At 49.6% G+C, this 142,862-nt stretch overlaps 1 protein-coding gene across 2 annotated transcripts; it reads left to right on the top strand.

Moving 5' to 3' along the window:
- Window positions 1–27,931: 27,931 nt before the first annotated feature.
- On the top strand, window positions 27,932–134,477 carry SLC16A2 (solute carrier family 16 member 2). 2 transcript variants are annotated; one of them, XM_036739784.1, is made up of 7 exons: window positions 27,933–28,242; window positions 28,363–28,438; window positions 113,182–113,326; window positions 117,317–117,764; window positions 118,585–118,737; window positions 124,777–125,005; window positions 128,306–134,477. In XM_036739784.1, exons 1-7 carry the CDS (start codon window positions 28,150–28,152, stop codon window positions 128,524–128,526), a joined length of 1,365 nt encoding a protein of 454 aa, XP_036595679.1. In that variant the 5' UTR covers window positions 27,933–28,149; the 3' UTR covers window positions 128,527–134,477. The 2 variants fall into 2 exon arrangements, with proteins under 2 accessions (XP_036595677.1, XP_036595679.1); XM_036739782.1 differs by having other exon boundaries at window positions 27,932–28,438.
- Window positions 134,478–142,862: the final 8,385 nt, after the last annotated feature.

The following is a 142,862-nucleotide window of genomic DNA, read 5'->3' as shown; positions in this document are numbered from 1 at the left end:
AGAACAGTGAATCATGCCTGCTTTCTCTAGCTCTTCATGCCATTTCCTCACATTTCCCTGTCCTTCTTTGGGAATGTGCCCATGCCAGTCACTATTTGCTCACAAATCTTTATTACATTTGACAGAATGGAGACCTGGTTTGGGTGAGGCAGTGGGCAAAATGGGTCTAGCCCTGCTACCGAGACCACCTTCCATAAAATGACCACAGAGCAGGGGTTCTCGGCCTGGGGTCCAGAGACAGATTTCCCAGGTCCATGAACTTTGATGTGAATATTCATCTTTATTTTCACTAAGCTTTGGTTTCCTTTATAATCCTATGTATTGTATGCATTTTTTCGGACAGCTAGGTGGTGAAGTGGATAGAGCACCGGGCTTAGAATCAGGAAAGCTCTTGTTCATGAGTTCAAATCTGGCCCCAGACACATACTAGCTGTGTGACCTGAGCAAGTCACTTTACCCTGTTTGCCTCAGTTTCTTCATCTGCAGAATGAACTGGAGAAGGAAATGGCAAACCACTCCAGTATCATTGCCAAAAAAAAATCCCAAATGGATTCATGGAGAGTCAGACACAACTGAAACAACTGAATAACAACAACAAAAATTGTATGCATTGGGGGAGCTAGGTGGTGCAGTGAGTAGAGCCGGTCCTGGAGTCAGGAGGACTCAAGTACACTTGACACATGTACTAGCTGTGTGACCTTGGGCAAGTCACTTAACTCCAATTGCCCTGCCAAAAAGAAAAGAAAAATTGTATGCATTTAAAAGCATTATTATGAAGATTCCACGGGCTTTACTAGACTGTCAAAGGAGTCCATGACACAAAAAGGCCAAGAACACATGCTATAGAGGATCTATCCAAACTGGCCCTTCCTCTGGTCTTTTAAATACTTTGTAGAAACCAAGGCAGCATTCTTCTGCCACCAGTCATACAATCAATAAGCAATTATTAAGGGCCTACTATATACCAGGCACTGTGCTAAGTGCTGGGGATATAAAGAAAAGCAAAAACAGTCTCTGATCTCCAGGAGTTCCCAGTCTGCTTGAGGTGACAATATGCAACTCTGTACAAACAAGGTCTATACAGGGTAAATTGGAGATAATCAACAAAGGGAGGGCACTGGAATTCAGAGGAATCAGGAAAGGCTGTTCCTAGAAGATGGGATTTTAGCTGGGACTCGAGGAAGCCAGGAAGTAGAGATGAGAAGGGCCAGTATTCCAGGCACGCAGAGAGAGGAGGCAGCTTGTTTGAGCAGCAGCAAGGCCAGTGTTGTCACTGGATCAAAGAGAACACGGAATGGGGCGATGGCATAAAAAGCCTGGAAAAGCAGGAGGGGGCCCACTTGGAAGGGTTTCAAATGCCAAAGAGGAGGGTTTATATTTGATCTTAGAAGTGATGCAGAGTCACTGGAATTTATTGACTGGAAGGGGGTGACATGATTAGATCTGTGCTATAGGAAGATTAATTTGACAGGTGAATTGGATTGGGGAGAGGCATGAGGCAGGGAGCTATTCCAATGCTGTGGGCTGATGAGGACACCAGGGCAGCAGCAGTATCCAAGCACAGAAGGCAGCATATATGAGCAACATTACAATAGTCTGTTGCCAAGACCAGAATGGCTGAAAGATGGTGAGGAATCCAGGATGATTCCTAGGTTGGGAGTCTGGGGGGTTGGGAGGATGGCAGTGCCCTCAACAGGAAAAGGGAGGGAGGAGGGTTTAGGGGGAAAGATAATGAGTTTAGTCTTAGATGTGGCAAGTTTAAGATGTCTGCTGGACATCCAGTTTGAGGTGTCTGAAAGGTAGTTGGAGATGCATGACTGGAGGTCAGCAGAGAGACTGGGACTGGATGAACAGAGCTGAGAATCATCAGCATAGAGATAGTGATGAAATCCACTTGAGAAATCCAAGAAAAGAGGAGAGGGAGCCCTGAGGGAATAGCCATCATTAGCAGGTGTGCCCTGGACAAAGATCCAGCAGAGGAGACTGAGACAGGCATCGAAGAGATGGACGGGTCACAGCAGGACAGACAGGCCGCATCGAGACAGGCCACGTTGAGACAGACAGGCCGCGTTGAGACGGACAGGCCAAGGGTTTTTTGAGGATGGGGGAGACAGACGTGTGTATTCAGGCAGTAGGGAAGCAGTAAGTGAGAAAGTGGAGGTGAAGGAGGGGGCAATCTGTGGGAAAAGACAGGATAGAACAGGATCACATGTGCATGGAGAGGGGTTTGTCTCAGCTAGGAGAAGGGCCACCTCTTCATGTAAGATCATGGCTGAGAGGATGAGAAGGGCAGCCATGGAGGGTTTGAGGATTGCTGCTCTCCAAGAGATATAGTCAGTCAGTGTCTGTCTGTCTGTCTGTCTGTCTGTCTCTCTCTCTCTCTCTCTCTCTCTCTCTCTCTCTCTCTCTCCCCTCCCTCTTTCTCTGTGTCTCTCTCTCCAAGCTCTTTTCTGACTTGGTTACCAAGGGAAAATATCTTCCCAGATGAACATATTCTCTCTTCAATACAGATTGCCAGTATTTATAAATGGCTAAGCCAGGCTCCCAGACACAAAGCAGCAGGTTGGTCAGGCCTTCATTGTGGGGCATAGCATAAGTCTGACAGCATGAGGTCGACGTGGATGTGACCCATAAGACAATGGTCCTAACACCCCCTCTCCAGAGCTGCCCTCCTCCTCCCCCTCCCCCACTTGCTCCTGGTTCGGTAGGCTGGATCATCATCATCCAGTCCCTCAGACCTCGAGCACTTACATTGGGAGTTAGGGGACCTATTCTAGCCCTACTCTTTACCATATGGGTGAAGGTGGGCAAGTCACCTTCCCCTCCCTATATCAGGCTCCTCGTCTGTAAAATGCAGGCCTTTGCCTAACTGAGCCCTCAATCTCCCTCCAGCTCGGAAAGCCTTGGCTCTTCTGCCCTCCCCTCTGCCCCCTCTCCCACAGTCACCAAGTCCTCTGGAGCCTGCCCCAGCAATCTCTCCTGCATCCAGCCACTCTAGGTCAGGCCCTTAGCATCTCTCATATGGACTACTGTAGTAGCCTCCTAACTGGTCTCCGTGCCTCCCAGTTATTTCCAGTCTAGCCTTCATATTCTGCCAGACTGATTTTCCTAAGGCAGTTTGGATTACATCATTCCCCTATTCAAAAATCTCTAATTAATCTCTATTGCCTAGTGGATCAAGTCCATACTCCTTAGTCTGGCATTCGAGGCCTTCTACAACTGGAGTCCAAACTACCTTTCCCACCTTACCTCCCCTGACTCCCCTTCTAGGTATACTGCACACCAGCTAGATTAGTCAGGCAATGGCCCTAAAGCAGGCTGTGGCAATTTTAGGTTTGGGAAGGCTCAGACTTGGCATGCACAGGCTTCTGAGAGAAACTAGCATTTATTCACATTAATGGATAAATGACGGCAGTCTGCTGAAAGCAGGTTTGATGGGGGAACAGGTGGAAGCCCTGGGGAAGGGCAAACCTGCAAGAAGAAAAACCTAGAGCATCCCAGACAACCTGCCCACTTCAAAATTCCCTATGTGTCTGTGTGCGTGTCTATGTACGTCTGTGTGTATGTGCACATGTGTATGTGTGCCTGGGGGGTGTGCTTCTGTGCATATTCTGTGCATGCTTCTGGCCTCTGGGTCCATGTGTTTGATCTTTCTATATTGGTGAAGTGCTGGGCTCAGGCTGCTCTGCCTTTCCTCTCCTCCCCCTCAGTTCTCTTTTAAGGCCATACTTGGTTCTCAGGCCCTGGGGCTGATGGCTGTATCTGGGTACACGGAGAGTCCCAGGCCAGTGACTTCATGAATTACTAATGCCTTGAGCAAATATTAGGTGGGGCATGACATGTGGTGGGGGCGGGGGTGGGGATGGGACCAAGGCCTTCCTTTTCTGCCTCCCTCCCAATATGGAGCTGAGATCCTCAGATGGACGCCACCTCTCACACTGTGCCCTTCCTTCTCTCACACCCTGCTCCTTCTCTCAGGGATGGCAGGTGATTAAATCATGCTGAAGTCAGGCTGAGAGCATGGAGCTTTTGCTGGTCTGCTCATTACTCTGACCAAAAGATGGTTGAAATCTGCTAATTATTTTGGAACACAGAGAATTCTCCAGAAACCTGACAGCTGAAACAAGCAATTTGTCATCTTCTACAATCCAATTATCCTACACCAGAAAAATAACTCAGTGATAGATCAAGCATAGAGAAAAAGACTTTTCATCATAGCAACCAGGCAATGCCACCTCTCCAGAGAGGCAGAGCTCTTGTGTCAGGCTTAGGCTTGAAGGCTCTCAGAAATGCCCCAAGCTCCTAGGGACCTTGAGTAATTCAATTCAGTTAATTGAATTCAATTCATCAAATATTTATTGGATGTCTACAATGTGGCTTGCCTGGAGCTAGGAGCTTTGTGTCAGGGTTCTTCCACTATAGAAGCCAGCTACAGATGCTTCGGGGATCCAAAGACGTTGTCAGAGAAGCAGCTGTCACAGAACTTGTAACGGTCCTCAGTTCAGTTCGATAAGCATTTATACTATATACAAGGACCTTTAAGAGTGGCTATAGGGCCAGCCTTGGAGCCTGAAGGCCTGGGTTCAGGTCTCATCTCTGACATACTGGCTGTGAGATCATAGGCAGACAGATTACTTAACTTCTCAATGTCTCAGGCAACTCTCTAAGGCAGGGGTATACTGGTCAATGTCTACCAACTGGAAATCTGAAACAAATGTACACATGGCACACAATCTGCATTGTTGACATTTTATCCATCACTTTCTTAAGTCTAGAAATCAGCCAAGCAATAAATCATTTGTAGTGTTTGCCTATTTCTGATGTGTAAATGCTCATGCTGAAAATTTAACAATCTGCTCTCCTGAGCTGCTAAGAGCTGGCTTCAGTCCACCCCTGGGGATCTAAGGCTATGAGTTAAAGATGAGTTGCCTATAGTGTTCATCCATGGAGAGAATTTCCACCCTGAGAGATTTCCTCACTGATTAAATCAGAGGTCTGATCCCTCCCTTCCCAAAAATGTTAGTGCTGGGCATACAAAGATAGAAATGAACCAGATCTTGCTGTCAAAGAGCTAAAAGTGTACTAAGGGATATGGCATAAGCATAAATAGTACAATATAGCATGTCGTTGAGGGGCAGCTAGGTGGCACCACAGTGGATAGGGTGCTGGGCCTGGAGTCAGGAGGATCAGAGTTCAAATCTAACCACAGACACTGACTAGCCATGTGACCCTGGACAAGTCACTTCACCCTGTTTGTCTCGGTTTCCTCATCTGTAATATGAGCTGGAGAAGGAAATGGCAAACCACTCTAGTATCCTTGCCAAGAAAGCCCCAAATAGGGACACGACTGAAACGACTCAACAACAACAAACATGTTGTTGAATATCTCCTTTGTACCTGACAAAGAACTCTAGGGAAATTTATAGGGGAAGAGATTATTTCAGTTGGAATTTGGAGAGAATGGAGAAGAGAGGGAGGGATGAAAGAAGGCTTCCTGGAAGGGGTGGCACCTTGGAGGAAAAAGAGTCAGATTTCAACAGGCAGAGATGAAGAGAGAGGGAGTCATGGGGGTGAGGAGGTGAAATGTGGCCTGTATAAATGCCCTAAGTTGGACGAGGAGAGGAAGCTATTAGGAGAAGGGGTGCAGCCAGAAGTTCCACTTGGCTGCAACATAAAGTGTATGAAGAGGAATACTGTGGGGGAAAAAAGTCTGGAAAAGGTAGGTTATAGAGGGTCTTAAATGCCAGATTAAAGAGTATATATTTTTATCCTTGAGGCAACAGGAAGACACTACAAGTACCTTCTATCTTTTGATGTTCTCTGTGCCCAAGACCTCAGGCAGCTTATAGTACAATCTGTGCATGAGGGGAACTAGAGACATAGACACAACCTCCCTATTTCTAGTTTCCTGGGGGAAATCTCATGCACAGATTGTACTATAAGCTGCCTGAGGCTATACTTCTCCAATTTACAGATGACACAAATCTAAGATGGTGTGTCAGCAAAGGTAGCCCCAGCAATCACACTTTACTACATTGAGGTTTGGTCAATTCAGCTCAACCAACCTTTGGTAAACACCAACTATGTAAAAGGTACTGTGGCAGCTCTAGGGGTATGAAGTCAAAGTCAAAAACAGGCCCTGCTGTCAACAAGGTTATGCTTTTCTTGGGGGATATGACACATTTACACACAAGTAAATATAAGGAAATTTAAGGACTGAGAGAGTATCACCAACTGGGGTGGGGGCAGGGAGAATGGTTTATTAGCAGGTGGCATCAAAGCAGAGTCTTGAAGGAAGATAAGGATTCAGAGAGGCAGAAATGAGAAGGGAATATATTCCAGACACAGGGGACAGCCAAATGCTTTGAGGCAGGAGATGGTATGTAGTCTAGTCAGCCAGTCTAGATAGAAAAGATAGGTTAAAGTCAGATTTGTGGAGGGCCCAAAACACTGGCTAAGGAGCGTGTTTTATTCTGGAGACAAAGGAAAGCAATACGGTCAGAGATATGCCTTGTGAAATTATTTGACAGCTGTGTGGAGGATATATCAGAGAGAGAGGGCTGGAAGCAGGGATAGTAACTGAGATGATATTACAATAGTCCAAGAGAAGAGTGAGAGAAGCCTGGTTAGAAAGAAGGGGTGGGATGGGAGGGAGACTGTGGACTTAGCAACTGATCGAACATGGGGAGTGAGGTAGAGAGGGAGAGTCACAAGCAATTCCAGGGTAATGGAGACAGATAAATGGGAAGATGGCGATACTCGAAATAGGAATAAGCAAGTCTGGAGGAGGAGGGTGTTTACAAGCAAAGATAAGCTCCATTTTGGACATGCTGAGTTTGAAATCTCAATGAGGTACTGGGTAAAGACATCCACTAAGCTCTTGGTGATAGAAAACCAGGGTTCAAGAGACAGATGACAAGCTGGATATTTAGATGTGGGAGTCATCTGCACAGCAATGATGATTGAATTTATGGGAGCTATAAGATCATCAGAGGAGAGGATGTGATAAGAGAAGGAAAGAAGGCCCAGGATGAAGCTCTAGGGAATGCCCAGGCTTGGGAGGTGAGCCATGAATAACTAACCAGTTTCTTTCTTTCTTCCTTTCTCCTCCATCTTCAGCCTGGGCTAGCTCAGCTTTAGGAAGCAGCTGGTGACTCAGCAAATATAGCACTAGGCCTGGAGTCAGGAAGACCTGACTTCAAATCTAGCCTCAGGTACTTCCTAGCATGTATGACCCTGGGCAAGTCACTTAACCTCTGACTGCCTGACAAAATGGATACACTGAAGAAGGAAATGGCAAACCACTCCAGTATCTTTGCCAAGAAAACCCCAAAAGGGGTCTGACATGACTGAAAAGCTCAGCTTTTATAAGCTGCCTTCAAATAGACTTAGGGTAGGAGCAAGGTTAGTCCTCTCATTAGAGATATTGGCAAACACCTGTTGTCTTTCTGCTCTCCAGCTCAATCGCGTAGGCTCCCTGATTAGGATAATGTGGAGAGGGATACAGAGAAGTAGGAGACCCAGCCCCTGCTCTCTGGGAGTTTATAGTCTGTCAGGAAAAGAAGATGACAATTTATGATAGAACAGTGAAGATAGTATCAAATTAAAGTGTATAGTTGGCCATCGAGTGTCAGCTATGAGTCTGGAAAGGCTCTAGGCTGACGTGGTTAAAGAGGGCTTCGTGAACAAGGGAGATCTTAAGGTAAGGCCTCAGTAGGGTGTGAGGGCCAAGTAGGGTACGAAGAAGATGTAGAGAAGGCATCCAAGAAAGGAGAACAGAAGCAAAGGGAGGTGACAGGAAAGTTCGTGGCATGTGGGGAAAATGGTCAGGAAATCAGCCTAGGTAGAGTGGTGGGTTCATGTAAGGAAGAAGGCTAGAAAGGTAGATTAGGGGGACCCATTGTGATGTGATGGGCCTTGAATGCCAGGCTAAGGAGTTTGGGCAGTTTAACATAGTGGAAAGAACACTGGCCTTGAAGTCAGAAAACCTAGGTTTGAATCCTCACCATGCCACTTAGTACCTCTGTGACCTTAGGCAAATCCATTAACTTCCATTTTCTCATCTGTCATCTGTCAAATGCAATGACCAGACTCTAAGGACCCCCCACCCACCCAGAGGGCCTTCCATTTACTCTGTCTATATCTTGCATATACCTGGTCATTCCCATGTTGCCTCTGCCATTTGAATATAAGCTCCATCAGGGTTCCCCAATACTCAGCCTGGCATGAAGTGGGTTGCTGTCCATTCTAGAAGAGGACCAAAATGGCATTGCTGTGGCAGGGTCAACGTACAATGTGTCTGACTGTAGCCAATCAGACCAAGATAAGTTTAAAAGGCTCTACCACAGGTCGAGCACAAATAGTTCATATGAACACAGCAGGTGCTTAATAAGTGCATGATCAGAGGTGGGAAAAATAGACATGATTTTGTTATTAGAAGATGCCATCCATCACCTGAACAGAAGGAAGGAAGGAAGAGATGATGAGGAGCTCAGGAAAAAGACCACAAACCTGACACAGAAAGATGATCTCATAGTGATGGGGGACTTCTGCCATCAAGACATCTGCTGGAGTCATCTGCCAAAAACAAGGCAGCAGATGGAAAAATGAAGGCCTTCCTTAGCAATCGTTCCATCTTTGGCACTCCATCCCAACAGTAGCTCATGCTGATAGAGGGCTCTAAGGCTTGCAAAATGCTTTCTGTGGATTATCTCATTGGATCATCACGTTAACCCTGCAAGGTGGATACCGCTTTTATTCCCACTTTATAGATGATGAAACTGAGGCTGAGAGAGATTAAGCAACTTGCCCAGGGTCACAGAACTGCTAAACATCTGAGGCTAGTTCCAAACTCCAATTTTCCTGACCCTGAATGCTAGCTGCTGTACAACCCAGCTGACAAGATAGAGGAAGTGACCAAGAGAACTTCCATTTCTGACCTGCTAGCAATAAAGGCCTTCCAGCTGGACCATTGTAACAGACCTCACTGGTCTGTCTGCCTCCAGTTTCTCCCCCTCCAATCCATCTTCCCTGCTGGTGCCCAGAACTGCCACCATCACTCTTTTTACCAGACAAATTGCAATGGCTCCAGAAGCAAATCTGAACTTTGTATGAAATTCAACTCAGAGTTGCCTTTCTGGGTTTACTACATGTTACTTCCTTTCACGTGCCCAGCAGTTCAGACCAACTGGCCTCTCTGCTGTCCCTCACATCTGACATGCCGTCCCCAGCCTGTCTTCGCACTGGCTGACCCCCACTCCTGGAATGCTTTCCATTCTCACTTCTCAGTCCTAGGCATATCACAGGCATGCTCACAAACCCAGAAGTTCCTAGAAACATAAGCCTTTCCAACTCACACGTTTCCACCTGGAGCCGCAAGCATGTCCCTCTCCCATCATCTGTTTCTGCACACAGAGCCTGCCAAAGGGTCGATGTCCGGTCATGGGGAGAAGAGATTTGGGACCCAAAGCATCAATTCCTGTTCTTGCTGCTTTTCCTCGTTTGCCACCCTCTGTAGCTGACCTTTGATCTTGTCCTCCAACTGCTTTCTGGTGCAGTTGTTTGTCAGCTGGGTTCCATAGGATTCTGATTAACCCATGATGCCTACTCATTGCTAGTGAAGTGGGAGAATGGAGAGAGTACAGACCCAGGCACAGGTGGAGGGGATTCCTCCCATACTGACCATTCCTCACTAAAGCCTTCCACCTCTCCAATGTTCACCCTGCCCCATCCTGTGCCACGTCTGGCCCAGCTGCTCTTGGGCTGTATGAGCAAGTGAAATCCAAGCTATGAGACCCATGGCTGGTCATCTGAGGCATAGCTATAAACCCTGTTACGTAGGTGCGTGGCATATTCCACATGCAGCCTAGATTTGGAGAGAGGAGATTTTTTAAAAGTTCTAAGAAAAGATAAGTAGGATGCCATGGTATAAATATACTGGGGGTGGGGGGGGGGAGTCAGCCCAGGAAGGGTGAGAAACTCTAAAAACTGGAACTCAGCTATGGAATTCTGAAGACATAAGCAGAGGAGAAAAAGAGAGAATTGTCAGTAGAGACCTGGGACTTCTGTAAGCATGCATTAACCAATGCTTAGTATTTTAAATAACATGCATAAAAGATAAACAATACTGAGGAGAGCAGATAACTGAGTGCGAATACAAGAGAGCAACCCAACCCTGTAGGGATACTGTCAGGAATGTTAAAGCCTAGAATGAGCTGAGCCTGGTGGAGAATCCTACGGACAAGAAAAAGTTTATTTGGGGTTTGAAAAAACTATCGGGAATGTGAAAGAAGCATTAGACTCATTGTGTTTGGCCCAAAGTGGAACCTGTGGCTCAGAACCACATATGTAGGTGCACAAGGGCCAACTTCAATCTTGAAGATTCCTCAGTAATGGCTCATGCCACCTCTCAGGGTTTCCCCTGGGAAGACCAGAACTTGGCTCATGTATCTAAAAGGGACCGCAGTGTCCGTGCAAGAACTCAGATTAACAACGGATCAAATGTAGAATAAGCTTTATTTAACAAAAATGAGCCCATAAACAGCCAGGGGAACTCTCTGCTTTGCCTCCCTACCCCTTACTCTTACTTTCAGTTGGAGTAAGGGGCAGGGCACTCTGGGGTTCAGCCACGCCCCTCTGGTAGGTCCTACCTTCCCTTAGGGCCACATGGTTCACAGTGACATCAATCCTGACAGTACAGGAGTGCTCCCGCTCGCACTTTGTGGTACTCTGCTGCTCCTTCTTCCCCTTTACATCTCCATCTGGTGGTGGCTCTTTCTCCCCTTCCATGTCTCTGATTCCCTAGTGGTCTGTATCTCTGCATCCATCTAGGTCTCCAACTAATAGCAGCTCCTCCTTGGGAGGGGTGGGGATTGGGGCAGTGATTAGAGGTAGAGGGAGATTTCATTTTGATGTAAGGAAATAATTCCAACTAATGAGAACAGCCCACATGGAATGGGCTGATTAGCTGAACTAGATGACCTCTGAGGTCCATTCGGACTCTGCAAATCAGTGACTCTGTGGTTCTGCAGAGAAGAAAAGGGTCAAAGACAGGACTGACTTAGCAACTCTAAGGCAGGGGCTTGACCTCTATGCCTGGGGAAATTCAAAAATGTATTATGAAAAGAATGGTTAATGAACACCCAGAAAAGTGGTGATCACAAGGGTGGAACCGGCATGTCTTCCTCAAGGGCAGGCAATGCCAAATGAAGTTGGCACCTTTTCAGCGATTCAGTATTGTTATTATAATCATAATAGTTATTGCTGTCACTTATTATTGAAAAGGGAGATAGTCCTGGGTTCAAGTCCCACTCTGGCCAAGCGACTTAACCCTCCAGTCTTCCAGGCAGCTCTCTGTGTCTGTAAATTATAGAAAAGATGCCAACCTGCATTGGTTGAGGGATTCTCCTCATCCAGGAGTCCCCTGTGCCCATGAAGTCACAGCTCCATTCCTGACTACTGTCTCTAAGATAGGAGGAGGGCAAGAGGAAAAGAACAATGCAACAAAAAGCCCAAAATGTGGGAGTGAGCCTCCTGTGCAGGGAATGACGCCAGAGCCACTCTGGAATTGGGCTGTGCCAATTCAGTTGCTTCTTCTGCGAAATGAGAGGGACTGGACCAGATGGTGTCCAAGTCCTCTTCCAGGTAGAAATTCTCACTCTTGTCCTATGGCTGAACTGCAACTTGACATGGGCCAGGGTGGTCACGGAGGGCACACCTTGCATTGGATCTCAAAGGGTGAATTGAATTTGTAGAGGCAGTAAGGAAGGCATGCCAGGAGAGGAGAATAGCACAAACCAAGGGATGGTTGCAAGGATGCCATTGGTAGAGATTTGGGAAACTGAAACAAACTCTGATTCTATCCCAGGAGCAGTTGCTCATCTGTTTGAAAGGTGATATCTGATTCCACATACAGAGGGGGAGATAGGCTGGCAGACCCCCAACGGTTTAGGCCCTTGGATGGAAGCCTCTCCTTTGCTGAGCCTGCTCCTCCATTTGGCTACAGGAGGGCTCTGGGGCCTGTTGAAATCTCACTGACCACGTGTCTGGGACCTCAGCAGTTCTGGAAAGGGTTGGGGGAAGGACAAAGGGAGGGTGCCCAGCTGCTACTGAGCCTTTCCGAGAAGCAGAGGGCTCCAGAGGCTGAGGAGCTGGCTTGGAGCCTGGGAGCAGGAGCCAGGGACAGTAGACAGTGGTCTGGAAAGCCAGGTTAGCTGCAAAGCAACACACCTCAAGCCACCAGGGGGCATCAGCACCCTGGACAAGGCAGCTCTTTCCCTCTGCATTGTAGGGACCTTGAAAGCTTGATTGGGCCACTGTTTTCCCCACTCCACACCCTCCACCCTGGGGCCCTGGGCCCTCTCTAGAACCTTGCCCTAGAGCTCAGGGTTACAGCAGGCCCGGGCAAGCCAAGGGAGCATGGCAAATCCTGACCTGGTAGATCCCACCACTCCCCAGCAGCCATAGTGGGAAGAGCCAAAATCCAAGTCTTGAAGTCTTGGTTGTGCTACTTTTGAGACACTGAGCAAGTCTCTGGGCTTCAGTCTCCTTTCTGACATAGACAAGATGATCTCTGGGATCCCATGACCCTCCCGCATACTCCGTAGACTGGAGAAGACACCAAGAAGTACCCCTATGCCTACATTTACCTTTCTTAGCCATTGATTCATTCATTCCTCTAAGTCTCCAGGATATCATTGAATGTCAGAGCTGGGAGGGACCTCAGAGATGATCTAATCCAGTGCCCTGATTTTATGAGTGAGAAAACAGCCTGGCATGCTTGAAAGAGGTGGCAGAGTTTAAGTGAATTCAATACACTCCACCATTTATTAAACTCCTACTATGGACAAGGAACTGTGCTGGCTACTGGTTAACAGAAAGAGGTTAGATCAGGAGAGAAGTGAATTCAATCTCTGTCGGTTGGGTGCCCATTGGCAGGCGACTTGCCCTCTCTGACCTTCAGTCTCATCAACTGTAAAATGCAGATAATATTGCAGGGCTGGAAGGTCATTTAGAAACAGAAGCCAGTTTTGAACTCAGGTCTTCTGAATCCAAATTCAGTGCCTCCCCATCTCTCAGAATCTCCTAAAAGAATCTGCCACACCCCTAGAGGGAAAACTTACCATCTAACATCTTCAGGCAAGCCAGATCAGAACTCCCAAGAACAGGAATCAGGAGGTCTAGGTTCAAGCCCTGACTATAACACTCAGTAGTTGTGCCAACTTAGGTGAGTCATGTACTGTCCCTTTTTTCCCCACATTTAAAATAATACCTAGACATCTGGCCTCCTAGGGTGGTTGGGAGCATCCCAGAGAAAAAGTATTTAAGGTGCTCTTATCAGCTAAGAGAATATGTCTTCCTGGGGGAAAAAACACACAGCGAATGAGAACAAGAGTTCTTAACCTGGGTCTAGGGACCCCTAAAGCATCTGTGAATAGATTGGGGGGTGGGGTCCTGGCCATTTTTAAAAAATATTTTGATGACTTTAGTTCAATAGAATTGGTTTCCTTCAAGATGCCAGTGTACTAGGCTTCCTCAGGCTGCCAAATGGGTCCGAAATACACCAAAATGTCTGGATCAGGACATGGAAGGAATGGATTTATGATGTCAATAGCAAGGCCCCAGCCCTTCCCCATAGCCTTTGGCTATGTGTGAGGAAGGCTGGCCTCCCGCTTCCTCTCACACAAGATGAACTGCACAGGGTTTCTGCTTCTTCCCAAACACACAATCTCTATAGTCCCTTCACTCTCCCAAACCCCAGATCGAAAGATCTCTCTCCAGTGACCCTGGCCCGAAGTCCCTGAGGGGACCTTGCCAGATCCAAGTACTCAGCGGCCTTGCTCCAAATACCGCCCATTCCCCCTCTCAGAGAGTAGCCGATTGGCAGGTGTTGATTACACCCAGTAGTCTGGCTGTGGCATCGGGCCAGCGGAGCAGGAGAGCTTTGGGCCTTTTCTTGTAAGCCACTGACTGGCCTCTGGCCCCACCAGCACAGGGGTCTGAGTGCATTCTTTGGTGAGGCAGCCTGAGCCGGGGCCCCTGATAATCTCCCAAGTTCCTACTCCTATTCCCCCAGGCAGGGGTGGCGGGGTAGAGAAGGGAGGCCTTTCTGCTGACTAGGGAGGCCCCACTTGGGGAGTCTGTGATTCATGTCCAGAAGGGGAACAGCTCCACAGCAGAGCTGCCTAGAAGGGCTTCCCGATTCCCACCAGCTGAGCCTGGGCCTTCCTTATACAGATACAGTATGAGGAGAATGCTGGGAGAAGCCCTGGCCTGAGCAGCGGGTAGGCAGGGGCCTCTCACCATGGTTCTGCCCCTTACTGTTCGTGCTCCCTTCCCATCTGTCAAACAAAAGAGTCAAACTAGATCATGTTTAAGGTCCCTCCAAGAGTCCTATTCTCTGTTCTCAGGTCTCTCCCAGCTCTGACGTTCCCTATTTTAATATCTCCTTTGGTGCTGCTTTTCCAGTCTCCTAGGTGCCTCCCAGGTGCCTTCCAGCTCTGATGTTCCCTGTTCTAATGTCCTCTCTGGTTCTGATACTCCAGATTCTTAGATCCCTTCCAGCTCTGACATTCTCTGTATTAAGGTTCTTTCAATGTCTGACATTCCCTGTTCTAAGATCCCTCCCACCTCTGACTTTTTGCATTCTAAGCTTTGACATTCTGTGTCCTGAGGCATAGATCACGGGATCATAGAACTGAAGTAGGAAAGAACCTTAGAGATCATGTAGCCCAAGCTCCTCATTTTACAGATGAAGAAACTGAGGTCCAGGGGGATTAAGAGACTTGCCCAAGATCACACACAAGTAGTAAGTAACAGAGCCTATCCCCTATATCGTTGGCCCTTTCCAGCTCTAATAATCTAAATGTTCTGGATCCTGTTAGGACTATGATTTATGCCTCCCTGACTGCTTCTGGCAGGGGGGAACAAAAGCACTAAGATTTCACACACACCAGGGGATATCAGAGGCCCAGAAACTTCTTCTTCCCAGTATCCTCTAGCTGTGCCCTCAGCTGTCCTCATTGAGGGGAGCCATCCTGAAGCTCAGTTCTAGCCTCCTATCCCTACTCCAAAATATGGACTGAAATGATAGAGAGAAGGAAACTGATATCACCATCTCTCCTTAAATGTCAGGTCTTGACTTGATGAAGAGATGGCAATAACTAATCCAGAAAAAACATCTCCCCAGTTATCATATTCCAGGCTCCCCAGAGCAGGCTGGTAGAGGAAGTCTTTGGGAACACCAGGGCAAGGTACCCACCTATTCTGACTACACTAGAGATAAGGGTCCCTACCTTTCCATTAAAGCAGCCTCCTTCCCCTCCACCACAAACTTGCTGACAAATATAGATGTAGTCTATGTCCAGGTCCAAGGACTGAGCCAACTCCTGGCCCTCAATTTAGGGGACTGAAATATGCGCAGGTGGTTGGGTTTTGACAAATTGTCATAATCGCAAAAGTCTAGGGCTTGATGGCTTTGGAGTTTTAGAGTGGGGTAATGTAGGATGAGTGTGCATTAATTGACCTAACTCATCATCTATCAAAATGTGTGATTACAGAATCTCACAGACTTTGGCATTATCTCAACATGTCCAAAACAGAACTCATGACCTTTCCCCCACAAAGGCCTACTGTCCAGGGTACCAAGACCCTCCCAGTCACCCAGGATGTCACCTCTGACTCCTCACTCTGTCTCTTGCCTCACATATTGAATCAGTTGCCAAGACCTCTCAATCTCACCTTTGAAATATCTATGGTAGGCATCTCCTTCTCTCTAATCACAGAACCTCCACCAGGGCTCAGACCCTTATCACTTCTTGCCTGGACTATTGCAATGGCCTTCTAACTGAAGTAAGTGCCCACTCTAATCCATTCTCCACTCAGCTGCTAAAGAGATTTTCCTAATATGCAGGTCTGACCATATCACCCCCTCTCCCCATCAAAAAATTCTAGCAACTCCCTATTACCTCCTGGATCAAATACAAAATCCCGTTTGGCATTCAAATCCTTTTCTAATCTGAGCCCTTCCTACATTTCTAGTCTTCTTACACCTTACTCCCCTTCCCATGCTCTACAATCCAGCTGCATTGGCTTCCTTGCTGTTCCTTACGCACAATGCTACCATTTCCCCTCTCTATGCCTTTGTGCTAGCTATCCCCCACACCTGGAATGCTCTTCCTCCTCATTTCAATCTCTTACTTTCTCTGGATACCTTCAAGAGTCAGTTCAACTCCCCCATTCTGCAGAAGGCCTTATCCAGCCTTCCTTCCCCCTCCCCCACCTGCTAGTACCTTCCTCTGAGACTGCCTTTAGATTTCATATGTTCATAGTTGCTTGCAGGTTGTGCCCCTCATTAGAAGGTGAGCTACCTGAGGACAGGGACAGTTTTTGCCTTTCTTTGTATTTCCAGCGTTTAGCACAGTGCCTGCTGGACACATGGGAAGGACTCAATAGCTGGTTTGTGATTGCTGTTCCAATGGCAGCTCTCTTACTTCCCAGCTGTGCCCCTGGGGGCGTCACTTAATTACTCAGGGGGTCTAGATGACCTCTAAATCGACAACATCCCTAAATAGGGGCTGTCCATCCACCCACCCTTTATTTGTTGGCATCTAATGCTGGAAACTCCCTCCTGTCCCTTTGCTTGCCCTGCCCCTCACAAAGCAAACCCCTCCATTTTAGACAGTTCGACATTTTTTCCTTGTAGCAAGCCAAAATCTACTTGACGATTGATAGTCAATACTCCTCATCATGTCCTCTAGAGCCAAGCAGACCAAGTCTAATCATTCTTCCATTTGACAGCCTTTAAAGCAATTGAAGATAGCACTCAGCCTCCCTGCCCAATCTTTTTTTAAATCTGAAGTGAACATCCCCAATTCTTTCACCAGACCCTCTCGGAATAGTTCCATTCTCTTCACGAAACATCTTCATTACACATTACTTGATCATGAAACAAAGAAAACATTTTTTTTAATTTTTCCCCAAAATGGACAATGGGGAAAATGGGGTCAAACTAGCCCCAGAGGAAACTGGGTAAATATTTGCTGAAGAAAATAGCCAATCTGGCTCCACCAGACTCCAGTGGCCTCCCCTTTGCCCCCAGTTAATTTTAATGACTTTCCTGCCCTTTGACTAACCTTGATCCGTCAACAACTTGAACTTAAAATTACCCCAAGGCCAGAGGATACCATCTGCATACATACCTTTATATCTAGCTGTATTAATAATTAAGGCCCTTCTCTTCTTATTAGGATCTTTGTGTGTTGGAAGCTTATTCTCCCTCCCCTATAGAACCTGAGTTAGCATTCCTATGTATAATCTTCAAGGACAAAATCCATAATCACCCCCGATAAGGGCCTCGGTCCTCACTAGAGAAGGTAAGATCGCCCTTCTGGCAAGGCCCAGACAATTTATAGGCAGAATTCCCTGGGAAAGACTTGTGGCCATATGAATCAAATTACATACTATCATGTATACCTATGTAGTCTTAATTGCTTCTTGCTTCCTTTTTTTCTGCCCTTAAAATCAGCTGAGAACGTCTTTTCCATCTCACCAATGATAATTCCATAGATGTGTCTACGGGGTTCAGAGCACTTGGGACCACAGATAAGCCTCTCCACAGCCCCCTTTGCAGCCAGCCTTGAATAATCTTTGAGACATTCCAATACCATAGTCCCACACCCCTCAATCAAAGATACCAAAATACAGACATGGAAACATGAGTAATAGACAACACCTTGCTCTCCACCAGTCAATGTCCTGGAGCTCCCCAAAAGGAGCATCTCTAACACATGTCAGGCTGGGATGTAAGCTGGGGAGTCATCTTGGGAGCTGCCACAGCCCCAGCACAATCTGGATGCAGACGTGGAAGTGGCCCATCCACATCTCCAGCTCTCCCAAGATCTCTGTAGATTATATGAAAGAGCCTTTTGTAATAGCGCACTGAGCCACCTCCCCAGCTTGGCACTCACAAACTACAGGTTGGGTCCCTAGAGGGACGTTCCTCTTCTGATTCAAGGGAATTCTATGGGTCTGTACGATAATTCACAATCTCCTACTGCTATGCTTATGTTTACTAATGAGCCAATAGACAGAATTAGCTTAAAACAAAGTCATTTACCAAGAACAGTAGTAACAAAATAGCCACTCCACAAGCCTGGGTCATGTTCTCTTACAATGCAACCTATGCCAGCAGGAAGAGTGGACACATGCTTCAAATATACTGGTAATGTAGCACACACATATCCGCAAGGCAGCTCATGCCTCTGTGCCATCTGACTGCCAGGGCTAGCTCTTCTTCACTGATAGCTGGCTCTCTTCTCTGCTGCCCTAGAATCTATCTCACTCCCTAGAAGCCCCTCCACTTACTCTCTCCCAACTCTTTCTGTTGAGTGCGTTTTCTTCTGTGGGGTGAGTTGCTCATGACCAATGAGTAGGAGGGGGGACCCAATGGGGGTAGCTCCCCCTCCATCTGCCTCCAGAGAGATCCCCTTTCCATCTGGCAGGCTGGATGGAAGGGGAAAGGCAAGGAGCAATCCTCTCTCTAGAGCTGGGTTCTTCCTCTATAGTTGGCTCTCTTCTTTCTTGCCAAGGCTCACACTCCACAAAGATCTCCTGGCTGGACAGTCTCCAGAACTGGTAAATCATCTTTTTAAACACCACCAGGGGCAGGCATGGCCAATGTTTATCTAATCAACAGCAAGCTGCCTTCTAATTCCATTAGGGATTTTGTAACGGGATAAGAAATCATAGCAACATCTTTGCACTTCATTTAACGCATTAATATCTCATTACCTGACCCTTCTGTAATCTCATCAACTGAGCTGGAGAGGACATCAATTGGTCAGGAATGTCCTGATCAACTCCCTCCTTCACTACACTTTAATAAATCTCTTTTGGACAGGCAAGTTTTGTGCATGAGTTGTCTACTTTTCCTCCTTTCTAGTGTGGAGCATGAGTTACCATATAATTATTCACTTGGAGAAGGGAAAAATGCCAAAGAGAAACTTCAATTAGTCCCTTCATCTACCCTAGGACTGCATAAAACATAATCAGAAGTAATGGACACTGGAAGAGAAGTCCTGCCAGAGAACCCAGCAAGACCACACGTACACAGAATGGAAATCTTCCACATCTCCATGAAAGAGGGCACCTTGGGGAACATAGAAACCATTCACCACCCTGATAGGAGTCACTCCATGGAGCATAGAGACTTGAACAGAATTATAGAAAAGTTAGATATGACATATCTCTGGCAAAAACTGAACGGGAACATAAAAGAGTATACATATTTTTCAGCTGCTCGTGGAACCTTAACAAAAACTGACCATGAACTAGGGCATACAAACCTCACAAATGCAGAAAAGCAGAAATATTAAACACAACACAGTAATAACTGTATTCAATAAAGGATCTTTGAAGAGGGGATTAAAAATTAATTAGAGACTAAATAACCTAATCCTAAAGAATTTGTAGGTCAAAGAACAAATCATAGAAGCAATAGAAAAATTTCATCAAAGAAAACAGAAATAATGAAACAACAGGCCAAAACTTTGGGGATGTAGCCAAGACATTCCTGAGGGGAAATTTTATATATCAAAACACTTCAGTGAACAAAAATGGATAGTGCCATCCCTGTGGGTGACTGAGGTGGAATGCATGTGCACATTATAGGAGCTGAAGAACTGGAAGTCAGCCAGGCTATGGAGGGGACACTCACATATGTACTGCTATTCCCAAGTAAGGGCAAGGGTTAGGGAGGAAACGAAGATTGGATATAAAGGCATGAGACGTTTATGGTATTAGGAGAGGGTGGCCAGCAGTGCAGTGTCTTCCAGAGGAAATGCAGTAATCATGAGTGCAAGAAGCTAGGAGTTTGATAGGAAGGGATCTAGGATGATGAGAAGCTTGTTAGTGGTAGAATGAATTTCTCAGGACTTAATAGAAGGGGAAGATAGAATACACAGGGACCTAGGAAAGGCAGGGAAGAGGAGGATGAGAATGAGAGACCCAGAAGGGGTTGAAAGGGAAGGAGACTGTTGCCTTGGTGACTCCAGATCACAAGAATTGAGCGAAAAAGATATGGGAGTTCACTAGTCACAGGATGAGGATAGTACTAGTTGACTTGGGCTTTCAGCCTCCAAGGTTCTGTGATGGCAAAGGGCTTCAATCTGCTCTTTCTCAAATACCAGAGAAGAGGTTGACCCAATAGGAAGGTCAGCTCAAACATCTGGGTCAGTGAATACCTGATATTCAAGTCCCTGGAAGCCTGATTTAACTTGCACATGGTACTAGTTCTTTTGCCTCATCCCAAGAGGTCATGCTGCTCATGGACTGTGCACTTGGTTCTTGGTCAGGCCTGACGTCCAAAGCCCTGGTCCTAAAGGAAGTCATGGCACTGAGACACCTGATGCCTCAGCGCTCTCCTGTCTTGGAGGGCTGAAATGCTCTTGTTCTTCTCAGGTACCTGTGGAATCAAGTCCAAAGAGGCCATCAAAACTGAGGCTCTGAGAGAAGTTAGAGTTAGAGGCCCATGTTCCCAGATCTAGTGATGGAAAAGGAATAATTGGTAAGGTTCTAGAGGACAGAAGTGGCCTTAACCTATCTGGGAACAGGACAGGAGTGATGGACAGTAAACTTCAGAATGAGGGGGCTTTCTGCCTCCTACCTAGCCCCCACCTCCCAGGAAGCCCAGTAGAAATGAAAGACTGAGGCTTTGTAGTTTTCTCAGTTGGCTCATGCCTTCAACATGTAGTAATAGGTATCTAGTCAAGGCCTCCAAGCTTAGGCCCTGAGAGAGACCAGAGCAGTGGCCCATTCCCTTGGGCCCAGTGCCAAAGGACCCTGTGCTGCTTTATAAACATTTCTTAAGTCTATCTGTGTGTATTCCTTCCTCCACACGCTAGGAAGATATATTTCCTCTCCCCTCAAAGCACCTTGGACAGGTGTGATTTTCTACTCCTATTACTACTACTACTACTGATTTGCCTCCACTGTTCCCAGTTTGGGAGCTCAGGCTTACAGACCATGGCTGGCAAACTCTGCCCATGAGAGCTAGAAGCTATGAGACATTTTCTTTCCCAATCTGCAGTCCACAGAGCCATTGTCTGTTAATTTGTAGGGCGCAACGTGAGCCTGATAATGTTCAACTTTCTTGACAAACTTTTAACAAGCCAAACAGCAGTTCAAGGTAAAATCAGAAAAGATACCACAAGGCAGTGTCTGTTCAATTGCCAAGTGAGATATGAAAGGTCATCAAGTTCAACCCTCTGTCTGATAGGAAGATGAATCTTCCCTTTACAAACTCCCTGCAAAGTAGCTACCCAGTTCTGTTTAAGCATTTCTAAGGGCAGGGAGCTTACAACCCCCAAAAGCCTTCTAGTCTGCTCTTGGGGAATTCTGGTTGTTCCTTACACTAAGGAGGCTAAGCTTACCCTGTAAATGCGCTCCTCTCCCCATTCTTCACTTGTAGTTTAGCCAAACATATGATCAAGAGAATTCCTGCCTCCCTCCTCTTACCAACACATACTTTCCAGTGGCTTCTTCTAGCTGTGAAACCATTTCTTCCCCCATACCTCCCAATTGCCTATGTCCTCCCCTCTCCCACGAGTAACCTCTTGCAACTCCTTATCCAGCCAACTGAAAGACAGCAAGTTAGGGGAGGAATCGGAACCAGAAGCCATGTTTCTCTGGACTTCAATTTCCTTATTCACAAAATGAGAGTGTGAGACTAGTGACCTTCCAGCTCTAAATCTATGCTCCAGGATTCCTAGTCTTTGTCCAGCATGACTTCCTGGTGTAGGCCCTCATCACTTCCTAACTGGGTGATCAAAATAGTGTGCTCCTTGGCATCCTACCCTCATCTCTCCTCACTCCAGTCCATCCTTCACTCAGCTGTCAAATAAACCTTCCTTAATGCACAGATCTGACAGTATCATTCCCCCCTCCCCCACTCAATCAAGTAACTCCAGTGGCTTCCTATTTCCTCCAGAATCAAATAGAAAATCCTCTGTTTGGCCTTCAAAGCCCTCCATAACATGACCCCTCCTACCTTTCCAGGCTTTTTGCATCTTGCTCTCCCCTACATACTTTCTGATCCCGTGATACTGGCCTCCTGGCCATTCCTCAGACAAGGTATTCTATCTCCTCATTTTCTTCTTTTGCACTGACTGTCCCTCATACTTGGAATGCTCTCCCTCAACATCCCAACCTCATAACTTCCTTCAAGGCTCAGCTCAAATCCTATCTTCTACAAGAGGCCTTCTCTCTCCTCCCTGACCCCACCACTGGTAGTTGACAGGCAATAAACATTAATCAAGTGCCTACTATGTGTCGGGCATACAAACATGAAAAAGAAAGACAGTCTCTGTCATCAAGGAACTTACAATCATATGGGGAAAGACACACAAAAGAGAACTGAGAAAGGTAGTGGGAAGAAGGGAAGGGAGCATGGGGGCATGATAAAAAAAAGGCAAAGAAATCCAAAATGAGTACAGCAAGATGGGCAATGAGGAGATGTCCTTCCCTTGGAAATTACCTCCCAGTTACACTGGATACATCTTCCATGTATCTGTCGTAAAAGCAACGAACATGAGCTTGGACAAACTTTGGGAGATGGTGGAGGACAGAGGATAGAAGGGCTTGGCGAGCTATGGTCCGTGAGGTAATGAAGGGCCAGATACAACTGAACAGCTCAACCACAACACACAGTTGTTTACATGTTGTTTCCTTTCATTAGAATGTGAAATCCTGGGGGCAGGGACCGCATTTCTTATCAGCACAGTACCTAGCACAAGAGTACGCTCAACCCACTCTATTCCGTCATCCTCTTGATTTGTTTGGAGTCTCTATTTCCTATGGATCCTCTGAGAGGATTTTACCACCAAAGGCACAGTGTTAAGAGCTAAAAATTATGAAGGTACTACCAAGTATTGATCGTCCCTAGTGGAGAAGGGGATACATCACTGCATGTCGTAAACTGAACCACAGAGAATGTCAGTAACTTATACAAATGCACACAAGCTATTGGCCATGATGCCGTTATTCCTGGAGGAAGCTGCATCAGTCTATAAAGTTGCTCTGACAAGGCCAGGATGGAGAAAGGCAGGGGAAAAATGGGAGCTCACACACAGACAGCCATCAACATTAGGAGGTTAAAGAGTTGATGGATTCTCTTTCCTATCAAAATTATCTACAAACCATCCCACTTCTTCAAGGTACATGACCTGGAAACCAATGGACCTCCTCATTCCTCCAATGGATACCCATAAATCATCCCAATTCCCTCCTTTCTCCTATAGAAATGTTCTACAAGCCATCCCCACTCCAATTCTCCTTGTAGCCCTAGGAAAAATGAAGTTGCTACACTGCTTCAGTCACCATAGGGTTAAAGGGGTTACTGTGGCGTGCTTCCTATCTGCTTTTTTCCCACAATGCTCCTGCTGGCTGAGATGGCTGGGCAGGATCGCTTTGGTCATCTTTTCCCCTCACTCCCCCTACTCTAAGAATAGAATGGCTATTGAACTGGACTGCCCCAGCTCTCAGGAAGTGGGTTCCTTGTGCATTGGCCAATTGATTTGTTCGTAATGCACTTATTATCATGAATAGCTCCTGGCACAGACCAAGATGAGAGCCACCCTGAGTTCAGCATCTCTGTCCATCACCTCTCCTCCTGAGACAACTGAAGGTGTGGGGATTTCAAAGTAATTCAATTCAGCCCAAAAACAATTTCGTAAATACCTACAATGTGCCATGCACTGTGCTAGGTGAGGGGGATGGAAAGACAAAAAGAAAATTCCTTAAGGAGCTGGGAGAAACAAAACACACACAGATAAGTAAACATGTACACACAGACACAGAAACCAGAAGATGATGCAAAGTAGCTTCAGTGGGGAGAGTTCATTAGTAACAAGGACTAGGGGATCAGGAGAGGTCCCCAAGTATAATGTTAGCACCGGAGCCATGCCTTGAAGGAAGCCAGGGATGCCAAGAGGTGGAAATGAGGAGGCAGTGCAGTTCAGGCCTAAGGGACCACCTGTACAAAGGCAGAGTGGAAGGTGAAATAGCTAGTAGACCAACTCGGCTGAAATATAGAGTGCATCAATGTGGGAGAAGGCCAGAAAAGGTTGATGGGAGTCAGATTAAGAAGGGTCTGCAATTGCTGGCTGAAGATTTAGTTCAAGTCAACAAGTTCTGCCAAGAATTCCAGGTATGGGAATGGTGAGAGCGAAGGGATGGAGGTGGAAGGGATCAGGAGAAGTGGGGCTGAAGAGTGGGCCAGTTGGGTTGGAGTGGAACACAAAGAGTATTATGTGATCAGGCTAGACAGATTGACTGGAGCCAGGTTCCAGAGGGGTTGAACGCCAGTCAGGAGTTTTTCTTTTATTTGGTAAGCAGTTGGAAGTCACTGAAGGTTTGTGAGTAAAGAAGTGGCAGACATGATCAGAGCCATTCACTTGGAAGATTATTCAGCACGTGGAGGCTGGATTGGAGAGGGGATTAGTCCAGAGCTGGGGAGATCAGTAACATCACTAGCATTTCCCTAATGTAGACAACAAGAGAACATCTCTCTACCTGCAATCATTCTCATTTTTCTAAGTGCCCGATCTTCTTTTCCCAATCAATTCCATTTGGATTTCTGGATTTCAGACATCACTGTGACACTTTAGCTTTCCTCTAGAAAAGTTTTCAAAAATCAGGTAGTCATCGACAAACATATATTGAACAACTACCACGCCTCAGGTACCATGCTAAGTGCTAGAGAAACAAAGAAAGGCCAAAGGAAAAAAGAAAAACAAAAAGTCCCCACTCTCAAGGACCTCACATTCTAATGGGAGAAGTGACATGTCGGTAAGTAGGTACATACCTAATATATTGGTGATGGAAGGCAATCTCCAAGGGGAATGTAGTAACAGGTGGAAGAACTGGAAAAGGCCTCCTGCAGAAGGTGAGATTTCACCGGAGTCTCGAAGGAAGCCAGAGAAACAAACAGGTGAATACAGAGAGCATTCCGTGTGGGGGAGGGGGGAGGGAGGGTAGGGCAACCAGTGCCAAAAACAGTGAGGAGATGTCATGTTGAAAGAAGTAGCTAGACTGTAGACTGAGTGGAGGAAAGTAAGGTGAAAAAAGACTGGAAAGGTGGGAAGGGGCCCTATTCTAAAGTGCCTTAAATGCCAAATAGTGGACTTTTTACTTGATCCTGGAAATAGCAGCTGTTTGGTTTGGTTTGGTTTGGTTTGGTTTGGTGGGGGGGCACACGGTCAGATCTGTGCTTTAGGAATCTTTTCTGCCGCTGAGTGGAGAATGGACTGGAGAGGGGGGTAGAGACTTGAAGCAGGAAGGCCAATCAGAAGAATAATAGTCCAAGGGAGAGGTGATGGAGAGCCTGAGTGAGGAGTAAGAGACCTGAGATGGCTCGAAGGTTGAGATGACAAGATTGGGCACCAGATTTGGAGACGTAGGGTGAGAGTGAGGAGTTAAGGAGTTGGAAACTTTCTTGATTTACAACCATCTGGGAGAGTTTCCATGTGTACCTGACTGGAGGCTAAAGGATAGACTAGATTACCTCTGTACCTAGAGGATTCTCTTGGGAGATGGGTGAGGATAAGGAGAGCTTCTATTATAAAGCAGTCTACAAACATCATCTCATTTGATCCTTATGATAACCTGATATGATGCTATACTTATCCCCATTTTAGAGACAAATCAACTGAGGCTCAGTGATTAAGTGCCTTGCCCGTGGCCACACAGATTCTGAAGCAGGATTGGAAACCGGGTCTTCCTGAATTCCTTTCAGGTTCAAGCCTTTATGCACTCTGTCCCATTCTTCTCAGTGGAAGTAAGTGAAGCCTTTCAGATGAGTTTGTTTACCTCAGTTTGGTTCCTAACCTTGGTTTCTATACTAGAGCTGGGGGTTGAGGTGGGGTGGGAGAGGAAATCACAGGCAGATGTATCTGGGTACCTCCACTGTCTTCCATCTCCCCTTCTCTGACCCTAACCCTAAACCTTGAGCAGGGGAGGAATAGTTTCAAGCAGTCAATACAGGGGAAGAAGCAAGAAGAGAATCTGAGTGTGAACTAGATTTGGGAATTAGAAGACCTTGGGAAAGTGAGTAGCTGTGTTGTGAGGGTCCCCTGCACCAAAAATACCCTCCAATCAGGTCCAGTGCCTGGAAGCCCAGCCTTTAGTAAAACTAACATCCTATCCCATTGGCCAATTTAGGCTGAGAGTGGTGTGGGGGCAATAGGTCACAGGATGCATCTGATTGGATGAGGGAAGGCAGTGGTGAAGACCCTAGGGCACTGGGCATCTCAGAATGTGTGCCCAGGTCAGGAAGTCAGGTCACTGAGGTCACCCAAAGCGAGATGACAGTGCACCAAAAGCAGAGTTTCCTTTCCCAACTTTCCCTAGAGTAGGCTGGGCTGGCCAGGCAGGACTTTTCCTAATATGACAAGTGGACAGGCCTGAGGTGCACCTAGGGATTGTGAAATGGGGTAGAATCCCACTGGGAAGAGGCTGTTCGCAGACCCTGGAGTCCATCACTAACAGTTCTCTTGATCTCCGATTCATTTCCCTTCAGACTTTTGATAAGGATCGGAGAGATGGTTAGGAGAGTTTTCTCTGGATTCTTGCCAACCTTGGGCAGGGGCTGGTGTCCCACTCTTCAGGATAGTGGGGAGTACTGAGTACAGAGAGGAGAAAGGGAGACAATGGGGCGGAACCCCCGCCCTGGGGTGAGGGAAAGAGAACAGACTGCAGCATCTGAGACTCCAGGCCCCGGGTAAAGCAATGGCTGTGCCCCAGGAAGGGACCAGAGGGCACACCACAGCATGGCACCGCACTACACATTCTATTCCATTCCATGCCTGCGGCCCCAGCCCAGCCCACGAACCCAGTCCCGGGCTCCTGGCGGCCTGTCCCCTGCTTTCCCAAACTGCTGGCCACTGCTCAGTCCGCCCCCGCCTGGCTCGGTCCGGTCCGGCCCTGGAGCAGAGGGGAGGGGCCCGCGCTGAGCCCTCTCCCCCACCGGCCCTGCCCCCAGCATCATGCCCACCTCTGCCACGGCCGCCGGGCGTCGTTTCCCCGGCCCCTGGCCCCAGCCCCCCGGTCCAGCTCGGCCCCCAGCGGCTCTGGGCTCGGGCTCGGCGCAAACAAAGCCCTGATTGACTTCCAGAAGGGGCGGGGCCCGGCGCTTCGGGGCCGCCTCCTCCCGGCCCCCGGATTTGCAGGCCCCGGGCGCTCTGGGGGGCAAGAAGGGGTGGGGGCTTCGCCTTTAGGGCCGGGAGGGGCTTCCCTGCACCCACCCCAGAGTGATCCCCGGGCGCGGGGGCCCCCTCGGGGCCCACCTCCCGGGGAGCCAGGCCAGGGCGGGGCAGCCCTGGGAACAAGGGGGCAGAGGGGGTGCCCCTCGAGGGCAGGGGTGGGGTCCGACGCCCAACCATCTCTTTTCCATTAGAGGTGAGCGAAATGCACCCCTTGCTCTGGGCTGGTGCTTGGGTGGCGGGAGGAAGGGGCCTGGTCATAAGTCCGAGCGGAGGAGAGCACAGTCGCCATCCCCCCCCCACCTCCGCCCTCCTCCCGCAGGGGATTCGGGCCCTCAACCCACCGGGAGGGCTGGGAACCCGGGGCCCGTCTGACCTCCCCCTTTCCTTTCTGACCTCGCCTCCCGCCCTAGCTTTGGTGACCAAGGGCGGCTAAGTTTGGCTATAGAGGGGAGGGGGCGGGCCCGAGGTAAGGGGGGGGTGTATGGGGGGAGGAGGAAGAGGAGGAGGAGGAGAAGCGGTAAGAAGGCTGTAGCGGCTGCAGACAGTGGGAGGAAGGGGGGGGAGGGAGGAGGAGGAGAAAGGGATGACAGGGGGAGAGGGAGAGGAGGGGGGAGTAGGAGGGGGGTGGAGGAGGAGGAGGAGGAGAAGGAGGAGGAGGAGGAGAGCAGGGTATGAGGGACCGTCTGTCGCGGGACGGTCTGGGCAGCTAGGGCGCTGGGCCGGGAGGAGGCGGCAGGAGCAGTAACAGCCGGAACAACAACAGCCGCGCCGCGCGGAGCCGCGCGGAGCCGAGAGCCGCGCCGAGCCCAGCCCAGCCCAGCCCAGCCGTGCCGCGCCGCGCCGCGCCGCGCCGTGCAGTCACCGGCTCCCCGCGCCCGCGCCCGTGATCGCGATGGCCCTGAAGAGCCCCGAGTCCGGAGGAGAGAAGGGGCCCTGGGAGGCGGAGGACAAGGAGCCGGCGAGCAGCCCCGAGCCCGAGCTCACGGTGAGCACCCGCAGCCCCGGCTCCGGCCCCGGCCCGGGCTTCCAGCCCCCCGAGGGGGGCTACGGCTGGCTCGTGGTGTTCGCCGCCACCTGGTGCAACGGCTCCATCTTCGGCATCCAGAACTCCTTCGGGATCATCTACACACTGCTGCTGGAGGAAGAGAAAGGGGAGAAGAGCCAGCAAGAGTTTAAGGCAGGTGAGTGTCCCCCACTCCCCAAGCCCTGCAGCCCCACTCCCGCCACCACCTCGGCGGCACTCACCTGGCTGGCCTTTCCCTCCGCTCTATTCGCCTCTGGGAAAGCGGCTGGCGTGTGTGCGCCTGGGCACCCGCGGGCAGGCTCCCGACCCACCTGCGCGCCCTGCGGCTCCTGGGACTGACACGGGGGACCCCATCGCCCCGCTCTCCCCAGACTCCCAACAGCCGGCCTACGGCTCGGGCCATCCTGGCTGGCAGGCAAGGTCCCCTGGGCAGGCAGAGCTCGGAGCAACCGCCCCACTGGAAGCAGTGAACTTTTTTTTCCTCGCAGACATTTCCATCCTCACCTCCCGGGGTTTGTTTAAAATACTCAGTGCGTGCGTGTGTGCTGGGGTTGGGGGCGGGGGGAGGGACAGTATTTACACTTGTGTCTCGTCCCAAGCCGAGACGAGGAGGAGGGAGGTAAGCGCTGACCCGGTCCCTGAGCTCTCCAAAGAGCGGAATCCGCTTCTGTGGTCACGGAATGGCTCGGCACGGGCCGGTTGCACTAGAAATGCTTTAGAAATTTTGGCACATCGGCGCGCAGACAGGCACATGGCAGGCGTGCGTGTGTACAAGTGTGTATGTGTGTATATACGCTTGTGTGGGGGTGTATGTGCGTGTGTGTATGCGCACGCTTGTGTTTTTCTGCCCTGGTTAGAACTTGCCTTGCCGGGGTCGCCCACTGCCCGCCGCCGTCCAGTCCAAGCAAAGCATGCCGTATACCCCGTCCCCCCAGTTGCTGGTGGTGGGACCCCCAGCAACTGCTTGCCCCCCACCGCATTCCTAGCCCTACACTAGAGTCTGGGGGCTTCGGTCTGCGAAAGTATGTGTGGGAACCTACGTCAGACCCCAGGACCCGAGGGTCCCACCATTGGCACCAAAGGGAAGCCAATGAGGGTCTTGATCCTCTCGATAGTTGTGGGATGGGGGCGGGGTAAAGGTCTCCTTTCCCTTCCTAAGTCATCAGACCCGGGAAATTTGCGAGCGCACACGCACACGCACACACACAAACCACAGAGCCATAAAATCACAAGAACGACCGCCCGCCCGCTCGCTCCTTTGCTATTAAAGCCACACGTGGGCTCTGAGGGTTCAAGAAAATCAAAGGGGCCTAAGCCTCCTTCCCGCCCCATCGTAGAAAAGTCTGTGTCCCAGTGTAAGGACTGAAGGCTCTAGGAAGTGCCCTCTGGCCCAGGGCACCTAGGGTGCCCAGCCCAGCCGAACCCAACGCCACCACCAATGGTCGAAGTAGGACTCTAGAGTTGACCTTAGCCTGCTCTTTGCTGGGCTTGGCGAGGAGCCGTAGGCCACCCTCCCTACCTACCCCCAGGGAAGTTTTGAAGCTGGGGGATGGGGTGGGGGTGGGGGACGAGGAAGAGATGGACCTCGGAGGCCTGGAGACAACCTTTCTCCCAATGGGCAAAGGGTTGCTGGGGGAAAGACGGGGTCCCTCTGTGCCCTACAAGGGGCGATCACCTGGGCGTTTTGCCCACACTTCGCGCTCAGTTCATTGCCCTCGGGCTGAGGAAATTGGGGTGGAAACCTCTTCCTGAATGACCCATTCAGTGTCCCTCCCCCAAGCGCGCATTTAGGGTGTTCCTCCCCCAAGTACCGCCAATTCTGGGGCCTGCTCCAGGGCCCGGGGTGTGCTAACTGGTATGTGGTAGGGGCCTCGAACTTGGAGCCTGCTTGGCTCTTCGGCCAGAAATCTGGCCACCTGCAAAGGTTCCTTATGGCCCAGCCTGGACCTCCAGAGGAAAGCTTCGGGGTCTCCTTAGCTCATGGCCTGTGGGGTGCGGTGAAAAGCAACCGTAGTGTCAGCAGACCTAAGTTTGGCCGTCTGCTCTGTGGGACCTTAGCATGGCGAGCTCTTTGGACTGCAGTCTTTCGTTGGTGTTTTCCACCCTCTGGGGACAGCTAGCTACTCCCTTAGCCAAGCTTTGTGTCTTCTCCCTCCCCCTCCCCACCTCCAGCGGTGAGCAGAATGCTTTTGTAGTTTTGGTTTGGTTTGGGGGTTTGGTTTTGGTTTTTGCTAAATAAATGCTTCTGGTTTCCCTCACTGAGCCTCAGTTTCCTCATCTGTTGAATGGGGACAGAAATGACTGCACCTACGACTTTTCAGAGTTGGTATGAGGGAAGAAGACCTTTAAGGTGCTGGAGAAGTGTGAACTATCGATAGCTGGTGTTTAGGGAGCTGTCCTGGACCGTCCCTATTGCCAAGTTCTTGGTAGCTTGGGGAGGGGGACCAACCTTAGCACAGCTGCTGGCAGCAGATGGGCAGCAGAAGCCCCCTTCCTTGCTATCCCTGTGGGGCTGTGCCCAGAGGGAAGATAGTATGGATTGAGGGTGGGAGGAGAAGGGAGAGGCTGTGTGCTACAAGGTCAGAGGGGGTTTGGACAGGGCTCAGCCCTGGGCCTGTCATTACAGTCACAACGAAATGCAGATTCCTCAGTAAGAACTCGCTCTTCTTCAGAAAGGGCACAATTGGCCCCTCTCTGCCATTCCTGAACACCTAGGGCTTCAGTGCCTCCATGGCCTCTTCGAAGCCCCCTAAACAAAACCAATGACATCTTTCTATCGCTCCCCTTAGGCCACTCCGAAAATTCCAAATGGTCTCTGTCTGGATTTCCATTGCCTTCATAGAGGTCCTGGGAATGTTAGCGCATCAAGGGACCTTTGAACAGAGAATGTTCGAGCTGGGAGGGGCTCTGAAATCAAAGTATTTGGAGTCCAAGAGATCTAGACCATTAGCCACTAAGCTGGAGGGAACTTCTGAGACCATCTAGACCAGGGCTTCTTACCCTGGGGCCCAGGGACACCCAAGGGGTCTGGTGGATAGATTTGGGGGATGGTTTGTGACCTTAGGTGGGAAAACAATAAGGTCTTTGATTTTCGCTCACCTCTAACTGAAATGGTGTTTCCTTCAATGCTTTAAAAACATAATCCTGAAAAGGAATACCCAGATTTCACTAGAGTGCCCAAAGGGGTCCATAACACAACAAAAGTTGAGAGCCTGCTATTCTAATCCAGTCTCTTGAAGGGTAGAGAACTAAGCCCCAGAGAGGGATTGACTTGCTTGAGGTTGAAGACCTACTCAGTGACACATTCAAACCTAAGACTCCTTCACTGTAATGGCTTTTGGTTTTCTCACCTTCTCAATGGGAGGAAGAAGGCAGAGGGACAGGTTTCAGAATTGAAAATAAATTAAAATTGAATTTAAAAAAATTCAACAACCAAGTCTTCTGATCCCAGCCAAGTCAAACAACCTTTCCACCACACTCCCCGTTCCTACCCATTTTCCTTACTCATTATACCCCCTCTTACTCATTTTCCTCCAGCCACCAATATTCCAGTTCTGAGGGCTACCTGTGACAGTGGGGATTTTGATACCATCACCTTGTCGGGGCCCTGCAATGATCAGACCACCCACTCTGTGTCCAGCCCTATAACAGGAGAGTAGATACAGACAAAGACTCCTCAGGGAGGCAGGGGAGAATGGTGGCCCATTGCCCATTTTTCTTCACATCTCTGAAATTCTTTGCAGATTGAAAATTCTATGATTCTAACTTCACCTGATTTGGAGAGGCTGTGTCCCATGATGAAAAATGTGTTAGATTTGGGGTTGGGAAAGAACCGGGTTGGAATTCCCATTCTGGTATCTGCCAGCTTCATGAGCTCAGGCAAGACTCTTTATTTCAGTTTTCCCAAACATCAGATGGTATCCTGGGACCGGGGGTTCCTAATAGAATTTATCCTGCCGATGTCACCTGCTTGGGAGGGAAAAGCTTTATCAATATGATTGTGAGTTTCTAGAATCATCATTGCCTTATAATTTCATTTCACTTGGCTTCACTTCCGCAGGGCCGTAGGCCTGTGCTCATTTGCCCACCTGAAATCTTCCTAGATAACCTTGAGGGGAGATGCACTGCCTCTGTGGCACTTGGGCATGCCCTGTCCGTTGAGTGCAGGGGGGAGCAGGCAGAGGCCTGGCTCTCAGCCCGTTCTGGAGAGGAGGCTCTAGTGAAGATTCATGGAACCAAACCCAAGAGAACTGGCAGTCCAGTGGTTAGGAGGTCGGCTCCTTGTCTAGAGGGCCTCTGTGCATGGAAGCCAGCTGGGGGGGGATGGGGAGAGGAAGACTGGGCACCCCCCCCCAAATGGCAACATGAAACTTTTGAAAAGCATTGCACTGTGGAGAGGTATTGCTGAGCTCCCTCCCCCTCAGGTGGCTCCTGGGAGAAAGAACACACTTCTCCCCCTCCCCAGACAGTCTCAGTGGAATGGAGGTGGAGGGTGGTTAGGTGCTCAGGTCCCCAAGGCAAACAGCCAGGTGCTAGGCTTGGAGGAAAATAGCAATGAAAACACCACACTGCTCCTAGAGGTTTGAGGCCTTGCTGCCTGTGTGACCTTGACAAAGTCACTTCCCTTCTGCACTTCAGTTTCCTCCTCTAGAAAACGAGGGGATGGGATTGCTATCCCTTCTGTCTCTAAATTCTATGATCTTTAGTCCAAGCTAAACTGATCGGACCATGCTCAGAGAATCCAGATCTAGAAAGGACCTTGGGAATGAGGAAGGGACTCCTGCAAGAGGAAAGTCCCTCTACCAATACAGATCTACACTTTCTCTGTAACTTGTGGTCTTAGAAAGTTGCCTGAGGCACTGAGAAATTAAGGGATTTGCTAAGGGTCTTGAAGCCAGTGTGTGGTTTCTCTCTAAGGCCAAGGCCAGCTCTCAGTACCAGACTGCCTCAGAGTGGACCTTAGTGATCAGATTCTCCACCCCCCTCAATTTTATAGAAGAGGAAGATGAAGGAGGCCCAGAGAACGAAGGAGACTTGGCCAAGGTCACACGGATAGTAGGAAGCAGAGGCAGAAACCAGCCTTTCACACCACACTGGGTTGCCTTTCTGACAGCTTTAAAGCTAATATCCAATATAAGGTTGGGAATCCAGCTGGGTAAGTGTCTGTACATTGGGGCTGACCACAGTGCTGCTTGGAGGAGGCCCAAGTTAACCTGTTGAACAGGTAGGCCCAATGTGGGCTCCTGGTGGGCTAGAAGAGGCAGCCCTGGAAGGCCAGGATCGAGGAGTTAGTGATGGTGCCAAAGGATTTTATGCAGCCTCAAGTAGCTGGAGCTGGAGAGAAAGGTAGACCAAGGCAGATCCCTGAGCAGGCCCAAAAAGAGACATCTTTTACAGGGCCATTCCAAAGTGCCCACCTAGTGGGAGGCCTAGGCTGTTTGGCACTCAGAGAAAGGAGGACTGGGTAAAGGGGGCCCAGGATAGGGTGATAACAACAACAGTACTATGTATACAGGGCCTTAAGGTTTACAAAGCTCTTTATTTCATCCTTATAACAATCCTAGGATGTAGGTGTTATTATTCATTCCATTTTACAGACAAGGAAACTGAGGCTGAGAAAAGTTAAATCAGAGTCACATATCTAGTAAGTATCTAAGGTAGGATTCAATCTTAGGTCTTCCTGATTCCAAGCCCAGCACTCTATCCACTGTGCCACCAGCCCCCCATGATAATCATTAGCCACATTTCTATGGCACTTTGAGGTTGGTAAAATGTGTTCCTTCTAACCACTTGGTGAAATTGACACTGCAAGTGTTATGCCCATTATACAGGTGAGGAGACTGAGGCTCAATGGGGTAGAGTGACCTGTTCTGAGTCACACAACTAGGAAGTAACCAAAGTAGAGATCCAAGCCAAGTCTCTTCTGGTTCCAGGTTCAGTGCGCTGTTTGCTGGTGGAAAGGTCTGGGGATCCTCTGAAACTGGCTGCCGGCTCCTCCAACTCTGGTGAGGAGGCTGGACTAGCAGCCCCCTACCCAGCTGCTAGAGTGGGTCCCAAGCTCCAGGGCTCACAGATTCCTTACACCCAAGGTCAGCTCTCTGTCCCCAGGAGCTGAAGACCTGGGCAAGAGCCCTGCCTGGGGAGGCTGGAGGCTGTGAGTTCTGACTTCGCAGGGCCTTCCCAGCTCTGCTTTTCTGTGCTCTAAGGACGTTGAGCTCTGCTAGGCTGCGTCGAACTGGAGGTTCTATGACATCACCTTCTTTCCCACTCACCTGGCGTGAGTTGTGACTCACTCATGTAGGCGAACAACCGAGATCTGCCAGGCTGCCTGGGGGCTGGGGGTGGGGGGAGCGGGAGAGCAGAGGAAGGACCGTAGAGACACTGGAAGTGGTTGTGCTTTGTATCCAGAGACAGTGTTGCTGCTGCTGCTGCCGCTGCCACCACTGCCACCACCCTTATGTGAGGGTGGAGCAGGCTGGCAGAGGCTTTGCAGATGGGCTGCCCAGTGGGGTGTGTCTACATGGCTCTTTCTCAGTTTGGGAGCTGGTTCCTAAAAAGTTTGGTAGACTCACAAATGCTTCAGTGATTTGAGGTCATTTCTTTGCCTCCCAGAGGCAGGCACAGTAACATCCATTTGCTCATTGATCCTTATGACAGCCCTCTAAAGTTGGTAGTCATGCCCATTCTACAGAGGAGGAAACTGAGGCCCACAGAAGGAAAATGACTTGTCCCGTTATGCAACTAGTAAGTATTGAAGTAGGGACTCGAACCTGGCTCTTGTGACTCAAAGTCCAATACTTCAATGTGGCATTTTGCAATCTGGGCATCTCCAAGCACTCTGCAGGCTTTCTGGGATGAGATTTTTCTTATACTCATAAGCCTCTGGCCTTTTGACATAGTGGAGAGAGCCCTGAGATGGTAATCAGAAGAGCTGGATTCTAGGCCCAGCAGGATCTTGGACCAGTGACTTGGCCTTGAGCCTCAGTTTCCCCCTCTGTAAACTGAGGAGCTTGGACTGGATGACTTCTGGTGTCCTTTCCAACTCAGAACATTCTGGGGCCCTTCCAGTTCCCCCAAGGTGTTTAGCAGCAATTTTACTGTACTCGGTGCATAAGACTATGAAGAGGAAGCCCTCTAGACTTGTTTCTATCTGTGCCCACACCAGTTTCCTAGGAGAAAAGCTCTTCTTTCTCCTGCAGTGCCTTTAAAAAAACCATTTGTTCTCTTGGCTTGTACCAAACAAGTGCATTTTCATCCTGAAAAGGGATGAGGGTTTAGTGATTAAGCTCAATTCGCAAGAACAGGCTTTGTTAGAACACACACACACACACACACACACACACTCACACATGCTTATGCTAACAAGTGTCAGAATCAAGATCCAAACCCAGAGTTCTTTACTCTTAAGTCCTGTGCTCTTTCCAAGATGGCTTGGATTTCATAATGGTCAAGGCTCTTCCCAAGCCCTGACATCCTCTGTTCTAAGGCCCCTTCCATCATTTCCATCCTCCATTCTAAAAGCCCTCCCACGTCGGATGTTTTCAGTTCTAAGGGCTCTTCAGCCTCTGACATCTGTCCCTCCCAGTTCTGAGATCTTGTGGTCCTTCCTAGTTGGGGTATTCTGTATCTTCAGAGGCTAACACAAAAAGAGTTGAATATGAAGCCTATTAGAGCCACAAGAGGACTGGTCAGTCTTATTTCACCACCCTGTAAGGGGAGCTGGAGAAATTCACACAGTGGATGATTTCCCCATTCTCCTCCCTACCCAAGTACCTCTTCTAGGCCTCCCTGATTAGATATGGGAGTCAGATCTGGGAGGACAGTGGCATGCCAAAGTCGGGGACTCTCTCCAGCCCCTGGCCTTCCAAGATGCCTGCAGAGCACTAAGGGTTTTAGGGGGAGATGTTTTCTTTCACGTCCTGAAGGTGGCGCTGTGGGTGCTAATGTACAATCCAGTGGCCGGGGCTAAGCTCTGGGAAGAAGGCACGTGCTCCAGAACCCCTGCAGGTTCCCATCCCTTTGGCTTCTACTTCTGTTTCCCGGGGCCAAGGTAGGGCCTTGGAGGAAGGACATTCTCCTCCCCAAGTGTGCTCCTTCTCAGCTCCTGGTTATCACATTCCCTAGACAGACTTGCTCCACTTCAGTGTTCTGGGAAGAGCTCTGAACTTGGAATGACACAGAAGATCTGAGTTTGAATCCTGGCTCTGCCATGAATTCACTACCTATGTGACCTTGGATGAGTCCTTTTCCCTCTCTAGGCCTCAGTGTCCCTCTCTGTGAAATGAAGAAGTTAAACACTATCAGAAAAGGGATCACCCTTTTCTCCTTGCCTTGGTCTCCCCAGCTTCCTCATTACTCAGCTGAAGTTTGAGACCCTGTTAAGAGAGCCCCATTTCACATTTTAGCCCCTTCTCTGTCATGGTTTCCATTCCTCTGCACCCCTACATCTGGGGTCTAGGGAGATGGGAGCCCTCACATCTCCATCTTCTAGGAGTCAGGGTTACTGTAGTTACCATGGCTTTTGGGGATTCTCTTGCTGCCTAGTCCCTGTGTTAACATGGAACCAGGGCAGGGGAGGGGAACCTGGGGCCTCGAGGTCACAGAATATGCAGTTTGGATTCAGTCAAAGGGCCGCACTTGAGGACCTAGAGGGCCACATGTGGCCTTGAGGCCGCAAGCTCCCCACCCCTGGACTAGGGACAGTGCCAGGACAAATGCCGCAGAATAAATGCCTCCTCCCCCATCTCTTTCTTCACCCCCCTCCCTCCCCACCTTGCCCATAACAGTTCAGACACAGGTCAGGGGCCAGCTATTTCCCATTGCCCCAAGTGATCCCGGAGACTAGAGCGGACTCCAGGCTAAGCCAGAACTAGATGGTCATTAGTCAGCAAACATTTATTAAGTACCTACTAATGTGCCAGGCATTGTGCTAAGCACTAAGACAGACAAGACAGTCTCTGCTCTCAAGGAGCTCACAGTTGAGGGTGGGGAACACAACATGCAACTATGTACAAACAAATTGTACACAGCATACATCTGAAATAACAGACGGGAAACACTCAAATTAAGGGAGATCAGTCCCTTAAAGGCTTTCTGTAGCAGGTGGGAGTTTAGCTAGGACTCGAAAGAAGCCAGGAGGCTGAGACGAGCAGGGAGGGTATTCCAGGCATGCGGGCCAGCCAGCCAGTGACTATTCCCAGAGTCAAGATGGCACACGGGAGGAAGGAGGCCAGTGCCACTGGATGGAAGTATAAGGTGTAAAGACTGGAAAAGTGGGGAGCTCGTTTAGGGCTTTGCATGCCTGACAGGGCAGTGCTAGAGAGCCAGATTACTGAGTAGGAGAAAGTCACATGGACAGCTGAGTGGACTTATTGCAGGCAGCCCTACCAGCAGGAGAAATGATAGATACCAAGCTCCTCAGAACTTTTCTTCCCCTGCTTTGGTGAGGCAAAAGGAAAGTGGGACCAAACTCAGTATCCGAGCAGGGCCTTCCTCACCAACAATTGGCGGGAGCCACAGTATAGTGGCAAGAGTGCCTAGCCTGGAGTCCAAAGAGACCTGGCTTGGAATTTCTGTCACACTACTTAATACCGACACTTCCTCTTCTGTAAAAAGGCGTAGGACTCCATGCCCTCTGAGGTTCAGGCCAATCAGCACACAGCTCCATGTCCCCTTCGGTCCCTTCAGCTCCACACAGAAAATCTTGTTCTTTTTTTTTTATTCATTGCAGCTATATATATATATAGTCTGTTTTTAATTCCATTTAATTTAATTTTTAGTTGCAGATTCTCCCCTTCCCCCACCCATTGCAATGGCAAGAAATACAAAACCCATTACAAATGTGAAGTCATATAAAACAAATTTCCGCATTAGCCATGCTCGGGGTGGGGGTGGGGGAACAAACAAGACAAAGAGAATAAAAATCTGCTTCCATCTATCTGCACAGCCAGTCCTGTGAGTTTGGTAACAGACAAGGTTTTCCCTGAGCTCCCCGAGGAGGCTGGCCGAGGGTCCAGGCTGGCAGCACAGGACTCTCTAGTAGATGGCGCCCTTCAATGTCACCCCCCCAAGCAGAGGCAGGCCGACCTGTTCAGGGGTCTGGGCTGGTAGCACAGGACTCTCTAGTAGATGGCACTCCTTGACACCCCCCCCCCAAAAGAGGCATGTAGCACAAAGCATTAGTGTGTATTAGAGACTTCCTGCCACTTACTAGTCATGTGCCCTTGGGTGCTCAGTTTTCTCCTCTATGAAACGGGCACAGTGATTCTTGCCTTCCCTCCCTATCATGACTGTGGCAAAAAAAGTACTTTGTAACCCTGAAAACATGCTAGAAATATGTTATCGTGTTTGACCAAGAGCAAGGGAGAATGGTAAGTGTGAGCATAGACAGAGCCCAGCAGAGCCAACCCTGTCATTTTACAAATGGGAAAAAGAAAGGGAACGTGACTCACCCAAGGTCACACAGCTGGACCAATCCAGAAACATGTGCTGAGTGCTAACTGTGAATAAGGCCTTCAGAGCCTGAGATAGAGAAATCAAAACAAACATAAAAAGATAGTGGCCAGGACAAGGCGTGTGTGCATGCATGTGTGTGCCAGAAGTGGGGGAACAGCAGCACCTGAACTGACGTATAGAGCTTTTGACCCCAACTCATAGGGTTTGGGGAGGAGAAGGAGAGGAGAGTTGGGAGCCTGATGACAGGACCTGAGTTCTAATCCTCCTCCTGGTAAGCTCTCAGAGACCCTAAGCAACTCACTTCCCTGCCCTGGGCTTCAGTTTCCTCATTTGTAAAAAGCAATGGGTTGGGCTTGATGGCCTCCAAGGTTCCTTCCAGCTCAAAAATTTATGATCCGGTGACCCCACGAGCTAGGGAATAAAAACGTTATCACCCCTTTTTTTACAAGTGAGGAAACTGAGGCCCAGGGAAGGAAATTGACAACATCTGACGAGTAAGTGTCAGAGCCCAACCCAGAACCCAGGTCTCCTGACTCCAGGCCTGCTGCAGAGGCTCACAGAGTGGCAGAGAGAACACATGGGGGGGGGGGGGGCATGGTGACTATGGCTTCCATCTGGGGGGGAGTGGACTGAGAGCAAATAAGAACTCACATGTCTAAAGCAACAGTGGCCTTAGCAACCTCAGTTGCCCCTCCTGTGGTGTTGGGGTTTGCACCTAGCTATTTTGAGTTCCTTGAGGGTGGGGACTTTTGCCTTTCTGTATTCCCAACACTTAGGGTAATTCCTGCTATTTAGTAATAAGGTCTTAATCACATGTTGACTGCCTGCCTTATTCCACATCAGCCCTGTGCTAATTCAAATATGTGTGGCCTTATTTCACAGAGGATGAAACAGAGAGGTAAAGACACTTGGCAAAGGTCACACGGCTTCTAAGTCTTCCAGCCAAGTCTCCACTTCCCAATCCAGTGCTGTGTTTGTCTTCTGGCCTCCCCCTGTCCCAACTCTGCCCTCTCATGCTCAGAGGCTGCCAGCAGCTGGGGATTTGGACTGGATGCTGGAAGGTGGGGGGAGAAAAACTCTCCTGGCCTAGTGAATAAAGTGAAGGCTGTTACTCCAGACTGCAGACAGAACCCTTTCCACCAGAGAGCCAGGGGCCCCATTCTGCCCTCCCAGACCCTCAGAGGTGGGAAGAGGAGGAAAGAAACAATGAAGCTACCCCTTCCAAGGCCATGGCTTGGGGAAGGCCTAGTTCTGACGCTTAACTGCCAAGAGAGCCTTCCCTACATCCCCCACAGGGTGTTGGGAGGCCCAAGTGAGATAATAAAGGAATGTAAAGTGTTTTGGAAACTGTGGCTGGCCTCAGAAATGTGGGTGACTGGTCTTAGGATGTCATGGCCACAAGGTCACCCCAAATGAGCTGGGAGTAGGATCTAGGCCTCCCAGGCTGCTTCAAGTGGAGTCTCTGTTCTGTGTTCCAAGGACCCAAGAGAGACCCCTTTCCAGTCCTCACCACTTCCCAGTCATTTAGGCAGAAAAGAAGACGTAGGAGATTGCTAGGCATTGACTCACTTCCCACCCTCCCACCCCTAGAATTATTCTGCCCATTTCTTGTACTATTACAGCCTCTCCCCTCCAGTTCAGGCTTCACACTGGAGCCAGAGTCATCTGTCTTACATATCTTACAGATCTGATCAGAGGACCTGGATTCAGATCCTACCTTTACCACTGAACAAGTCACTTTTCCCCCTTTGGGCTTGTTTTCTCTTTTATTAAATGAGGGGGTTGGACTACCCCTCTAAGTTTCCAGCTCTAAAACTCTGATCACATGAGCTCAGCCTCACAGCTTCAAGAAAGTTCTTCAGAAAAGCTACCCCCAGATCCCTCCTGCTGTCACACGGGGCATCCCCTGGCTTATTTCACCCCCATGCTACTAAGCCAGTCTGTTCTTGTCTTGCCCTGGCTTATTGTCCCACCTCTTCCTCTACTGGATTCTTTGGGAACATGAGCTGGGGCCCTAGGGCAGAAGGAGACTGACTGCATTTGCCTTGTATCTCAGCTCCCAGGAAAGTCAGCAAGAGGAGCTGTCTAGGCTCAGGAAGCCAGAATCCCAAACTGGCAAAACTGGAAGGGACCTGGGAGCGGAGCACATTATACCTGGAAAGGGCCTGAAAGGGCAGCGAGTCCAACGGACTAAACTGAGATTCATTTCTGAGGGGGAAGTGACTTGTCTAAGGTCACATGGCAAGTTGAAAAAAAAGACTTCTGTACTGTATACAGTCACGGAAACAAGGCATGTTGAAATATTTACAGTGCTTGGCAAAGAACCAGCAAACCTCCACTCATGTCAACGATTGAGTTCTTTTGCTACAAATTGCCAAAGGGAGAGGGAGAGAGGGTGGGAGAGGATTTGAGGTGGGGCCTGGGGTGTCCGTTTCTCCCCAGGGGTCTCTCGCTGAACTTTCAGCTCAACAGCAGGTACTAGGGAAGGAGGAAAGGGATATTTAGAGTCTAAAGGCCCGGGGGCTGTTGGTTTTCAAGCACAGGGGGGGGCCATCAAGCCCTTTGTAGTCTCCTTTGGAACTCTGTGGGTTTCCTTGTGTTCTAAACAGGATATAGGGCCTGAGGAATATAGGGCCTAACACTGAGGCTCTAGGGCCCCTGAATGACAGGGAGCCAGCAGCTGGGACACAGGGACATTGGTTCTCAGAGAAGAGGAGAAGGAGGAGGCGGGGTTGGAGAACGCTTTCATCAAGTGTTTCTCAGTGGATGCCTAGGGAGGGCCCACCAGGCAGTTGGAGCTATGCTACGGGCAAACAAAAAAGAGTCCTCCCTTTCTTTGCAAAGAACAAAGGACAAGTAGTTGGAGTCCTTCCCCTGCTGGGGCAAAGACTTCAAACCTATCATCTTAATCCCCATCAACAGAGGGGTGGGTGGAGAGGGAGAAGCTACAGTGCCAAGTGGAAGCTGGGACAGGGAGGTCCAGGATGAATGTTGGTGGGAGGCAGGGATGTGGGCCTCTGTCCTCAGGAACTCTGCAGCCTAGAAGGAGGGATGGGGACAAACGTATATTCAAAACAAACAAACAGAAATCCAACATGGAGACACCAGTGATTGAAACCCATAGACACCAACCTAACCAGTTCCAGCTGTACTAAGGAGATTGCCAGAATGTTGAGACACTGGAAGTGGGATTTCTTCAGGAGGGCCACCTAGAAAAGAGGTGCATTTTGAGCTATGCATGAAGGGAAGGACCTGGCTTATATCCACAATCCAGAAAGGCAAGTTACTCATACTTTAACTTGTATCCCGGTACCCCAAGCTTACACAGACCAGATTTAATCATCAGAACTCTCAAAAATCATCTCTTTGGCCTGTTTGCCCACACCTACAGTTTCTTTTGGAAAGCTCAGAATATAGCTTGTATTTTGGTTTCCACAGATATGAGTAAAAGGGTCCTCAGTTCCCAGTCAAGCAGTCAAGGTAACAATGCACACCAGGTAAAGGACAGCCTTTATTTCAAACTACAAACAGAATGTTCATAACCGTTTTTCCTCCCTTTCCACTGAGGTACACCTTCCTCCTAGACCTATATGGTCTTCCAGACTCAAAGTGCCACCCTAGGCTGCAAATCACCACCCCCCCAATGAAAGAAACTTGAGTTTACAAGGGAGGTGACCCCCTCAGCATTCTGGTTATCCCATTTACCCCAGAGATCCATACAGGCCTCCATCCTTCTCTAGTATAAACCTGAGGGCTTATATTCCCCCAGAAAGAAAATGGCTTGGATTGCTAGGGAGGCACTCACTTCCCCATGGAACTGCACTTTCCAAATATCTCACAGGAGTACTGGTGGGCAAAGTTCAGGTTTTTTTCTGCTTTCATGTCATGGCTCCTACAGTTTCACTCTTCAAGGAGGCTTGGGGTTCAGAAACTCTCAACATACCTCCAAAAGGCTGAGGGTTCAAAAAATCCCACCACTTTGTCACATGGTTTCTTCTTCATGTTTCTTTTTACTTCTGGGGGCCAAGAGTCTGTCACTATGTCTGCATAGCCTGGTCCAGGAACTCCCTGAATCTCTCTGCCCTCATGGGTAAGAGCATATATGATTGTAGTATATATCTGTAACCCAGCTGCCTTTATCACTGGTGGGGAAGGGAGAGGAGAGGGAGCTACAGAGGCTTCTTAATCACCTCCTTCTCCCCTGCATCTTAGCTTCTTGCTGGCCTGTGCTCAGATCTCAGGATGTCTCCAGAAGGGGGTAGGCGTAGCTCAACAGAAAGGTTACCTCTAAGCAGTAGCAGCACAGACTTAAGATGTCCCCAACACTCACAAGTAGGTGCCGAGGGCACATGTTCACACTCACCATAGGAAGGCATACTTAAAGTCCCAAACAAAGGCTCACTTCAGCTAACTTGATCAAGGAACTCATCAACCCTCTACCATACAGGGGGAAGGGTGGAGGGGGGTGCAGGGGAAGGCACTGTTTACTCAAACCTTAAGAGAAACAGACTGAAAGATGAGCCTCATAAACCCCAAGGGCTATAGGGCACTGGTGCTCTCAAGGTGTTCTGGGAAAGAGTAGTGAGGGGGAGGAGGGGCTTTTGCATCATTTAAGTTCTAGACCCCCAAATTAAATTAAATCAAATTTACCTGGCACTAGCCAGAGCTCTTGAGACTCAGTCTCCTTCTCTATTAAATGGGGTTGGGGGGGCGGGATTGAGGAAGGGAAAGTTGGACTAGATGCTCTCTGAGGACCCGGTCATCTCTAGCATTCTATGTTTAATTTGACAAATGTTTAATAAGGACAAGTCAGGCACTGAGATAACAGAGACAGACACAAAATAGTCCCTGCCCTCAAGGAGCAGACATTATATTGGGGAAAAGCAACATAGAAATAAAGATTAAATAGAATATACACGAAGTAATTTCCTTCCCACTGCGACATTGTCTCTGCTCTAAGGGCCCTCCCAACCCTGATGTTCTCTGTTCCAAGGGCCCTCCCAGCCCTGATGTTCCCTGTTCCAAGGGCCCTCTCAGCTGGGCTAGCCTACCAGTCTGAGTGGGACTGCTACCCTAATTACTCACTCCTGATTGCTAGATCCTTGGCTGGAGAGTTCAACACGTAAGTGGCTTTGGTCCCTAGTTCCCAGCATCTAGCTTCAGACGCCTTCGAGGAGAGGGAGGGGGCTGGCAGGAGAAGCTAGAGTACTTCAGTGACATCTCCATGGGCCTGGAGAGAATCATTCATGAAGAGCATTGAAAAGTCTCTATTCAATTCAAGTCTTTCCTGAGCCCTCCTCCCCCCCCCCCCCCCGGGGTGCCTAGCCATGTGTTTATTAGCCTGTGAGAAATACGGAAGAGAAATTGTGCTTCCTGCTCGGAGAGCTCATTATCGAGTTAGAGAACTAAACAACGGTGTCTAACCAAGTGCTAAGTCAATTAAGACCAAATGCCAAATCACAAAAACGTGGGTGGTCTGGAAGAGAAGAAATGAATGGAGCATTTCCCGAGCTGAAAGACACCTAATGAAAGTCGCCAAGGTCAACACCCCAAGCCCAGAGAAGGAAAGTTGATGGCATGGCAGAGTAGAGCAATTGAGATGATAATAGCTAGCCTTTATATAGCCCCTACTATATGCTAGGCGCTGTGCCATTAATATCTTGTTTGATCTTCATAACAACCCTTCTTGGTAGGTGCTGTTAATAGCCCCAGTTTTCAGAGATGAGCAAACTGAGGCAAACACAGGTTTAGTGACTTGTCCAGGGTCAAACAGCTAGTAAGCGTCTGAGGCCACGTTTGAACTTAGGTCTTCCTTACTCAAGGTCTAACACTCTATCTACCTTGATACCTAACTGCCCTGGGTCTTCTGCTTCCCAGCCCCCAAAGTGTTCTATACCCCCGTGACTATGGTGTGGATTAGTCATGGAGGATTTCCTAAAGGGAGTTGACTTGAACTTGACCATGAAGGATGGAACCCCAGAGGAAGGACTTGTCAAAGGTCACACTGTGAGTTAGTAGAAGAGATCAGAGTTCATTAGAAAATGGGTCCCTTGACTTGGAACTTCAGGGTCTTTTCTGCCACACAAGGATGAAGAGGTGGTAAAGTCACCAGGGCAACCTTCCTGGAGACTCAAAGGATTCTGGGATTTTGAAATGGAAGGGACTTTGAAATCACTGAGTCCAACCTGCCCATTTTAGAGATAAGGAAACTGAGGCCTGGAAAGGTGAGGTAAGAGTCAGGATGATGTAATGGAAAGTGGTTCCATGGACTTGGAGATGGGGAGAAAATTGGATTTGAATCCCATCTCTGCCACTTGCTAGTTATGGGACCCTGAACAACTCACTTCTCTCTGAAGTCTCCTCTCTGTAAAATGGGGATAAGGACATCTGACCCGCCTACCTCATAGGGTTACCATGAAAACCCAGACAAAGACAAGCCCTTATCATTCCCTGGAGTCTCGTGGCCACTTAGGGGCTGGCCTCAGACCCAAAGGTGGCACTTCTGACTCTCAATCACTCCATCGTGAGGGTGGGGTAAAATGATCACAGATGACTTCTTGGGGGGTGATGGGACTTCCATCTCCATGACCTTCCCACCACCCCCACCCCCCATCCTCAATCCAGTTTACAGATGAGGGATCCAAGGCACAGACGGGGGATTGACTCAAGGTCACACAGCATGTTAGCAGGAAAGCCATGTCTAGAATCTAGAGCTCTTACTAGTGGAGGTACTCAAGAGGGATCCAGAGGAGACAATACAAGAACTGTGCCTCAAAGGCTCCAGCTAAATGGAGAAGCACCTCTGGGAGACTCTCCAGAAGCAGTCAGATTATACACATGCCCTAGTGACTCATCCTTCTCTCTTGGGCCAGCACTGCCTGACCAAGTGATGGGGGGAGGAGCCTGAAGAAGCTCAGGAAGTGGGGGGAGGGGCATTTGGGGGAGGGGGCCCAGGGGCCTAGGGGTACTAAGAGGCACTTAGCCAGGAAACAGAGGACCGTGCCAATGGGGATTGAAATAGCATGCTGCCCAGCACCTGTTACTTCAAGTCAGCAGCCCAGATAGCTTTTCAGGAGATGGAGTGTGGTGTGTGGCCAGAGCTCTGGATCCAGGCTCTGGCGATCTGGGTTGGAATCCAAGCCTGCGCCTATCACTGACTCTGGCTATGACCTTGAGTAAGCCCGTTGCCCTCTGCCTCGTTTCTCTTTTCTGTAAAATGAAGGGTTTGAAATGGATGATCTCTGTGCCCCTTTTCAACTTTAGCTCCTATGATTCTATTCGAATAGGTTGGCACTCTGGCATGAAGCCCAGAGGGCTTGAAGGGAGTGTTCTGAAAGAACTCGAAGAGAAAGCGGGCACTCAGAGCCTCCAGGGGCCCAAAGCAGGCAGCTGGGAAAATTCGTAGAAGTGAAGACAGGCCTATTCTCCATTGAAAGCTGGGTCCCTAGACTTGCAGAAAAGAGCCCCCTGGCTGTTGGAGTGGAGGGTGGGGGAGAAGGTGAATGAATATGGACTCAAGAATGGGCTTTCCCCTGTCCCCTAGGCTGAAACAAGGCCTGGCTCCAGGGCTGATAACCGTCATCCTCCTCGATTTCTCTGTTGCCTTTTAAGGTTTGGGAACCATTTTCTTGACCTTCATCTTGCCACTTATGGGGACAAGGGTTACTAGCCACATTTGACCAGTGAGGGAGGGGACGGGGCCTCCTTGGACCAGGGTCACAGAGCTAGCTAGTGACAGAGAAAGGGCTGGGTCTTCTGTGACCAGCCCAGGGCTCTGCAGCATTGCTGTGGAACAGTAAAATGCACACTGGATAGACTCCCAGGAATCTCTCGATTCTGGTGGCTTTCACAGAAATAGAATTTGAAGGTGAGCCTTTCCAGATTCCCCTGGGGGACTCGTATCAAGGGTTCTAGAAGGTTCTGGTCTCCGGAGGGGCTGGTGAAACCTGTGACCCTCAAACTAGGCTCTGTGTATGCTTGTAGAGGTGTGTGTGTTTGTGTGTCTGTGTGGACTTTTGACTAATGACAGCCCAACTCCATGCTGGGTGAGCCTGGAGTGCCCTTGCATTCCAGGAAAACCAGAGTGACTACTTTGTACCTAAGTGTCTCAACCTACTACAATGTACACTATGTCTCGGTCCCGAAGAGATTAGCCTGCCAAGCTACCTCTCCTGCCCAGTGGCTTCTATCTCTCCCACAACCCCCACCCCTTCACTCCCAGGTGGAAACAGCTTATCGGTAGGCACCTGAAAGGACAGGGGAAAATCCCCACTCCACCTGCCCCAGGTGGGAAACCAGTCACCGTCACTGAACAACAGCAACAAGAAGGCCTGGGTGGCTGGAGTGGAGGTCTTCAAAGAGGTCCTTCTTATCAGCTCGGTGGCCTCAGGAGCCTCAGTTTGATGAGATGGTCCTTAAGGTCCCTTCTGGCTCGGTAAGTTTATGGTTCTCTGTTCTAAGGCCTTTCCAGTTCTGGAATTCCCTGTTGTATGTTTTAAGGGTTCCTTCCAGCTGTGTCATTTTCTGTGACAGGGTTCTTCCTAGTGGAGACCACAGGGGAGGGAGGGAGGGAAGGAGGGGCCTTCCTAGTAGATGAGCTGGCTCGTCAGTTGACTGTCTAATCAGTGATCTGGGGTCTTTCAGGTCGACTTCAGTGTCTGTTACCCCACCTAGCTCAGCAAGGCCACAGCCAGCCATGTGGAGAACAACAGGGAAGTTAGGTTTTCTCTAAGTCATGGCTTGGATTCTGCTTATGGAAAGATAAGCAGGCCAAGAGGTATCTTCGGGTTGGTGGGTCTGATGGTCAGGGCCCATGTGGGTGGGAGCTGGGGCACTGAGCAACGAGGGACCTCAGAGCACATCTAAGCCAACCCCTTCATTTTACAACTAGGTAAACTGAGGCCCAGCGAGGTCGAATGACTCTCCTGATGTCACACAGCTAAAAAGCAGCAGAGCTATCATTTGGACCCAGGAGCTCTGACTACACTGTCCTTCCCTCTGCATCCTGAAGCCCAAGAATTCCAGGGTTGCCACATTCCCTGCATCTCTAGGGAATCTTGGACATCACAAGCCACCTCCCCCTAGCCCCAGTCAGCCTTTCTTTCCTTGCCCTCAGACATGGCAAGCTCCCACGGAACCGGTCTGACTAGGTGACTGGGAAACACAGAAAGAGAGAGGAATCCAAGGCTGACCTCGGCCCGCAGCCACCACTGCTGCCACCAACAAGCCACCACCACCTCCTCCTCCCTCCTCTCTCTCCTAACCAGCATGGGAGGTCAGGAATGGGAATGTTCTTGTCACCATTGGTTCAGAAGGTAGCTTAGCAGTTCAGGGCAAGACTGCATTTCAGTTCAAGGTCTTGGTTCTGCCATGCACCCACATTGGCAGCCTGGGAGTCAGACATCCTGGACTCTTCCTTCTCCCTTACCTTCACACTCCATCAAGTGCTAAGTCTTGTAAATCCTGTTTCCTCAACATCTGTCCACTTTGCTCTATGTACTTGGCAACCACTCTAGTCCAGACCCTGGTCTCCTCTCACCTGGCCAAGGCCTCCTAATTGGCTTTTGGGCCTCCTGATTGGCCTTTGGGCCTCAAGTACCTCCACATTCTAATCCATCCATCTTCCTGCCAAAGCAATTTTCCTCAAGTTTTGACTTGATTATGTCCTTCCCTACTCAACAAAGTGGTTTCCCAGGATTTCTAGGATCAAATTGAAAATCTTCTGTTTGGCATTTCAAGGCCTTTACAGCCTCACTCCAGTCTATCTTTCTAGGCTGATGACACACTATTCCCACTCATGCATTCTACCCACCAGACAAATTGGCCTGCTCAATTTCCGCCTCTCCGTGTCATTCTGTCTTCCACCAGCATGCCTCTATAGGTTGTCTCCCAAACCTGGAACATTCCTCACTTCTGTCTCTGGGACTCACTCCCTTCGAGGCTCATCCCAAGTGCTGTTTCCTTGACCAGGATTTTCCTGGTCCCCCTAGTTGTTAGTGTCTTGCTCTCATCACAGTGTATTTGTTTTGTATGTATCCTGTGCCTAGAAATCGGGCCTCACAGCCAGGAAGACCTAGGTTCAAGTACCACCTCTGGCAGATACTGGCTGCTAGCCCTTGGCACAGGACAACCCCTCAGCACTCCAGGCTACTAAGACTGTGAATTGTCAAAAAGGTGTCAACCTAGAAGGGTGCAGGTCCCCAAATCACTATCCTGATGAAATCCCAAGGGGCCTCTAGTGCCCATATCTTGTATTTACCTATTTCTAAAAATGTTATCTACCCAAGTAAAAGATAAGCTCCTTGAGGGCAGGGAACTTTTCACTGTAGTAAGTGCTTAACGAATGCTTGTGGATTGTGATAAGAGTACTCTCCTATCCTTCCTAGCTGTGAGACCACGGGCCAGTCACCTGACTATTGAGCTTTAGATAACAGCCATAGCACCTTTCCAACAGAGTTGCTGTGAATGTAAATCAGAGGACTTTGCAGACTGAATGTGCTGGCTAAATGTTGATTATCGCCATCATTGGGATTCTTCACAGATCAGGAGGAAGCAGATTCAGAGAGGCCAAGTGGCTTTCCCAAGATCCTGCAGCTCTACACCAGAATAACAAACAGCAGGCACTTGGTTCTCTGGCGCCTTCAGGTTTCCAGGGCTGGGAGCCTCCCTTTCTCCTCCCTACCCTTTGTCTCGCCTTACCATGGAAAGCTGCTGGCAATCACTGGCATCATCCTTATCATAGAAGATGCCGTTTCCCTAGCTCTTCAAGGCTTATGACGCTCTTTGGATCGATTATCTCATCTGATTCTTGCAAGAATCACTCTCTCCATTTGATAGCTAAAGAAGCTGAGACCTGGAGACTTCTTTGCCAAAAGCTTTAGCTGACAAGTAGAGGCGAAGTACAGGGGCAAAGAATACCGGATTAGGGGTCTGAAGACCCGGGTTCAGCTCCTGCCTCTGACTCATGCTACTTGTGTGACCTTGGGCCAGTCACCTCTGGTCCCTGGGCCTCATCTATCAAACGAGGGGGTTGGATTTGATGCCCTCTGAGGTCCCTTCCAGCCTAGTCATTGCCCACCTTTCTGGATGTGTATGCCCCAACACAATGTGCACATAGTCCCGTAATTCCATTCTGAGCTGTGCATATGTAACACACACACACGTCCATACAGAGGCAGGGGCTAGTGTATCCAGGTGTACACCCTCTCTTGCCCCCACCCCATACATATTTACATATAAACACATTTCACAGCCCAGAGACACCAGACTAACCAGCTCTTTAAGGAGACCATGAAAGCTGAAGGACCTTAAGATTCTGAAGCTGAAAGAGAGGCTTTGAAATCATCTGATTAAAACTCCTCGTTTTATAAGGAAACTGAGGGCCAGAGAGGTGGAGGGATTTGTCCTGAAGGGTGCACAGTGAGTGAGCAGATGAGCCAGGTTTCCTGCCTCCAAATTCCCCATCCTTCCCACTGCTTGCACTGCCTTTGGGACTTGCTGATGATGGGTGCCTGGGCTCCCCTGCTGGGCCCTTTCCCTGCCTTCCCTCTCCCCCTCCAACTGTTTGAAGATGAATGTTGGCATTGCCAAAATCAAAGCTGCAGCTGGTGGCATCCACATGTCTGGGAAGCCTGGATCCCAGCTCAGCTGCCCCGAAGAGCTAGCTGACAGACAGAATGAATAAAGCCACAGCTATACCATGCTCGAGGTATTTATAGCTCCGTTTACAAGGCAGCAGGGGCATTTAGAGATGATTTTTTAAAAATCCAGTTAATCCAGCCATGGAAATAGGCACTGGCCCATGTGTAACACATTTAGGAGAAACTGGAGGCCAGATTCATGAAAGTCGGGCATGAAAAACATGGAATCTCTGGCTTTTAGGCCAGGCTCTGGAAAGCACTTTCCCCTCTCTGGGCCTCTGTTTACCCATATAAAGGGAAAGGTTGGAACAGACAGTGTCGAAGGTCTCTCCCAGCTTTGATATCCCGTGTTCTAAAGTCCCTCTCTGTCCGGCTATTCTCTGTTCTAAGGACCCTTTCCAGATCTAACATTCTCTAGGGTCTCTAGACCATATTATGTTCTAGGACCCCTTTTAGCTTACTTCCATCGCGTACATTTTATTTCCCGTTGATTCACCAATGTGCCAGGTTCTCCATGAACTTCAACCTGGGAGAAGCTTGGACTTTGGTTGCTGGAAGCAGAAGCTCTCGGCATCTGGGCTCAGGATGACCATGAGCTCAGAGGGCCAATGCCCGGGTGAAGGGAAGCTTGCAAATCATTAAGTATACTCCTTGATGCACGACCAAAATGGAGTAAGCACCAGTCTGGCTAGAGGCAAAGAGTCCCCATTTCAACAGGGCCAGTCACCCTCCCCAGGGTTGGCTGGGTCATTCCTAAGAAGTCAAGCTATTTCCAAGAGGGCAGCCTAGTCAGTTGTCTTGGGGTCAGTCTGTGGATAGCTCCCTCACTTCCAGAAAGTCTGTCTCACTTCCTCTCACATAGCTCAGCCTTGGGATTCAATCTTGGTTGCTCTGAGTTTGAATCTGTATTCATCTCACCTTCATAGGGTTCTCTTTGGGTGTCTCGGTTTCTTTGTGCGCCCCAGAGAGAGTGGATACCCAAGGGTTCCAGAAGGGGTCTTAGAACACAGCTGAGAGAGACCTTAGAACAGGAAATGGCAGAGTTGGGAGGGTCCTTAGAACAGGGGATGTTAGACTTTGAGGGACCTTAGAACAGGAAATGGCAGAGCTGGAAGGGTCCTAAGAACAGAAAGTTAGGCCTGGGAAGGACCTTAAAACAGCAAGTGTCAGAGGTGAGAGAGACCTTGGAGATCTATTCCAACTCATTCGGTTGCCAATGGAGGAAATTGAGACTTGCCTACAGAGCCATGCATACTCTTCCTCTACGCCAAAGGAATAGCAACAGTCACAATGCCCACAATGCCTCTTGAGCCCTCAACCAGCTCTTAATCCGGCTATTTCTTAAAGTCTTAGGTAAACAATGACTGTTTGGAGGGAAGGGGGAAGCTGCACTCTGAGTAAGCCAGGGATGCCAAGCGTTGGAGCTAATGGAGGGCCTCAGCCCAAGGAGGAGAAGTGGGTGCCAAGGAGGCCAGGCCCAACCCCCTTGGAGCCTCAGGTTAAGGAATGCTCTTGATGTCCTTGGAAAGGCAGTGTGAGACAGCCAGGCACTTGTCCGGCTTTGGAATTGGGAGACCCAAGGATGGATCCTGGCCTTCCCACCTCTTAGCTGGGGCCCCATGAACAAGTCACTTACTTCTCCAAACCCATAGGTTTCTCCATCTGTTAAATGGACCCAAGTACTGAGTATACTCACTACTAATCAAGGTTATTGTGGGCAAAGTGTCTTAAAGCACTTTAGAGATGGCAGTTGGAGTCACTATCATATTTCAAGTGGGACCCATGCCAGCCTGGGCTGGCAGAGCCTTGGTTACAGAGCTTCATTTCCAGGGCAAGTTGTAAGTATCCCCAGTCTGGTACTAAGGGTGAAGAAAAGAAGGGCCAAAATAGGTCATCCCCCTCTCCCCCACTTTAAGCTTTCAACAGAAAGGGAGGAAAAGAGAAGAAGTGTGGAAGGAAGGAAAGAAACAAACATTTATTAAGCACCTACTATGTGCCTGGCACCATGGTAAGCACTTTACAAATATTATCTCATTTGATCCTCACAACAACCCTGAGAGGGAGGTGCTATTTTGATTCTTGTTTTACAGTTGAGGAAACTGAGGCAGACAGCAGTGAAGTGATTTGCTCAGGATCACACAGCTAGTAAATGTTTGATTTGAACTCAGGTCTTCCTGACTCCAGGCCCAGTAGCTTCTAATTCTCATTCTGCTATTTACTTGCTGCATACGCTTGGCCAAGTTCCTTAACCTCTATGGGCACGTTCTGTAAAATGAAGGGAGCCCCATTTTGGCATTTGCCCCTCCTTGTGCTGCCTTCAGTCTCTGTGCCACATGCCCTCCTAGCTGTTAGGGGTGGGGCGCCGGCTCCCCTGAAAGTTCTGCTAAGGACCAGGGTGCTTCTCTCCCATAATGCCTTCTTCCCTCCCCTCTTCCTGTAGTCATAACTCATGGCTTACAGGGTGGCCACAGCTTACTGCCTATCATGGACCCCAAAGCACCTTGCACTGGTCTGAATTGAATCATCTGTCTGACACAGACACGTGGTCCTCCTCTCCTCTTCCTCCTCCTCCTCCTCCCCTTCTTCTTCCACCCCCTCCCCTTCCTCTTCCCTCCCTCTTTTCTTCTTCTTCCTCTTCCTCCCCTTCCTCCTCCCCTTTCCCCCTCTTCTTCTTCTTCTTCCTCCCTCTTCTCTTTTTCCTCTTCTCCTCCTCCCTCTCCTCTTCCCTCTCCTCTCCCTCCCCAGCTTCCGCTCACTGGTTGCAGTCTAATAGGGACAGGCCTTGAGACCTCAGGACCTTTACTGCCTCTTTGATTCTCACTTACAATCCCAAATGGAGCTAGGGATTGGGGCTGGGCCTGTGATTTCCTTGGTATAGAGAACTCCTGGGTGAGAAAATACCATCTGCCAATGCGACTTCCAGTCTTAGAATTGCCCATTAGAGCAATGAGAAGTTAAATGACTGCCCCAGGATCACACAGTAAGTCTAAGTATGTGTTAGGTCTTCCTGGATTCAAAACCAGCTCTCTGTTCACTCCCCCCTGATCCAAACATATCCTAAGAAATGAGAAAATTGGACAGATTTTCCCACAGTCCTTTTGGCCTCTGGCTTTCTCAGTTCAATTCCAAGCAATCTATGAATATTTATTAGATGCCCAGACCTAGGCAAGTAACTTATCTTCTCAGTGCCCCATGCAACCCTATGGGACTCTAGGTTGCAGAGCAGGTGGCAACTTGCATTAGTAGAAGGACTTTTCTTACCTCAGAGTTCTCCATAACAAAGAAATCAAGATTTCCATTCCTATCTCTATCCCTTCCAGAAAAGTAATGTTCTAGCCACTGTGCCACCTAGCTGGGAGAGAGCCCTGATAGGTGGGAGGGGACAGCTTCATGGAAAGGTGGCATCTGAGATAAGTCTGGAAAAAATCAGAGGATTTGGAGAGACTGAGATGAAGAGGGAGGACATTCCAGATCTGGGGATGCTTAGCATTACACAATAAGGACAGGTAGGTAGCGCTGCATTGGATAGCACACTGGGCTTGGAGTCAGGGTCACCTGAGTTCAAATTTGACCTCAGACACTTACCAGTCATGTGACCCTGGGCACCTCACTTCACCCTGTTTGCCTCAGTTTCCTTATCTGTAAAATGAATCAGAGGAGGAAATGGCCAACCACTCCAGTGTCTTTGCCAAGAAAACCCCAAATGGGATCATGGAGAGTCGGACACGACTGCTGAAAGCAACTGAACAACAACAGCAGCGTTACAAAGAGTGGGGATACAGACTGTTGAGTTCAGCAAAGAGCCAGTAGTCCAGTTTTCCTAGAATGGAAGGGAGTCATGGGAGAAAGGGCTGAAACCTGATTGTACATGGCTTTAAACAGCAGGCACAGGACTTTGGGTTTCATTCTAGAGGCAATATGGAGCCACTGAAAGTTGAAGAAGTAAGATAGCAAGATGAGTTTGGCAGTTACATGTGTATGCACATACATTCATAAATATACACATATCTATCCATATACCTATGTGTATATATATATATGTATGTATAAATCTATAAATATCTACACATCTATCTCCCTCTATATATGAATGGAAGCAGGGAGACCAAGCAGAAGACTAATACTCCTGCTGAGAAGTGATGAGACTGTGCTGGGGGCACGTGTGTGGGAGAAGGGAGCATATACCAGACTTGTGGAGATAGAGGAGGCAAGACCTCAGAACAGGAGATGAGGGTTGAGGAAAGAGAAGAGTCAAGGCTAACTAATGCCAGAGTTTTAAACCTGGGAGACTGAGACTGTTGGTACCTGCAGTGGAAGTAGGGAAGTTTGGAGAAGGGGCAGCTTTGCAGGTGAGGGTTCCACTAGGGACATGTTAGGTTTGAGGTACCCTAGGGTCAAATGAGATAATATTTGTAAAGTGCTTAGCACAGTGCTTGACACATAGTAGGCACTTAATAACTATTTGTTCCCTTTTCCCCTTCCCTGTGGGACATTCAGGTGGAGCTGTCCAGCAAAGAGTTAGCCATGCCAGATTAGAGTTGGGCTAGATAGAGAGACATAGGACTTGCGTGTCTTCTGTTCTAAGGGCCCTTCCCCTTCTCACATTCTATATTTCTACCACATATCTCTCTGGTCAAACAAAGGAGATGTAGTGTACCCTGGCCCTCAGGGCTTCATCTTGCAAGAGATGAGATTGGCTTTAAGGCCGAATACCCAGAAACAAGAGAACTACTTGCATGTCCTTACTTATCAGAGCTAAAAGAACCATTAGAGTGTAAAATGTTAGAGCTGGAAGGGAACTTAGAAATCATCTAGTTCAACACCCTCATTTTGCAGATGATGAAATTGTAAACTTGGCAATTTCAGGCAGATACTTCTTAATGGGTGATTCCTCTGCTCAAGAACCTAAAATGGCTCCCTATTGCCTAACAAATCACATCTGAGCATTTTTGTATGGCTTTCAGGGCCCTAGACAATATGGTCCCACCCACCTATCGAACCTGATCTCCCCCTTCCTTCCCAGCTTGCAACATTTGCTCCAGTCAGGCAAGGCTCTTCGTTGTCTTCTCTGCTAATGCCTCCAAGCCTTTGTCTTGCTGTTCTTGGGATTCCTAAAATGTTGTTTCCTTCTTGTTCTCATCTATGCAAAGCCAACCCTATCCTTCAAGTCCCAGTTCAAATGGCCTCGTCTCCATGAAACCTTCCCTGACAGCTCCAGTCCACCCTAATATCTCCCTTCTTCCAGCTCTTCCATCATTTATTGTTTTCTATGAAGGAATGAAAAAGGCACTTATTACGTTCTCACTGTATACAAAGCACCATGCCAAGTTCTGGGGATACAGATAGGAAAGCAGCCCCAGCTTTTGAGGTGTTCCCATTCTAACGGAGAAGCAACACAGAGAAGGTTCCAGCTTCAGGTCAGCTGGAAAGGTCCCATGAATTAACTTCGTCTCCCCAGTTAGATTACAAATTCTTCGCAATGATCTTTCCAGAGAAGCCAAGAACTGGACCTGCTTCCAGAGGGCATCCAGTCTGAGCCAGTGGCCAAAGCAGAAATCCACTTCCCAGCATCCCCAAGCAGTGGCCTTACCACCTCCCACTCTTTGTCACTGGCTAGCTGTGTGGCTTCGGAAAAGTCTCTTTCCTTGTCTGAGTCTCAGTTTTGTCCATGGGGTTAGAACAGATGGTCTGCAAGTTCTGAATCCTGTGATCCCACATTTATTCTCCTCTGTCCCATTCAAGGCTGGGCACACAACAGACAGCTCAGAGAGGGAGCCCAGGAGATGCCAATGTGATGCCAAGTCCGAGCCCTGGCCCCTAGCCCTGTTCTCCCCCCATTGAACTCTTCCCTCCCAGTGTAGGGGTAGAGGAACTGCCCCCTGCTCAGGCTAGAGCTGGGCTCCCCTGTGCTCCTGGCTCCAGGTCCCAGGTGAGCTGCTTTCCGGACCTCAGGCAAGAGCCAGCTCTGGGCTCTGGGCCTGGGCTGTGTAACTCTTTCCCAATGTAAAAACAGGAAATGTCTCCTTGGTATTGGCAAATGAGGAAAGCCAGTAAGAGGGGCCCTGGGCAGCTGCTGTCCCTGCCTTATATGCCTATGGGGGGCTGTGGGGGCAACTGGGATGGAAAAATCAGACCTGTGCAGGTGTTTGTTCTCAATTATCCATGACCCTCCTTAGAGGCCATCCCCACCCCTCCCCCATCAGCCCTTTCTTGACCAGAGATAGGCCAGTCTGGCCCCTGGCACAGAGTAGAAGCTGGTACAGCCTGCGGGCTGACTGCTATGAGTCATGGACTGGGGGAAGAAAGGGAAGTCTGGGCCATGGGCCGGGGTATCTAGTGACTGCCATGGAGTCCAAAAAGCAAGGAGGGTCTGGGGGCTCTCAGTCATGTGGCTCTGGGGGGCCATCCAGCTAGGCCAGCTTGCTTTGGGCAGATACTGGCTAAGGGTGGGAAGGGAATTTCCCTGGCCACTTACTGGAGGCCACACTGGCAAGCTGTTGGGGCTTCTTTTGGAAACTCTCTCCTCACCTCCTCCTGGCCTAGACATCATCTGTCACCTCTTCCTTTTCTGATGGCACATCATTTCCCATCCACCCCTACCCTCTGCTCCTGGGCAATGTGGCACCTCCACTATCCTCCCTTTCCCTGGGCCACCAGACAGAGGAGGTCACAGCTGGAAACCATTTGGGACCAGAGAAGGTCAGAGCTGGAAGGGACCATCGAGTTCATGTGGCCAGGATTCCAGGGGACACAAACACAAGGAAAACACAAGGGAAGGAGGCCTACGTCCAAATAACACAGATGTCTCTCCCTCATGTTGCCACTACCCATTTGATACTTTGGGCTTCATGGGATCTGGGTTCCATTAGCCCCTTCTTACTACTTGGCTTCCTCCCATTCCCCAGTAGAAGTGCTGACGCGGTCAGCCAATACCCGATTTAATCATCCCCAGTACCTCTCGGTGCCTTCGGGTCAACAACATTGCACTGTCCTAGGAACGGTCGGTACAAGGCTCTTCTGTTCCTTTTTAATTCCAGCTGTTGCAAAGCCCTATTTTCCCTGCTATACTAGCCAACAGGCCTTACGTAGACTATGTGCTCAGCTTCATTATCTAATTCCTGTTCCATTGCTAGCTAAGTGACCCTGAGCAGGTCCCTTCCTATCTCTTGGTCTCAGTTTCCAGTGAAACATGACTGCAGGCAGGCCTTGTCCCACCAGTGTTGTGGGGTTGTAGCGTTATAGGAATACATATTGAATCCCAAACTTAGGAGTCAATGAGTAAAGTGCCATGTAAACTTTAACGTAATGGGAACCATTGTCTACAGACTGTGACTAACCATTTCCCCATTGGCCTGAATAGCCCGAGTGTCCTTTTAATGCAGAAGGGACTGTCCCTGCCCACCCCCTCACCCTCCTGCTTCTGCCACCACACAAAGATTGGTCCACAGGGATTCCCTTTGGCCACGCCGGAGATGGGAGTTGATGAGAGTGAAGGAGAGGCTCTCAGACCTGGGAGGGAAAAGGCAGGGGTGCCATGTGGAGACACAAATTACTAGCTTGTTTCTTACTCTGTCACCTGGTACTGACTTTGGCTTTGGAGCCGAGACTCCCTCACTTCCTTACTTTCCTGGGATAGAGGGATGTTCTCCCCTCCTCAGGGTGAGCCAGAATTCTCAGAGTGTAGAGTACTGGGTCTGGTTTCCCAGAGCACCCAGGGGAGTGAGATGGGGATGATTTCCTTGAATCCTGCCACTGGCTTCTCTTGTCCTCCACCTTCTTGTCAGAGAGTACCTGCCATTCTCTCTGCCAGCTTTGGAGAGTGGGTGCTTGGGTCTCCAGAGGGCCCCTTGTAGATGGCCCATCCATCTTCTCCATGGACTGGAGGAGGCAGAATGCCATCTGTTAGTGACCAAACCACTTGGTGAGTGACAACATGTGAGTGGGAAAAGACCAGGCTTTGGATGGGTAGACCTGAATTCAAGTCTTGGTTCCAATACTTAATAGCCGTGTGACCTAGGCAAGTCACCTACCTTCTCAAAGCCTCAATTTTTTCATCTGCAAAATGGGGATAATATTTTCACAGCCTCCCTCTTAGGGCTGTTATGAGGGAAGTACTTTGGAAACCTTAGTGTACTATCAAAGTGGGAATTTGGGAGCTGAAAGAGAGCTCAGAGGTCACTGAGTGTGACAAGAGACCTTCCTACAACATACCATAAGATATGGAAAGTGGAGCCCAGAGAGGTCATGTCATCTGCCCAAGGTAACACATCTTGTACATAGCATGGCTGGAATTCTAACTGAAGGCCTTGGACTCCAACTTCAGTTCTCTTCAACTGCCTTCAAATAAGGAAACCAAATCCCCAAGGAGCTCATTAGGTAGCCAGTGAGGAGCAGAAACAGTTGGCTCAGGAGAGGAGGGAGGAGCCTGGTTGTCTGAAAGGGGAAGAAGTCACCAGAAGTCCCTTTCAGTTAAAGGCACCACGTCAGTCTTTCCTGATGGCGCTCATGAAGCAAGCAAGAGATATCTTCCATTGCAAAGGGCTGGAGAAGGGTTGGAGGGTAGGGAGGGGATGGTTGGCTCCCAGCCATCCCAGGAAGAGGCATCTCCCCTGAGGTCTACAGAGCAGCAGTAGGTAGAAGTGAGAAGAGGGAGTGTCCCAGGCATTGGGGTCACCCAGCAAAAATGTCCGGAGTTGGAAACCTGCCTGGTTAAAGGAGCAGCAGCAAGGCCAGTGTCACTGGATCTCAGGATATGTGAGGCAGGGCATGGTGTAAGGTGTACAAAGCCTGGAAAGGTAGAAGACAGGTTGTGAAGAGCTGTAAAAGTCAGAGGGGATTTTATATTGGATATTTTAGGTAATAGGGAGCCCCTGGAGCATGTTGAGTGGGGCAAGGGCCATGTGGTCAGACCTGGGCTTTAAGAAGATCACTTTGCCAGTTGAGTAGAGGCTAGACTGGAGTGGGGAGACACTGGAGTCAGGAAGACCAACCAGCTAGGCTATTGCAGTAGGGCTTGAACCAGGATGTGACTGAATCAGAGGAGAGAAGGGGGTGCAAAAGGTAGATGTTGCAAAGGTCAAACCCATGTATTGGCTATGGGGGGACAGGAGAGAGTGAGCAGCCAAGGATGGCACCTAGGTTGGGAACGTGATTCTTTGCCTTCGTAAGTTACCAGCCTTAGTCGCTACCTTGCCTACTCCTGCCCACACAGACACAACCTACAGATGTATGACATCACTAAGCTTTACAAAGGAAATTTTTGCAGCTTTTTGCCAAGGGCACTAGTGACTCCTACTCCTTGGTCAGTCACCTCTGTTTGTTTCCGAATTTTCTAAATAAAAAAAAAATATTTCCAACCCACCAATATAATTTCATTTTAGAAACTTCCAGCACTCCACCCAGCCTAGTGATCAGCCTCCCCACCAGCACTACCACATGTACCCTCTAGCCGGGCCTGCCTTCCCCTCTCCCCTCTGCCCGTATGAAGCGTACCTTTATGTCTGTGCCTTGGTTTTCCTCAGGGACTAAACAGGGAGCAGAAGTGGCTCCTGCCCAATTTACTTCTCAGAGACTGGGGAGTGAGCAGCTGTCAGCCTGTAAGCCAAAGAGGAGAGGAAGGCCTCATAGGAAAGGGGAAAGAATCTTAGACTTAGAGTCAGGAGATCTGGGTTCTACTCTGGCCTCTTCCACCCCTTATCTGGCTTATCTTGGGCAAATTGCTTCCTCTGTCTGGGCCTTACTTTCCTCTTTTGTCAAATAAGAGGGTGAGTGGCTGATCTCTAAATTTCCTCCCAGCTCAAGCAGTCCATGAGCCTGGGTGGGTGGGGCCCATACAGTAAGTGGAGCAGAGTAGAGAGAGAACCAGAGAGAAGCAGACCCAGAGGCAGGGGCTTTGGGCTCTGCGAACTAGAGACGATGCTTGTACTCACTCCCTCCAGCACGGAGCTTCAGGGAGGGAGGGGAGCATTTGTAAGTCGGAAAGTACCATGGAACTGAGTGTTATGGTTATGGGATTTCCCCCTTTTCTCCCCTGAGTCGGGAGCTGGGGTGGGGGGGATCAGCCCTGTGCAGGGTGGATTAACCAGCTGCAGGTAACCCCAAGCCAGGACCTGGGCTGGGCTTTGCTTTGTTTGTCTTGGGGATTTGGGGCCCTGTTCTCATCATGCCAGCCCCACCAGCCCTGAATGCAAGTATAATGACAGCTGTTGAAAAAGGCCTCCCCTGTCAATTATCCAGCTCCAAGACAGCCCCTGGGAGCTGTTCTTGCACGCCCACCTCATCAGACATGCTTCTTGCTCTTGCAGGCCAGGCCTCACCCTGCCCAAGCCTGGCCCCCTGCCTTCCCCCCCCTCATCCTCCCACCTCCTGCAATTGCTTTTAAAGGATTATTCTGGGAGCCACGAACAGCAAGGCTTCAGCTTCAAGGTGGCCTGGGAATAGAGCTCAGTAGCATCCTGTCACTTCTTGGCCTGGTGCAGAGTATGAGCCCTGGCTAGAAGTCAGAACACCTGGGTTCAAGTCCTGATTCCGCCATTTACTTACTGGGAAAGCTTGGGTAAATCATATTCTCCTCTTGGGGCCTCTGTAAAATGAATGGGTTTGGACTAGAGGATGACTTGACATGCCCTGTCCTAAGGTCTTTCCCAGCCCTGACATTCTCTGTTCTAAGCTCGCCCTCACCTTAGACACTCCCTGTTCTAAACTCCTCTCACTGCTGACATTCCATGTTCTAAGGTCCCTTCCAGCTCTGCCATTTTCTGTTCTAAGTTCCCTCCCATCCTTGACCTTCTCAGTTCTAAGCTCCCTCCCAGTGTTGACCTTCTCCATCCTAAGGTCCCTCCCAGCTCTTCCTATGGATGATTCAGTGTATGCATCCAGGCCTCTTGCCCTCAGCTCCTCTGGCTGGGTCCCACCTGAAGAGATTCCCCATTCAGCTACAGCCAGGAGCTTTCAGTTTTCTGCAGAGCCCAGGAATAAGTGACTTCTCTTCCCTGTGGGATGTGGGCGCCCAAGGGCATTCTTTGCTCTGCTTTTCAGGATCCCTCTTGGCATGCTTTGTAACTCCAGTGGGGCTCCTCAGCTCTCTGATTCCCTCAGCTCCACACCCCTCTAACTAGGTCACCTGCTGGAACAGGCCCAGAGCCAGCAGCCTGTGGTTAGGCTGACTGAAAGGGCCTTGATTTATCCTCAGAAGGGGAACTCCTAGGGCTGGCAACTGATTTTGCCCTTGGGCCGTAGGCTTCCCACCTAACCTAAGCCTCTCATTCTCCCTCCTACTTAGAATCCCCCTCCCAAAAAAACCCTCATAGAAATGGGCTCATAGCCAGATGGGACCTTGGAAGTGCAGACCTCTTATTTGACAGATAAGTAAACTGAGGCCCAGACAAGTGACCAATTGAAGGAAGTGGGGAAAACAAAACTTGGGAGACATGAGTTATCTTCAAATATTTGAAGGCCTGGCACAGAGAAGAGGGATTAGCCTTGCTCTGCCTGGCCCCAGCAGAGAGAACTAAGAGTAGTGGAGCCAGATTTAGGCTTGATACAGAGGAAAATCTTCCTAATGATCAGAGCTGTCCAAAGTAGAACAGACTGCCTCGGGGTAGTGAGCCCTCTGTCACTGGAAGTCTTCAAGCAAAGAGGCAAGATGACCACTTGTTGGGGACGTTACAGGGGAGGTTCTTGTTAAGCATGGGGAGGACTAGATGTAGTCCATTCTAGCTGAGAGGTTCTAGAATTTGGATCGCAGGCCGATGGTGGGATGGGTCAGTGAAGATAGTGATGGAGAGAAGGAAATAAGCATGTGGGGAGGGCCCAAGGACCAAAGGACTGAGAGAGCTTTTGTGGCTTGCTGACTGTTGGAACTTCTTTAAGGAAGGTTGGCCCCTGCCCCCTGGCCATTTCACAATGAGACTTGGGACAGAGCGGGAATCTAGCCCTACCTTTCCCTCCTCTTTGCTTTGGGTTCAGATATTCAGGATGCAGTATCTTGGGTTCCTATTCATCTTCATGAGTGACTAGGCCTCATTCTTTCAATACCCACTTTCCTCAGAAAAGTTTTCTTCATTAACCCAGAACCATCACTCAGCAGCCACCCATCATATCTGACTGGTCAAACCTTCCTCATAACGAGTTATTGTTATTAACATACAGGGAGGCCATTCAGTATGGTAGAATGTACATCAGACTGGGAATCAGGAACCTTGGCTTCCCATCTTGGCTTTGTCACTGTGACCTTGGACGAGTCTCCTTCCTTTCTGGGGTTCGGTGTCTTCATCAGAGACAACATTTCAGCTCCCTTTCAGCTCTGACATTCTATGATTTGTTGACCAGCTGCTCCTAAGTTTTCCCCAAGAAGCCCTTCTGAAGTCTGTGAATGCCTTGTTCTTGCTCTTTTGCCTTCTGATACGTGACAGTAAAAATCCACTGGGCCTTGGTACCATTTCCTCGAATCTCATAGCGTGTCAATCTTTCTTCGATTGCTCATTGTTTCGTTGGTTTGCCTACACGTTTTAAGAAGCCTCTACAGTCACAGAACCATGTAGTGCATCGAGAATACTGCTCAGCGTTGATTATGTTTCATGTGTGTGGTCCGTCGGCCCTCAATCAGGAACCTCTTATTATAATATTGTTTCTATGGATGCAAGTTTGATCATGTCTGCTTACAATGTAAACCAGTGTAAATGCAAGGACTGCCTCTGTTAAGTGTATGTGCTATTTTAACTTATATATTTATCATCATAGATTCATGGAATGTCAGAACCTGGGGGGACCTCTGCAGAACCCAGAGATAATCTAGAATATGAAATGTCAGGGAGGGAAGGGACCCTAGAGATCACCTCTGCCAATCTGCTTATTTCACAGATAAGGAAACTGAGGCCCAGAAAAGGAGAGGGACTTGCCTAGTGACACAATGGGAATTGGTTGGCATAGAAACAGGTGATAAAACCCAGACCTTGTATCTAGTCCTTACTGAGTTTCTAAGCTGCTCTTTTCCCCAGAAACAGAAAGGTCTTTATCAAGGATGCTGGGCTTAAGCCCAGAAAAATAGCCCTGATAAAAGCTTGTGCATGTACAGGTCGGAATGCAATCCTGCTCTTCATTCTCTCAGAGCATCTATTGCAGCATCTTTATTTATTATGTCTCTTTGCAATCTGTCTCTTCTCACAAGGACATAAACGTTTGCAGGGTGAGGGCTTCCCAACCTTGTTAAACCCACAGTCTCAGACCAGGCCCACATCTCCATTAGCCACCTGGTACCCCATTTCCCAGGGCCAGTTTGGTCCGATGATGCAAAGGAAAGTTCAGAGCCAGGTCAGAGTAGGGCAGGCTGGGGCCACAGGGCACGCAGTCACTGGGCCATTCCATCACACCCACGTTGGAACTTATCCTCTGCGTCACAAGCCCGAATTTCATCACAGGTCCATGGGCCCCAGCATGCCCAGTTGTTGGCATGACTGTCTGCTTCTTGTGGGCCAAGAGTTTGGCTGCAGGTGAGGGCGGAGTGAGGAGGAGAACCAGCAGGGGGGCAAATGTGGGCTCTTCTCTACCTTGCCAACTCGGAGGGGCTGAATGCAAGAAACAACTGAGGTGATAAGTTGGCCTGACTGGGAAATATCAGACTCATGGTAGGAGTGCCTGGTGTTTGGAGGAAAATACCTTTGAAATCTTTCAGTGTTACAGAAATGGGAGCTATTCATGAGTTCTCCAAACACTTTAGGAAGTAAGTGGGGAGAATATTATAATCCCCATTTGACAGATTCCCATCTGAAACTCAGAAGGTTAAATGACTTGGCCACAGCCACACCTTGGGGATTATGACTCCAAGTCCAGCGTCCTGATTCCACAATAACGATGCCTTTCTAGATATCACTAAGCAATCAAAGTGGGCAATCCCAATGCCAATAGCAATAGCCTACCTTGATGTCATATGTGAAGGTATATAGTGTTATCCCCATTTGCCAGGGGAGGTTCAGAGAAGAGGTGACTCTTGCACACAGTAAGTCCGTGTCAGAGCCAAGATGCAAATCCAGGTCTCTGGCCTCTATACCAGGCTGTTCCTTGGACACCACTATCCAGCTTGGGCAAGCCACTCTCAGGATAAGGTGTGGCTCCCTTGGGCACTGGAACATCTTTTTATCCAGGAGGCCCTGGGGTGAGATTGAGACAGCTAAAGTGAAATGCTTCTGCTGGCTTTGAGGTGCCCCATGTGGAAAACAGGAGCACATTGGCTCCAAAGAGCCTCTGTGCCAGCAGGAACAGGAGTAGGATCTCAGCAGTGGGCAGGCCTCCTGAAAGGCAAGGCTAGGGCCACCGGGTGAGCAAGGGGCCAATCAGGAGGGCCTCTATTTGGAGCAGCCATAAAACTCCACTTCTCTCTCATCTGGGTCTGATTGAAGACATGACTTCAACAGCAGCTTAAGAGAATCATGATGCCTGCTTTGGGTGGATCTGCTGTCGTGAATGCATGAAGAGAGCCTCTATTTAGAGTCTGAGGGCCTTTAGAGGCCATTGAGTACAACCTTCTTATTTCACAGAGAAGGAAACTGAGGCCCAGAGAGAGGATAGAACTTGTAGTAAGTGGCAGGGCCAGGATTTGATCCCAGCTCTTCTGAGTCCAAATCTAGCACTTTTTCAATGGCACCAGGAGATCATAGGATTTAGGCATCTTTGAACATGGAATGTCATAGCTAGGAAGGATTCAGATGAGAGAATATCAGAATGAGAAGGTACCTTAGAATAGAGAGATTTTCAGAGCTGGGAGGTCTCTTAGAACAGAGATGGTCAAAGCTTGGAGATCAAGAACATGGAACGTCAGAACTGGAAGGGACCTTCAGAGAACACGGAATACCAGAACCGGAAAAGATCTTGGAAATCATCAGAGCCAACCCTCTCGTGTTACTGAGGAGGAAACTGAGATCTGGAGAAGGAAAACAGCTTGGCCAAGGTTCACACAGATACAGGCATTCCCTGCAGATAGTGCCGATTTGGTTCCAGACCACTTCGATAAAGTGAATAGCACAGTAAAGCAAGTCACAAGAATTTTTTGGTTTCCCAGTGCATATAAAAATTATGTTTATGCTATACTGCAGTTTATTAAGTGTGTGATAATATTATGTCTTAAAATGTACATACCTTAATTTAAAATACTTTATTGCTAAAAACATGCCATCATGTGAGCCTTCAGTGAGTTGTAATCTTTTTTGCTGGTGGAGGGTCTTGCCTCCTTGTTGATGGTTGCTGACCGCTCAGGGTGGAGGCTGCTGAAGGGTGGGGCAGCTGTGGCAATTTCATAAAATAAGACAACAATGAAGTTTGCAAAGTCAATTGACTCTTCCTTTCACTGGAACACATAGAGGCCACTGTAGGGTTATTCATTGGCCTAATTTCAATATTGTTGTGTCTCAGGGAAGCCCAAAGACCGGGAGAGAGATGGGAACTGCCAGTGAGTGGAGCAGTCAGAGCACACACGACATTTATCGACTGAGTTTGCCATCTTATATAGGCGTGATCCATGGCGCCCCAAAACAATTACAATAGGAACGTCCAAGATGGCTGATCACAGATCACGAAAACAGATATGATAATAATGAAGTTTGAAATATTGTGAGAATTGCCAAAATGAGACATAAAGACACGATATGAGCATGTACTGTTGGAAAAATGGTGCCAATAGACTTGCTGGACACTGGGTTGCCAAGACCTTCAGTTTGCAAAAAAAACCAAAAACACTGCTGTATCTTCGAAGCACAATAAAGCGAGGCCTGCCTGTACAGGACAAGAACCGAAGAGACTTGTAGTCCTGTGCTCTTTCCCCTAGGCCAGGAGAAGTGACACTGAATAGTGTCTGCCTGCCACTTACAAGTCCCAGTTACTACCATTCTTATGCATATTTCAATCTGATTTCATTGACTCCATCATAACTGCCAACTGGAAAGATCCCTCGCTTGGTACATCCTTGACATTTCCCTTGGCGTAGTATGATCTGTTTTCAGGTAACAGAAGCACAGGGTTAATCACTCAAACCTTTACAGAGGCAAAGAATTACATAAAATATTAATCTTGGAAAGGACCTTAGAGGCCATCTAATCTAGAAAGCTTATTTTACAGGTGAAGAAACTGAGGCAAAAAGGTAACTGGCTTCCTTAAGGTCACACGGCTACAACAGGACTAGGACTCAGCCCTTCTTGATGACTGTCTGTGTCCAGTGTTTGTCCCATAAGTCTACACCACCTGCTTCGTTTGTTTTAGACTTTGAGTGGACCCCCCATCTTACCCATTACAAATCCAGGCCCATAGTGGGTGCTTAGTAAAGACTCATAGACAGATGAATCTCCTAACTGACTCTCTCCATATTCCACCTTTCCCAGAGTCCCACAGCCCATCTAGAAGATCATGGTCACCTGGGCCCAGGCCCCAAATTCTCCTGGGGAACATATGACAGCCCTGTCACATGTCCCAAAGTTCATAGGCATGGGGTTCTCAGGCACAGGGTCAGCCCTACACATAGATGGAAGACAAAAAGTCACATGAGGGACACCCAAAGGTCTGACTCCCTGCCCCCAATCTCTCTATTCCCATCAGTGAACAAATCCAAGGTTCAAGTTGAAATTCATATGTGTTATGGGGGAGGGTGACATTGACCTTTTGACATCTGTCATGCCATAAGCACAGACTCCATGACTGGGTTAGCTTCCCGAGGAGATGGAACACAGGCCAGGTACAATGGCAAAGTCAAGAAGAAGGAAAATGGGGTGTCATTGGGGAAAGCAAGTCTAGGTGGAACATCAAGCTAGGCACTCTCCTGGACAGCCAGGTGGGAGGCTGGCACAATTTACTATGGTACCAAGCAGAAAGCGAGGGGGAGAAAGGACAGGCACCAGCAAGGTGGAATGGGGGTCCCAAGGAAGAAGGGCTGGATCATTTCAGGCCAAGAGCTGGGCCTCATAGTATGCAGTGTGGTCTAACAATAAGAGAATTAGACCTAGAGTCAGACTAGCGGGATCTCATGGGACCTGAAGCTAGGTCTGGGCCTCAGTTTCCTACAAAATGAGAGGGGTGGGCTGGATGGCTTCTAAGGTTGCCTTCAATCTCTGCCATTTTGCTATTCTGAATACTGTGATGTAAGGCTGGAAAAGTGTGGGGGTAGGGTGCAGACAGTGGAGGACCGTAGGTGCCAAGCTAAGGAATACGGACTTTTTTTTTCCAGTGGGCAGTGGGGAACCACTGAGGGATGCTGGATAGGAGACTACCATGATCAGAGGTGTGCAGTGGAGAATAACTCAGGTAGCACATACAGACTAGATTGGAGGAGAAGACCCCAGAACAGTTTGGGAGGCTCTCATTCAGGCAGCTGCCTGCGTCCCTGAGCTGTTTTGCCTGGGATTACTGCTCCCTAGATGGTTGGTTTTTCTCTTCCTGGTTCCTTTCCACCCCTAGGTCATTGATCAGGAATGTAAAGTTGGGTGGAGAGTGTAGACAGAGTGAATGAAGTCCCATGTGGTGTATCTCCCTGTATCCCCCTGACATGGGGCTAGAAATGGAAACTGCCTCCTTTGGGTCAAGGCACAATGCTTTCTAGGACCCCTGTTCCCATGCAGTGTGCTGGTATGGAAAGACCATTGGACTGGAAATCAAGTGTTAATCCTGGCTCTATCACTTATTAGCTATGTGATCTTGAGGAAGCCTCTTGACCTCTCTGGACCTCAGTTATCTTATCTGGAAAATGGGGATAAACCTTATCATCCTACAGCTTACCCCACAAAGCTCTTTGAAAATCTATCATTAGTCCCTCAGTGCTTACTAACCCATTAGCACAGATTGTTTCTCAGATTAGCCAGCTGTCACCCTGGCAAACAGATTGTACAGCCCGGAGGGGATAGAAAAAGCAAACAGGAAGGGTTGTATTTCGCCAGTCAATCAATCAACAAGTGTTTATGGCTCACAATCTATGTGCCCAGCTCTGTGCTAGGCTAGATCATGGAGGAGGAAGGAGAAGGGAGGTAGTGACCTTGGACAAGTCACTTCCCTTCTGTATGTCTCTTTTGTCCCATACTTCTTCCCCTACCTAGCCTAGGCTAGATGCCCTGGTAAAATCAGGTGGTGCATCCTTATCCCCACACTTCCAGGGCAACAGAGGGGTCAGAGATCCCAGCCTTCACTGGGAGTCCAGAGGGCTCAGCTTCTAACAATGGCTTTTCATTCCATCCTTCTGTGGGGTCTTGAACCAGTCACCCTGGATCCCCTCAGTCTGTAAGATGGAAAAGAGTGGCTTCAGGTGAGAGAATGTAGGTGAGATGTTTGGAGATCCTTGGCACATGGCCTTTGATAAAGTCAGGTCATCAAGACTGTGGGGTGGGAAGGTTGGATGTCAAATTATGATTAGTATAATTATGCATAATAAGGAATACAAGAACCAGCTCTCAAGCAAAGGCTGGCCCCAGGGAGGTCACCAGTCCTATAAGACCCCACACTAGCCACCCTGAAAAGACAGTGGAAAAGGAATTTCTTCACCTTCTGTTCTGGGCCCTGGGGTTAGAGCCAAACCCCAAAGGCTGGGGCAGCCTGTTGGAGAGCTACTAGAGAGCAGTGTTCTCTTGCTCCCTCTGCAGGACAAGCTCAGAATGGACAATGACCCCAAAGCCCACCCCACTCTGCCCTCCTCTTGCCCCCAACAGAAGCCTAGAACCTCTACCATGTCCAGTGTCAGAGGTGGGAGGAACCTTAGAACCCAGAATGGAGAAAGAGTTGAAAGAAACATTGGGACATAGCATGTTCCATCTGGATCAGGACCTTAGAACATTGAACTCCAAATCCCAGAGCTGGGAGGGTCCTTAGAACAGAGAATATCATATCTGAAAGGGATCTTAGAACATGAAAAGTCAGGGAACGTAGAGCTAGGAATGACCATAGATCATAGATTGTTAAAACTGGAACTTCCAAGCTCATCTAGTCCAAAGCCTCGTTTTACAAATGAGGAAGCTAAAGGCCTAGAGAAGGGAGGAGTTGTATCCAAAGTGAAACAACAGAACTCGGGCCTAGCACCTCCTTGTTGCAATCATCTGGCTAGCAGCTGTTGTGGGGGTGAAACACCAACACAAGCCCAACAACAAGAACTCTGCCAGCACAGATTCTTTTGATCTGCTTTACTAAGCAAAGTAACTAAGGGGTTACTAATCTTATTTCAATCCAACATCCAAATATCATTCACTTAGCTCAGGGGAAAAAGCCAGCACCCTGAGCTTCAGAGCAAATGCAAACAAATTACAAACATCAACAGACAGACCTTGTCTGATTCAAATCTCAATGCATAGTTACCAGAGTTTAGCAAAGCCCCAACAAGCTGGAGGGTTTACAAGCTGGAGGGCTCTTAACTACAGCTGCCTGGAGTCTCCACATCAACACACCTCCAAGAGTGAGAACCCCAAGCAAATAGCTCTGCTCTCTCTTCTTATACACTCTTTAGCCATCATCAAACGTCATCTGAGCCACCAGAACTTAGGCTCCTACTATTGGCTCTGGTCTTAGCAACTCCTCTTGGGACCCTGAGGGCTTCACACCCACATAGGCTTAGCACCTAGTAGATAGGGGTTTGGACCTGGGGTTTAGCACCTAGTAAGACTGAATCAAAGACACCCAACTTAATCGATATTACACTCCTATACCCACCCACCTCTACCAGTCAATCAATGAATCAATAAGTATATATTAAGTCCCACTATGTGTGCAGCTTTGTGGCAGTGGGGATACAGATACACAAATGAAATTGTCCCTGACCTCAAGGAGACTATATTCTATCATGGGAGACATGATACATAGACATATGATACATGTACACATACATGTGGCTATATGCAATTGTTTACTGGCCCCATGATTTAATTGGCAAAGGATGCTCCTGATCCCTTTACCAATGCAGGTGGGCACCTTCTCTGCTACTTTTAGAGTCCCACAGCCAGTGTGTAAGAGGTAGGCTGTATGTTTTATACGTATGTCTGTATATAACAAATATAAGGGTATTGACTGGGTGGCCCTAGTAGCATGGGGGAGTCGGCTCACGTCCTGCCTTCTGAATTTGGAAGACAGCAAGGGATTCTAAGTGGTAGAAGTGAGGAGGGTGTTCATTGCAGGCTGCACAGAGGCACAGAGATGGGTGATGGGAGACAATGCAAGAGGAAGAACATGAAGGCCAGCGTGACTGGACCAGTAAGTGTAAGAAGGGAATTTGTGCTTAACAGGGTTGAAAAGGTAGTTTGGGAACCAGGTGATAAAGAGCTTCTAAAAGCCAAACAGTCGAGTTCACATTTGATCCTAAAGGCAATAGGGAACCCTGGCAATTTCTTGAGTGATAGGCCTTGAGACAGGTCTATAGTTCCCATCTCATCTCTTCTCAAGTTCCTTTGTGGCTGATGCTCATTGCCACCCTTAGCCTAGAGAAGGAAAGCTAAGAAGGAGCCTTTACCTCTCAATGCCTGTCAGCCTCTCCCCAGCTGGCAGGAGGCCGAGGCCTGCAACTGTCAGGACAAAGAAGGCTCACCTCTGCACAACACTCCCCAGCCACCTCCCTGGCTCCCAGCCACCCCTATCCTCCCCCCCAAACACACACACACACACACACACACTTCCCCTTCAACCTGGGTGTACATGAGGCAGCAGTGGGTTTCGCAAGGTCTTCTCAGGATTGTGGGCAATGGGCCTAGGAGTCTGATTCACAAGGTTGCTGCTTCCCTCCCTGAGTCCTGCTGCCTGTCAGGTCAATCCCCTTCCTGGCCTCCCCTCAGCTTCTCCCCACCCTACTCCATCCCCTCCAGCCACCCTCATCCCATCTTATCTCTGGGCTCAGCTTTTGGCTGCCTTAGTCTCTTCTTCCTCCTCCTCGAGGCCCCTGAGGGAAGGGCCAGAGACTCCCAAGGGTGAGCACAGACATGCCTTGGAACACCTTTTTCATCATCATCATGATCCTCGTGGCTGGCACCAATATATATGTGGTACGTTCAGGTTTATATCAGAGCTTTATATCAACAACCATGTGAGAGATGGGCATGCTAGAGGTCTTCTTATCTCCTTTTCCAGATGAGGAAACTGAAGTTCAGGGAATTGAAGCCACATATCCATGGTCACCCAACTAGTAAGTATCAGAGGCAGGATTTGAACCCAGGTCTCTCCTAACTCCAGGTCCAGCAGCACTCTGGAGAATGTTCAAGCAGGATGAGCCCTTAGAATGAAGGATGTAGAACATTTGGTCCAAAAGGGCCCTTGGAACAGTTAATAGCCTAACTTTAAGGAACTTTTCTTTGTTTAACGGACTAGCTACCAGAGAATTCCTTACAAAGAGGTCACCCTATTGCTGGTGATCCACTCACTCTTCCCAGCTCAGCTGGGCCCCAGACAACAGTCACCACCACTGTTCTGGAAGCCATTGGCTAGGGAGAAACTGGCAGAGCCCTCCTGAGCCCCACAATGAGGCACTGAAGGAGGGCACTCCCAAATGGTGGAGCTTAGATGATTATAGACGAGGAAACTGAGGTTCAGACCAAGCCAATGATTTGACCAAGGTTGATGCAGGGAGCAAGAAGTAGACAAGGGATTTGAACCTGGGTCTCCTAAGTCCAAGGAGCCCAATATCTACAGCCAGGTGTTCCCTTGGGAAGACAAAACCAGTGGTGTGTCTTCTCTTCCCAACAAGTAGTCTCCTGCTGACCTCCATTTGTTTGCTGGTATTTTCAGATTTCCGACACTGCCCTCCCACCAGCCCCTGCTGCCTCTGCCACCCCAACCCATGAGTCAGCACCCAAGAATGTGCTTGTTAAGTCTCCTCGACTGGTGCATGTGCGGTTTTTCATGTGAAATCAAAGCTTGAGAAAGCAAAAAGCCTGGGAGAATGTTGTAGAAGGACTCCTTCTGTTGGGGGTGTGGTGAGGAAGCCAGGCTGGGGACCTGGGCCCCTCGGGCTCTGTTCTGTTATCTCTCTCCATCTGGCCTTCCTCTTCCTGGGGCTCCTCCATTGCTGGCCTCTCTCCTAGGGTCAGCTCTGGAGGGAAAGCGCAGAGAAGTTCTCAAGAGCAGTATGGTAGGAAGGGCCCAGGACTGACCGGAGTCAAAGGAGATGGCTTCAGACCTCAGGCTCTGCTACCTCCCTGGGCCTCGGTTTCTTCACCTAGAAAATGAGGCCAATGGACTAGGTGATCCCTCGGATCACTTCCAGCTCTAAAGCCAACAGCATGTGGTGCTTCCAAGAGGCCAGATGCCGATGACAAAGTGGGTTGGTCTTTTGGAAGAAGTCACTATTCCCGGGTTTGGCTGTTCTTGCCAGTATCTTCCCAAGGAGGGCGAGTCTTTTAGTCAATTGGCCTGTGCCCCCATGAGCTTTTCCCCTTTGTTTTCAACATTCAGGCTTCATGCCCCAGCCACACCTCCAGCTGTAGGCTCAATCTTAGGATTTTCATGTACTTAGAGTTTATTGAACCCAATCCCCCATTTTATAGTTGGGGACAATGAGACCCAGAAGGACTTGCCCAGGTCACCCAGATGGTAAGGGACAGAGCTGGAATCTGAAGGCAAGGTTGGACTCCAAATGCAGCGCCCTTCCTACTACCTCAGGTCCTCACCCCTTGTCACCCCTTCCTATCTTCACTCCCCCTTCAGCAGGCCTATACCTTAGAGTCCCAGCTATGGGGCAGAGACAAGAAGCCTTGATGGTGACAGAAACCTGGCCAGCACTCCCCTGAGTCCAGCAGCAGGAGAAGGAATGTCAGGACTCTGGGCTGTAGCAGGACAGGACTGGTTAATTATGGGGACCAGGACCAAAAAGAGCTGGACAGATATCAGGAGGGAAAGAGTGAGTATGTCAAGACAGGGCCCAGGTTGTTTTGCTGTGGGCCAGAGGTCTAGAAGCCAAGTGGGCGGCTGAGGAGGAAGGCAGACCCAGAGCCTACAGCAGTTAAGGAGCAGGATTCCAATGATAGCTCTTAAATACAAATACAGTAACAAAATTTGGTTAGGCTCCTACTGTATACAGAACACTGTGCTGGACACTGGTAGAGACAGAAAGCTTGTTGTTACTGTTCGGTCATCTTCAGTTATATCCAACTCTTCGTGTTTTTCTTGGCAAAGATATTGGAGTGGTTGGACATGTCCTTCTCCAGCTCATTTTTACAGATGAGGAAACTGAGGCAAACTTGGTTAAATGGCTTGTCCAGAATCACACAGCTAGTCAGTATCTGAGGCCAGATTTGAACTCAGGTCCTCCTGACTCCAGGCCTGGCACTCTATCCATCATGCTACCTAGCTGCCCATAGAAAGCTTAACCAAGTCTCTTTCTCTGCCTTCCTGGAGCTGACAGGACACAAACATGGCTGAAATGCATACGTGGGAAGTCCATCAGAGAAGTATAAGCAAGGCAAAAGGTGTGTGAGGTTGGAGGGGTCAAGTCATCACCAATGAGGGGCTTCCCAAAGGCTTTCTGGAGGAGGCAAAATTTGGGTTGGGCTTCGAAGGACAGCTTGGAACATAGCAGGTGGGGAGGAGGTAGAAGGGCTTTCTAAGCATACAGAATGGCATGAGCAGAGGCCAGGAGGCGGGAGTGGACAGGGTTGCAAGGAATGTAATATGAGATGAGGCTAGAAAGGTAGGGTGGTGCCACATAACCCAAGGCCTTGAAGGCCTGGTAGAAGACTTTGAACTTTGCTCAGGCAACAGTAGGAAGCTACTGAAGGTTTTTAAGCTGAGAAGTGACATGAGCAGATCTAAGCTTGAAAAGTCTCTTCTGGCTACGGGGAGAGGGATGCTCAGGGGGTGGAAGAGGGGAAGGTGCTTGGCCATCAGCCTTATGGCTCAACCTCAGCCTTTCCTTCTCCCATTCTGGCTTCTGCTAAGATGAGAGACTGGCTGTTTTCTGTCTCCCCAATCCAATGAGCCACTCGGCCTTTTCCTCCTGGAAAAGCCCACTGAGGGGGAGGGAAGCAGATTTTCAGAGTTAGGAGAAAGCTAGTCCGGCAAATCCATCCCCCACAAGACTTGGGACCACAGAGTTAGAGCTACTAGGCCATCTAGTCCAACCCCATCCCTATTTTACAGTTGGGGAAACTGAGGCCTAACAAGGTAGAGCAGCTTGCCCAAGGTCACACAGATAGCACGTAGCAGAGTCAGGATTCGAACCTATATCCTCTGCCTCCAACTCCATCCTCTTTTCTAGTAGGGCAGGCTGAAAGAGGCCACTGGGGCCTGGACAGGCTTGGCGGGCCCTTCACATGCAGTGCTAGGCAACGCGCACATGGTGACCTACTTTTGTAAGGAGGTAATTTTCTGATCCCCGGCTCCCTCTTGCCTCTCGCCTGGGCTCAGCTGCCACTGAGGAGCACAAACATCCTGCCGGGGCTTTGGAGTCTTAGGATCTTTATCAAAATAAAGAGATGGAAAAGTTTGATGTGATTCAAAGCCTTGCCTCTCAGTGTTCCAGACCACCCTGGGGGCTGGATTCTCCATCTTTCCTGCCTCCTTCCCAGGAGGCTTTGGGCAGAAACCCTCCCTCCCAGTAGTATGGAGAGAAGGGATTCCAGCCAGAGGGAAGGGAAGCATGGGGTGGGGGACGGGTAGAGGAAAGAGTTCCGGCTGGGAGGAAGGAGAGCTGGGTCCTGGGGCCTGGCTCTACTGTCCCCTCCACAACTTGGGTCCCTTTGGCCAAGGTCTGCCCCCTCCCTCCCTTTCTTTGGGCCTCATCTGGAAAATGAGGGATGTCAGGGACCTTAGAGATTGGCTAGTCCAACAACTCCATTTTACAGGGGAGAAAACTGAGGCCCAGTGAAGGGAAGTCACTTGCCCAAGGTTACACAACTAAAGAGTAAGTATCAGGACAAGTATTTAAACTCAGGTCCTCTGATGCCAAACCCAGTATTCTGCCCACCTTCCAATGCTTCCAGCTCTGAGCTCTGCCCCCTTCTTACTTTGCCATTCCATGTTGTTCTTTATTTTAAGGGCCCTCACTGCTCTGACACCCCGGGTTCTAGGGTTCCTCCCAGCTCTGACATCCTCTCTTCTAAGGACCTTCTGACACCCCGGGTTCTAGGGTTCCTCTCAGCTCTGACAGCCTCTCTTCTAAGGACCTTCAGACACCCTGGGTTCTAGGGTTCCTCCCAGCTCTTACATCCTCTCTACTAAGAACCTTCTGACACTCTGGGTTCTAGGGTTCCTCCCAGCTCTGACATTCTGTGAGGCTATGAATATACAAGTTTGGGGTGGGGGGGGGAATGGATTGCAGTACAGTGTGTTCCAGGTTTATTGCGCCACCCTTGAGTCAAGGGAGATAGTATCTACCTTCAGCCAGTGTCCGGCCCACAGTTAGTATTAGGTTTGTACTTACAGTAGAGGCTTGGGGTGGAAGCGGCTGGCAGAGTGGGGGTGCAGTTGGTGAAAGGGGGTTGGGAGACCCATCTTTCCAAGCCTTCCGGGGGGAGACTTGCAAATGGACCCACATGCAGAGATTGGGGCTGATGTGAATATTAGTTTCCTTTCAGGGCTGGGAGTCACCAGTCTGAATGGTGCAGGAGTTTAACTAGGGCTGGGTGCTACAGAACTGAGTCCTCTGAGTGCTCAAACCTTCGTCATCATGGCTAGAGCACTGGGCTAGGAATGAGGGACAGTGAGAAGAACCTGGGCTTGCAGTTAAGGGGCGCTGAGTTTGAATCCTGGCTCTGGGGCTTACTAGTTATGTAAAGCAAGTTGCTTGCCTTCTTTGGGCCTCAGTTTCCCCATCTGTCAGATGAGACCATTGCAACAAGATGACCTAAGGCCTTTCCTGCTCTAATTCTTTGATCTCTAATGAGTTCTTAAGGTCCCTTCTAGACAGGAATGGGGACCTAGATGGGAGACAGGGGTGGGGAGGCACAGCCCGAGCTGCCTACAAACATCGGAACTTCCCTTCTCCAGGTCCCTCCCAACCCTTTGGGAATGAGAACTAGAAATAACCGGACATCCTTGTCTGGTTCAGGGGCGCTCTGGCTGGCTCTCCCAAAGGGTTAGGGGTGGACCCTTGGGAAGATCAACCACACCCAGGTATATCTGACTTGGGAGACCAAGGGGCAGAGGAGCCCAGATATGCCACCAGGAGGGGCTGGGGTGGCTGCTTCCATCCATTGATCACCTTTGTGAGCTTTGTCCAGATCAGGCACTTGAAAAGCGATAAAAGCTAAAAACATGCTCTGAGTTCGACACAGCTTCTCTCTTCCATCCCAAACACACAACACCTCCCTCACTTCATCTTGCCTTGTACTTGGGGCTGCCTAGTGCCTATGGGGGGCAGCTAGATGGCTTGGTGGATAGAGTGCCAGGCCTGGGGTCAGGAAGACCGGAATTCAAATCTGGCCTCAGACACCTCCTAGCTGTGTGGCCCTGGGCAAGTTACTTCACCTTGTTTGCCTCGGTTCCCTTATCTGTAAAATGAGCCAGAGCAGGAGATGGCAAACCACTCCAATATCTCTGCCAAGAAAACCCCGGATGAGGTCACGAGGAGTCAGACACAACTGAACAACAAAAGTGCCTTGCCATGTGTCTGGGGCATTCATTGGTCCTAGTGGGTAGAGGAGCCCCAAGATTCCTTCTGGATGTTCCACAAGGTCACGATTATGCTCTTAGGGGACCTGGAGTCTAATGTCGGCTCTGCTGTGGCCTAGCTGAGTGACCCAGACCGAGACCCTTCTCTTTCTCTGGGCCTCCGTTTCCTCCACTGTAAAATAAGGAAGTTGAACCAAGAGTCAATGAATGTGTTCTTTTGCAATTTTGGTAATTCATGCTAATTGCTTTCCTTTGGAATCCTGTGCACATTTCATTTTATGCATTTGCAAATGTGATTCTGAGAAGGTTGCCAAAGGGGTCCAGGACACAACAAAGGTTGAGAACCTCTGGTCTAGATGGTCTTCCAGCTCTAACATTCTCTGATTTCCTTATTCTCCAAAGAGGCCTAAGGTAGAGAAGCCCAGCCTCCCAGCCTGACTACGATACAACCTCCCCCCCCACCATCAACTTGCCATAAAGAAGTCATCTTGTTGGGACCCTGGCACTGGACCAAGTATCAGCCCCATTTAAACATGGCTGCCGGTACTTTCTGGAAGGAGTTCCCAGCCTCTGAACTTTCCTCTCACCCCCACTGCCCAGCTGTAGAGACCCAGCTGAAAATCAACACGGGCAAGCTGGAATATTCCTGAGGACCTGGTGGGGGTGGGGGACTGCTTTGGCTGCTCTGATCTGCTTTCCTTATTTTCATATGACCCCCACCAAGAGCCTTCCTCTCAGGGATGAGATCATGTGTGCTGAGCAAATCTCAAAGGCCACATACGTGTCCCTCATTCACTATTGAACCCCTCTGTGGGCATGTTTGCTCACCACTTGAAATGAAGATCTCTAATCTAAGGCCAATCCTGACTCTGACATTCTCTGTTTAAAGGCCTTTCCAAGCCCCTAGCATTCTCTGCCCCACCCCACTCCGTATACACACTACATACAACCCAGGCTTTGAGACCTCTGTCCAGCTCTGTCCAACACGCCACGATTCCTCCCCCTTCCCACCCCGTCAGACTTATGCCCTTGGAAGGCGGGAGGCAGACCCTGGGCAGGCCCCAGTAGCGTGAGAGGCTATGGGCCCTCAGCCTTCCATCATTCTGACCTGGGGGAAGTAGTTGGAGAGAACAAAATGACAAATGCTTCGGCCAATCTTCAAGTATTCTCGAAAGGCCAGGATTTGATTCCATCACCACCTACCAGCTATCACAATGACATAAGGGCGGACCGGCTGCTGGTACTTCGGCAGCATTATTACCCCTACAGGAACAGCTGGGCCAATCATGCACTTAACAGCAGTAGGGGCGGGCTGTCAGCTGGAGGACTAGTTGACAAGGACCACTCCTGGTTTCCCAAGTGCTTTAAACTTTACAAAAACAGCCCCATTTGACAGATAAGAAATACAAGGGACTCACCCAGGATCACAGAGCTAACAAGTAGTGGAGTCAAGACCAGAACCCAGGGCTCTCAGTGAGTCTCTAAGTTTCTTTGTCTCTACCTGGGCTATCCTAGTGGTCAGGCGCCACCCTCCTTCCCGCCAAGGCTGAACTCATCATCACAACTTCATCTACAAGCATTTCTTGAATGCTTGTTCCATGGAAGGAGGTGGGGATGGAGTACAAGGAAATACATATGGGAGTCTATGTGGTATATAAAAAGAGTCCTGGGGTCCTAGTCCCATCTCTACACTTGAATAGCTGTGTGACCTTGAGCAAGTCACTTGTTCTTTTCTGCACCTCAGTTTCCTCATGTGGAAAATGAAGGTATTAGGGTAGATGATCACCAAGATCCTTTCTTCCTCAAACATCCTATGGCCCTGCCCTCAAGGAGCTTATGGTCAGGTGGACAGGTAAGAAATATATAAACATTAAAAAATCTATCAACAAGTATTTATTGAGTAAACACTTACTATGTGCTAGGGGATGGAATACAAAGAAAAGACAAAAAACAGTCCCTGTCTTCAAGGAGCTTATATTCTAATTCAAGGAGACCTGTACATAAAAAGGAACATACAAAGCAAATACAGAGTAGATGGAAAGTAATCTTTGCAGGAATTAGGTGCCTACTATGTGCCAGACAGTAAGATACAAAGAAAAAGCAAAAACAATCTCTATCCTCAAGGAGTTTCCATAGTAATGTGGGAGATCACATATCCATGAAAAGATAGCAATACAGGTCAATATGTGATCGGTGTCCATGGAGTGCTAGAGTCAATGAATGCTGGATCAGGGGAGCTAGCACTGGATCTTGAAGAACTTAAGTGCAAAGGAATGAGGCAGAGCTGGGGCAGCTAGGTGGCACAGTGAGTAGAACACCAGCCCTGGAGTCAGGAGGACCTGAGTTCAAATACAGCTGCTGTGTGACCTTGGGCAAGTCACTTAACTCCTTCACCCCTCAAAAAAAGGAATGAGGCAGAGGTGAATTGGGGACTGTCCTTTGGCCTTACATCCTGTTGCCTGATGGAATTTCAAGCTTGAAGGGACCTCAGAGACTACCTAGTCCAACCCCCTTATTTTCCATCACAGCCCAGCAAGGGAAAGGCTCCTGCCCATGGCCACACAGGTAGTAAGTGGTGGAGCTGGGATGCCAAGCCAAACCTTGTCCGCAGTGCACTATACCTTGGGCTAGGGTTTGGGGAAGAACAAAGTTTTGCTCTAGGGCACTCACGCTTCAATGCCACCAAGAATACCTCGCCAACAAGTAACAGCTTACTTAGCGCCTAGTCAGCAAGAATTAAAGAGGAAGTGACCAGGTAGCATGCTAGCTTCTCTACCCCACCCTCCCCTACTAGTTGCACCCCAAGTGGGTTCTTCTTGCCTAGCTTGGCCTCAATCTCCCCATTCTGTCTTTGCGCTGGCTATGCCCCATGCCTAGAATGTTCTCCCACCTGACCTCTCTGCATCTTAGCTTCCCCTGGGCCTTCTTCAAAGCCTTAGCTCAAGTTCCACCTTTTCCTGGAGGCCTCTCCACTTCCTTTCTCAGGCCACCTTCTCTTTATCCTTTATATACTCTGCGTGCACATCATCATTTGCATATTGTCTCCCCTTTAGAATGTAAGCTCCTTGAGAGCCTCCCCAGGCTCAGCACAGAGAGTGCCTGGCACACTGTCAGCCCCTGCTGACTGTCTGACCCCACCCCAGGGGTGGCCGGTGTCTTCTCCTGGATTTGCCTTACAAAAGCTGTCATTGCGTTCTAGCTCTTGGCTTTCTGCCCCAGATGTAGGGCTCTCAGCCTTTGGCCGTGGCAGGATCATTTCTTTCCCTTTTCAGCCGCTCAGCATAGTCCATGCCCCCTCCTTCACCCACTCCAGAGTGGCCACTTCCCACTGCCTTGTGGTCTCTGGGCTGCCATTTCAGAGGCTCATAGACTCTCAGATCTGGAAGGGACCAAAGACCAAAGCTGTCCTTAAGAATCCTGGCACTGAACCCAGAGTGATGGATGGGGGAGGATGGAGCTCTGAGCTCTGGCTGCCCTGCCTCGGTTACACCTCTGCCAGCCAATCCAGTCACCTCATTTGACATATGAGGAAGTAGTGATACAATTCAGGGCCACAGTAGTCCTCATCCGGACTCTTGCAGTATCTGCTCTTGGTCTCCCTGTCCCATGTGGGACAGATCAGTCCATCTTCCACTCAGTTACTAATGGAATTTTTCTAAAGGACAGATCTAAACTCATTATATCCCCCTCAACCCTCCCCTTTTCCCAACTTATCTGTTACTAAAGAGAGCACCACCCAGGCTTCCAGCCTTTGCGTCATCTTCACCTCCTCACTCACACTCACTCCACATATCTGATCTGCTGTCAGATTGTTTCTACCTTCACATAGACCTCTTGGATATGGTCCCTTCTCTCCTCACAGACAGCCACCAGCCTAGCTCAAGTGCTCATCACCTCTTGCTTGGACTATTGCAACAGCCTGTTAGTTGGTCTCTTCACTCCAATCCATGTTCCATCCTTTGGGGCTTGGGCAGGCCTGAGGCTGCTGAATGGTTTGAAAGGAAGAGCGCAAGGACCAGTGCTCCAATTCTAGCTGACCTTACTACCTGTGTGACTTTGGACAAAGTTACTTCCCTTCTCTAGGTGGCCCTTCCTGGAGGTTGGGAGGCAAGTTGCCCACTAGGTGAGACGTGTAGATGGCTCTGCATGCTTCAAGCATTCCTGGCAGACAGCCCAGCCCACTAGAGTCACCATGTAAGTCAAGATGCCTAGTGAAGGATGAGCCTTGGGTGTGCCTTCTGGGCTGTGTCCCACTTGGACAGCAGGCTGCCTCAGAACAGACTGTTCGGGTTGTTAATAAAAGGTAAAGCTTCCTGTGGGTCCCCATCCTGACAGAAACAATATGAGGATGTGCTCTCCTGAGATTCAGGGGCCTGGAGAGTGTTTCAAAACAGGAAGTACATTACTGATTCCAAAGTGGAGCACTCCAAGGGGCGGATGTTCAGCCAGGGGACAGTCCCCTCCCTGCCCCGGCTGACCTGGGTCACCATATGTCTCAGCAGCTCCCAGCTGGAAGAAAATGGCTGAAGGCCCACCAAGGGATGCTCCACGCACTTCAGCCCTGCCCCCAGCCTCACTCTAGCTCAGCTGCATCCCAAGAGAACCAAACTTTCCAGGCTACTCCCATGGGAATGGATAGGAAACTCTTACATGAAGTAAACCCTGACAGTGTTTGGGCGATCGGATTGGCCTGGAGTGAAGAGAGGCCTGGACTCGCCTTTTGCTGGCATAATAGGGTCAAAGGCTCAGAGTTTGAGCTGGAAGAGCCCCTAGGTCATCGAGTTCAGGGTTTCGTAAACTTTTTCCACTCCCAACCCCTTCAACACTTCTTAAACTGTGGTCACCCCCTTCATTTTACAGACGGAGAAACTGAGGTCCCGAGAAACTTGACTAAAGTTATATAGGTAGTAAGAAACAGAGTAGGATTTGAACCCTCTGATCCCTAAATCCAGGACTCTTTCCACTGTGCCATGATGCTCCTTATTATCTCATTTCAAGAAAAAGCAACTGGCTCTGAGGGCATTGGACATCAGTTTCCAGGGCTAGGCTGTGGCAGAGCCAAGGTCAGGACCACGGTTTTCTGACTCTAGCAATGATTTTTCTAGATGTTTACAGTATTTTTTCTTTGATGAAAGAAGAGGGGGAGCTCTGGATTTGGGCTATGATATTACAGGCACATTTCTTAGAGTTCCTTTCAGGAGACGATCAATGGATTCTTTTTATCTTCCCTTTGCCGTCTGGTTCTAATAGATCTGGGCAGTTTTTGTTTATGACTTAGTGTCCAAAGTTTGGGGATTTTTTTATAATCCCAGTTTTCAGAACATCTAGTGATTCTTAAATTACCTATCCTTGACCTGTTTTCCAGGTCAGTTGTTTTTTTTATATCCAATCTCTTATATTTTCTTCTGGTTTTTTCTGTCGTTTGATTTTGAGCTAATATTTCTTGCCATCTCATGGAGTCACTGATTTTTGTTTGCTCTGGTCTACTTTTCAGAGTGTCCAAGTTTTCCATTTTCTCTTCTAAGCTATTTACTCTCTTTCCAATTCTTTCCTCCAGAGCTTTAGTTCCATTTATTTTTGTATAATTTTTTCTAGTTTTCATTTCATTCTTTTGAAAAAAATCACTTTTCCTTTGAGTATGTTATTGAATTTGTTATAGAGTTAATTATGTTTTCTTTTGGAGGACCTCCAGATCTACAAGAATTTGTGATACTTATTGGTGTTTTCTTTGATTTACTCATCTCTCCAACTGTAGTTCCTGAATTGGGGCTTTGTGTGTGGACCAGGCTCTGCGCCCGATGAGATTTTGGGTGGGGTGGTCAGTCCTCCTTGGTCTCACTCTGAGTTTCCTGACTTCTTGTACTGATCTCCACCTCCCAGAATTATCCCCGCTTCAGTCTTTGAGGGTCAGAGAGCTGGATCTTCAGGGCCCTCTGTAGTATTTCAGGACACAATGCTGGGGACCTCAGAACCCCCGGGTTTGGGCTCTCCTGGTCTGAGCTCTCTCTAAAGGCAGTCAGGCTGCTTTGATCACTGCTACTCTGGGGCTTCCAAAGTCCCCACTCTGGGGATCTGGGGGCTCTGCTCTTTCTGCCTGTGGATACAGAGCCTTGTAGAGACTCCAAGCTTCATGCATGGAGGCTGCTGGCTCATTTGCCTATGCTGGCACTGGCTTCGACAATGGTGCCCTTTCCTGCTGCCCTACCCCCATCTCATACTCCCTGGATTTGCATAGGCCTGGATCATATATTCTCCGGCCCATCTGTGCCCAATGAACTCCTCCCCTTCCCTGTCCTTCCCTCAAGGCTCAGCTGAGGTGCCTCTTCTTCTTCTGTTTGACCTTCACTGTGCGCTTGTCACTTAAGTGGAATGTCAGTAGCACAGTTAATGAGCTCTCTCAGAGTTCATTTCTTGTTCCCTGATGCTGAGGGCACAGGTGATTTCACTTTTCATCTCTGCACCCTCAGTACCAAGCACAAGACTTGGCACACAGTAGGCCCTGGGCAAAATGCTTACGAATTGAAAGGGAGACAGGAGAATCACCACTGACAATCTCCCAGGGCTCCACCATTTGGCCCTGCTGCCCCCTAACTAACCTAGGCATGTCTCTTCCCCACTCTGCAAAGTGAAGAGGTAGGACTAGCTGATCTGAGGTCCCTTCTTTCCATGCCTCAAGCTGATTTGCAAGAACATTGCTCTGTGTGCCCCAAGGCTCTATGGGCCCAGTGCCACTGGGGCCTCTGAGATATCTGTCCTCTGGGACTCTTCCAGTTGAGCCTGCTCCCTCCAGTGCAGTGGGAAGAGCGCTCACTGTGTAATGAACTAGAGCCTCTCCTGTACATCCTCCCCAGCCCCCACTCAACCTCAAGATCCCAGGCCCAGGGAGGTCCCAACATTCCTCTGGGAATTGGGACAGGTGCCAGGTCTAGCTGGGCACTTTAGAGCCTGGCCCAGGGGGCCAGATCCTGAGAAGTGGATTGAATGGGGCCTTTGAAAACTTCTAGGGTCATTGAATAGGCATTGTATGGAGAGAAGTGGGGGGGGCAGGTTATACAGTAACCTTTAAATGTAAGCTCTATCAGGCCCGAGGCTTGCTTCTCCCGTTAGGTTGGAGGCTTGGCCTGTGAGGCAGAAAGTTCATTGAAGTTCTAGGCTCTTCATGCCTCCTGACTTGGGCAGGCAGTCATGAAGCTGTGAGGTGACTAATTAGAAAAAGAAGGCCCAGGCTCCAGCTGCTCTGTGGTTTGGCTACAACATGCCTCTGATCTTGGTCACTGATGGAGGAAAAAAAACTACCAGGAGCTTTGTGCTCCATACTTGAAGCATGCATGATGTCATCTGTTTGAGGTCTCCCCTGGACAAGGCAGCTCCCTCCCCCTCTGTGCCTCTGGACACTGTTTCCTGAATGGCCTCTCTTGGCCAAAGACTAGTCCTTGGAGGTAGACCCTGTCAACCACTAAGCCCCAGAGCCATAACTTGAAATTGTGACACTGGAGGCAGTGAGCCAGGTAGGGGCTGGGGTCAGAGTGGTGGTATGATAGTTCCCTACTGTGACTTGTGATAGACTGGAGACAGAGACCAGGGGAATTAAAGAGACTGAGGAAATTGGGAGGTGGTGTATTCTGAGAAGGTCAAGTGTCAAGGTGGAGAAGGCCGTGAGCCAGGGACTGAAGTTTTTGGAAGAAGGGGCTGTAACCTAGAGCACCACAGGTCACATCAACAAGAATCTGAATGGGCTGGAGGGAATCTAAGGGTGGAGAGGCAGTTGTTGATATGTCATAGTGGTAGAATCGGGGTCTGAGAGAGGCAGGGGGAGCAAGGAGACCCCAACTACTTCTCTTGGCCCTGGGCAAGGTGGGGGGGGGAGTCAGCGGCTGTTTGAAGGAAGGACCATCCAGTGCCAAGAGATGTGGTGTCTTTGGGAGAAAACTAGGCTTTAGCAAGCATTGGAAGATGGAAGGAATGTGAGGGGAAGAGATGAAAGATACTGGGGAATTTCATAAGAGAGGAAGGTTCCAGAGAACCTATTAGAAAGGGTGGGGGGGACAAAGGCTGAATTTACTGGGGGGAGTGGTGATGGCCACTGGGGGTGGCAGCCTAGGGGATAGTCAGGAAGTACCTACCCTCGGGAGAGCAAGCATGCATGCCTCCCCAGATGTGGTGCCCACAAAGGTCTCCTTGCCCCAGCTGCCTCTGCCAGCTTTGTACTCCAAACCTCTCTGGCTTATGCCCCACAGCCATAGCCTTGGGGACCCCAGGGCACCATAATGAGGCATCAGAGAAGGATGGCAGGGGAAGAATGTGATCTCCACCATTAAGCAGAGTATCTGTCCCCTGAGAAGGCAAGGGAGGCCCAAACAAGTTAGACAGTGACTGCTCTGTAACAGAAAGGTGTATATATTCAGTGAAAGAGCTAGTTGTCATGCTGGGCTGAAGCAAGCTGGCCTGGGGAAGTGAGTCTCTTTGTTCCCATAGCTGGAAGGGATCCCTCCCTCCCTCTGATCTCAGATCATTTGATGGCCTTCTTATGTTCCCTCTATACTCTCATTTTATATATTTATCTGTAAAAACAGCCTGGGATCATTGGCTTTAGAGTCAGAAGGGACCTTTGAGATCATTTAATCATTTTACAGGCAGGGAAACTGAGGCTCGGTGAAGGGAAGAGACTTTTATGATTTGTGAGTGCCTTGTGTGTATGTACTATATCTTAACTCACCTTTGTGTTTTCCCCAGCATCTGACCCAGGGCTGTACTTCCAGAGCCAGCTGTGAATGCAGCTGTCTGCTGAATGAATGCAGGATAAGAGCTTTAAAAAACACCTCCTCTGGGAAGTCAGCTGTGCAAATATCCACATTTTACAGATGGGGAAACTGAGGCTCAGATAAATGAAGTGACTCGGCCAGGGCTACAAAGCTAGGGTTCTGATTCTAGCTCTGGCTGAGGCCCTGTGATGCCTCAAGGAAAGAAGAAAGGAAGGAATTCTGGCTCTTCTCTTCCTCCTCCCCCACCCCCGCCACATGGGATGGGCCACTCAGGCACATATTACTGGTCTCATGGCTGTGCCCCACTGTGGAGACATGGGGGGGTGTAGAGTGGACAGCAGGCTGTCAGTATGGAGAGCAATGGCAAACCCACACATCTGCCCCATTGCCCTCTGCCCAATGTGTGCCCTGGACCCCAGGACAGAGATCGCAACTGTACTCTTCCCCCTCCACAAACATATCCTAGATCTTCCAATTTCATGACTGTTTGGAAATATGACCCTCATCTCCCTAGTCTCCCCCTCCCCCCTACTAATTTTAATGACTTTGAAATGTAATTTCAGTGTCATGCTGCCGAGCTCAGTCCTCCCACTCTCTTTTCCTCTCTGTCCTCCCCACCCCCTGCCTTGCTCCTCAGCTCCCCAGGTTCTCCAGGCCTGCCTCCTCTTTGTCTCCTGGCCTAGTCATGTCGAAATCCAAGAATGAAGAGGGCTGCGGTCCTGGGGCCCATGCTCTGGCCACACTACTCTTGGGCTCAGTTCCAGGCACTGAATTTGACAAGCTGGAATGTATTCAGAGGAAAGCAGTCAGTATCATGCAGGGACTAGAGACTCAGCCATTAGGGAATTCAAGATCCTCTGGAAGAACAAAGGACGTTTTAGCCTGGAGAAGAGGAGGCGTCTTCAGGAGATGCCATCTGCAAGAGGGATTAGATTTCCTCTGCTTAGGTGGAATGAAGAAAAAACTTGGCAGAGAGGTGAATTTCATCTCAGGAGAACCAAAACTCCCCAATTCTCCCTAATATTAGGTCTTAAGGTGGATGAGGCTGCCTTGGGAGGTAGTGAGTTTCCCCTCGCTGGAGGTATTCAAGCAGAGGCTGTGTGAGCACTTGATGGGAATGCTCCAGAGGGGATTTCTGCAAGTTACACCTCTTCAAGTGTTCTAAATGCTGCTGTTCTTCAGGTACATGTGGGACCAAACGTCCTCTGAGGTCCCTCCCAGCCTTAATACCCAAAGCACTTCAGCTTTCTACACTCTGCCACAGGAACAGACAGTATTGTTTGTTTCCCTGTCCATTTCACCTACATGGCCACTCTCTAACAGGGGTCTGCTAGTAAAATGTTTAACAACTGGCTCTGGAGGGGAAGAGGGAGAGGAATGTACTCATAACACACTTCTAAGTTTAAATCGCATCATTAACATTTTCTCTATCAATTAAGTCTAGACCGGGGTGGGGAACCTGTGGCCCTCTAGGTCCTCAAGCGCAGGACTTTGGACAAAGTCCAAGTTTTACAGAACAAATCCTTGTATTAAGGGGATTTGTTCTGTGAAATTTGGATTCGGTCAAAGGGCTGCACTTGAGGACCTAGAGGGCTACATGTGACCTCAAGGCCCCAGGTTCCCCACCCCTGGTCTAGACAATGAACAGAACAATAAATCATGCTCTGATTTGCCAATTTCCAAGGTATAAATGCTCACCTTGAGTATCTGACATTAGAGTCATGGGAAGGGACTCCAGCGTCCCCATGGGCCGACCCCAGCCTCCTGTTTCTTTCCCATTAGACTAACCTTTTAAGGGTCATTTAGTTGTCCAGCATTATTAAGAAGCAAGTTATTGGGCTCAGCGAGGGATTAGAACATGAGAGATGAAGAGGAGCCTAGAAATCCCTTGATATAACCTTTCACCACCACCACACACACACACACACACACACACACTGCATAAATAAGGAACTGAAGATCATAGAGGAATTTCCCCAGTTCTTCAAGCCTAGGGGAGGAATCATTTGGATAGTTCTAGACAGTTCACAACCACAAAACAATCTGATGAGGCAGGTAATACAACTATTGTCACCATTTTAGAGGTGAGGAAACTGAGGCCCAGAGATGGAAAATGACTTGTCCAGAGTCACACAGCTAGCAAGTGGCAGAGCTGGGATTCAAAGAGCAATCTTCTGACTCTCAATCTAGTGATCTTTCCATTTTGCCATGAAAATTGAGCTAGGAGAATCCAAGTAGCCTAAGGCCAGGCAGAGTGGGTGGCAGTGAAGACAGAAGGCTCAGGGATCTGGCCTTCCCCCTCTTTCCCCAAGCAGGCCTGGGGCTCAGCAGCATTAAGGAATGGGAGAGCCCTCAGGGACAGGGGTCTGAGTCTTGAATTCAAATGCTGAATCCTTTCCCAGGTAGGACATCCTGGGTCCTCTTCTCTTCTCTCTCTAGACCATCTTTTGTGATGACCTCAGCTTCAGCTGTCATCTTTAGGAAAACGACTCCTAGATCTAGCCAGCCAGCCCCCTTCTCTTCCTGCTGGACAGTTCCACGTCAATATCCTGTGGGCATCTCAAACTCAAATGGATCCAAAGCAGAACTCATCTGTCTCCCCAAACCTCGTCCACACTTCTAGTCTCTTGTGGGCACCACTATTTTCCCAATCACCAGCTTTGCCACCTAGACACTTCCCTTTCTCTCTCTGCCTCTCTCCCATAGCCAATCACTTGTTGATTCTGTCTGGGCCACTCTTACATCTGACCCATTCTCTCTACTCTCACTCATGTTGCACTCATTCAGGCCTCCACCACCTCCCCCCTCCTAATTGGACTCTGCATTCAGTCTCTCTCCTCCCCTAACCATCCTCTACCTAACTATAGCCCAAAGCACACACCTGCTCGTGTCATTCACCTGCTCCAAATGCCTCTCTAAGAGACAAACTCCTCCATCTGACATATAAAGTCCTTCACAGCCTGTCTCCTCCGTACCATTCCAGGCTTATCACATGTTATTCCCTTTCACACACTTGGCATTTCAGCAAATCTGACCTATTCCCTGTTCTTTCTCCCTAGTATTCAATCTTCCTCCAGATCTTTGCCCAGGCTATCCTCATGCCTTGGAATGTTCTGCCTTCTCAGCTGGGCCTCACGATTCTTAGCTCTCTTGAAGCCTCATGTCTGGAGCCACATCTGAATTGAAGCCTTTCCAAAGCCTTCTAATTAGCTTTCTTTCTCTCTTTAAACAATCACACGTGCATTTATCTGTTTTCATGTTTTATTCCCTTCAATAGAATAGAAGTTCCCCGAGATCAGGGGCCAGAATGAGTATCCTTTGGGGTGTCATCTTTGCATCTGCAGGGCCTAGCACAGTGTCCGACACACAGTATATGCCTCACAAATGTTTCTTGGCCTGACTGGAATGGGGCCCTCTACCTCTTTCTCCACTGAGGCAAAGCATTTCCTTCCTCAGGCCTGTGTTTGTAATCCAGTTTAAAGTGGCCTCAGGGATTAACAATATGGTCATTGGCCAATAATATTGCTTTCTCTGGGCCACACCCTTGGTTTTTCTGTGTGTAGGGGGTAAAACCAGAAAGAAGCATCCCCCATTCCTTGGGTTAGACTGTGCATCAAGGTCTCCAAAGGAAACCTACAGGAAGTCAGGAAGTACCTCAAGCCCCGTGATGTGCCAGTGGTTCTGCAGCTTTCTCCAGCTGTTTCTCAGGCCAGCTGGGGCATAGGTTAGTTGAGGAGCTAGGTGGGAATTTTTCAAGTTTTTTAGAAGAGAATGTATCCCTGCCCCTGGTTGGGTGACTTTAAGCTACTCATTTCCTTTTTCTGGGCATTGATTGCCTTTTCTATTAAAAAAAGAGGAGGAAGTGTGGACTGAACTACCTCTAAAATCCCTTTGTGACTAGGTACTCCCAGGATCATAGGATTTCAACTCATCACAGACCTTCGAGCCTCTTTTTTAGATGAGAAAATGGAGGCCCAGACTCGCTGTGCTCAAGATCATGCAGCTAACAAATAACAGAGGTGATAGGCGGGCTGCCCGTCCACCTGTCCCCCAACTCTCACCTGTGGCTCTAAGAAGCTGGAGCATTGCAGCAGCCACGCCCCTGTAAAGCAATCTCAACGTGGCTAAATTAGGTGGAGAGCCACCAACAGGTCTCAAACACTTCAGTGAGTTAGGGGGGCGTCTACCCCAAGCAGATGAAGACTCCCCCTGGCAGAATGGGCAGATGAGAACGCTTTGCTCCAATAGCCATGAAAGCTGCTGAAGCAGGTGCTATGGAACGCTTAGAGCTTGGTCAGATGTCAAAGATGCCAAGGCCATCCACTGCATCCAGGCCATTGTCAGTCATCCGGACCTGCCTTACCACTGGATGTCCATGACTCTGGAAGAGAGAATGAGGCTGGCAACTTCACCCAACTCTGCCTCACTTAAATCCAATTGACAAGCAAGTTGAGACCCATGATGTCACTGGTCTTCTTTGAAAATGACAGACCACCACCACCACCACCAACAACAACAACAACAACATATGTGAGATCTGAACTCTTTCTACCACATCATGCTGGTTGTCAGGCTCCTGAGTAAAATGTTGTGAAAAGAATAGACCAGGGGTGGGGCACCTGAGGCCTCAAGGCTACATGTGGCCCTCTCGGTCAGGTCCCTTTGACCAAGCCCAAGTTTTACAAAACAAATCCTTTTATTAAGGGGATTTGTTCTGTGAAGTTTGGATTCAGTCATGTGGCCTCAAGGTCTCAGGTGCTCCACCCCTGCTGTAGACCATGCCTTTAGCTTTTGGGAGGTGGGGAATGTCAAGGACCACTTGGGTTGAAGTTACCCCCATAGAGCAATCCACTTCAGCCTTATCTTCCCATAGACCCTTTCCAATGGCCCACAGGGAGGGGTAAGCCGGAGGCTCCTTGGGCCCTTCAGAGTTGTTCCCTGGCCTCCTGCTCCTCTTTAGTTGGAGACCCTGGCTCAGCAAGGCAGATGGCATCAGGACAAGATGGGGGTGGGGTAGTGACTGGGCAGACTAGGAGATAATACAATCTGGCCGGAACTGGTCTGTATCGATGGCAATGGCATGGAGAGGCTGACAAGCATAGGTACTGTGTGGGTGGAGTTAAGAAGGGTCCCTAGGGTGCTAAGAACCTTATGTTCCTATCAGCTGTGCCCATCTCTGCCCCCTACCTCCCTCTAGTCATGCCCTCCTGCTCTTGATGGAAAGAACTTTGGTCCAGGGTTGCAAGGTTGGAATACTCAGGAAATCAAACAGTGCCTGTGCCCTCTTTGGAAAAAACACCTCTCCTCCCCCCCAAAGGTAAATAGAGCTTCCTAGCCGCAGGGGAAAGGGGAGGGGGTCATAGGGCTTGGCACCCACCTCCCACAATGCCACATCTCTGACCCAGCCCTTCTGTAGCCTGGCTCTCTACTCTGAAAGTTCCACTTGAATCCAGCCCAGTTCCCTCCTGCTAAACACCCAGGCTCAACCCGTAATTAATCTTTTATGTCAAACGTTTCTTTCTGAAGGAGTTTGCCTTGGCAAGGCTGAGGACGCCCCCTCCAAAAAGCACATGTCTCAACAGACGGCGTCTGCTTTGCTTCTCTCTGCTCTCCCTCCCCAGAGCTTTGGATGCCTCTCACTCCCTGCCCCCTTCCAGGGAATGCCACACACTGAGAGGAAGAGAACAAGTCTCTCTCCAAGTACCTGCTACTCTGGCCAAAGCTTACCAGCACCAGGCATCAGCAGAGACAGCCCAGAGTCCCTAGGCCATCCTCTGCCTCAGCCCCATGGCCAGAGTGCTGGTGGAGATGAAATGCCACTGACTGCCAGGGGTGTCCCCTTCTCTCTCTCTCTCTCTCTCTCTCTCTCTCACACACACACACACACACACACACACACACCTCAGCCACCTCGGGAAAGTGTTGTCAAAGATGCAGAGATTATAGTCATTCTCTGATGCGCTCTGTCCCTAAGACCTCCAGCAGTTTACAGCACAGTCCAATACATTCATCTCCCCAAGGATGCACAAAACCTTGAGGAATATCAACAAAGCTCTCTGGGAAAGCCCCAAACTTCCTAGGCCTGCTCTCCTCTTTCAGACCGGGTCTAGAAGGACCCTCCCTCCCTCCCATCAACATGGGCACCTCTGCAGCCACAGTATAAGGGCCACTTTGAGGAACCAGGGCCTGGCTTCACTCTGATTTGATCTGCAGCCTTGGAGCTGGAAAAAGGCAGATACCATCACCAGGGCCATTGGCACTGGCTTCTGCCACCCTCTTGAGCTGCCCCCCCCACTTTAAGGACACTCTCCATCCTTGTATGAACTTTCAGTGGGTACCTGTGGCATGGCTGTTTGGTCTCTCAGCCTCAGCATAGGTGTGCTGAGGTGGGGGAGACAGAAACTACTGGGCCCAGGCTTTGTGGCTCTGGTTCTAGGATCAAAACTTTCCAGGGGCCTTGACTCCTCCCTCCCTCTTCCTCATCCATATAGCCTTTCTGATTTCTCTTGAATCCACCTCAGTGTCATCACTCCGCACCAGTATCCCTGCCCTGGCTTCAGGGACTTTCCCTCTCACCGGGGGCATCCTGCACATGCTATCAGACTCATCTTAAAATATTGGATCCCCTCTTTTCTCCTCATCTCCATTCTCCATGAGTCTTGTCTCTGTGACTTCCCCACACTGTTCCTGGTTCTGGCCTCCTAGACCAGGCAAGGCAAAAACCTGCTGCCTCTACGTTCCCAGGGCCCTTCTGCCTCTACCCTTTCATGCTCTGGTCCTTCCACCCTAGGGCTCTCAGCAGAAGGAGAACAAGGATTTCTGGGACATTTTTATGTTACCTCCTGATTTCTTTGTGGCCCTGAACACATTGGCAAGACTACCCAAGCAAAACAAGCCCAGGCCTGAGAGTCTAGAATGTCTAGGAATTGCTTTACAACGGGTACAGAGGGGAGCCCCGCCGTTTATCTCATCTGCAGATCCCAATAGAATAATCACTCTGAAGCAGACCCAGCCCTTAGAGGGTATCCTCAGAGCTTACCCTATTGGAAGCATCTTAAGGCTGGGGGCCCAAAATTCTGGAGGAACAGAGCCTAGAGGGAAGGCCAGGAAGTGCAGTAGGAAGCACCATTGCCCTGCTGGGGAGCTCCAGCAAGATGTTTCTCCTCTTTGGACTTTAGCTGCCTTGTCTAGGAGATGTTTCAGCTCAAATGTGCCCAAGTAGCCAGGTGCAGTGAAAGGATGGCCTGAGTCCCCATCCAGGTTCTACCATCTTAACAGCTGTGTGACATCATACCTTTTCCCTCAGTTTCCTCTCTGTAAAATGAGGCCACCTTCCCTCTTCACCCCAGGGCTCTGGTGAGAAAAGCACTTTGTAGGCCTTATGGGGCAATGAGTGAATGAAAAGGCTTTTAGTAAGTACTTCCTGTGGGCAAAGAAGGCATCATACCAAGGGCTCACTGGGAATACAGATAGAAAAGTAACACCACTCCTGCTCTTGGGAACTCATGTTATGGGATAGAGGACACACGTAAAATCTCTTTCAGCTGTAAGGCAAATGCCAAAGTCCTTTGGACCACAAGGTATAGAGGAAAAGCAGATGGTAATGCCTCTTCTTTAATGTCATGGAAAGGTTAGTTATTATTATTAACGTCAGGCTGGTGGATGGGGAATTACCAAGTACATCATGCTCGGATCCAGAAGGGACTGGCAGCCCTAGCTCCTGGGGAGCCCCCAGGGCTGACCTCTGCCTCTGGCTGCAATGACAGGCTAAGGTACTCTCTTCTGGGCTGGCTTCAATTCCATTGAACTTATTAAGCATCTACTATGTGGTATGTGCAACGTATCCTACCTTGATTCAAAAGCACGTCCAGTGGTTCAGACAAAGCATTGGCATCTGCTTGGCTGCTCTTACCCTAGAGATCATGGGACCTTTCTATCTACCGGAAGTTGAGCCCACTAGTATGTTATGTCCCCTGTTAGCATGTAAGGTCCTTGAGGGCAAGCACTGGATCCACTTTTCTCTTTGGATTCCTAGCGCTTGGCACAATAAGTGCTTAATATATGCTTTTTTCATTCATACATTCATTCATCCATTCATCCATCCATTCATCCACCCATCCATTCATTCATTCATTTATTCATTCAAGTCCAAATTGCCACAGGATGAGGGACAGCCTTTTCAACTGATGCCAAGTTATAAGGAAGGATTCATGAACAGATGAGTCAAGTCTAGAAGAGATAGACTGTAACTGGGGCATAGTGGGGAGTTTATCCCAAGCACAGGGCACCGTGTGAACAAAAGCAGAGATCAGAGAGAGTGGGACCAAGAATGCGGAGTATCCAGCTTAATGGAAATATGGACTTTGTGAAGGAAAGAAATAGCAAATAAGCGTGGACAGGTAGGCTGGAGCTAGATTGTAGAGCCTTGAATGCCAGAGTCAAGGCTTTCTAGATTTGTTTACTCATTTTTTTCAGGCAGAAATACTGGAATGGTTTGCCATTTCCTTCTCCAGCTCATTTTACAGATGAGGAAACTGAGGCAGACAGGGTTAAGTGACCTGCCCAGGGTCACACAGCTAGTAAGTGTCTGAGGCTGGATTTGATTTCAGGTTTTCCTGACTCCAGACCCAGTGCTCTATCCACTGTGCCACCCAGCTGGCCTGGTTTCTAAATGGTTTCTGAGTAGAGAATAGCATAGTTAGAGCGATGCAGGAAGATTACAAAGGCAGGAGTATGGAGGATGTGTTGGAGAAAGCTAGACCTCTTGGTCCTAGCACAACCACAGCCCAGCCTTTTGGGGGACTAGATGTGGGTGTGCTCAGCTACACATGATCCTGTGTTCACCTCTTCCCTTCCCCAGGCTCCTGTACCCCAATGGAAGCCTATCTAGAGTGGATACACTGAGCTCAGGCCTAGTCCTGCCTTGTCCCTGAAGGGTTTGAGACCTGTCTGGGGCCATGCAGGACAGTCTGCTGTGGGGGGCCAGGTGCCAGGGGCTGCAGTGAATCCCTCCCTCTCTGTGTAATCATTAACCCTCAGGACGGAATGAGCCATTGTGGAATGGCCAGTCAGCAACCCTGAACTGCTGGGAGGAGGTATGTTTGTGAAGGGCCAGCGGGGCAAAAGTTCCTATCATGTGACTGCCTTGGTCAGGTTATGACCTGTCCTTGCCTGCCCTCCTGGGGACAATGACTAACCTACTGCAGGGCCCTTCTGTGGGGTGGTGGAGACAGAGTCAGACAGGATGGAGCTGCTGGTACAAGCCCCCATCAAACATGAGGGCCCCAGCCCAGCTGGGTTCACAAGAGACCACCCTTTCCCGTCCTGACCCTACCCCATAATGGACACCTGTCTTCGCCTTGATCCCTGACAGCCAACCCCAAGCTCCCTCTCCATGCCCTCTCCAATCCAGCCACACTGGCCTACTTAACTATTCCTGGCACAGGGTCCTCCATCTCCCATCTCCACACATTTGCACAGCCTGTCTCTCATGCCTGGAATGAGGCTGGTAAATATTTAACAACTGGTAAGTCAGTCACTTAACCTCAACCTCCCCATCTGTAAAATGGCGCTAATAATATCATGTACGTTTCAGGACTGATGTGAGGATCGACTGAGAGAAGAGCTGTAGAGCATGTAACACATAGTAAATGCTTTAGCAGTGTTAGCTGTTCTTATTCATGTGTGTGTCATGGTCGTTTCTGTAGTGGCTGGGATTGGGGAGAGGGCGGAGGAGGGAGTTGTTCATTTGGTCTATGTGACAAAATTGTGGTGTAGGAGAAGGAACACATCTGGGCCTCAGTTTATTCCTCTATAGAATGGGAGCTCCAGACTATTCTCCAGTTCTTTGATCTATAATCTAGGTTCTCTAGCTCTCTGTTATAGATTCTAAGGTTCCCTTGAGGTCTAAAAGTTTGTGTTCCAAGGTCCCTCCTAACCCTAAAATATGTTCTTAGACTCCATCCACTCATTCTATAGTCTAAGGTCCCTTCCAGCTCTGACATGATTTGTTCTGTGTTCTAGGTTTCTCTGAGGTCTAACATGCTATGTTCTAAGGCCTCTTTCATTATAACATTCTAACACCTGGGGAACACATGTAGCAGGTACACATATATAAGGTACATGCTTCAGGAATACATGTGGCCTGGGCTTACACTCATTGCCTGTGTGACCTTGGGCAAGTCTATTGATTTCTCTGGGCCTCAGTTTCCTCATCTGTAAAGTGAGGGAGTTGGATTAGTTGGCTTCTGAAGGCCCTTCCAGTTCCATATTTATGTGGACAGTATACATACATAGGATGGCATACACATAGAGAACATGTGTAACTGACGGGCATGTGTAACTGAGTTGGAATCCATTGCGCCAGATACCTATCTGATTTAGGGTTAGAAATTCCTAGCAACTCCCATTTAATTCCCTTATTGGAACCTTGTGTCCCCAAACCCATTTCTCCGATGCTTTAGAGTCAGCAAGGCTTCTTCTGGTGATGCCCTCACACTGTTTCCACCAAGCATTCTCCTTAGTAATCCTGGGCCCTCTTCTCTTCCCCTTCTATACTTATCTCACTTGGTGATCTCATCTCATCAGTCACCACAGGTTCGATCTCTATGCAAATGATTGCCAGATTTATACAACCAGGCCTAACCTCTTTCCTGAGCTCCAATCCCACATCACCAGCTGCCTTTTAGGCCATCTTGAACCGGATAGTCCACGGGCATCTCAAACTCAACATGCCCCAAACAGAACTCATGATCTTTCCTCTCAACCCTTCCATGTTCCCAATTTCTCTATAACTAGTGAGACTACACCATCCTCTCACTCACGCAAGCTCCAAATCTAGGTGTCATTCTCAATTCTTTACTCACATTCACCCCACATTTCCAAACTATTTCCACGTCCTATCATTCAGCTTTTGTAACTACTATCCTATATATGCACACACCTATGTAGATGTGTACATACATGTGCATGTGTGTACCCCCTTCTCTTCACTCATATAGCTGCCACCCTACCAGAGGCCCTCATCACCTCACACACAGTTTGTCACAATAGCTGCTGGTTAGCCTTCCTGCCTCAAGTCTCTCTACTACAGACCATCCTCCACTTAGCTGTGCAAGTGATTTTCCTAATGCTTACGTCTGAACATGTCACCATGACCCCCTAATTAATACCTCTGGGATCAAGTATAAAGTCCCTTGTTTGGTAAAGCCCTTCATAAGCTGACCTTTTCCAGTCTTTCTAGCTGCCTTATGCTTTGCTCCCTCCATGCCCTCTACAATCCAGCTACACTGGCCTACTTAACTATTCCTTGCATAGGACCCTACATCTCCCACCTCTATGCCTTTGCACAGGCTGTCTCTCATGTCTGGAATGCTCTCCCTCCTCACCTCCACCTCTTTGTTCCCCTGGCTTTCTTCAACACTCTGCCCAAGTTCCATCCTCTGCAGGAGACCCCAGTCTCCCCAATCCGGACCTTGTAGCTACAAATGCCTTCCCTTCAGAGACTGCCATCCATCTAACTGTAAATATCTCATATGGACTAAATTACTTTCATGTTCTTGCCCCAATTAGAAATAGAGCACCTTGAGGGCAGGGACTGTTTTTGCCTTTCTTTGTGTCCTTGCAGTGTCTTGTCCAGAGTAAATGCTTAACAAATGCTTAGTGATTGACTGGCCTTGAGTGGTGTGTAGTCAGTGCTGGGAAATGTTCCGTTGGTCTCGTGGTGATTGCTTGATGTTGCTCTTTGGGGCTGTGCATTTGTGGGGCTCTCTCTGCTTCCACCTTCTGGCTTCTGGCTTTACTGGGGAATCAACTGAGGTGTTACTTCCTCATCTCTCTTTTAGCATAGAACCTAGAAGCCTAAATTACACTTCTTTTACTGATACCTAGTATCAGACTAGGGAAAAAAGCTCAGCTGCTTTCTCCTTATAAAAAGAGGGAGATCTGCCAATTCCCAGAATCTTAGCTGTGGTTGTCTTTTTTCCCAAGAAGAAGAGCTTTCTCCTTCAAGGCCCAAGCTTTTTTGAAACTCTGAACAGTAGCCAGCCAGCTAAGTAGAGCCTGAAGGGATTTAATTTGTCTTTAAATCTACTGGGCCTGGAACTGAGTTAGAATCCATTGTGCCAGACATCTATCTGATTTAGGATTAGAAATTCCTAGTAACTCCCACTTAATTCCCTTATTGGAATCTTGTGCCCCCAAACCCATTTCAGGGCGATCTCTGCCAAAGAAACCCCACAAGAATTATGTGGGTCTGGGGCAGCTCAGTTTTTTCAGCTCTCTGAGATCCTTTTGTTTTCCAAAGCAAATGAGGGAGAGCAAGAACAAAATCACAGGTAGCTTTTTTTTTCCTCTCTCAATGGAGGGGAAGGAGGTGGAAGGGAGAGAAAATAAATACTTGTTATCTGAAAAAAAATTTGTAAATTAAAAAAAAATCTCAGATGGAGTCCTTCCTAAGCAATGCCTTATCTCCATCTACCTCAACCCTTTGTCCCCAGTTCCCACCTTTCTTCTGTATATGTTGCCTGCAGCAAGGCTTTGAGCCACCCTCCATTTGTAAGACAGACTTCCGGAAACAGGAAGCTGTATGATCTAGCTCATAAAACTTTGTAATGAGAACCAGGAAACCCGAGTCTCACTCCTGGCTGGGCCATCAACTTTGTTGTGTGATCTTGGATGTCACCTCTCTGGGCCTCAACTTCCTCATCTGTAACATGGGCATGGCCACTTTTGTTGAGAGAATGTAAGATAATAGACATGAAAATACTTGGGCTTCTTTGAAGAAGGATGCCAAGTGAATACAATCCTCCGTTCTGCTCTTTGTTGTATATGGAAACGTTCATGTTTGTTGATATTTAAGTCCATGATAAAAAGGATTTTTTTAAGGTGCTATATGAACCTAAGCCATCACCCGTCATGGCTATTGTAGCTGATATTTCCATAGGGCGTTTAGTTTACAAAATCTTTTCCTTCAACACCCCAGTGAGTTGGGCAGTGCAAAGATGATTGTCCCCACATTACTAACAGATGAGGAAATCGAGGGTCTGTGCGGAGAGGCGACTTGCCCGAGGCCACGCATGTGCTAAGGGGTGAAACTTGGGTCTTCTGACCACTAGTCACAACCACACTTTTGTCCTCTATAGAATGAGATGCACACACAGACTGGCCAAGCTGCCTACGATACCCCGCTGCCACCCCTCTGGGCCAGATTCGGCAAGTTTTGGCCCCTCTGACTATAATTAGCTAATTAATTGTAAGAAATGGGAGGAGGAGTTTTGTTTCCACAGAACTAAAAGTGTGCTTCCCTGCCCTCCCCCACCCCAGCTTTAGCAGAGACCAGGCCTCAAGTTCGGTCAGGTGAGAGGTCAGAGGCTTGTACGCATGTGCATACTTTTTGAGAAGGCAGTCTGGGGAATTAGAGAGGCCAAACCCACTTGAACCTGTTCAAGCTTATCTAGGGTCTGGTCTTAGTCAAGAATCCAGGCCTACTGATTTGCATAATTTGCATATGTTAAAAAGGGAAAGAAGGGGAAGTAAAAGAATATAGTTTAATCCTAAACTAAGACAAGGAAAATCTAATTAACTTCACTTTTGCTTCTGTATCCTTATTATCCTATTTATATAAACTATATAACCTAGGAAAACTATGTAAAAAAACAAAGATTGTAAACTAACCATGACTCTAGCAGGAGCAGAGGGAATGGTTGCCCCTGCTCCTGCAGCTGTATCAGTGTGAGTGTTCCCGCGAGCACTACACCCGCTCTCCCGGGGAGCGTAATAAAATGCCTTCCTCTGTCCACTCTGGTCCTGAATTCTTTGGGTGTGAATGGGCAAATCACATGGATTTTCCTAAGGTCAAGTGAAGGGAAGCAACAGGCAGCGGAAGCTCGCCAGGCTTACTCCTGGATCTTGTCTTGGGGTGCCCTGTGATCCCCACTGCGGTGTTAAGAGGGCTACCACTCTGGATTCCCTTGGGGAACCCTGTGGTCTGCACGGCCTTCTTAAGGGGACATCACATGGGACTTCCGGCCCTGTCTCGGGAGCCTTGTGATCTTACTGCCATCCTAAGGGGCCATCACTTGGGTCTTCCTTAGGGTCTGACCCCTAGGAGGCCCTGTGATCCCCACAGATTTAAGGGATGGCTACCACTTGGTCTTCCTCTGGGAGTCTGTACAGCCTTCCCTAGGGATTATCACAGGGTTCTTCTTCAGGACTTTGGCCCTGCCTAGGAAGTCCAGTGATCGCCAAAACCACGTTTCTCACATTAATCAATGAGGAACTCAGCCTGGGAGCTGACTTGATGGGCTCCCATGTGGCTGCAACATGTGGACTCCAAGCACCCTGGGAAGTATGTGAATCGCAGCTGCTCCCTGTCAGAGGCTGGCTGGTCTTGGGAGCCTGAAAGAAGACCTAAGGCATTGAACAATTTCCTCAACCTCTTTCTTCTACCATAGGCCCTTTATTATCCATGTCCAGAAATGGGCCCATGATAACAGACTTGAGAATTCTGCCTTCCATCGATCTTCATGTAGCCTGACGCTCAGGAATAGAAACTGCCCATGCAGCCAGTCAGTCAACAAGCAGTTACCAAGCACCACTAACATGCCAGGCACTGCCCGGTGACCAGCCCAAATTGCAGCCAAAGGGAGGGCCTTCCCGGGGTTTTTCATCTGTAAAATGAGGTGATTGGACCAGATCATCGAGGGGCCCTATGACTTTCTAGTTTGGGGCAGGACATAATTGTTGAAGCCCTTTAAAGAGGGCTAGTGATCAAAGCAGCTCTTCCTTGCTGCTTGAGGTGCCTTTGTCAAGCCTTGAACATGGCGAAGTTTGGGGGAAGGGATCTAGGCTTTTGTCTTTGTGTCGGCCTAGCTCTGTCTCTGTGGCGCTCCAGCAAGCCTGAGGCAGGTGATGAAATCTATGCCCATTGCCAGAGGACTTGCTCCAGGAAAAGCTGAGAACTGATGCCCTTGCAATTCTTTCTGTAGGTCATTGGGCTGCCCCAGGACTTGCCACAGTGAGCTCAGCTGCTCCCAAAGGTCTGGGGGGCCCATAGAGCTCAGGGATCTCCAGGGTGTGGAGTCCAGTGGCCTGCAGAGGGCAGAGGGTACACAATCTCTTCTGGAATCCTAGAATGGAAACTTAACACAACTAACTGGTTGTGACATTCCTCTGGTAACCCCCAAAACAGAGGGTAAGCCCAAGTCAAAACTTAAGAAAGAAAAGGAATAATGATGGCTGACATTTATTTGGTGCTCTAAGGTCTACAAAATGCTTTATGCGTAATTGTTTGTGAGGCAGATATTTGGGGTAATATTATTCCCGCTTTACAGCTAAGAAAACTGAGGCTCAGAGCAGTGGGAGAACAGGCTGAAGGCTCATTCTTGGACCCAGAATCATAGGATGACTTTAGACACTGTTTAGTCCACCCTCTTTGCTCTACAAGGGGATTCAGTGACTCACCCAAGGTCACACAACTAGTAAATGGCAAGGCTGGTTCTTGGGTCCTGAGAAGAAATCAATGAAAATTAGACAAGCAAACAAGCAAGAATTTGGGGAACAGCTTTCAAGAGGGATCCTAACATTCCAGGAGCTGGGGGAACCAGTGCCAAAGGAACACTGGATCAGCAGGCCAGATCTGGGTTTGAGTCCTGCCTTTGCTACTTGCAGGATCCAGGGCAAGCTATTGTTCTGATCTGAGCTTCATTTTCCTCTTCTGAAAGATGAAGTTAATCAAGCCTGTCCCAGCTATTTCCCATGGCTCTGGTAAGGAAAACCTCCAAGAGGCCTACAATGGGGAATTGGTTTTAGTTTTATTAGCAGGGCAAGTAAGAAGGAAGTGGAGGACCAGAGTGTTTGCAGCCGGACAGTTGCCCTCAGGCAGTCCCCGTTATTCCTTCGGGTTTGGGGTTTTGAAAGCTATTGTGGAAATGAAAGAAAGAAGTTAGGTAACCAATTGGAACGGGCCTGTATTCTGACTGAGAGCGTGGGAGGATGAACATGGGGACTCTGGGCCTGTCAAATGAAGGGCTTCTGGGAGGATCCCATGAGATGAGCAATGGGAGAGTGCTGGCAGTTCTTTGAAGAAGGGCTTGCTCCTAACCCAGCCCATGTCCTGAGCTCAGGGCTGAGGCAGGGTCACAATTCAGGTCACACTTCAGAGGCCTCAGTGGGGAGAAGCCTTAGGGGCTTGGCCGGGCAGTCCGAAGTTCTGCCGCTTACTAGCTGAGTGACCTTAGGAGAAGTCCCCTGTGCGCTCTGGGCTCTGGGCTGCTAGTTACAGAGAGGTCAATTTTCTGCTGTCCCAAAAAACCTCCTAATGAGGCTTGGCTCAGCAGAGGTCTTACAGCAGAGGCTAGATGCCAGCTCTTTGGGGAATAAATGTTGATTGGGCTGGATGGCCTGTGAAATCTCTTCTTGCTCTGGGATTCAAGGATCCCTTCGCCAATACAGATTATACCCCTCCTCATCCTATGTGATTCTTGCCCACGTCCCCAGAAATCCTCCATAGATCTCCCTCCTTGCCCCCCTCGCCAGCACATTCATCTCTCCTAAGGGCAGTGTTCCAGCCAGCCATCTATGGCCAATCATTCTTGCTATATGACCAATCCACCCCCCTGTCCAATCACACTTGTCCTTAAATACTTGCCATCTTCTTACCCCCAATTCATCATTGGTGATGGGCTCAGCCACCATACAGTTGGATGGAGTCAATCTAACGGTGCTGTTGATCTTTCAGGGGTTGTGGCATTCTCAGACTCATGACCACCCAGCAGGACTTGGGAGATCATTGGGGTTAGAAAGGTGAATCTCTGCATCAAGAAGCAGCCGCCCAAAAGGCCAAGAGCCTCATATAGTTTTCCCAAGACAATCCAACTCCCTCTCTTTCTCCTGTTGGGTTCAGGGCCTGGCCCACTGCCTGTTTGAAGTGTTTGTCCCCCATAGACGCAAAGGCCAGCTAACTCAATGGGCCCCCATTCAGCTTCCTTTCAAAGGGTCTGCCACTAATTCTATGGAGATTCCACTTGTAAGCAAGTGCATGCTCAGACACGTGTGTGCCCTGCTGGTCCTGGGCCAAAACTGTTTGGGAACCACTGGGCTCCACCTTCATCCATTTGATGTGGATAATGGAGTGGCCTCTTGTTGACTAATTACACATCTCATTGAGGAAGCTCAGGACAATTAGTACAGTACCTCCTGTGAGTAAGAAGCTCCCTACCACACACACGGATAGAGTTAATAATACAAGGAGGATATGGACTAGAGCTGGAAAGATCAGTTTTACAGATGGGACAACCGAGGACCAGAAATGGGAAGAGACTTGCCTGAGGTGGCAGAGGTGGTCACTGACTCAAAATCTAATGTTCTTTTTACAAGACTATGCTGCCTTTCAGGGTCCCCAAGAATTCCATGATAAGTGCCATGGAAGTGGTAGAGATAGTAAATGCTACTGTGGGATGGCGGGGAAGGGAGGCCTGAAAGCACAGGGATGGCTACTGTGACTTTGGGAGAGAGGTGACTGTGAAAGCATGGGATGCTTCTTCAGCAAAATGGAGTCCTGTAAGCGATCCTTAAGGTTCCTCCCAACTGCAAAGCACACAATCCTTTGATGCTATCAAGCTGCTGGTGTTGGATGTGGGAGTTTGGGGAGAGCAGACCAGGCCTGTCCATCCCCTCCCAAGGGGGAAGGAGGGGCCGCTCATCACACATATTACAGCAGCTGCTGTGTGTGGAGTGGGGGGAGGGGGGCAGGGGAGAGCTGAGGAGGCGGCTCTGTTGCCGTTTCTACCTCCCAGCCTGGCAGACAGCACCATTGCTGATGGCAGGCTGACGCTAGGAGAAATCGCCCCCGCTCCCACCCACTCGGCATTACCAAAGCCCATCTGTTGCTGCCATTTCCCAGCTGGCCCTGGTATGGGCCCAGGAATTGAGAGACTTCTTAAGGAAACTCTCCCTCTCCCACTCCCACCCTTCATAACTGGGGCTTAACAGGCAGGATCCAGAGAGGAGATCTGGTGGGCCACTGGCCTTGGACAGAGACGACTTCGAGATGGGGCTAAGCTCGTCCAGCTTGGGCCCAGAGGACAGAACCAGGAGCAAAGTTGGGGGGGGCAGCTGACTACAGAGAGGCAGATCTAAATTTGTTACAAGGAAGAACCCACCAACAATCACAGCTGTCCAAAAGTAAAATGGATGGGGGGGGCAGGAAGGTAGTGAGTTCCCTGTTACTAAAAGTATTCAAGCAGTGCCTGGATGACCATTTGGTTGGGATGCCTTGGAAGGGATTCTGTTCAGGCATGGGTTGGACTAGATGCTTCTGAGGCCCTTTTTATCTCTAAGGTTCTGTGACTTCTGCTCCAGTGTTCTGCGTGATATAGTGGAAAGAAAATTGGATTTGGAACTGGAAGTCTGGAGCTTTCCGGTGACTAGCTCTGTGGCCTCAGTTTCCACATCTATAAAATGGAGAGATTAATCTGTGCATTCATCCCTCACAAGATTTTTGCAGGGCTTTACAGATGTGATGGATAAATGGATGGATGGATGAAAAAGCATTTATTAAGTACCCACTATGTATAAAACACAGTGCTAAGTGCCAGGGATACAAACAGAAAAGAGGATACAATCCCCATTTTCCAGGAGCTCACACTCTGATGTGGAAGAGCCAACATTGTCATAAAGACCTATCTAACCGTCCCTGTCTACTTTGTTATCCCTGAGGGATTCACTGGTGTGGTTTGGCACTAAGCCTAATTTGGAGGGTGGCAGTTATAGATTGTAAGGTGCCAGGAGAGGTGGACAGAGTACTGGGAAAACGTCCTTCAAAAGTGCCTGTAGTTCTTGCCTTTAGACTCATTCTGGGAGACTGAAAAAGAGGCTGGAGTTGGCCTTCAGGGTCTGCTTCCCCAGGCCTCTCCTATAGGCCTAGCCCCTGGAGTCCCACTCAGGGGAAAGGGGCTTGCTGGGATTGTGAAAGAGGAGTCCAAAGGGGCCCCCTACCTCACAGTTTCTAGGGGCAGGCTAGGGAAGAGAGTCCCTTCCTCCCCATTCAAACCCATACCCATAGTTCGGCCCTCCTCACCTCTCATAACAAATGCGGCCTGCCTTTGTCTGTGTCGAAGGGACAGAATGACTGGGTTGAATAGAGAAGTAAAGTCTATTGCAGGACTTTACAAGGTATTAAAAAGTGGGAGCATGAGCTAAGACAAGGTTCTTAACCTTTTTATGTGTCATGGAGGTAGCTGGTGGTGCACTGGACAGTGCCCAGGGCCTGGCAACGGGAAGACCTTAGTTCAAATTTAGCTTCAGAAACTTACTAGCTGTGTGACCCTGGGCAAGTCACTTAATCTCGGTTTGCCTCAGTTTCCTCAACTGTAAAATGGGGATAATAACAGAGTGTACCTCAAGGCGTTGCTCGGAGGCTCAAATGAGATGATACTTATAAAAAGTGCTTAGCGAAGTGCCTGACACATAGTAGGTGCTATATAAAAATGCGGATTCTCTTCCCCACCCCACCGTGGACTCTTTTGACCATCTGAGTAAGCCCATGATCCCCTTCTCAGATTCACATTTATAAATGCATGAAACTCAATGCAGAGGATCGCAAAGAAAACCAGCTCTATTGAAATACGGTGATCAAAATATTCTTTTAATTCATAGCCCTGATCTAAGAGATTGATTTGCTCAGGGAACTGATTCTTGCTGGGAGAGGGCAGAGATGGGCAAGGGGATGTGGGAAGAAAAAGAAAGGAGGCAGGAGGGGAAGGAAGGAGAGAACAGGGCCCAGTGTAGTGAGAGATAGCAGTGTCCTCTGAGGAACCTGGGGGAATGTTACCTGAAGGAATCAGGAAGGACAGCTCAGGCCTGCCTCCCCCCACCCCCACCCAAAGTGCCCAGGCCCCAGACTCTGCCCCAACCCCTGCCTGTTCCTGGGCTGCTGAGGGAAGGGGCCACACAGGAGGGGGCCGGGCAGGACAGACCCCAGAAGCCTTGAATAGGATACAGGCACTGGAGCTAATCCACCTCGAGGTGGATAAAAGTCTTAACTCCTGCTTTCTGAGAATCTTGAAAACAATGAAAATACCATGGGAAATCTGGAGCCCTTTTCTTAAAGCTATTAGATTTTCTCTGTCTCCTTTCCTAGAAAAGAAAGATTTCGGGATAATTTTCTATTATGTAACCAGGAGGATAAAGCAAGGGGCCAGAGGGGTGTGGGAGGGAACCACAGTCCTTAGAGCCTTGGAATCCAAAGGTAATTAATGTCCCAGCTCCCCAAAACTTAGCCCTAATTAGCACAATGGGCACACTTCAGAGTCACTTTAAGGTTAACCAAAAGCATCATTCACTACCACCCTTAGGAATAGATGGGATAAGTCTTCTTAACCCATTTTGCAAAAGAAGAAACTGAGGCTCAGAGAAGTGAGATCGTTTGCGCAGGCTCACTTTTTCCTTTTGCCAGAGAAGGACCTAGACCTAGTCTGAGTGTTGCAGGCCGGGCTCTCCCATTTCCAGCAGCCACCCTATCATGAGAGGGGTAAGGTAGAGTCCCTAAATCTCCTCTTGGTGACCCTTTTCTCCCACTTCCAATCCTTATTTTGGCTCTCGCAAGTCTCTTCCTTCTGCCAGGGAGCAAGGCACTTGAGAAACTTTTTCCAACCAAGGGGTTGGCTTTGCCATTTTAAAAGAGAAGGCTGAGGAAGGCAATGATCAGTTCGCTGGAATTAATTTGTCAGCCTCTTTCCACGAGACATATTCACCTTCTCTCCACCTCCACCCTAATTCAGAGCCTTGTTACCTCTCCCTTGATCTATGGGAATAGCCTTCTAACTACTCTATTGGACTCCAGTCTCTCTCCTCTCCAATTCATCCTTCACACAGCTGCCCAAATATCATACAAATATATAAATGTAACAATGGTGCTCCTCTACTCAAAAACCTTCAGTGGCTCCCCATTGTCTCTAAGATATAATGCAAGCTTTTTAGGCAGGCATTTAAGGCCCTCTACAGTCTGGCCCCCAGCTGCCTTTCCAGCCCATTTAACTCTTACTCCCTTCAGCCAAATTGTCTCTTGGTCTCATTTAGGGATGACAGCCTGGAAATAGGACTAAAGCATTCTATCCTGGCTCTGCTGAATGACCTTGAACAAGTCACTGGAAATCTCTTTGTTCCTCCCAGGTCTGTTGGTTGGGGTGTGAGATTTAGTAGTAGGGGACAGAGCCTGGAGATAGGCTACGGCAGCTACAGAGAAAAATTGCAACTCTAGAGAATGGAGTTGTAGCATGGAAGTGTTACCCACCAGCACAGGAAATGGAATTATTATCCTGAAGTATTCAAAAGTTTTATCGCTTGGACAAGAAATTAGCTCTCTTTTGCTTGGCCCTAGAGGGCAATGGGTAGAAGCTACAGAAACAATCATTTAGTTCACGCAAGGGAATCTAATAGCTACAACAGTCCAAGAATAGAATGGGCTGCTTTGGGAGGTAATGAATTCCCTGTCCTTGGATGTATCCAGTTCGAGGCTAGATGAACATTGACACGGATTGGACTGGCTGCCTCGTAGGGCCCTTCCAACTCTGAAATTCTTTGTGCTTCTCTATTGTTTCTCCCTCACACCTACTTCAGAGAACTGGAAGGGCCTTGGAACAGAGAACGAGAACGTGGGAGCTGAAATGGAATCGAATGAAAGGCTTTGAAACATAGAAATCATCTCTTCCAACACTTCCATTATACAGATGAAGAAATTGAGGGCCAGAGAGGAAATGTTTAGCATAGTATCTGGCACATAGTAGGCTCTTAATAAATGTTTATTGACTGATTAGTGAAAATCCAAATAACCTCTCTTCCCAGCCCAGTGTTCTTTCCCCTACACTTATTTGATTTGCATTGATTCAATTTAACAATCTTTTACTAAAGCATTAGGTGAGGCAAAAGAAATGCAAAGACCAAAATGAAAGTCTCTGCCCTCAAGGGGCTTACTTGTGTATGTGTTAAACATATGGCAAACACAAAGCACATACAAAGTAATTTCAAGAGGGAGGACAGACTGGGACGGGCCTCCTGTAGGAAGTGGTGCCTGGGCTGAGCTCTGAAGGAAGTGAAGGCTTCTGTGAGGTGGACAGAAGATATTCCAGGTGGAGGGCTGGAAGAATCATTCAGAAGGTTTGGAAGCTGAGTGACAGGAAGAACGGTGGTGCCATCAGCAGTAATGGGCAAGTTTGGAGAAGGAATGGATTTGGGAGGAAAGATTATGATTTTCCTTTGGAACACATTGAATTCGATATGCCTAAAGGATGTCCAAGTGACGTGTGACATGTGGCTGGAGCTCAAGAGAGAGACTGGGCCTGGAGACAGATAGATAGATAGATAGATAGATAGAGAGAGAGAGAGAGAGAGAGATCTCAGTCATCTGCCTAGAGATAGTAATGGAACTCATGGAAACTGATGAGCTCACCAAGGAGAAAATGGAGAGAGGAGAGGAGGGCTGAGGGCAGAGCCTTGGGGAACATGTATACTTAACAAGCAGAAAGAAGAGAAGGGTCCAGCAAAGGAGACTGAGGAGCGAGTAGGAGTCAAACCAAGATGGAAGTCAGTTGAAGAGAGTATCTCAGTAGGAGAGGATGGTGGTAAACTGTGTCAAAAGCCTGGGAGAAGTCAAAAAGAATGAGATTGGAGAAAGACCATGGGATTTAGTCAAAAGATGCTTGATAACCTGGGAGAGAACACTCCTCCACACTGTTAGCCAGAGGAGGTTTGATTTCAACTGAGCTGTGAAAGGTGGCTGGGATGTAGATGAGCAGAAGAGGGAAAGGAAATGAACAAGACTCAGAGGCCAATCGTCCAGGATGTGCTAGGGGCTAATGAGGAAACTGACCTGGATGAAGCAGAGGGAATCATGAAAGACAAGGCAGTAGAACCAGATTGGAGGGGGAGGGGGGCAGAATCCTCAATGCCAGGCTAGGGATTTGGGACTTGAGCCTGTCTTCATGGGGAGTCATGGAAGTTTGATCAAAGAGGTCACCCATTGGGGGAGAATCAAAGCTCATGTGGTGGGGCCACTGTTGGTGACATGAGGAACTCACTGCCGCCTATTCCACTTTGGGATGACTCAATAGTCCCATGAGCCAAGAGAAAAGGAGACTCGACTCCAAGGTCTCTGTATGAAAGCCTGCTTGGCTCTGGGTCAGGACCCCTCCTCCTGGCACCCCAGGTTTGAACCTGGAGCCCAGCAGCTGCTGGTAGCATGAGTTTATGAAGAGCTGAGGATGGGGTGGAGGGGGAGGGAGCAGAGAGCCAGAGGAGGCAGGTCTGAGGCCTTTGGCTCTCTCCTACAGACCCTCAAAGCCCTCCCCCAACTCAGGAACACTCCATGCTCTGCCTTCCCAGACTCTTGCCAGATCCTCCCACAAGGCAGGAGGATTTCACAGATCTAGAATCCTGTCCAGCCCCTTCAACTGGGACTTGGGAAAAATCACTTAGCCTCCGGGCTTCATTCTCCTCCCTGGAAAAAGAAGGGTGTTGGCCACTAAGGGCTTTGCCTGCTGTAAAACTCTGGAAGATCATCTGGTCCAACACTTCAGGGGAGGAAACTGAGGCCCAGAGAGGGAAAGCGACTTTGCCCAGGGTCACACAACTAGGACGTGACAGAGGCAGGATTCAAACCCAGGTCCTAGGACTCCCCACTCATGAACTCTCCACTACACCCCACCTGCACTCCTCCCAGGTTCAGGGTCCCAAACTAAAAACTGGAGTCTTGGCCCTACGCTCCCGGCCCATACACGCGGGCCCCAGAGGCTTATGGGTGTTTGTCGCTCCTCTGGAGGGCCGCAGTCTGATTCCCTGCCCCCAAGGCGCTTCCGCCGGCGGTTTCGAGCTACCCTTCTACTATTTTCCGGCCACTTGGAGATGTCACGGCTGGCATCGTCCGCTCCACTGGTCAGCGCCTGAGAAGGGGGAGAGTGCTCGGTCGGAGGTCACCGGAGGCGGCGCCCTTTCTCCATCCCACCTCCACCCCTCGGGCCCCGCCAGGCCTCTGAGGGCGGGGAGGGGGCGACACCGCTGGAAACACAGTATCCACTTTGGGGCGGCAGCGCGGGGGCAGCCCCCTCCCCCGGCGCTGGGCACAGCTGTTTCGGATGGCTGCACTTGGTGCCTGACCGCTTAATCCTATTAGCTGTTCTTTCAGGACTGCGTGCACCTTGTCACTAAGCCTGGGCCTTCGGACAGCGCTCTCCGGCCCCCGGCCCGCCCCCACTGCCAGCTCTCCCTCCTTCCCTTCTTCCTTCTCTTGCCTCGGTCCTTCGCCCTCCTTCCACTTTCTCTTCCTCCCACTTTCCATTTTTCTCCCTCCATCCCCTTCCATTCTCTCCTTCTTCCCTCTTTCCCCTCTCATTCCTTTTTCCTCTCTCTCCCTCGCCCTCCCTCCTTCCGCCCCTTGTTCTCTGTTTGTCCCTCCCTCTCCTTGGCTTTTCTCCATTATTCCCTCCTGTGAGCCCGAGCACCGGGCCCCCACTTATGACAGGAATGCTTTTGAATGCATTGATTCCTGAAACCCTGTAATTAATTTGGAGTGGTCCTTTGGCGGCAGCCTAGCAGGGAGGTGGAGGAGGGAGTCTTATCTCTCCCCTCCCGGATCCCTGGGTTCTTTTCAGTGTCTCCCCTGAAAGTTCAAAGGCACTGGCTTTGGTCTGGGACAGAGGGAGAGGGAGAGGGAGGGAGGGAGGGAGAGAGAGAGAGAGAGACAGAGAGACAGAGACAGAGAGAGAGAGACAGAGACAGAGAGAGAGACAGAGAGAGAGAGAGACAGAGACAGAGACAGAGAGACAGAGACAGAGAGAGAGAGAGAGAGAGAGAGAGAGTGTGTGTGTGTGTGTGTGTGTGTGTGTGTGTGTGTGTGCTCGCGTTCGGAAGCTCATGCACTCACGGGTTAGCTCCAGCCAGGTTCCCCTTTCTTCCCCGACAACCCTCAGAGGACCTTGTTCCCAGGCCTACTGGGCCTATGAAGAAGGGTCTCTTCTGAAGTACTTGGATGAAAGGGCTGGCGAGTGTGCATGTGTGTATATATTTATAGCTCATCTTCAAGACCTGAGGGGGAGGGGAAAGGAGAGGAGGGGGGGAGAGGGGGAGGGGGAGAACTCCATAGGGCAGAACACTCATTCTCTAGGAATAAGGCCCTCACTCAGGAATCAGTTGATGGGGGAGGGGGGGGTCCAGGGTTGGAAGTAACCGAGAGTCATGGAATTTTGAACAAGAAGGAACCTTCAAGATCAGAATCTAGACTTCTCTTTTCATTTGACAGTGGAGGAAATAGAGGAACTGAGGTGCAGAGAAGGGAACCCATTTATTTGCTCTGGATCATAGTTATTAAGCAGCAGAGTGGGGTTCAAACCTGGCCTCTGTCTCTGAGTCCAATGACTTTTGCACTCTAACCAGCAAGAGAATTTTTTTAAAGGTGCTTTTCTACCCAATCAGACTTCCCATTGAAAATACATGTGTCATTTCAGAGCTAACTGTCAAGAAAAGCTTTGGAAATATGGGTCCTTCAGAGGTTCCCCATCATTTATTAAAGTATCATTTCTTATTCTTGGCATTCAAGGCCCTTCAAAATCTGGTTCTGCTCTCCCTAGCTCTTACTGTTCCCCTTCATGAATTAAGGTTCAAGCCAAGTTGGGACTCCATCTCCTGTCCTGGTTGTCACTTTACTCACATAGGTCCCCAGTGGGACTCATCCTACCCCCTGTCTATACCTGTTGAAGTTCTTCCTTCAAAATCCAACTCAGATGTCACCCCTTCCAAGAAGCCTTCTCTGATCCACCCTCTCTAGCTAAAAGGGATCTTTCCCTCAGAGTTTTCATACCTCTAGACCCCCACCATTATACTTCTGAGAGGAAGTATTGTTAAGTGGGGACTTGGGAGTCAAAAGGATTGAAGAAGAGAATTAATAAGGCTCCTTCCAGCAGCAATACTCTAGGATTCTGTGGTTTCGTGCTCTCTTGTCTCATTGTCCTTTGTGTCTGAGTTATTTGTGCCTTTCATACACTCAGCAAGCATAAGCACCTACTATGTGCCAGTAACTGTGCTAGTTGCAGAGAATACCAAGACCAAGTTCCTTTCCTTGGGGACCTTACATTCAGTTTATAGGGAAAAGGAGACACAGAAAACTAATCATAACGTAGAAAAAGTAGGTACAAAGCAATCTCTGGGGTTGAGACTCCACAGTAGGTGTCCTGTAGGGCTGCCAATCTGCTCTCCTCTGAATTTGGAGTGAATTATGGGAAACATTGAAAAAATACATATCAGGGGACCATTTTCCTGGGCTCCCTGATAATCATCGAATCGTAAACATAGATTGGAAAGATCCATAGAGATCATTTAGAAGATTGAGAGATCTTATCTCTTCTCCTAATGCCCTCTCATGTTTACAGACAAGGAAATTAAGAGCTTAAGAGAGGAAATGACTTACCTAAGACCACATGTTGAGAAAATATCAAAGATGAAACCCAAATATAGTGAACTTTACAGTCTGCCCATTCTTTCTCCCATCCAGCCTCTCCAGTGGCCTACCATACTTACTGGCAAGGTAGCCAGGCTTGGGCCAAGTGTACAGGGGGTAGCCGGGGAGCAGAGCCAAAGAAACTGGCCCTCACGGGGCTCCAGCATAACACTGGCCTTATTCACACCGGCAGCATGCGCTAACCATTGGGGAAACTAGCCCAAGCATGATCCTGGGGGGGCCACAAGGAGAAGCAGAGCTTTGAGGGACCAGGAAGTAATCCCACATGTCACTGTGTTTTGGTCACTTAAGCCAGGCCTCACAACTTAGAGGAGATCGATCCCACTCAGGTAACAGACACTGAGTAGAGTTTCTTGTTGCTGCTGCTGCTAACTTGGAACGAATTCAGAGGAAAGTGGGAAGATAATTATAGGGCTGGCAATTAACCGAGGAGGAAAAGTTAAAGGAGCTAAGATTATGTAGCCTGGAGAAGAGAGCAGAGGTGCGAGCTGCTAACGGTCTGGGGAGAAGACGATTCTGAGCTGGAGGGAGCCAAGCCTCTCGTTTTTATGGTTCCTTCATCTTTCCTGGCCTCAGTTTCATCGCTGATGAATGTCAATGATTTCTCAGGTTCCTTCCATTTCCAAATCCCATGACCCCATGACTTTCCCACAGTTTCAAAACAAAGCATTGGAGCAAGAGTTCAGACTGTAGGTCTTCATTGTCCTGTAGTGCCCTTCCCAATGCCTCACTTCTCCTTCTCCTGGATGGAATGGTCTGGGTTCTCAGTCACTGGCAGCTGGAGCACCAGGGCCCCAGTCCCAGCCCTGACACTGAGTCACTATGTGGCCTCGGGTAGACCTCTCTAGGCTTCTGGCATCCTCCTTTGTAGGAAGGCTGGGGCAGGGGGAGGGAGTGGCCTGGATGACATGGAAGACGTTTTCAGAATTGTAGCTGATCAGCCGGCACCCGGCCAATCCAGGGGGTCCTCACTGTCCTTGGTGTCTCTGTGCAGCATGGGTTGGAGCCCTCGCTATGGGAATGATCTTCTTGTGTTCCCCTATCGTGAGCATCTTCACTGACCGGATGGGCTGCAGAATCCCAGCGACAGCGGGGGCGGCCATCGCCTTCATCGGCCTCCTCACCAGTTCCTTCACCAGGTAAGACCATGGTTGCCCAAGCCCAGTCCCTGTCCCTTCCCTTCCCCTTCCCCATCCCCTCCCTGGCCATAGCTGGGAGTCAGGGTGGCTTTGGCTGAAGTTGGAGTGCCCATCTTCCCTGTCCTTGCTTTGTCCATGAACCCTGACCTTTATATAGCACTCAGATAATCTGCTTCTCTGGTGCTTAATTTAAGGCTTATTAAAAAGTGGTCCTGTGAGGTGGTGAGTACATGTACTATCATTCTCATTTTACAGATTAGAAAACTGAGGCTCAGAGAGGTTAAATCTAACCTCTAGCACTCTTTGTACCATCCAACGCCATGGTGACACTCAAAGCCCATACTGAGGGCTAAGAAGAGAGAAAGGCGACCTCCTTCTCTGATAGAGAGAACAGGATACACAGGACTAAAGTCTGACAGCCATTCTCGTGCCCAACCCAAGGTGGCACCTCCCCTTTCCTGCCATCATGGGTATTACCGAGAGTGCCCAAGCAGTCAGGTGGTGGTAGACAGGAAGCAGACACACAGGATCATGGGAGTTCAGGTCCAGAAAGAGGCCTTTGTCTAATCCAGGGCTTCTTCATCTTTTGTAAATGGACCCTTTGGGTAGTTTAGTGATGCCAATGGACTCCCTTCTCAGAGATGGTTTTAAATGCATAAAATAAATTCCGTTGGGTTACAAAGGAAGATGATTGCATTGAAATGTAGATATTGACATTTCTAGATCAAGGACTCCCAATTCTCGTCCAAATCCCTTACTTTTCACATGAGAAAACCGAGGGCCAGCTGGTTAAGGCCACTTGTCCAGCCAGGCCCAAGCAAGGCTGGAATTTAGACTCTCTCTACTGGGCCACACTGCCTCCCCTGGGACATCATTCCCAGTCATCACAAAGCTCCTATGAGACAGGGAGTCAGGAGACAGTTCCTAGAGGAAACGGAGGCTCACAAGCAAGCAGCCCAGGATCACACAGGCAGGAAGTGCCAGAGCCACCATTGGAGCCGGTTCTCAAGGGCAGGTCAGCCCTAGGAAGAGGTGAACTCCCCGCAAGGCTCTTGTTTCCCTGGCTCCCCGTCAGGCATCTCCAGGCCGCCCACAGGCTGGATTCTGTGAGTACAGGTAGAGCCAGATGTTTTCAGCAAGAGAGAGGAAGGCATGGGAATATTTAGCAGTATCCCCCGCTGGGATCAGGCCACAGAACCCATCTGCCCCACTCCCACAGAAGCACTGAATCAATGCTGAACAAGAAGCCAGGCAAGGAGGAAGGCCTTTCAACTGTTCAAAAGCTCTCTTTGGCTGGAAGTTTTTCCTTAAAACCAGCCTCTGGGACCTATACCCACTGCTCTTAATTCAGCCCCCTGGGACCAGGAAAAACGAGGAAATCTAATTTCTTCCTTTTTATGGCAGCCCATCACCACCCTGGTTTGTCCTCCTCCTAGAGGAGCAATGACCCACCTCCACCCCAAGCCACCCCCAAGCAGTCTGGATCAGTCCCCCATTAGACAGAGGTGCCTCCTAGCTCACAAAACCCTCCCTCTCCAGCAGGTATGAGTAAGAGAGAAGTCAAGTCAGCAAGTCTATCCTCAGGTTGGGCAAGGGTTGTTGGGGGCATTCCTTGTGTGGTGCATCACTCTCCATTGATCTGGGAAGATGTGAGAGTCAGCCTGCCTGGAGATGGAGGGGATGGTGGTGGTGATACACAAGAAAGGTGGACAGAGCTGAATACCCAAGGATCTTTGGAAGAGGTCATTACAACCAGAAGGGACCAAGGAGATCACATAATCCAAACCCCTAAGTTTTCAGAGGAGAAAATTGAGGCCCAGATTGGGGAGGGGACTTGTCCAAGGTCACACAGGAAGGAAGCAGCAGGCAAACTTTGAACTCAGATCTCTAGACTCCAAATCTCAGTGTTTTTGCCACCCTACCATACTTTCTTCTCTCCATCCCAACCAATCCCTTTCCAGATTTGGTACTTGTAGTCTGAAGAATAGTCATTGCTTCTTTAAAAAAAAAATTTATTTTATGGTTCTGGGTCCTCTAAGGGTGAGCCAACTTTATGAGTCTAACATTTCCGGCCACCCACCCGAGCTCCCACCCAACATGCCAGCAAAACTGGATTCAGTCAGCGAAAAGGCTTTGGCACCATCCCATCAGATTGGGACAGAAAAAAAGGGAAAAACCCCTGTTGTGCCTGCCCTGGGGACGGGGCGGCAAGACCTTTGTAGCATCCGGCCTCATATGCCCCTCATGGAATTTCATGCCTGGGGCATCAGCAGGATGGAGGAGGGGCCTCAGCACCAAGATGTTTTGTAAGACTGAGCAAAGTGTAAACAAATTAGGCACATAAGGATCGCATTTCCCTTCCAGCCCACATGGGTCCAATAATGGGGGTGGGGGATGGTGGCAGGGACTGTTTTCTTCTTGCTGCCCCCTGCAAGAACTTGGACTTAGAGGTGTCTTGCTGCTAAGCCTCCATGACTTGGCTGTTCCTGTGAACATATGCATCATCAGAGCCAGAAATCATGGGCTGTCCGAGCTGACTGGGTCCTCAGAGGCCATGTAATACAACTCCCTCACTTTACGGGCAATAGCTAGCAGAGTGGGATTTGAACCCTGGTCCTCTGTGTCCAAACCCAGCGTTCTTTCCATTACACCAATGGCCAGGTTATTTGGCTTCACTTCCCATGGAAAAGTGGTTTCAGCTGATGGCAGGAGGCCCGAGCCCATCCCTCCTGCTGTATCGCTAAGGATTTTGAGTCATTTCAGATGGCAGGGAAGTGGGATGAATGGTGGAGGGAAGTGTGAACAGTTCTCCGAGTCAGGGTGAACTTGGGGCTCTTCTCATCGAGGTTGGCCAACCTCTAAGTCTGCCAAATGGTGACCGGGAAGGCATCTTGTCTCTCAGGACTGGGGCTGCTGGCAGGTATGTTCTGGATACTCTCCTCCATCACAGTCACTGCTCAGGGGCCCCAAGCTTCTCCTCAGTGGACTCACAAAACAAAGTGAGCCCCAGAGTTCTGGGCTTTGAAGTTGGTAACTTGGCAAACAGCCAAGTGGCATGCCCACTCTGGCAGTGTCCGCTGGACCCAATGGCATTTGGCTTTATCTTATTCTCACACTTTGCCTGCATTAACAGTCTTGTCCTGGGAATGCTTGGAGATGCAGTGCCATGGTGATGGTTGCCATGGAAACACTAGCAACTAGTTCCTCTTCCCTCTCTGCAACACTTGCCCTAAGGTCCTTTCCACTCCAATCCTCAGGGGTGGAGGCTAAATTTTCAACAGTGGGCATATGAGAAGGGTTGCTCAGTCTTCCCTAGGTGGCCTGATGCTCACCAGTGACCCCAGCCCTGTGACAGACAGTACACTGTAGTGGCTAGAGCACTGGACTTGGAGTAAGGAAGACCTATCTGGATTCAAATCCCACCTCAAACATTAGCTGCAGGACTTTGAACTAGTCACTTAACCTCCTGGGGCCTCAGTTTTCTCCTCGGTAAAATGGGACTGAACTCAATGACCTCTTCTAGCTCTACGTCTATGATCCCTGTTCTTTAATTCTTGGCAGTTAGAAGATGTCTCACCTGTTGTACCTTCAATAATGATTATCTTTCCAGCTACCCTCAGGACCACCCCTTAGCCCTTCCCCAGGGTGATACTTTTCCAAGATTGTTGGACCTATGACCTTGCCTGCTCAGTGTGTGATCTCATTTTTAAGGAGGGCACATAGCTAGGTAATAGCAGAGCTGAGATTCCAATCAGGGCCTCCGAGCCTGAAACTGAAGGCTCTCCCCACTACCATCAGGCCCTCCTTGCCCTCTCCGTGCTAAGCAGAGTGGGGGCAGCCAGTGGCCCCTTGGATTCTTGGTGGGGAAAGAGGAAAAAGGAGAGGGGGAGGGACAGAGGGCAGAAAGGGAGGAGCAAAGGAAGCCAGCCTATTGCCCAAGAGCTGGAGAAGCCCAGGATGCTGAGGGTGGCCCATCTCTTTCTTCCCCAGCTCCCTGGAGGCCCGCTTCTTCACCTACGGCATCCTGTTTGGCTGTGGGAGTTCCTTCGCTTTCCAGCCTTCTCTGGTCATCCTGGGCCACTACTTCCAGCGGCGCCTGGGCCTGGCAAATGGGGTGGTAGCTGCCGCCAGCAGCCTCTTCTCCATGTCCTTCCCTTTCCTGATGAAGATGCTGGGGGAAAAGATCAAGCTGGCACACACCTTCCGGGTGCTCAGCATCTTCGTGCTAATTCTCATGTTCCTCTCACTGACCTACCGGCCCCTCCTGCCCACAACCCACAGCTCCAGGGCCAAGATGGGCCGGAGCCTCCGGCAGCAGTGTCTAGGCCACTTGACCAACTACTGTAACATGAGGGTCTTCTATCACAGGACCTATCGCATCTGGGCATTTGGCATCGCCACTGCCGCTCTGGGCTATTTCATCCCCTACGTGCACTTGGTGAGCTGTCTCCCTCTAGCTCATGCAGCATGCAGGCTGGCAGAGCAAGGGCGCTGTCCCAGGTCGGGCCAAAGGGAAGAAGTCAGGGCTGGGGTCAGGGTGGGAGGGACAAATGGAGATTTAGGAAAGGACAGGCTTGCTGGCTGCTGGGATTTCGAAGGCTGTCAAGGAGAAGGGGGAGACGTGTCCTACCGGACCAGAGAGGGCGGAGCTAGAGGTACCAGGTACTGTACAATCAGCTGGCCCACAGTGGAAGGGGCTGCCTTTAGAAGTTGGGAGGTCCTTTCCTTCACTAGCTGTCTGCAGGGGGAGGCTGGATGCATTTGAGGGCCATCCTGCTCAGGTACAAGTTGACCCAGATGGTATCTGAGGTCACTATCAGTTCTGAGATTTATGAGAGAAAGGAGTCAGGGCTGAGGCTGAAGGATCCCAGGGGAAAAGAGTGGAGGAGACTGGAAGGAATACCTTTCCTAGAGTATCCCCACCTTCAGCAGCGCTCCTGGTTCCCTTCTCCTCTTCATGCCTTATAACGGACCCAAGGGCCAACTCCTCCAAGTGCATCCAAAAAACCAGAGGTGGGCGGTGGGATGGGAGGATGGGGCTGACAGAATGGACTCCCACTTTGGAAGCTTTCCTGTAATAAGGGCATTTCTCCTAAAGAATCCATGAGCCTGGGGAACTTGGTGCCAGGCCGTAAGTGTGCCAGGAATGAGGATGCTCTCCCTGGAAAGCTAGGTGGGAGGCATGCCAATCAGTTCACCATGGCTTCATCTGGTTTCTTTCCTCCTCTCGGGGCTTGGGGCTGGGGTGTGCATTTCAGATGAAGTATGTGGATAAGCAGTTCACTGGGGAGAAGAAGATCAAGGACACCTGGGTCCTCTTGGTGTGTATCGGAGCCACCTCAGGCATTGGACGCTTGGTGTCTGGCCGGATCAGTGACTCCATTCCAGGCCTAAAGAAGATCTACCTACAGGTGCTCGGTTGACCTTGCCCAGCAAGGATTGGGGCAGGCTGGGAGGAGTGGGGCCAGGGAGGGGAGAGGAGCCCACTCTGAGGACCCCCACCTCGTTCTGTGGGCTCTCTATGGAGATTCCTAAACACTCCAAGGAGAAACCATGTTGCTAAGCAGTTAGAGCTCCCCCCTCAGCCAAACTGCAAGAGGTTCTGGGCCCTGCTGCTGATTCACCACGGAATCTTGGGCAATGGACCCGGCCCCTGGAGGCCTCAGGTGTCCCAGCTATTCAGTGGAGACAATGATTGCTATCTCTCCCTACCTCCCAGGGAGAGTGTAAAAATGAAATAAGCCTCTATGAGCTCTTCCAAAGAAAGTTATTGCTAATAATTCCTATCATCAGCCTCCCCATCTGGGAGGCTAAAGGCACAGGGATCAGGGTTGGCTTGACTCCCCAGTGATCACGGAGCCTAGGTTGGGGGCAGGAGGACCTAAGTTCATATCCCAGCTCAGACACTTTCTATCCATGTGACTGTGGGCAAGTCACATTCCCTCAAAGAGCCTCAGTTTCTTCATTTGTAAAATAGGAGTAAGATCTCTGTAGTACTTAACTAACAGGATTTGGTGGAGGTTCAAATAATAAAATGTATGTGAAACTTCGTAAATCTTAAAGTGCTAGATGAAAGTCAAACAAAATTGTTATTATTAGAACTGAAAATGTCAGGGCTGGGGAACAGTCCTTAGAACACGGAATATCAGAGGCGAGAGGAACCTTTGAACAGAGAATTTAAGAATGGCAAGGGTTTTAGTATTGGGAAAGTCAGGCTGAACAGGCAATGTCAGGGCCAGGAGGGCCCTTAAAACATGAAATGTCAGAGCTCAGAGGGGCCTTAGAACATGGAAAGTCAGGGCTAGGAGGAACCTTGGAGATGGAATGTCAGAGCTAGAACCTTAGAATGTCAGAGAGGAGTCCTAAAACATGGAGTATTGGGGTGAACAGGGGCCTCAGAAGAAAGAACATTGAATGTCAGTGCTGACAGGACCCTCATGTGCCTGTTGGTCTGGACTGAGCAGTGCAGCCAATTTGCAATCATTCCTTCCCATTGGCCCTCAGTCCCAAGTTATTGGCTATGCGTTGAGGTCCTTCCCATCCCTAGAGTTTGGCTCTCTGGGTGTAGATGCCAGAGGCCCAGACCTCCAACCCTGTCTCCTGGTAACTTGCTTGGTCTGAGCAGTTTGGCACCAGCATCCCTGAGAGCTATATCAGGGTTGTTGAGGGGTCTCCAGAAAAAAGATGTGGTTCACCAGTCTCTTCCGGGGACACCTGAATGGAATTCAGGGCTGAGATAGCCCTGGGCTGGGAGGGATAGAGAGGGACCTATGGGGGAACTGACCTATTCCCAACAGCCTGTGGAGGTAGTAGCCCCTCCTTGCAGCCTAGCACCTGCTCCCCACTGGACTCCCAAGACTTGCCTAACACCACCCCCTAAAAGACAGCATGTTGGAATAGAAAGAGCCCTTGGATTCTGAGGCAACAGACCTCAGTTTGAAATTCACTCTGCTTCTAACTCTCTGTGTGACCCTGGGCAAGTCACTTTTCCTCTCTGGGCATCAGTTTCCTCCTCTGTAAATGGAACTCAGAAATCTTCTCACGGGTTATTCTGAGAAACAACCCAGAGAATAGATACATTTTATGTAAATGGAAGCTTGCCTGGACTTAACTTGGAGAAATAGTCCCTTATAACAAGAGAGCTCCCTGTGAGGTCACATCTATCACAGAATACAATGGAATCCATCTGCTTCTCTTTAGATTCTCATAATACCCTCCCTTGAGGATGGCAAGACAATGATTGTTGTCAACATATCATCACTATTACACTATTAACTCCCACCCCCATTGTGCTAGAAAGGAAACCAAATTACAAAGAGGAAAGTGCCTTGCCCAATATATTAATAAATAGCTCATTTTTACAAAGCTTTAAAGCACTTTCATCACATGACCCCGTGTGCTAATTCAAGCATTACTGTCCCATCTTATGATGATTATTATGATATTGACATAATTGCTAGAATTAGATGATATGATTATAATACGTATGATATTCGAACGTAATAATATTAGAGAGGCAGTGTGCTGTAGAGGCTAGTGGTTCCTCCCTCCTTGGAGCCAGGAAGACAAGCTCAAGCCCTGCCCCTGGCTGATCCTAGCCCTGGCATCCTGGGACGTCATAGATCACTTAACTTCTCGGTACAGGCATTCCAAGGGATTCTTCACCTTTCTGTGTCCTGGGCCCCTTTGGCAGTCGGGGAAGGCCTATGGACTCCTTCTCAGAATTATGTTTTTAAATGTGTAAAATAAAATATACAAGGTTATAAAAGAAATCAAATATAGTAAGATAGTTATGAAATTTTTGAAAGTTCACGGACCTCAAATTAAGAACCTTTGGGTCTGAGACTATCATTTGCAAAATAGTTGCAAAACTGCACTGGTGGAGGGACTCTTCATACTGGAAGTTCCACTTAACTGATGAAATCCTAGCTATGCCCCACCCCCAATAAAACAAAACAACCAAGCAATTCCTATAGTGCCTATAGGTTAGCAAATGTTTGCCTCATAGTAATTGTGGGAGATAGGGTGTTCTCATCTTACATATAAGGAAACTGAGGCCCAGAGAAGGACAGTTACTTGCCAGCAGTCACCCAGCCAGTGGGTGACAGAGCCACAGTCTCCCCATCAGCTGGGCTGCTCATGAGATCAGGCTGCCAGCACGTGCCCGATCCCGCCCCCCTTTCTTCCAAGGGAGGCCCCTGCAGCGGGTGGGGGTTGGGAAGTGCTCCGTTCTTTGGTGTTGGGGGGGGCCCACTGGGGATGCCCAGCCTGGGGCCAGCCCTGGACCACATGTGCCCCGCCTGGGAGGATCCTCAGGGTCGGCTGGAGCTGAGGTCTCAGTCTGTTCCAAGAGGGATGTTTCATCTCGGAACCTTGGCAAGGCCTCCCGGAGGATGTTAAGAGGCAGCCAAACACAATGGGCCAGTAATTACACTCTTTAAAGTCAGTTAATGAGGCCTTTTGTGTTATATAATGATATTAACTCTTAATTGACCTAATGGGTTTGGCTGATAGGCACGTCTGTTCTCTCCTCACCTGGTTGCTGCCGGAATCCTTGCTGGGAGGTGGGGCTGCCTGGCTTCCTCTCCTAGCACTTGGGCCCAAGTAGCCCCTCCACAATTTGGGGCCATGAGAAGAAGGGAGCCCCCTGGGCATGAGGATCTTCCTGGGGATCCTTGCTTCCCATTTCCATCCTCTAGGGCACCGAAGTGAGTCCCCGTGCTCAGCACAGTGCCTGGCACACAGTAAGCAATTTTAATAAATGCTTGTTGACTGACCTATAGCTATGTGACCCTGGGCAAGTCACTGTGCTGCCCAGAAAAGCCCCGTACTCATCCCAAGCTTAAAGAAATAATCTCGAGGCAGATAGGTGGTGCGCTGGATAGAGCACCGGCTCTGGAGTCAGGAGGACCTGCGTTCAGGTACAACCTCACTTACTAGCTGTGTGACCCTGGGCAAGTCACTTAACCCCCATTGCCTCCAAAAATAGAAGAAGAATAGAAGAATCTTAGCCAGCCCTCTGAGGCACGGTACTTTAGCTTCAGTTTCTCTGCTATCCAGGCTGACCCAAAGACCCAGGACGAAAATGGTTTTATTCTCCCTTAAGAAACCAGTGTGTGGCAGGCCTCATGGGGCAGCACACTGGGGAGCCTCCCTCCCAAGGGCAGACTTGCCCTGAATGGCGACCACACCTACCAGCACTTTGGGCCCTTATTAAGAGGTAGGCAATTAGAACCAGGAGCCTCTCTCTGCTCCGAGGAAGCTCAGAGTTCATTTGGCCTACCTGCCAGCAGCTACCAGAATCTGCTCTAGTGATAATGATAAGAGAACACTTATGTAGCACTTTAAAGTCGGCTCATTTATCCTCCCACCAACCCTGGGAGGTAGGGGCTGTTATCATTCCCCTTTCACAGATGGGTACACTGAGGCAGACAGAGGTAAAGTAACTTGCTGGGGATCCCATAGGTAGTGTCTGTGGCTGGATTTGAATTCTGGTCTTCCTCACTCCAGGGTTGGGGCTGTATTTACTGCACCACCCTGCTTCTAAAGCCTTCCTGAAAAGCAAATGGTAGAATGGAAAATCCTTGAGGGCAAAGGTTGTTCCATATTTTGTCTTTGTTTTCCCGTGTTATAGGCACAGGGTAGGCCTTGGTCAATTGAAAGGCTATACTTGAGTACTTCCAGGGACAGAGAGCTCACTCCTTTGTAAGAGGCACCTCATTCCAGTCTGGAGCACCTGTAATTATCAGAAGGTTACTCATCTATATTAAGTCAGAATCTTCTTCTCATAAGACCATTGACTTAGATCTGGAATCGAACTTAGAAACCGTTGAGTCCACCTCCCTCACTTTACAGATGAGGAAACCAAGGCACAGAGAGGTTAAGTAAGTCACCCAGAGTCACACAACTAGGGAATGTCTGAGGTGGGATTTGAATGCAAATCTTCCTGCCTCTAAGGCCCTCACAGTCTCGTGCACTATTTGACCTCATAACTAGAACCCATCGCTTCCATCTCTGCCCTTGGGGCCCAGGAAGAACATGCTTCCTTTGCTATTCCACAGACCTTCAGATACCAACTTCATCTACAATAGCCCCCCCCCAAGTTCTCTTTTTGCCAGGTTACCCATTTGCAGCTAACACAAGCAACCCTATGGCATGGTGGCCATTGCTCTTCCTGGCCTGGTTGCCTTCATCTAGACATGCATGCTCTAGTATGCCCATAAATAAGGTGCCCACAATGGACCACAATACAGTAAATGTGACCCAACCTAGGCAAAAGGCAATCTGCTCTTTCTCTGGCTCTGACTCTCTCTCTCTTCCTTGTCTCTGTCTCTCTCTGTGTGTCTTTCTCTGTCTCTGTCTCTATTCTCTATCTCTGTGTGTCTTTCTCTGTCTGTCTCTCTTTTCTCTGTCTCTGTCTCTCTCTGTGTGTCTTTCTCTGTCTCTGTCTCTATTCTCTCTGTGTGTGTCTTTCTCTGTCTCTGTCTCTTCTCTGTCTTTCTCCATTAAACTTCATTATGTTCATGAAACCTAAGAGAGAATTCATGGTTTTTGGCAGCTGAATCTCTTTTGACTCACATTGTGCTAATAGTCAGTCCCCTAATACCCTCAGAGTATTTTCCATGCAAACTACTGTGTGGCTATGACCACCCCCATCTTAGATTTTTGCCCTGGGGACATTCCTTGTTCAGCCCAATGTCAGACTGACCAGCTTTCCTTGCTTCGCATCATGGCCTCAGCCTCCTTGGAGTGCTTTGGAACTCCCAGCAGCTCTCTGTGGTTACCAACTTCCATAGGACGCTCCTACCCTCAACCAAAGCCAAGAGGAGAGGGTCCCGGGGAGCCCAACTTCCCAAGATAGGCCCAGAGGTGCTTTGACCAAAAATGCCCGCTGGGTCAGACATTGCTCATGCCAAATCTCCTTGGGTTTGTTTCCAGCAAAGGCACAAATATGGTTTGGAGGCTTTTGGGACCCCTGGTACTTTATCTAACCTGCTCTAGAAGCCAGGAGAGCCAGCCCATATCTTCTGGGAAAGAGCATGTCCTGATGTAATGCAGACTAGAGCCCAGATGTGCTACTTGCCTTGATAAACAGCGCCTGCCCCCAATATCTTTCAACCCATAGGACATGCACACCTTTTTGAGAGGAACCCTTATGATCAAATGAGATAATACAGCAATTAACACAGTGCCTGGCACATATTAGGCACTTATTAAATGCTTATTTCCTCCTTCCCTCTCCTCATTTATCATTCAGGAGATACACTCATAGACCCATAGAATGGGAGGGACCTTAGAATCCAGTAGAAAGTCAGGGCCGGGGGGGATTTTAGGATTAGGAGAATGCCAGAGTGAGGAAGGTCTTGGAGGTTTCTGATCATTTGTCAAGGACTAAATCTGGCCCTTAGCTATCTGCGCTGCCTGACCCAGTTCCTTCCTTCTTTCTCCAGGTCATCGCCTTTATGCTCCTGGGCCTAATGTGTATGATGATCCCTCTATGCAAAGGATTTGGTGGCCTCATCGTCGTCTGCCTCTTCCTTGGCCTGTGTGATGGCTTCTTCACCACCATCATGGCGCCTGTCGCCTTTGAACTTGTTGGGCCCATGCAGGCATCTCAGGCCATTGGCTACCTCCTAGGCATGATGGCACTGCCCATGACTGCCGGGCCCCCCATAGCAGGTGAGATTACCCACCCAGAGAGAGTGCTTGTGGGGGGAAGCTTCCTGCCCATCTGAGTGCCTCTACCTAGGACCCATTGCCATTCCTTACTGCGCTATATGCTCTTAGACAGCCATGCTGGCACATGCTGGGGAAGCCCTTAGCAATTCCACCATGTCAAGCTCAACCATATTAGAATTCCAAGAAGCCAAGCTGCGAGGCACACCCAAAGCCTATTCAACTAAAGTCCTCTTCCAATACCTCATCCTAGCCCAAGGGTGACCCTGGGATCTCCAAAGCTGTGCCAACAGAACCCAAGGACTCCTCCCCAGCTGGGGAGGCTCCCAGCCTAGGCACGGACTGTAGGTTGATGCATGGCAGAGTCAGTCTGATGAAACACCAGGGGCCACGTGTTTGGGGTTCATTCTAATTCTTTCAATCATCTCAGGCAGGGCCACTTGGGACCTGCACTGGCAAAGGGAGCCAGGGAGCCCCCACCCAGATGAACTCCCCACTTCTTGAAGGACTGAATATAGGGCCCCAGAGGAAGCCTGGGGGTAGATTTAGCTATTGGAGAGACAGAGGAGAAAGACAAAAGTGGAGAAGAAATCTGGTTATTTAATACAAATGACTGAATAGCAGAAGGGGATGGGGGGTGGGGGGAGAAAGGTGGAACCTGGTTGTATTTTCTGATTATCCAATAGTAGACAGAGAAGCAGCCAGAGAGGAAACATGTCTAGGTATGCTTGAATAGTAGCCTCCTTTCAAGCCTGCCTGTGATGCCAGCTCCTGCCAGGTTGGAACCACTGCCCAGCCACGAACTGCCGACCCAGCAGAACCATACCCAGCGATTTTTGCACTTGGGGCAAGCAGCATAAACCACAGCCTTAATTCCAGGGTGGGAGAGGTAGAGGAAGAGATTCTGGAGCAGGAAGAGGCAGCTGCTGATAAGGCCACTAAGAGCCCCCATTGTTGAGAACAAAGCAAAGTAGGGCGAGGTGGGTCTGGACAAGCAATTTAACCTGGGCATAGTAATGGGTTGTGCTGAAGAGGGAGGAAGCTGATATCTAGCAGCTTCCTATTTTAACTATTCTTTCTATGTACTAAGCTAAGCTGCTTCTATGCTGCTGAATTATTGAAAGCACTACCAGTGGTCTCTCTAAATGCTGATACCCTGGTACAAGGCTCTATTCACCCCACCATAGGTATATCTCCCTTTCCAATATTTTTGGCCATATCTGCTAAGGTATAGATGGGTAAGGACATGCATGGGTAGAGGGTATGCCCACACAGATGAAATCACAGATCCTTTACGTATTGAAGTGTCTTCTGAGGCTCTTTCTAGTCCTCAGGTATAAGGGGGGATGGGAGGAGGGAATGTAACTAAGTGGCCTTCTGGGACCAGTACATTCACAGGTCTGGTATCTACTGATTTCATTATGGGTGTGTGGCTACTCTCGAGAGATAGGGGCCAGCCACAGCCTCTGGGTTATTGATGCTCAGTGGCAACCTCCTGGCCTTTGGACAGGGCTTGGGAATCAGCCTCATCAGAGGCAGGCCATGAACCAGGGCTAGTGCAGGTGATCTCTTGAGTGGTATTAGGAAAAGGGATGCAGCTATATCCCAGAATTTCCCTAGGACCATCCCTGGTATCCAAAGGGGGCATTGCTGGTGCCCTGGAGTGAGTAGCATGGGAAATCCTGCAGTGGAAAACATCCTGGCAGGAGTAAAACAAAAAAAAAACAGAACACTTTCTTAAAATCCCCCAGCAGAGAATCAGATATCAGAGCCCGAAGCAGCCCCAGGGACCGTCTTGACCAAGCCTCTCATTGTATTCAGACATAGAAGCAGAGCCCATTTCCAGGATCTTAGGATGTGGTGTCCAAACTGGGAGGGTCCTTGGGATCCAGGCGGGCAGAGATGGCAGGGATGTGGTCATTTAGGCCAGTACCCCTATTTTCGAGGGAGAACTTGGGGTCCAGAGAGGGAAAAGGATTTTCCCAAGGAAAGGTCACAGGCAAGACTTGAATGCAGATTTTCTAGCTACCAAGTTCCACGACAGACTGTCTGAGCTGGGAGGGATGTTAGAACAGAGAGCAGAGAGTGTCAGAGTCAAGGAGGATGTTATCACATAGAGACATAGTATGGGGTAGTGGGTAGAGCCCTAGATTTGGAGAGCTCAGGTCCTTCTGGCTCACTGCACACCCTCCACTGTTATCCTGAGAGCTTTCACTTTAAATGGGGTCCCAGGGCTCATACAGAGGGTCTCTTCCCTGAGAGGCGACAGGAAGCCATGATCGAGTTTCTTCTTCACCGCAGGCTCTGCTGCAGCCATGCTATCTAATCTGGCCCTACTAGGCCATTGCCCCTCTCCTAAGGAAGGAAGGAGATGAGCACTTATGAAGTGCCTGCTATGTGCTGGGCACTTTCCAAATAGTATCTCATATGATGCTCACAACAACCCTGGAATGAATGGGATGGTGATTTTATCCCCATTTTATAGTTGATAAACTGAGGCAGACAGAAATTAAGTGGTTTGCCTAGGGCCACATAGCTAGGAAGTACAGGCAGTCAGATTTGAATCCTAGTCTCCTTCTAAGAGTCTCATAAATGGAGGAAAAGGTTCATGGGAGCCAGAGCAGGCCCGCCCCTCAGGGGCCATCTAATCCCTTCCCCTCCTTGTAAGGAGGGGATACTGTGGCCCAGTGACTGGCCCAAGGCAGCACCCTTATCCCACCACATCGATTCCGTTGGAGCTGGGTGCCAACACTGGTTTCCCTCTAGGAAAGAGTTTCCCCCTTTCAGTTCCTCTTTGTCTGGAGTGATTAACACGAGCTCTTCTAGGCAGGTCCCCAATTGCCCGGTTCTGTCCCCACTCTGGGTCTCCCATTCCTCATTTTACAGATGAGGAACTAGAGACGCAACAGAGAGATTGAGTGACTTGCCCAGGGTCACACGGCCTGTAAGTGTCTGCAGTGAGATTTGAGCCCAAGTCTTCCTGACACCTAAACATTATACTATGCTACCCCTTTATAAGATCCTCTCCAGCTCTGACAATCCATACTATATGTTCTGAAGTTGCACTCGGCTCTGACATTCCTTGTTTTAAGGCCCCCCCCAGCTCTGACACTGCCCGTTCCTAGGGCTCTGCTAGCTGACAGTCTATATTCTCTAAATCCTGTCTGCTCATAAGTTAAACTTCCTGCCGAGGCCCTGGTTTCTGTGGAATCTGAACAAGTAACACAGTCCCTTCGGGGAGGAGACTGAGGGCTCTGTGGGGACCTGGTAGACAGAAAGCCATATCTCTGTTGGATTTTGCAGGTCTCCTCTACAACCGTTTTGAGAACTACCACGTGGCCTTCTACTTTGCCGGCGTGCCCCCCATGATTGGAGGCATAATCCTCTTCTTTGTCCCACTGTTCCATCGGAAAACGCCCAAGAAGCAGGAGATAGACTCCAGCAAGGACAAGATGCTGGCCTCAGACACCATCATGAACGGAGAGCTGCTGCCCGGGGCCCCCACCACAGAGGCTCACATCTAGCGCCCTGCCCCACCCCATTGCTGCCTCCCCCTGGCATTCGCTCTCTGGCCTCCAGAACCTCTCCCTCAGCCCAGCCCTGGGCATTTCCTGCACCCCTTTGGGTGCTCTGTGTTCATTAGCCAAGCTCTCCCCATTAATGCCTTGTACCTTGTGCCATGAGATGGAAAGTATCTCTGGTGGCTTTTCTCTTGACTTTTGGACTCTCCCCAGGGATTTTCCGATCTCCCAGTGAGGTTGGGGAGGTATGTTAACATCGTGGCCCCAGCTTGGAGGCCACCAGTGGAAACCAACTTCTGATAGTGGTCCCTCCGGTCCCAGGAGCCTTTGGGGCAGATCCAGGCCCCCGAGCGCTGACGAGTGAGTCACCCACACGGTCCGTCTATCTTTGGGAATAGTAGGGAAGGAACAAATGCAGATGTCATTGAATACTAGTGCATCCCCCAACTCGAGTGATACCTCTCCTCAAGCTCTTGGGAGCTCCTTCCTAGCGGCTCTGAGCGCACCAGTGGGAGGCTTTGATGGTTGGCTATCTAGCCCCTTTCCCTTGGAGGCAGCTGCTTCTTTCTTCTGTTACTTGGCTTCTTCCCTCCTTTCTTCCTCTGTTTCTTCTTGTTATAGGGTGCTGGGACAGAGGAGTGAGCCAACCAACTAACAAGTGTCTATTAAGTGCCAGGAACTCTTCTAGGTGCTAGGCCATGCCCTTCCAAGTACGGGGTGGGGTGGTCTGTCCGGTCTCATCCAGTCCCACCAGCACCAAATCCACTCAGTGGCATACGTGGCTCTGTGTGGACCAAGATCAGTCATAATAGAGACTGAGCCCTCCTTTTGTTTTCCCTATATACAGAATGAGCGGGGTATTGGACCTTGTCGTATCTCTGAGGTTTCATCCAGTTCTAAATCTTTGAATTCCACAAACCATATTGTCCTGGGGTGAGGATGGGGTGGGGTAGGGACAGGTAGAGGTTCTACTCCTTGACTGTTTATGCTCATAGATCCTCCGGATGCCAGGGTCTGAGTTGGGTGGGGAGGGGAGGGCTGTCCTCCAGGAACACCTCCTCTGCCTCTCATCTCAAGCTCAGCAATCCTTGGGCCTGTTGGGAGCTCCGTCACCAGCTGCCACCAGGGTGCTTGGCAAGTGATGGGAGCCTGGCTGTTCCAAAGCTTTTAACATTGACCTGCATGAGGCAAATGCAGGCCGAGGCCTCTGCTATCCTCATTCGGAACCTCTGGCCAACGTTCTGGTCATCACTCCTTTCATCCCCAGGCTGTACCCCTTCCATAAACATGTAGCAGAGGGAAATCCATAGTTAATTCAGACCATTGCCAGGGAGACAATTGACCTTCTCTAATCCAAGCTGACCTCAGAAACTTTGCTCCAGGTCCTCATGCCTCTCTCCTTTAGTTACTACAAGAAGCCCTGTGTACGTAACTTTTCGCTCACAACTGAGTCCTGTACCAACTCCATTAAGAACACAAAATCCAAGCCCCTGGTCATTGTGTCCCTTCCCCTCTCTTAGGCTCAGTTTCCTCTTGTAAGATGGGGGTATTGAACCAAATGAACTTTAGTGTTTGTCAGCCCGGTCTAGGAGCCTGTCTCTGATTCTAATGGCAGGTGGGTATTATGGGGAAAGGGCTGCCCCTAGGCCTGGTCTAGGAGCCTGTCTCTGACTCTGTAATGGCAGGTGGGTATTATGGGGAAAGGGCTGCCTCTGGGCCCGGTCTAGGAGACTGTCTCTGACTCTGTAATGGCAGGTCGGTATTATGGGGAAAGGGCTGCCCCTAGGCCTGGTCCCAGAGATGGACCCCAGCCACCTGTAGGGAATGTCTGAAGCTAGAGAAGATGGATGGGAGGGTTTCATAGGACAATGGAGAACCATCCTTTCCTCCTGCCCTTTAAGTTGTTGAGGGGGAAATTCATTTGCCTCTATCTGAGCCCACTGCCACACCGGAGCTCTCTGGGCTCCTCTGTTTAGGAGGTGGAAAGAGGGAGCTGGCATTTCCCCAGCATCGAGGGGCGCCCAGGCAGGAGTCTGACCCTAGCTAATGCAGGCACAAAAGCTGCCAGGAATAGACAGCCCTGGCCCCGGCCTCTCTCTCTGAAGCAGATGCCAGCTTCTTGTCCCTGCCTGGGCCCTGGGCAGCAGTCCTGCTGAATACCTCCCCAAATGCCCCTGGTCTGAGAACAAAGGGAACCATCAGGGCCACTTGAAGACTTGCTCATTAGGCTTGGAACAGCCACACTAGGGCCCCTTCCCCGCCTCTCTCCACTTGGGCCTCTGGCTTTGTGTCTTAATGTGTGCATCTCTGTGTCCCCACACTGGCTGGTGCTCTGGGGCATCATTAGTGTGGCATTGAAAGAGGGCCCCTGGGGAACTTTGCCCCTTCTGCCCTCTAGGCCATGAGGGCAGATAAGGGCCTTGGGGGCCCCTACAGATTTCCTCCTGGACCCTGGTTTGTCTGAAACAAAACCACTCAACCAAACATGGGAAAGAGACGATCCCACACTGAGGTTGTTTTCCAAACCATGAAGTTTTACTTTACAGACTGGCAGCCAGGAGGGCCTTGGCCAGGACAAGGGTTGGCGCCTAACTTCTTCCCAGTCCAGGGCCCTCGGCCCCTTTGGCTAGGTACCCCCCTTCCCCCGCCCCTTTTCCGGCCGCCTGGAAAGAACGCTGGATTTGGAATCCAAAAAGCTGCCTTTGAATCTCAGCTTTGTCACTGTGTGACCTTTAGGGAGTCTCTTCCCCTCTCCAGACCTCAGTTTCCTCACCTTTAAAATGAGAGGGTTGAAGTAGATGATCTCTAAGGGCCCCAAATCCTATAATCTGTAGCAACAGAGACATTCCAGGCCTAAAACCTGTTAAGCCTTGCTGAACTAGAAGGGTGGGCAGGGGAGGAATGAGAGAACATGGGGTTTTGTTTTGAATGCTTGGAGACTTCCTGCCTACCAAGGGCCTTCTGTTTCTGCCTGGCAAGAAGGCAGATTTCCTGATACCTGTAACACCTAGGAACTTACCAGTAATGGCTGTTGGTAACTTAAGAGCAGCTGTCTGGCCATTCCTAGACCCAGATTCATCACTGAGAACGGTCTCCTACACCTGTGTCACCCTGACCCTCCTCCACAAAGAGGGCCGCCCCCTTGGCCTTCCTGCTGGCCCAACAGTGGCCCTGCTGACTGATGGGAAACATAGCCCCTTGGTCAGTTTCTCCTGTTGCAGTTGGTTGCCTAACCTCTCCTTCCTGTCTGGATGAACAACAGAAGGGGTGAGTCCCCCTCCCCTGAATCAGCCAAGGCCACATGATGGAAGCTGCCTCTTTGCCCCCCAAATGTGTGTATGTGGCCTAGGTCTTTGGGGAAAGTTGGCCACAGGAGCATAATATTCATTTTGAGTCTAGTAAGTGGCCAGGATCTTACATGAAGGCTGGGCCATGAGCAGCAGGACAAGTTAGAAGTCACAAGGGCAGTGGAGGGGCCTTTCCAGTCTTCCCCAGCAGAAAGTCAAAGCAGACCTCAAGGCCTGCTGCTTGGGGGCATGGACATTGAAATCCTGGAGGAGTTTGGGACAAATAAACAAAAGTGCAAACTTTGCCTTGGTATGTGCACTGGCTCCCAGGGTGCAACAGGCTTGACCCTGTGAACGGCAGGAAGTTTGGCTTTGGGACCGAGGAGGCCACAGTCTTGTTTGAAATCCCCAAATCTGCATTCTCTGCCAGAGCGGAAATTGGAAATGGAGCCGTGCAGGGGGCTGGGTTGGGCTGCTTTGGAGTGGATTCTTTCTTCTCAGCTCAAATGGAAAAAGTGGTTCCTTTCAAAAATGGAAACTCCAGGGGCGGCTAGCATGGCATCATTCCTCTGGCCAGGTAGCAGCCCAAGGGGTCGAGGGGTGGTGAGGAGGGCTCTCTCTCTGGTGTTGGGATTGGTTAATAGTAAAGAGTACCACCATGACTGAGCTTTGAGGCTCAGTGCCCTCAAATGGCCATTACTGGGAAAGCCTTGGAAAGGGCTCCATATACCTAGAAACAGGCCACCCTCGGTTCAGCTAAGAATTTTTTTTAACTTTTTAAAACATTTTTTTTTCAACTAACAAGCATTTATTTTCTCTTCTACCTCCCCCTACCCTCATTAAAAGTTGTTAAGGATTGAATATATTGCTTCCTCCCAGGGGGATCAGAGGATAGAGGGAGAGGGTGGTAGAATTTTAGGCACTTGGAGGAGAGTGACATATAACAACCCATAAATCATACCTTGCATAGGACAGCACAGGACAGAGAGTCTGGAGGCCTGGGTTCAAATTCCATCTCTGCCACTTACTAGTCAGATGACTTTGGGCAAGTCCTCTCTGGGCCTCAGTTTCACCATCTGCAAGATGGCCACTAAGGTCCACTTGAGCGCTAACATTTTATTTATACGCCCCCTGAATGAAAGGTATCAGTTTCTTTAAGATCTGGATGGGTTAGAGAGATCACCACTGCTGTACTCCACCCCCTCATCCGTACCTCCAAGCCGCACAAAGAGTACAGATGAGGGTTTATTGAAGGCAGGAGACAGATGGCTCATTTCCCTGCTACCTATACCTGCTGAGAAAAAAGTGAAGCTTGGGAGGTTTTTCCAATTCATTCTCCCTGCAGGGTAATGTGGTTTCTTGTCTGACCCTGGTGCCAGACTAATTCTGCCCCCCATCCCCCAGCTCTGCCTGCTGGGGCTCATTACTCAGCCCCAACACCTAGCTCCTACCTACCACCCAAGGTCACAAGCTTCTCCCTGGCCTTCCCCCAATCCCAAGCACTCACCTCCACCCCCACCTCAGCCCTCCACAAGCCCCCAGGCCTCAGCCTGTGTTTGATCACCCCAAATCATTAGATTTCAAAGCTGGCGAATCCCATAATTTTTATGAGCATTTTCTCTCCTCCCTTTCATCTCTGGGAAGGCAGCAGACCTACCTCCCTCACACGGTTAGCCGCAGTTGCTGGCTCCATCAAGAGGTATAAGAAAGGTGCCAGCACTTGAAGGGTTAAACGATGCCTTTGGGTTGAGGCCTGGCATCTCAGAAGATCTCTTTTGACTGGTGGACATCCCTGGGAAGGGGACAGATACAGGCCCAGGACTGCTGTAGGACAGGAGATCAGAGGGACCATTCAACAGGCAGAATGGAGGCTAGAGGGAGGCCTGAGCCTAGATTCTTCTGGTCAGGGCTAATGTCTGCACGTCTTGGCCTACAGCAGGCCCAAGAGCACTTTCAAGCTTGCCTGCCTTTGGTCTTGCGCTCACCTCAGCCTCTGGAATTACCCCTGGGCCTCACCATTCCACTGGCTTCATAGTCTGGCCTAGTCCTGTCTGGTCCACCATCTCCCAAAGCAGGTTGCCTTCTTATGAGGCCCGGGGTTCCTGTCTGCTTCTCCGTCCTTTAGGCTTTTCCTCCAGCAGCTGGCTGCTCCCCAGCAAAGCCTGGCAGAAAGATTCTGGTGGCCCTAGAATTCCCTCTGCCTCTCACCCGACCTGAGGCTGTTGGGCTGGCCCCACTCAGAGGGCCACTAGGGCCTCCCGCTTGGCTCCCCTAGAATGCCAGCCCTGCCTCCACTCCAGGAAGGGCCAGGGCACAGCCTTCCCATCAACATCCCTCCTGGGCCCTTTGTCCTGGGTCATGTCCACCTCTGAGAGCTAGTTGGCCTCCACACCAGTGGGACAAGCAGGAGGGAGCTCTGGGCATCGAGGCAAGGTCTGCCCCATACAATATCTCGCCTGGCCTTCCTGGAAACAGAGTTGTGTATCCACATGTATTTTCCTCTTTCTTCTCCAATTTGCTGTTACAATGTGCTGAGCTTTTCTGACGTTCGCAAAACCCAGCTGCTCACAGACTGGCCCTCTTCCTCAGCCAAGAGCTGCCCTTCAGAAGACTCTGAGATTATATTCCACACCTCTCAAGTATTGTATTAAAAGGTGACAATCCTTCTCCTGGTGCTCTGAACTTTGTGGGATGTGGGTTGGATGACCACGGTGGGGCGAGCGAGCTGCCTCAAGCAACTAAAAGGGAAGTCCCAAGCACAAATCAGCACCACCTTCCCCTGTGGCACAATTCCAGGGTCCTGGGAAGGTGCCCAGAAGGACAAGCCCGGATGGCAACTATATGAGGGATACCCTACCCACCATGGAGGTGGTAGAGGGACATGGGCAACATCTGACCCCTTCTTGCAGCTGTTTATATGGGTTTAGACACAAGTCACCTGTGCCTAGGAGGAATGGGTATGGAAGCTGGGACCCAAGCCTCAAGGGGATTTCAGTGGGATAGGGTTTCAACTTTTTATCCAGTCCTGGGTCATAGGTCCCCCACCCCACCCAGCTGGATGACATCCGCTAGAATGACCATGAGAAAGCCTGTCAGACAGCAGCTGCTGAGCAAGGCCTTCTCTCCTCCTTACTAGAGCCAGAGGATTCTGAGCTGGAAAGGCCCAATTCCAACCCTCCCCATCCTCCAACTTGGCTCATTTTATAGAAGGTTACACAGAAGGACAGTGACTGAGAATCACAAGATAATAGCCTTGGAGGCCATCAAGTCCAACTCCTTCATTTTACAGATGAGGGAAACTGAGACACACAGAGGTGAAGGAACTTTCCCAGGGTCACACAGCTAGGAAACATCTACAGTTGGATTTGAATTCATGTCTTCCTGTCTCCAGGCCCAGCTCTCTCTCCACTACATTAGCTAGTTTTTTCCAAGGTCACGTAGCTAGGAAGCAGGGGAGCCATGATTCACACCCAGGTCCTCTGACTCCAGAGCTTTTTTCCTATCCCATACCTTAGAGAAAACATTAAGTCTAAGCCCAGGGAATAATGTGGCCAAGGCCACAATGCTGCCCTACTCAGGCTCCAGCCCTAAGGGAGCAGGCAAGAGGGGCCTATGATAGTGAATTGGTGGGTAGGGGGAGGGTCATGCTGAGACCAAGCACAAAGGGTGCCCTCTCCAACCCCTCGGGATGCATCCGGATCCTCCCTTGTCTGGGGGTGTTGATGGTTAATTCATATGGCAGAAAGCACACTGGGCTAGGAGGCAGAAGATGGAGGTGCGAGGCCTGGCTCTCCAATCACTAGCCTCATGAACTGGGCCAAAGAGAAAAGAGGACATGCTGGTGGAAATGGCCTCTGAGGTCCCTCCAAGTTCTGCCATTCTAAGGGCCTGGGCACTGGGGTGGGAGGGCTCCTGGCCCATCCTTCTGTGGCTGCCACTCCAAGAATTCCAAATACCAACAAAGCCAGCACCACTCACTCTATGGACTCCCCTCATCTTGACCTTTACCCCCTTCCCCTGGACCCTCCCCTTCATTGTGTGCCACTCAGACATGCTTCTCTATCACTTCCCCCTTGATCAACACTGGGCCTCTGAACCTCAGTTGGCCCCAGGCGTGAGGGAGAAAAGCTGGGGCCTGGGGGGGGGCAGGGCTTGGGCTGTGCTAGGCTGGACCTTGGATGACAGATGCAGTGTAACCCTAGGCCTGTCTAGGATGAGCCAGCAGAGGGGAATGGTAACACAGGTGGGATGCTGTTCCTAAGCCTACCTGGGGGAATAGTTTCTCCAAGCCTCAGTTTCCCCTTTTCTCCAGCAGCAATATTATCACTTGCCCTACTGTCCTTATAGGGTTGATGAGAGATTTGTGAAAGTGTTTTGCCATCCCACTATGAGACATGGCTCCAGAGGCATTAATCCTCCACCCTCCCACTGGTGATAAGCCCTAGCCATGAATGAGGTGTGTGTGTTGGGGTAGGGGGTAGGGAGGGAGGGGAGACAAACCCTAGCCCTGAATGCTCCCGGAGGGCAACATAGCCTAGCTCTAGATGCTTGGGTTGGGGGCCTCCAGCTTTCAGCCATGGATAATCAGGATGGAGGAAAGGAGTAATGTTCGTGCTCTAGGAAGGCCACAGACCCTAGCTGTAGATGCTCTTGGAGGGCAACATAGCATAGCCAGGAATGCTTTGGGCCTTCAGCTCTTAGCCATGGATGATGGGGCGGAGGGGGGACCAGGGGATAGCCCCAAGTTGTGAATGTTCCATGGATGATGGGGAATGGGTGGGTGGGGCCCCTAGCCATAGATGGGGGTGGCAGAGAAGGAAAGGCCCAGATGCTAACTGTGGAAGCGCCTGGCCACCATGTGCACCTTCGACAGCAGAGGAGAGTGTTAAGAAGAATGGAGTCCAAGGACAGCCCCTGATCCGATCACTAAGAACCTGAGGTCTAGTTGGCAACAAAACAGCCTGGCCTGTCCAAGCCTGGCCCACCCCTCCAGGATTGGGAAATGGGCCAGCCAGTCTTGCAAAGAGTTTGAGAAAGCAGTTTGTATGAACCCCATCATTCAGCCACCCTCCCCTCCATGCCTGCGGGGAGAGAGGCCGGACCACCCCCCCAGCCTGTGGCTCACACATAGAGGGGGCCACAGTCTGAAGAGAACCCCAGATACCTCCCCCGCCATGGACACCTCCTTCAGGAACGTGGCAGAACAGAACCTTGGAGGTGAAAGGGCCAGAGACGACTTTGCCCCCTCACCCCACGCTGCTGGAAGCCTGATGGTCAGCCTCGGAGGGGGCTGGGAAGGGGGCGGTTACCTGACCTATTTTCCCACTGATGGTTTTCTCTAATTTAGAGCCTTCCTCCCACGCCTTTTATCCTTACAGAGCAGATCAGTAACCAAGGCCAAAGCCTTGCAAATCATTTTCAAGAATAATCAGGAAGCAGGAGGGAAATAATCAGTGGAAAGAGTCTTGGATTTGGAGGCAGGGGACTGAGTTTACTCCCTCCATAAGTGATCCTGAAACAAGTCATTGGCCTCCCCAGGCCTCAGTTTCCTAATCTGTAAAATGAGGGGGTTGGAGGTCACTTCAGGTTCCATGTGTGACCTTGAGCAAGTCACTTCCCATGTGTGGGCCAGGGGCTAGTTGCAAGGTTGAGGAAGACTGGAGGAGGGAGTGGGCCTACCCTGGTCCCTCAGTTCTATGACTGGAGTCCCCAGCTCCAAGCAGCAGGGACCACTGGGAGCCTTCCAAACAGGCAGGGGTGGGAAGCAAGCCAAGCAGCTTCGCAAAGACTTGGGAAATACTGGAGGCCCGGCGACTTGCATTGGCACCTGGGCCATCCTCCCACTCTAGCCCACTCACTGGCATGGGCAGAGTGAGCCCAGCTCCCACCCAGCAGGAGATAGAGCCAGCTTTCCATTGTTCCTACCTTTCCCTCTCCCACCTTCCCCATTCTCTCAGTCCTCTCCAAGGCAAGAAGAGGAGGAAAAGCCAGGAGTCGGAGAAAAGAGGAGCCCCAGGGCTTGTCCCAAGGGTTGAGCAGCTACTGCCTCCCCAGGGAGCTGTCACCCCAGGGGTATGGCTCACAGTGCTTCCTTCCAGCGCCCAGTGCTCCAAGCAGCTCTCCTTAGGGGGATCGGCTGTCTCTCCCCACCCACAGTGGCCAGGGCTAAATGCCGTCCAACAAGCAAATGGCTAGGGCTGGCCCCAAAGCAGGTCGCCCACAAGCCCCAGAAGGAGACCTTGAGCTGGCTGCCTCCACTGACTTGCTACGAATGATACTGTTCCTTGGCTGGGTCACAGTGTCACAGATTCAGAGCCAAGAGGGATCTTAGAGGCTATCTGATCTCACCTTCTCACTTTACAGAGCAAGAAACTGAGGCCCACAGTAGTAAAGTTACTGTGGGAGAGCTGTAATTTGAATGTAGCCCCTCTGGCTCCAAATCCTCTGTACCATGCTGAGTTCTGGCATCCGGAGCCCACTGAACAGACAAAGAAAGCAGCACCTGCCAAGGGAGGAGGCCTGCCGTGGCCTCCAGGAGATGTGGAAAGAGGAGCAAACCCCCAGGGCAAGGCATTGAGTCACTATCAGGGCAAAGCCATCCCACCAGAGAGTTCGGGCAGGCAAGGGGGGGAATCTTCATCTCAACCCCAGAGAGGGAAAGCAAGCTAAGGCAGATGATAACAACTGGACAAGGCCCAGCAACCTTTGCCCAAAGACAGCCCCATTCTCCAACAGTATCACTCAGTAACAGCACCGGGGGGGGCCCAAAAGCCAAGGGCCTGGATATATGGGAGTCGTCTCCTTCTCTATCATTCACTCCCTCCCCCACCTCTGCTTTCCACTAGCATGAGCCCTCCCATCTGTTTCCTGTCCAGGGTCCTGTCACTTAGCCTATTTCAGAAGGAGTCAAGATCTCCCACTCCTGGGGAAAGTATCAAGGCAAGAGAGGCCCCGGGATAGGCTTAGGAGGTGCCTGCCAAGCTTTCCTTCCAGGCTCAGAGGCCTCCCACATAAAGCCAGAGGGGAGGGAGCTGTCTTGACAAACCACAGAAATTAGTGGGCCTCTGGGTCAGGTTTAGGCTTGGGAGTGGGTGGTAATATCTGAAGTCCTGATCGGCCTCAGTGGGGAGCAGGAAAGAAAAAGGAACTGCTGGATTGGAGGAGAAGAAAGATTGAGGTTCTTCCCTTGAGATAAAAAGAAAACTAGGAATTTGTTGCATTTAACGAGCCCCTTCCCTCTGAATGGCTAACACTGCACCAGACTAGTCTTCTAAGGACAAGAAGTAGCCATGGGATATACGTAGACATAGCTGGAGGATGGACGTGAACGTCCAGGATGTGCCTTGGAAATAAGAGGTCGGGGGAAGGGGCCATCACGCAGGCTTCTGTCAGTGAACATGGCAAGCTTCAGGCCTGAGAGGGCTGTTCCATTGGAGACAGCCATTGGACTCCTACACCGAAGGCTGGGAAAAGGAGGCTTGATTTGGGGTCAGAAGGAGTGGACCACATCTAATAACGTGAAGTCTGACACCAAGAGACAAATGTACAAGTCTTACACTTGGCTTAAAAAAATCACTTTCCCAAGTAGAAGATGAGGGTGGTGGCTGCTGGGTAGTGAGCTGAGCCCACTTGTTGGGGATTCTTGTTCAGGTCCAGATTAGACTAGAGCACCTCCAAGGGCCCTTCCAACAGTACAGGATTGGGCCAATTCTGACATGAGCCTTCCCATTCTCTCTTCAGTACATCCCCTAAGGACAAAATGCAGCCCAAGGAATAGCCACCACCTTGCACATAGTAGGTGGTCAATATAAATGCTTGCTGAATTGACTTTAGTGTACACAGCGTAGGGAGCAATCTGGGCCTCCACCCTAGGTCTCTCCTCTCTGGGGCAGCCCGTGCTGGGAATGCTCCAGCACTTGGCTTGCTAATCTCACATAGCAGAAGAAGCAGTCAGCTGGGCTTCAATCCAAGTGATACAATTTTCAGTAAAATCACCAACCCTGAGCCTCAGTTTCCCCCTCTAAAAAATGAAGAAATTGGGCAGGGATCCTAAGCCTTGGGTCTGGGAACTTTTTTAAATATTGCAATAACTATTTCCATATAATTCATTTCCTTTGTAATCCTAAGTATTTTCTTTTATGCATTTAGAAACATAATTGAGAAGCGCTCAGTTGACTTCACCAGACTGCTCAAGGGATCCTAGGCACTTGCCATAGGTCAAGGGCCCCTAGCACTAGATGGGGGGCGGAGGGGGGGACGCTGCTTCTGGGTTCTGACAATCGATGAGTGTGGTCACAGCCTCCTCTATGAGAGGTGAGCAGCCAGCTTCAGCCTCTGCCCTTGGGACCCATATCCTCACTGAGCATTCCAGGAATGAGCAACAGTGCTAGGCCCCCCCAAGAGAGAGAGTCAGTACCCACTGCTCTCCCCTCTGCTGGGATGTTAGGGGAATCTGAGGCTGGGCCTTGGGTGCTGCTGGTGGAAGCTAAGGCTGGAGGTGATCAGGAGGAAGGATGGGCTTCTCTCCCCCTCCCCCCCACCTACACCCGGTGCTTGCTGTGGGTGGCTCTCAGGGAAGGGCTGAAAGCTTCTAAGTTTCACACAGGATTCTTTCTAGTTCAGTGGTTCTGTAAACAGCTGTAACTAGTGAAATTCAAAAGCACTTAAACATGGTGCTGACAAAGCTCCAGACTCACCTAATTACCTTTCTCTAGCCAGCTTGGGCCTTCCATAGCCTTGGGTCAACTAGAAGGGAGCTCCCAGGTATGGAACCCAGAGGTGTCAAATGCGAGGCCTGCTAGCCACTAGGGGCCCACAACACTCCCCAATGTGGCTGAACCAGATTAAAATGGCGCTGGGGAATAGTCAGCAGAAGAAATCAAAATACAAATAAAACGCAGATAATATTACATTTTACAACTAAGTCAATTAAGTGTGGCCTGCACAGTTCATGTATAGTTTTGTAGCACCTCCCCCCGTTTCTATTTGGGTTTGCTGCCACTGATAAAATGACCCTCATTTTCAAGAGGAAAAAGGAGGACCCAAGGTCACACAGCTTGCATTACCCAGGTTCTCCAAATCCCACTTCAGTGCTCTTTCTCTACCGTCATGCAGTTCAAAGGCAGGTGTCCTCTCAACAAGGTAGTGAGGCTCCTTAAGCCCTGACCCATGAGGTCTAGAGCCCCAAACCCTTAGAAGGCCAATTACGGAGATTTTGGAGCAGTGCCTGCCCCTTTGGGTTTTGTCACTCGTTGCTGTTGGCCCAGGGGCCATTTTGATGCTCACTTATCAACTTCAACACCAGGGCCTTCTGGGAATTCAATACTCAACTCATGGAGGATGACCACTCACTGGCTGCCACAGGCCAGACACTGGTGACTGCCACTCCAGCCAAAGGGTCACCAAACTGTGGGGTTCAGCAAGGGAAGAGGAGAGTGGGGGGGAGAGGGAGATGAGGGGATTCACTAGCTTCCCAGCAACACTGCCCTCCAGTTCTGTGACCCCCACTTGTTTCTCCTTCCCCTTCTAGGCATCGTTTTTCCCACTAACTAAAAGGGCCCTCATTTGAAAAAATCAGTTTGTAGGGAGTCTCTGCTGAGACATTCACAGGTTTTTCAAAGATTGCCTTAACAAGCTTCTTTGCCAATTATCCCGTGTTACTGGCGGGATTATTTTATTTGCACCTGGTATATCTAATTATCTCCCCCACCAGATCCTGTTGCAGTTAGAGAAGAGTAGCCATAGGATGAACAAAAACTGTTGGCATAGTAACAAATCCCGGGTTCCTTGATTTGACACTCCCAGGTTTGGGGCCTTGCTTTGGGCCTTCATCGTATGAGGCCATCTGGGACTTTTCAATTGTCAGCAAGGCCAGGCTCTATCCAGCTTCAGAGTGCCTAGGTCTGCCTCTGAGGCTCATTCCCCACAAACCTTGTAGGCTCCCCTGGCCATCCAAGAGAACTCACATGGTAACTGGCATCCTAGACATATCATGGCCTTCCCAAAGGGTCTCAGAATCAAGGGTGCTGATTCTCAGTCCTCGAACAACACTGAAAAGTGCTGCTTGGATGTACATCTGAGGTCAGGGGATCCCTCTGGTCACCGACTGGTGTCTTCTGGTCCTCTGCCGTATACAGCAGCCTATTTATTAAGCATGAGGCCCAGGGTTCCTTCAGAATCTCTGAATAGGACTCCAGGGAACTCAGCCAGCAGAGACAGCAGGGTAGAATGGAAAGTGAACTGCATTTGAATCTAAAAGGCCTGTGTTCAAATCTCAGCTCTGGACCCAAAAGGCCTGGGTTAGAATCTCAGCTCTGGACCCAAAAGGCCTGGGTTCAAATCTCAGCTGTGCTACTTACTAGGCACATGCCCAAGAGTGTGTGACGGTTCTGGGTCTCAGTTTGCTTCGTGATAAAATCAGGATTGGACTGTGTCTCTCAGTTACCATCCTTCCAGCTCTAACTAGGCTATTCTTTATCCCGCTCACTTCTTTTGCAATTCAGCCTGACCTCAAGGTGAACCTAAGCCTTTGGGAGAGTCAAGTTCAAAGGGATCTGTTTGGGCAGTAGTAGCCAGGGAGTGGTTTTTCTTGGGTAAGCTGCTTACACAGGACCGGACTCTAGACTGTGTTTCCTTTTTGCCAAATAATTCTTTATAATATGCCCCAAAAGGAGGACTATCATTGTATGCACACACACACACACACACACACACACACAGTCTATGTGCAAAAGTCATCTTCATCAGAGGCAAAGTTAACACCTGGGACTCCAAAATCGGGGGCAGTGGACTAGGCAGTAGTGCGGCTGAGAAAAACTGGGGAGTTTTAGTGGACTGGAATCTCCATGTGAGTCGATGGTGTGACATGGAAGCCAAGTGAGCTGGCTGAGTCTTGTGATGTGTCAGGGGAGCCGGTGCCCAAGACTGGGGTGTGATGAGCAGAGAACATCTGGAGTATCGCATTCTCATCTGGGAACATTTTAGGAGGGGCACTCCTAAGGCTTTCTTGCATTATAAAACGATGAGACCTCCTGGAAGCCACAAAAGGGCAGA

Source organism: Trichosurus vulpecula, chromosome X (assembly GCF_011100635.1).
Source record: "Trichosurus vulpecula isolate mTriVul1 chromosome X, mTriVul1.pri, whole genome shotgun sequence".
NCBI lineage: Eukaryota > Metazoa > Chordata > Mammalia > Diprotodontia > Phalangeridae > Trichosurus > Trichosurus vulpecula.
This window is presented reverse-complemented; position numbering and strand designations above follow the sequence as displayed.

What these genes read in the sequence shown, in the direction of transcription:
- SLC16A2 (XM_036739782.1), top strand. Translation starts at nt 28,150, where the DNA reads ATGGCCCTGAAGAGCCCCGAGTCCGGAGGAGAGAAGGGGCCCTGGGAG. An exon ending in CTCACCAGTTCCTTCACCAG is followed by an intron (nt 113,327 to 117,316) that starts GTAAGACCATGG and finishes TTTCTTCCCCAG; the next exon opens with CTCCCTGGAGGCCCGCTTCT. An exon ending in TGCCGGGCCCCCCATAGCAG is followed by an intron (nt 125,006 to 128,305) that starts GTGAGATTACCC and finishes TGGATTTTGCAG; the next exon opens with GTCTCCTCTACAACCGTTTT.